Source organism: Mytilus trossulus, chromosome 10, assembly GCF_036588685.1.
Source record: "Mytilus trossulus isolate FHL-02 chromosome 10, PNRI_Mtr1.1.1.hap1, whole genome shotgun sequence".
In the NCBI taxonomy this organism is placed as follows: domain Eukaryota; kingdom Metazoa; phylum Mollusca; class Bivalvia; order Mytilida; family Mytilidae; genus Mytilus; species Mytilus trossulus.
The window spans coordinates 50,794,409-50,938,587 of record NC_086382.1 but is presented as its reverse complement, the minus strand read 5'-3'; the positions used below and the strand labels follow the sequence as shown (position 1 = coordinate 50,938,587).

The 144,179-nt window shown below is 32.3% G+C and overlaps 10 protein-coding genes across 22 annotated transcripts in view; 4 read left to right on the top strand and 6 right to left on the bottom strand.

The window, feature by feature from the left end:
- The window catches only part of LOC134686321 (glutathione gamma-glutamylcysteinyltransferase-like), a 9,204-nt gene extending 3,900 nt beyond the window's left edge, over nucleotides 1-5,304 (top strand). For all 4 annotated transcript variants that reach the window (XM_063545993.1, XM_063545992.1, XM_063545991.1 and 1 more), the window contains one exon: nucleotides 3,716-5,304. In XM_063545993.1, the coding sequence (XP_063402063.1) occupies nucleotides 3,716-3,762 (47 nt within the window). In that variant the 3' untranslated portion in view covers nucleotides 3,763-5,304. The remainder of the gene's footprint in view (nucleotides 1-3,715) is intronic.
- Nucleotides 5,305-10,693: 5,389 nt separating this feature from the next.
- On the top strand, nucleotides 10,694-17,377 carry LOC134687575 (uncharacterized). Its single transcript, XM_063547981.1, has 3 exons — nucleotides 10,694-10,849; nucleotides 15,775-16,477; nucleotides 16,632-17,377. The coding sequence occupies exons 2-3, from the start codon at nucleotides 15,799-15,801 to the stop codon at nucleotides 17,312-17,314; spliced, it is 1,362 nt and encodes a 453-aa protein (XP_063404051.1). The 5' UTR covers nucleotides 10,694-10,849; nucleotides 15,775-15,798; the 3' UTR covers nucleotides 17,315-17,377.
- On the top strand, nucleotides 13,336-27,137 carry LOC134687576 (uncharacterized). 2 transcript variants are annotated; one of them, XM_063547983.1, is made up of 3 exons: nucleotides 13,336-13,356; nucleotides 25,098-25,793; nucleotides 26,426-27,137. In XM_063547983.1, the coding sequence occupies exons 2-3, from the start codon at nucleotides 25,118-25,120 to the stop codon at nucleotides 27,106-27,108; spliced, it is 1,359 nt and encodes a 452-aa protein (XP_063404053.1). In that variant the 5' UTR covers nucleotides 13,336-13,356; nucleotides 25,098-25,117; the 3' UTR covers nucleotides 27,109-27,137. The 2 variants fall into 2 exon arrangements, with proteins under 2 accessions (XP_063404053.1, XP_063404052.1); XM_063547982.1 differs by lacking the exon at nucleotides 13,336-13,356 and adding an exon at nucleotides 22,952-23,223.
- A 3,232-nt stretch (nucleotides 27,138-30,369) lies between these two features.
- Nucleotides 30,370-37,041, bottom strand: LOC134687574 (smad nuclear-interacting protein 1-like). The gene is made up of 2 exons (XM_063547980.1): nucleotides 36,864-37,041; nucleotides 30,370-34,800 (listed from the first exon to the last, which is right to left on the bottom strand). Exons 1-2 carry the CDS (start codon nucleotides 36,936-36,938, stop codon nucleotides 33,853-33,855), a joined length of 1,023 nt encoding a protein of 340 aa, XP_063404050.1. The 5' UTR covers nucleotides 36,939-37,041; the 3' UTR covers nucleotides 30,370-33,852.
- A 5,859-nt stretch (nucleotides 37,042-42,900) lies between these two features.
- Nucleotides 42,901-65,216, bottom strand: LOC134687573 (transient receptor potential cation channel subfamily A member 1 homolog). Of its 2 annotated transcripts, XM_063547978.1 has the most exons (15): nucleotides 65,158-65,216; nucleotides 61,835-62,007; nucleotides 60,464-60,576; nucleotides 57,906-58,046; nucleotides 55,805-56,049; nucleotides 53,299-53,377; nucleotides 52,293-52,466; nucleotides 51,336-51,409; nucleotides 50,598-50,780; nucleotides 48,982-49,155; nucleotides 48,584-48,739; nucleotides 46,364-46,441; nucleotides 45,781-45,964; nucleotides 44,560-44,759; nucleotides 42,901-43,947 (listed from the first exon to the last, which is right to left on the bottom strand). In XM_063547978.1, exons 2-15 carry the CDS (start codon nucleotides 61,977-61,979, stop codon nucleotides 43,812-43,814), a joined length of 2,082 nt encoding a protein of 693 aa, XP_063404048.1. In that variant the 5' UTR covers nucleotides 61,980-62,007; nucleotides 65,158-65,216; the 3' UTR covers nucleotides 42,901-43,811. The 2 variants fall into 2 exon arrangements, with proteins under 2 accessions (XP_063404048.1, XP_063404049.1); XM_063547979.1 differs by lacking the exons at nucleotides 61,835-62,007; nucleotides 65,158-65,216 and having other exon boundaries at nucleotides 60,454-60,576.
- Nucleotides 65,217-69,305: 4,089 nt separating this feature from the next.
- Nucleotides 69,306-89,865, bottom strand: LOC134687572 (transient receptor potential cation channel subfamily A member 1 homolog). 5 transcript variants are annotated; one of them, XM_063547974.1, is made up of 15 exons: nucleotides 89,784-89,865; nucleotides 84,819-84,991; nucleotides 84,271-84,380; nucleotides 82,345-82,485; nucleotides 78,720-78,964; nucleotides 77,746-77,824; nucleotides 76,820-76,993; nucleotides 76,272-76,345; nucleotides 75,344-75,526; nucleotides 74,629-74,802; nucleotides 74,178-74,333; nucleotides 72,411-72,488; nucleotides 71,598-71,781; nucleotides 70,698-70,897; nucleotides 69,306-69,570 (listed from the first exon to the last, which is right to left on the bottom strand). In XM_063547974.1, exons 2-15 carry the CDS (start codon nucleotides 84,961-84,963, stop codon nucleotides 69,420-69,422), a joined length of 2,094 nt encoding a protein of 697 aa, XP_063404044.1. In that variant the 5' UTR covers nucleotides 84,964-84,991; nucleotides 89,784-89,865; the 3' UTR covers nucleotides 69,306-69,419. The 5 variants fall into 5 exon arrangements, with proteins under 5 accessions (XP_063404044.1, XP_063404042.1, XP_063404045.1 ...); XM_063547972.1 differs by lacking the exon at nucleotides 89,784-89,865 and adding an exon at nucleotides 88,330-88,864; XM_063547975.1 differs by lacking the exon at nucleotides 89,784-89,865 and adding an exon at nucleotides 87,822-87,839.
- A 3,522-nt stretch (nucleotides 89,866-93,387) lies between these two features.
- On the bottom strand, nucleotides 93,388-95,569 carry LOC134687990 (melatonin receptor type 1C-like). The gene is made up of 2 exons (XM_063548455.1): nucleotides 95,070-95,569; nucleotides 93,388-93,962 (listed from the first exon to the last, which is right to left on the bottom strand). Exons 1-2 carry the CDS (start codon nucleotides 95,494-95,496, stop codon nucleotides 93,388-93,390), a joined length of 1,002 nt encoding a protein of 333 aa, XP_063404525.1. The 5' UTR covers nucleotides 95,497-95,569.
- A 709-nt stretch (nucleotides 95,570-96,278) lies between these two features.
- Nucleotides 96,279-100,222, bottom strand: LOC134686318 (melatonin receptor type 1A-like). The gene is made up of 2 exons (XM_063545989.1): nucleotides 99,733-100,222; nucleotides 96,279-98,827 (listed from the first exon to the last, which is right to left on the bottom strand). Exons 1-2 carry the CDS (start codon nucleotides 100,217-100,219, stop codon nucleotides 98,133-98,135), a joined length of 1,182 nt encoding a protein of 393 aa, XP_063402059.1. The 5' UTR covers nucleotides 100,220-100,222; the 3' UTR covers nucleotides 96,279-98,132.
- A 982-nt stretch (nucleotides 100,223-101,204) lies between these two features.
- LOC134686317 (melatonin receptor type 1C-like) lies at nucleotides 101,205-103,739 on the bottom strand. Its single transcript, XM_063545988.1, has 2 exons — nucleotides 103,202-103,739; nucleotides 101,205-102,257 (listed from the first exon to the last, which is right to left on the bottom strand). Exons 1-2 carry the CDS (start codon nucleotides 103,686-103,688, stop codon nucleotides 101,533-101,535), a joined length of 1,212 nt encoding a protein of 403 aa, XP_063402058.1. The 5' UTR covers nucleotides 103,689-103,739; the 3' UTR covers nucleotides 101,205-101,532.
- Nucleotides 103,740-106,252: 2,513 nt separating this feature from the next.
- Nucleotides 106,253-118,783, top strand: LOC134687570 (biogenesis of lysosome-related organelles complex 1 subunit 3-like). 4 transcript variants are annotated; one of them, XM_063547969.1, is made up of 6 exons: nucleotides 106,253-106,396; nucleotides 108,090-108,213; nucleotides 111,479-111,584; nucleotides 112,117-112,136; nucleotides 115,092-115,213; nucleotides 118,423-118,783. In XM_063547969.1, the coding sequence occupies exons 1-6, from the start codon at nucleotides 106,316-106,318 to the stop codon at nucleotides 118,540-118,542; spliced, it is 573 nt and encodes a 190-aa protein (XP_063404039.1). In that variant the 5' UTR covers nucleotides 106,253-106,315; the 3' UTR covers nucleotides 118,543-118,783. The 4 variants fall into 4 exon arrangements, with proteins under 4 accessions (XP_063404039.1, XP_063404038.1, XP_063404041.1 ...); XM_063547968.1 differs by having other exon boundaries at nucleotides 111,476-111,584; nucleotides 118,423-118,767; XM_063547971.1 differs by lacking the exons at nucleotides 115,092-115,213; nucleotides 118,423-118,783 and adding an exon at nucleotides 114,423-114,571.
- The last annotated feature ends 25,396 nt before the right edge of the window (nucleotides 118,784-144,179 follow it).

Genomic DNA, 144,179 nt, shown 5'->3' with positions numbered 1-144,179 from the left:
GTTGGTTCTTATGTTGTATTGTTTCGCCACTGTCACAGGTTAGGAGAGGGTTGGGATCCCGCTAACATGTTTAACTTTGCCACATTCTGTATGTATGTGCATATCCTAAGTCAGGAGCCTGTAATTCAGTGGTTGTATTTTTTTCTTTCTGTGTTACATATTTGTTTTTGTTCATTTTTTGTGTACATTATTCAGGTCGTTAGTATTTGGTGACTATATATGCGGTATGAGCTTTGTTCGTTGTTGAAGGCCGTATGGTGACCGGTAGCTGTTAATTTCTGTGTCATTGTGGTCTCTTGTGGAAAGTTGTCTCATTAGCAATCAAACCACATCTTCTTTTTTTAAATATATACAAACAGGTATTTTAGTTATTTAATTTGAATAAACTTAGTGAATAGTGCAAAAAACACAGTTCACTATTCATGAATTTTAAATAATGAAAAGTGAAAATTGAAAAGTGCCCGGAATTCAGCCCGGTCAATGTCTAGTATCATTGTCGAAAAAAAGAGGGATACTTTAGCGGTTATTCTTATATAAAATCTTCATTTTTTTTAAGAATGATTCTCGACATATTTAAGGACCGACATTAACTGAGCTTATAAGAGAATATTTGTGTAATTTTTTTCAACCGCACAATTTTTTTTCTGAATTATGTCAGCTTCTTATGTGTGTTGCTTTTGTTCTCCGTAGCTTAATTAAAGTTGTATGTACACTGATTTTGACAATGTCGAACAAATAATCTCCGATGATTTATTGGACAATATTTCAGAAGGCCTTTCAAAGCTCTAATACTGTTGGTTGATTTTCTGCAGGTATGGTAGAAAAACACTTACACTGTCATGTTCAGTCCATAAGAATGAATACTAGCAGTACACTACTTATTTTTCAACTTTGCTTTGTGTGACACTAGTTCTGTTTATCCATATTATATTATAAATAAGGTTACATTTTTTTAAAAGCACTGATATACAGAAGGTAAACATATATACATAATATGTAATTTGATAATATGAAAATTAGCGCAAGTTCATTTCGTATTCAAGTGCACTTGATACATTGAAAAAGGAAATTTAGTGGAAATGATATTAAAAAAAAAACAGTTATTGCAAAAGTTCTGCATTTTCTTTATATGGTATGGTCGAAATTGTCCGACGGCTCCTTAATTATTGCCTGATATTTACAAAAAACTTAACAGATAGAGAGAAACTTTGAATGGAAAAGGTGATCAGCAACATAAGATATTTTATATCTATGTATCTATGTTAATATCGGATTATATGTCTTGGAAGCCTTTAGAGGTCACCTCGATCGTTAATATATCTCCCAATTGATACGATATTCCAGAGCTTGTATTTCCTATTATGATTTACCAGATAGACGATTGCTGCTCACAAGGTAACCAAGAGTTGTTCTAAATGGTGGAGTTGAAATCATTCATTTAAGAATTGAATGCTTCTTTTTGTAAATTTATTGGGGTGTAAAAGCGTTGACCGAAGTACATTTTGTATGAAGCGCGGAAGCGCTTCATTCTAAAAATGTACTCACGGTCAATGCTTTTACAACCCTATAAAGTTACAAAAAGAAGCATTCAATACTTATAATTACCTTTTTTTAGCTAGGATTATAAAAACACGATTTTCATGAAGTTTATTAATTTTTTAAATTTACCTGTGCACTTTATTGTGGGACCTCGTGTCATCATGAATGAAATGTTATTGTCTCATGCAATTGCTTACGGAATAACATGTGATGTGCAATTAGCCAATCAGAATAACGTATTACAATGAATGGTTGACTGTTATGGAATAACCGTTTCACAGATGATATCGGATGTGTTCCTTATGTCGTAACTACAATACCCTTCCCTTTTCACGTATAAGACATACCTAATAAGACTATTTACCGGATTTGTAATAATTGGTGCCACATGTGAAGCATTTACCCTCTCGGAGCACACGAGATCACCCCCTTTTTTTGGTGGGGTTCGCGTTAAGTCTTAATTTTTCTATGTTGTGTCTTGTGTACTACTGTTTGTCTTTTCATTTTTTAGCCATGGTGTTGTTAGGTTATTTCCAATGTACGAGTTTGACTGTCACTCTTATATCTGTTATATTAAAATTTTGTCTTTAGCAATTCATAATTTCCAGGGGAGATACTTTTAAATTTTTATTTGCCGGGAGAAATGTCTTTTGTTGAGAAAGCAATGATTATAGAGTTAGATCGAAAGCTAAATAACATAGACATGAAACCTTATTTTCTTCTTTATTACTCTGTAAGTTGTGTTTTTATATTTTTGTATATAGATTGCTTATTTATTTCATAAATTAAGTTTTGGAAAGCGACACTTGTCCACATGATTTCAGTTTGTTTACAAAATTGTTTGAACATTTTGAATTGACTTTTGAACTTATATTTAAATTGAATTTAGTTAATTTATTATATTACACACATACACGGAACTCATGACCGATGTACATGTTTGTTGCTTAGCAACATTGGTATATATTCTTTATTTTAATATTTTGTAAAAAGAGTAAATACTGTTTAAGAATTAGGCAAAGTTATATTACATAACAATTTATTCAGAAATAAATTGTATTTGGTATTAGAGTGTTTGCGATTAAATATAGAGATAGTTTGGCAAAGATTTCATTGATTTTAAAAGTTTATTGTTTCCATAGCAACAAGTTATTATGCAAAACATTTGAAATTAAGTATTCATTTTAGTTGAAAGGATTCAGTTTATTTAACATATTGTATTATGCATTAACCTGTACGTATTAAAGATTTGTAAAGCAGTTTCACTTGATAAAATAGAGTTTGGGCAAGTTTTATTTAATTAGTTAAAATTTGCATAGAGTTATGTCCCTTAACTTAGTTCATTTGTGAAATTCTAAATTTATTATCAAGTGAGACTTGCTATTTTGTTGTGTAAAACCTGTAGCACTTTGATTACTGATTTCAAGAAATAAACATCTATATTTATTAGAACTTTCTCTTGTTTTACACCAGGTGCCAAAAGTCATCAGACGCAGCACAGAAAGTCGGTACAACATATCTTTCGCCCCTCTTTTAATGAGATGGCATATAGATTAAAATAAACACAAACTGCTATAATATTATGACCAAAATCGTTTGAAGACTCCTCTCCTATTTGGAGTTATTTATATTTAATGACGATGTTTAACCTTTTTCCTTTGCGTTTTTCTAGATTTTTCTAAAAATAATGAGACAGAAAACTGGATTTTAACAAACATCGTCAGTCGATTACTCATTTTAGTAATTGTTCTTTGATGATGATTTTTACCAAATTTTAGTGTATTTTTGGCTAAATGGATTGATGGATAGAAAGTCTAAATAGCAGAAATGATCAACAAGACACGATATATGATATGACAACATGACTAAAATCGTTTCTCGACTCCTTATCGGAGTTCTGGCTCTTTGGCGACGATTTTATCGAAAGCACATATCGATACGACGATGAACCGTGAACAGGCATCGTTATTCATTAACAGAAAGAAAGGAAATCATTATATTATGATATATCCCTGATCTAAAATTTTACTTATAGGAACGTTTAATATTAGAAAGAATATATAAATAGGTTTTATATTGTTATTGTTTATAATATAAATAGAACTTTAATATTGAGCGAACAAAAGTTATGCCTTAAAGAATCGAAAACTACAACAACACTTTTTTTATTTTTCAGGGAAACCAAGAGGATATGTCATACTGACTAAACAGTCAAATTGCTGAACACCATTCCGATATTCTACTTTTACGAATCTCTGATTGACTTGGGACTTAACATGCTTAAGTAAAGTCCTGTGTAGAAAATGCTGGGAATATTTGATAAGGGTTAAACAGACGGAAAGCTGGCCTCACGGTCATAAAACATTCGAGCATGATTTTTGTACTCAGACTCAAAAATCAACCAATCAAATTGCTGGATTTCATGTTTCGAGCATGATTTTTGTGCTCCAGGCACTGAGCAAAGTTTTATGCCTTCAAGGCCTGAACTATGGACCTTGAGATAAATAGTTGACTCGGTCAATAATACCATGATGAAGTCCATGGTACTATGAGAAATACAAACAAATAAATCAAGAACTACATCATGAACTTCATCATTGCAGATTAAGTTAATGGTGTGAAATATATTAATATTGTTTATTATTGTAATTAAATATCAAATAATGCAAGTACGACACACTGATTGAAAATACTGTTTTAATATGTCGTTCATTTACCTAGGGATTGAGCTGTTGTATTAAATGTCTGAAATCAACTTGTTCTACTACTAGTTAGCACATATGGAACTTAAGGGGCTTTTGTCATCAAATAAGTCAATGAATAGTGATGCTCGGACACATAAGATAAACTTTTTGAGATATTTATATGATTGGGTTAGGTCATCTTTTCTCTTATATTTGAGTGTGACTTCACATTACTATAAGACGTGTCACGGTACTTTTCTATCCAAAATTGGTTTTGATGTTGTATTTGTTATTCTCATCGGATTTTGTCTAATGCTTAGTCCGTATATGTGTGTGTTACATTTTTATGTTGTGTCGTTGATCTCCTCTTAAATTAAATGCGTTTCCCTAAGTTTTAGTTTGTTGCCCCAATTTTGTTTTTTGTCCATAGATTTACGAGTTTTGGACAGCGGTATACTACTGTTGCCTTTATTCAATACATTGACAATGGACTTTTAAATGAAACAAGAGAATAGAAAATGATTTTTTTTAAAAGAAAACAGTAGTATACCGCTGTTCAAAAGTCATAAATCGATTGAGAGAAAACAAATACGGGCTACAGACTTAAACCGAGGGAAATAAAGAAACAGCAGAAACACTGATGTGCAACAAAAACAAACGACAATGCAAAATACGAAGAAACCAATTATAAAATAACAACTGCCATATTCCTGTCTTCGTACATGACATATTAAGAAAACATCCTGGGTTGAACCTGGTTTGTGGCTAGCTTAACCTCACGCTTTATGGCAACGTTAAGGATACCGCTAAATCATAACATTGCATTAAAGGAAAACATAGTATAAATAAATGCAACACTCAGAACAAAGAAATACATAGATAAATAATATAAAGTACATTCAATATGTAAACCATAGAATAACAACGAAAACTTAAAATAATTGAGGGCAGTACACAGAAACAGCATAATAGAACTACAATATGTGCGTCACACGAATGTATAAACGCCACAAAAAGTAACGTCACAGGTAAATTAAAAAAAATATATATAAAAATAGAGATTTGGTTTGTAATTATGTTATTTGGTGTATTTTATTATTTTATAACAATTACAAGAATATTAATATAGATCAATACTTCATGTTTTGATATTTTATACAATACTGGAAATATGCAATTACTAGTAATATTTTTATAATTAGCATGTATGTATGAACGAAGAGACACCCGTTTTATCGAAGAATTTCTCGGTAGCTTCAATGTTACATGACGTCAAGGAAAGGCAAAATATAAAAAAGGGATATTCAAACTCACAAGTCGAAAACTACGGAAGCCCATAGGGGACCTAAAAAATAAAATTATTTCGTTATCCCAATATATTTATCGTTATTTCGATATAATTAAATCGTTATTTCGATATAATTAAATCGTTATCTCGATATATTTTAATCGTTATATCGATATATTTATTTCGTTATCTCGATATAATTTCATCGTTTTCTCGATATATTTATTTCGTTATCTCGTTATCTCGATATTTAAATCGTTATATCGATATTTTTATTTCGTTATCTCGATATAATTACATATAATTGCAATTTTTGTCTCGCCTGCGACGAAAGTTGCAGTATGCGAGACATAGGTATTACTATCAGGTGGCGTAAACTATTTGTTTAAAGCTTTATATTTCAGAAGCCAGAAGACCTGTATGCTTCATATCTTGTATGCATATACCTTATGTTACGAAGTTTCCGTCTGTCATATGTCCTTTGTCCCTGACCTCATTTTCATGGTTCATTGACTGCTTGAAAAAAAATACTTCATATGAAATTCTCACTTATTATGAGTAATAGGATAACCATATTTGGTATATGGGTTCATTGCAACGTCTTCAAGTCTGTCAGACAAGTTTCACCTCACCTCGACCTCATTTCATGGATCAGTGATCAAGGTTAAAATTACGTGATTAGGTCCGTTTCTCAAATACTATAAGCAGTAGGTCAACCATATGTGGTGTATGGAATGACTGTAACGGGAACATGTCAGTCTGGCAGGTTTCATCTGACCTTGACCTCATTTTTATGGTTCATTGGTTAATGTATTCTTTTTTTTTCTTTTTTTTTAGTCTGTTTTTTAAGTACTATAAGCAACAGTTATATGACCTTGACCTCATTTTTATGGATCAATGATAATTTAAAGTTTATATATGTGATACTTGTAGTGAAACTTTATCTTTAGGACTATCAACATTAAACCAATCATGGTTAGTAAAGCAGGCGAGACATTTCAGCGTGTGCACTCTTGTTTAACGAATCCACTACAAAGTAACAACAGGACCTATATAGTGAACACCTATATCAAGTTTTGTTCGATTCTGATTAGCGATTCCCAAAAAGGGAGATGCAAATGTGGTTTTCCATAGGGTTTCAATGCAAATTTTGACCTCCGCTAGTGGCCAGACAGTTTGAATTTCGGATCGGCTCAAAAAGTAACAACACTTGTTAAGGACTTTGGTAAGAACATATTTACTTATAATTAGATTCAATCAAATCAATTCAGTAGTTATAGAAAACTCTTGAAAATCTACCAAACAGAAGGTTCAATGTCCCCTGGTGGACGTACGTACGGACGGGCGGACGGACAAATGTAACACTATATGCCTGAATACCCATAGTGGTTCCAAAGAAGATTATTAAACTAAACGGTTAATGGACGGAAGACGGATGCATGATGATGGCATTGGCTGCGGCTCATGTGATTCTTCAGATTAGGTGCAACAAAACATAAACCAACATATAAATATAAAAAAGAAGATGTGGTATGATTGCCAATGAGACAACTCGCCACAAGAGAACAAATGACTCAGAAATTAACAGCTATAGGTCACCGTACGGCCTTCAACAATGAACAAAGCCCAAACCGCATAGTCAGCTATAATAGACCCCGAAATCACAAATGTCAAACAATTTAAACTAGAAAACTAACGGCCTACTTAATGTACAAAAAAATGAACGAAAAACAAATATGTAACACAGCAACAAACGACAACCACTGAATTACAGGCCCCTGACTTGGGACAGGCACATACATACAGAATGTGGCGGGGTTAAACATGTTAGCGGGATCCCAACCCTCCCCTTTTTTATATGACAGACGGAAACTTCGTAACATAAGGTATATGCATACAAGATATGAAGCATTCAGGTATTCTGGCTTCTGAAATATAAAGCTTTAAACAAATAGTTTACGCCACCTGATAGTAATACCTATTTATCGCTATTTTGTGCATTTTTCCTTTCATCTTTTTTTGTGATAATTTTCATATCATGCTTCTCGCTTGAGATGGAAAAATTATCACTAGAAACTAAGCATGCACGTGGCGTTGCTAACGAAATTGACATGAAATTGACAACGTCGTCATAGGTAAAATAGCGATAAATAGATTATCATTGGTCATCTCAACTCGATTGCTTTTCTCACTTTCGCTGTTCCAGCTCACGCGAGAAAAGCAATCTCGTTGAGATGATCAACGATAATCTATAAGTCTCGCACACTGCGACTTTCGTCGCTGGCGAGACAAAAATTGCAATTATATGTAGTAATTATATCGAGATAACGAAATAAATATATCGATATAACGATTTAAATATCGAGATAACGATATAATTATATCGAGATAACAAAATAAATAATTATCGAGATAACGATATAAATATATTGAGATAACGATTTAATTATATCGAAGTATCGATTTAATTATATCGAAATAACGATATATATATATTGAGATAACGAAATAATTTATATTTTTTTTAGGTCCCCTATGGGCTTCCGTAGAAAACAAACTGACAATTGCATGAAAAAAAAGAAACACAATCAAAAGATCAAAAAACAGAACGCAAACTCAAACATAGAAAAATATTAAAGACATAGCAAAGGAATTCCACCAAAATCCGGAGATGAATTCATGTGTTTGGGAGGGGACAACGGGTATTATAGCCCCCCCCCCCCCGAAAATCAAATGGTTGCTGCCTTAACGGAAACATCGACGAAATTCAATGGATTGATCTGGGTTCCTCAATCCGATAATTAATTTGCAATGTAAATATCGTTTCTGTGTTGTTTTGTTTATAAAACATGAATGTATGTTGCTTTCTTTCAACATATCTGCAACATTTAGCACAATTATAATTAACAACCCGTGGGACCAAATAGATCCTTCCATATTATTTAGGAGATAACTATATTGTATTATAAGCTTGGCCTTCGTAAAACGTAGATTTTACTGTCGCAAATTGAGTTCACCTAGCGACGCGGAGCGGAGATAGGTAACTGTGACGGATATTTGCGACAGTTAAATCAAGTTTTACGAAGGCCAAGCTTAAAATACAATACAGTTATCTCCATTCTAATGCCACATATTAAAATAAATGTCATTTAATAAATATTTTGGTAAAAAATGGCATTAATGAAAAGTCCGCGAAACTGTTGCATCGTATTTAGCATCTAAACAATATGACGTCATATGTATACTCTGGATGTCAAAAATGAATACTACACGTATTTTTACTTTTCGTACGCTTCAGAATGGTTTAAATATGGACAAAAAGAAGGTTTTGAGGCTTAAAATGTGACTATCTTGTTTATTTTTTGAGAAATAACATACCCCATAAAAAGGAAATTCAAAATGGCCGCTTTCTTAGTTACGGACTGGTAGAACGTGGAATCTAACCCCTCAAAATATTTGTCAGCGTCCAATGAAAAGTATCGTTACAAACTAATTGCATTTGAATTAAGGAATAACAGTACTGTAGTTGAAGAGTTGCCACCGTCAATTGTAGATTTGACGGTCGCAAATGCAGTTTTACTGGCGACGCGTAGCGCTCCGCGTCGCCAGGTAAACTAAATTTGCGACAGTAAAACTACCGATGGACGTCCTTAAAGCTTCAAATACAATACAGTTATCTCTTAATTGACGGTGGCAACTCTTCAACTATACAGTACTGTTATTCCGATTATAATGCATTACAAAAAGAAAAAATACGATAAAACTTGAAAAAATGTCTTAATTTGTCAAATAAAAAATCCGCAAAACTTCATAAATGATTTTGGCACAAAGACGCCATGTCTAAACGTGACGCCATACAACTGAAAACTTACAAACTGGTGGTTATGACGTTACCTGTACGCTTCAAATTCGGATAAAATTCGGTGAATTCGAGGTAGGTATTGTTTTATTTTCGATTATATAGTAGAAATCGAACATTTGTTGATTCATCAATTCAAAATGGCGGGTCCCTCCTTCGTTACGCCTGGTCAACTGTGGATTTGACGGCAACTTTTAGCCAATGAAAAAAATTGTTTCATCCAAATTGCATTAGAATTATAGATAACGCTATACTTGTTGCTAAAAGTTGATCAATTGATTTCAATTTTCAACCTCTTACATTTGTTAAAATACATAAACATTAGTCATATAAGATGCGTTTTGGCGGAAATTTTAAATTCTTTAACTTATATAAACTTAGAGCATGATTTAACTTAATAAATAATAACCGTACCAGTCGGGATGCGATTCCGGGACTTCTGATACAGTAGGCTTCAGTACCACCCTACCAACCGATCCAGAGGAGTTCAAAACTAACACAGCTTATTATATGATGGGCCGTTCTTGATCTATTTATTATGGGAAAGCACCATTAAAAATCCAAACGACAAGAGTTAGAACCGTATGGAAATGATAAAAGAGAGTATCAAGAGAAAAACTGTGAAAAAAATAAAATTGTCCGTACTTATCTTATCACTAAAGATACAGCCTACAATTACAGTTTTTCAGACGCATACCTTTATCATTACTTCATGAGTATTTAAATAAATTAACCTCATTGAAAACCAATACTTCTGCGCATCATGATCAAACGACAGTAGCCAGAGCAGAGGGAAAAATAATGTTCAGGTTTACAGTTTTTTTTTACTGATAATTGTTTTTTCGTCGTTTGCAGGCAACATTTAGAAAAGATAATGTTCAAGTTTTCAAGGTATCAATATGCAGCACTATCTTCGTAAAACTTTCATAAACAAGGGTTGCATTTGAAGAAAACAAGTCGATTGTTTTATTTTTCTGAACTTTTCACCGATAAATGCCAGTGACGGAGCAGGGAAAAAATAATCACGGATACAAGCTTGTATTTTGGTCCAAAACAAGTATAACTAAAATACCGAAATAAACAAACATGAAAAGGTGAAGTTAAAAAAAAAATTGACAAAATAAAACGCTATAAATGAATGGTAAAAGTTATAAACAACGGTCAGACGTGTTGTCATGTTTAAATGTTTAAACATCAATTTAATATGAGGACTGATGATATTATAGCTGATAACAAAAGTAAAATTACTATACAAAAAAAGAAGATAAATATTATACCGTCTACGACATGGATCATGACAAATACAACTGCTTTTATCTTATTCAAGATAATGTTACAGTACTAACACCTGGATAAAGATATACGACAATCTACGGAATGTTGAGACTTGTGTACAAAGTTGATATTATAACTTTGTATTTACTTTACTGCTGATGTAGAGGCGCTTTGTGTCCGTATGAGGTTGTTTTGGTCGAAGTGGTGAGTTTGTATTAACTTATTTCATTTGGCTTTGATCGCGTATTTAATCATACTAGCGTATTTGTCTATGTATATACAGTCATGTATTTTGTTTTTGTTGTTGCATATTAAGACTTATCAACGGGTTTCACTAACATGATGAGCTACACGACTGATGATATAATTGCAGCAGGATCTTCTTACACTTCCACATCATATGATATCATCCACATTTTTTAGTGGGGTTTGTGTTTCTCAGTCTTAAACTTTATAATATGTGTTGTGTGTTTTTTTCTTTGTCTGAAATCGTCAATTGTCTACTTACGGATGTGGTTTTCGTTAAATACTAAAATATTAGGACTGCATTTACCACAAAGTATTTTATGTTGTGTTTTGAGTACTTGTATTTATCTGTTTGCTGTTTGTTTTTCTTGTTATTCCATTTTCAGTTATTTTCAGCTTACGTGTAAATCCGGAATTCCAGAAGATATTCAAAGTAAAATGGTCTTTAGTACTTTAGTCTTTTGCACCTGTCCTAAGTTAGGAATCTGATGTGCAGTAGTTGTCGTTTGTTTATGTAATTTATATGTGTTTCTCGATTTTTTTAATATAAATTAGACCGTTGGTTTCCCTGTTTGAATGGTTTTACACTAATTTTGGAGCCCTTTATAGCTTGTTGTTCGGTGTGAGGCAAGGCTCCGTGTTGAAGGCCGTACATTGACCTATAATGGTTTACTTTTTTAAATTGTTATTTGGATAGAGAGTTGTCTTATTGGCACTCACACCACAACTTCCTATATATAAACACATAACTGAAGTTAGAGATGAGTTGATACGAGCAAATACTATTCAGGTTTTTAGAAATGGAATTAATGCATGTCCGTCATAGTTGGAACATTTTTGTGAGTCCATATTTGTACAAGTAACTCTTGAAATTTTTTTTATAGAAAATCCGGGTTTTTTTTAATTATCGGAACTCACTGTAAAAGATAATATTTCAAATTACAATTTTTTTTAATTGTTACAATTGTCCGTCTTCCGTTAACTTAAAGAAAAAAGAATCTCGCCTGAAATTACTGAGACAACTGAAACTAAGATTGTTCTTACATTATTCTTTATAAAACAAAAATGTTTAAAAAAACACTGCGGTCAACCAACATAGCCGCCTTGTATAGAAATAGAACATGGGGGTACATTGTAAAATACAAAGTACTTGTATTATATCTAGAACATATGATATCGGATATGTTCCTTAAGTCATAACTACAATCCCCTTCCCTTCCATGAATGTGACATACCGAATTAGACTATTTATACCGGATTCGTCATAACATAAGCAACACGACGGCTGCCACATGTGGAGCAGGATCACCCTTCCGGAGCACCTGAGATAACCTCTAGTTTTTGGTGGGGTTCGTGTTGTTTATTCTTTAGTTTTGTATGTTGTGTCATCTATACTATTGTTTGTCTGTTTGTCTTTTTCATTTTTAGCCATTGCGTTGTAAGTTTGTTTTCGCTTTATGAGTTTGACTGTCCCTTTGGTATCTTTCGTCCCTCTTTTATAGGAATAAGTATTGTTTAGTTTTACTCATGTTTGGTTTTTTTTTAACGAAAAAGATTATCACAGAGGAGGAAAACAACAATAAACAGTGAAAATGTTCAGCAACATAACTATTACAAATCCTTCTACTCTTGGTGAAGTTATAAATTATTTGAATTGTACGAATTTTTTTTTTAACTAGATATATATCAAACTCGAAAACTGTAAACGCTTAATGTAGTATAGATGATCAACAAGTTAAGATCAAGATCTACAAATAAGTATATATTTGTTTAGGGGCCAGCTGAAGGACGCCTCCGGGTGCGGGAACTTCTCGCTACATTGAAGACCTGTTGGTGACCTTCTGCTGTTGTTTTTTAATTGGTCAGGTTGTTGTCTCTTTGACACATTCCCCATTTCCATTCTCAATTTTATATATGACTGAATTTGCCAACTGAATCCCTACACACGTTAATTGGTACTATTAAATATGACCATTTACCACTTAGAATGTGTGTTGTGGTTTGGTGGTCGTTTTCGTTTTTAGCAATGCAACCATGACTGATATCGATTGCGTGACGTCATACAAATTAAAAGTTTGATAACATCTTCCAATCAATGACTGATATCGATATCATCACGGTTGGCTGACACAGCACGATTGGCCATCGATTTTAACACATTAAAATAACTACGAGGTATAATACAAGTAATTGTTTATATATCAGATTTTAAATGTGACAGAATTCATGATTCACAAAGAAGGCAAATAAAATCAACAATTCGCAAGCTAGAACTTGTAGAAGGTATATAACTGTACCAACACAAACACGCAAAGAACAGGATGTAAAATCGTTGAAACTATATAAACAAAAACTCTCTACTAACAAGACCTAATAATTGTGTACTCCGGATCTCACACAAGCAAGTTCGATGATTGTGATTGTTTATAACTACATTTAGCTACACACGGTCATCTTCAGTACAGGTAAAAACTATTTATTAACTATATACACGTATGACGATATGTTTTGAACATAATTTATCATCAAGGAAACCAATCTTATAATGTGTACGCCATATGTGGCGCTGCATACGACTCATGAATTGCGCTCGAATAAATAAAACAGTGACAAATAAAAACACGAAGTTTTAAATCTTTAAAACGAAAATTCCGATACGTTTTGCCAAATACGGCTTGTGTTTATTATAAAAGAGGGACGAAAGACACCAAAGGGACAGTCAAACTCGTAAATCTAAAACAAACTGACAACGCCATGGCTAAAAATGAAAAAGACAAACAGAAAAACAATAGTACACATGACACAACATAGAAAACTAAATAATAAACAACACGAACCCCACCAAAAACTAGGGGTGATCTCAGGTGCTCCGGAAGGGTAAGCAGATCCTGCTCCACATGCGGCACCCGTCGTGTTGCTTATGTGATTACAAATCCGGTAAATAGTCTAATTCGGTAGGTCAAATTCATGAAAGGGAAGGGGATTGTAGTTACGACGTAAGGAACATATCCGATATCATTTGTTATAACTTACATCCCAGCTCCTTTGTTCTAACAGGGGTGATCTGAGCCGGATCACCCCTACCAGATCACCCCAGTTTGAGTTTCTTTATTTTGCATGCTTTCCTTTGTTCTGTAACATTTTGGCGGGAATGTCAAAATCACTATAAAACTTATAATTAAATATACAATTATACGGAAAAGACTACTAGTATCTATCAAAATTCACGTAGAAAAAATCCAGTGTTTATGCTGGGATTCGAACTCAAGACCTTTAGCACATTAAGCCACGACACAACCACTACACCAGGACGACTGGATACGAACTATTAGTAATATAACATACTTAAAGGAAGCAAGATATTTTTATAAGTGGGGCGAGTTGGCAGACCTTTATTCAGTGGGGTTTAAACCCTTTTCGTTAATAAGTGAGTTGTCAGTGATTGTTCAGTTTGATTTTACACTTTTTCGAAAGTGTGGTGAGTCGGTAAACAAGAGTGGGAGATTTTTTGTCATAAAGTGGCGATATAGGTTGGGCCGATTGGCCAGTGGGGCGAGTTGACATTGTGTGATATCTACTCATCGTATTCGGGGGTCGAAAAGGGTATAAATCATTTAGTAATGTATAAAGTATATTATAATGGTTGTGTGGCGTTCTAAACTAGATTTTATGAATTGTAAATGGTTTTTCGTCTAATCTAAAACAGCTGGGATGTAAATTAGTTATCCCACTCGGCCATCGGGGTGATCTTACACTGACACACCGCGTCATCGTGGGATAACTATTAATTAAATTCGATAACTGTGTTCATTAAGCAGTACCACTCCGATAAAAACAAATTATTCTGACCTACGGGCACTGTTATCAGTTCATGAAATTATGTGTGTTTGTATTTATATATCGTTATAATCTTAACTGTAACAGCTAAATATTGTTAAGAGTCAGCATGAAATGTTAAATCCACACCAAATATTTGTGAAGTACCATAAATTAAGTTATACGGGATCATAAAGTTGAATAAATCAAACAATATGTCACATGTTTGTCCTTGTGAAAAAAATGATATCGATTTGTCTACTCATAATTTAAATCATTTCGTTCATTGTTTCTCCACAAAGCAATCTGCTCGGTTTCTTTCATATAGAAAATTCAACTGTTGTTTATGGTGTATTCAATACAGGAATATTATAATTGATTTACATTTGGTCACATGTTGTTTTTCCTTGAAAAAGATGCTGTACTCTTATGCCAGTATTTTGATTCTGTACGGCAAGATTTGTATATTGACTCTGGATTAACGAATTGGAACCACTCATTATCTAGCAAGCTTTCTATCATTTGATAAATATAGGCAACATTAGTGTACTTCTGTTTAAAAGGCATAAATCCGAGATAAAACAAAACTGAGAAAAACACATCAAATGTGAGAGGAAAACAAAGGAACAACAGGAACACTGAAGTTAAAAAAAAACCAAACAGTATCATACATAGAACGAGCTATTTGATAACAACTATCATATATCACACGTTTATATAATAATGTTAAACAAAATATTGCTAAAATGACAGCACTACGTGACAGAAATACAACACACACACACAAACGCAAGAACCCTCATCACAGAGAAAGGAACAGTCATGTTAAATAATCAATCTCAAATATGTAAAATTAGTATCATGGTTTTGATATATTTTTACGTATTCTTTAGCGTTGTCCCAGCAACTCCTTTCATTTTCATGAAGGCATGCATATAGTTCGCAATACTCTTCTGAGCTGCATTGATATGTACAAAGAAGGCTCTAAAATGCCACGACGTCAGCAAGACATTTAACAACTAAGTAATTACTTTTAAAATGTTATAAACTCTGTGTATTTTTTTCAGTTTGAAGGAAAACATTAAAGAATAATGGAACCAGTTGCAAAAGGTGGTGTTACCAACAAATCCATGTCAGACATAAAAGATACTCCAAAGCTACAGTTCTATAGGCGTAAGCTTCCAGATTCATGCATTCCGTTTTCATCAACCGAAGGGAAGAAAATATTCCAGGAAGCGTTGCATTTTGGACATATGGAGTGTTATTTTAAGCTTGCTGCCCAGTTTCGTACCCAAGACGAGCCAGCTTTTTGTGGATTGAGTACACTAGTCATGGTATTGAACGCGCTGGAAATTGATCCTGAACAAGTTTGGAAAGGACCATGGAGATGGTATCATGAGAATATGTTGGACTGTTGCGTTCCAGTAAAAATAATAGAACAAGATGGTATCAATATAGGCCAGTTTGTGTGTCTTGCTGAATGCAATGGCTTAGAAACCAAGATGATAATCGTAGATGAACATGCTACTCTTGAAACTTTTCGGGAAGTTCTGCTTAAATATACCAAGCAGGATAATTACTTAATAACATTGTCATATTCCCGGAAAGTACTTTCTCAGACTGGAGATGGACACTTTTCTCCTGTTGGTGGTTATCATGTAGAACGAGATCTTGTCCTCGTATTGGATACAGCTAGGTTCAAGTATCCTCCACATTGGGTATCCGCGTCTTTATTATTTGAAGCTATGCAAAGCAAAGACAAATCAACAGGTAACTTTTGTATTAAAACCCTATGTGCATTACATTTGCGCACATGTGTTTATTTATAACATATAGCGAGAGCAACATTCAACATTTGCAATTTGAAATATACTGTTTTTATACATTTATATGTGTGTTTCAAATCTTTTTTTTTCTTTTTCAGGAAAACCCAGAGGATACGTCATAATGAATAAAAAGCCAAGTAGTCGACCACTACTTCTTTTCCGATTTTCTGATCAATTTGGAATACCTTTGGAAAAGTCTTGCACCAAGTCTAATATGAGCATGTTAAGTGGTTGGAAGGCATGGTTATCTGAGCCATACGACAGTTGTGTGAACATTGAAGGTATTATAGCTAACGCTGTCATCTTCCTTGTAAAAGAGGCCACTACGTCAATACAACAAGAATTAATTTTTACAACACAACTTGATATCAAATGTTGTCAAGGCATTTCTGATCAACACTTATGTTCTATCAAAACATTAATAAATGAGCTACAAGATCACGAAGTGTATAAACTAGTGGATGCTACATTCAGGACAAAATTTACAAATACCAACTGCGAAGCATTATTTGGAACTCCAGCTGTATCCTTCAAGGAACCATCCGGCTCAATGAAATGCGTGCAAATGTTACAGTCACAACATTTTATAACGCTCTTGCTTCTATGCTCGCCATACCAGGTTATGGTAGACACACTACAAGGCACTACGGGAGCAATGCTTAACACCTTTCTCCAACAAATCATTGGTTCGGAAGAAACAAAATATTTAAAAAATGAAATCGGACTTTTAAAGAAACAGTTCACAGTTTTGTTTTGTTCCTACAAAAGCTGTTGTAAATGATTCATAAATTAAATTAAATTACCTTGCTATTCGCCTATATATAGCTATTACAAAGACTCGACAGTGCTTAGAAAAAATTATACGACTTATTTAGCTCCAAAGAGTAACGACCTACCGCGGATTCTGGTATGAGAAACAACAATTCATCAGAAACCAAAGGCAATTTGTTAAGGTTGTGAACAACTACAGGTTATCGTACATTCTTCATCAATGAGCAAACCCAACCTTATATTGCGTAATATACCTGTTTCTTTGCTGTTAAAGTTGATTAAATATAAAATCAATGTGTTCATTGTAATCTTAGACTTCACATTGCATATATGCACATACAATACCGACTATGTAAATGCTCTCCATATACAGGAGCCAATTCAATAGAACAGCACTATTTAAAAAAGAAAATTAACATTAATTTGGAAACGAAAACTTGTCATGTCGATCATTTTTGCAATTAACACTTTCAACCTAGCCCTTGGAGTGTTCACGGCAACAGTCAACGACTACATACACTAAAACGTCTCGCCTACTATACATGTACACGTTTGATACAATCCTTCCATACAACGACTATAGATGACCTAAGCTATACATTGTGTGTAGTATGAAAGAAACAGCAAAACCACGAAAACTTTATATTGACCAATGAACCATAAAAATGAGGTCAAATTCCGATGAACCCTACCAAACAGACATGTTCACTATCATTTCATTTATCCAATATAGTTGACCTATGGCTTACAGTATCCAAGAAAACAAGTTAAGCAAAAAAACTTTATATTGACCAATGAACCAATAAAATAACATGAAGGTCATATGATACACGACAGACATATAATCAAAACCTCACAATCATTCTATACACCAAATATAGTTGACTTATTGTTTAAAATTGATGAAACTAAAATTAAAAACCAATTGAGATCAAGGTCAAATAAATCCTGCAGAACTGAAATATACATAATAAAATATTTACACCAAATACAGTTGATCTATTGCATACAGTATTACACAAATCTACACTCAAACAATACATTGAGTAATCAACCATGTAAATGAGGTTATGGTCAAATAAAACCTGCTAGACTGACATGTACATCGTAAAATGTGTCATATTATAAGGCATCTTTATACATAGAATAAAGTTTACAGGTCTTTTACCTTCTAAAATATTAAGTTTTTAAGAAGTAAGTAAACATTGACATCACCCGTTTACAGTTAATTCTGTATTCCAATCGGGGTTCTCACTAAGGCGAGTTCACAAGTCATAGACTGATGACAATCTATCTGGACCTACCATTTTCAAAAATGGTGAGTCTAAATGTACATCAAGATTGAAATATTTTTTATAAACTAAACACTTGTATTATCATTTTATAGCAAGAGTTTAAAAGGAATCTGATTGTAATGTCATTTGATTGCTCTAGTAGGTCATGGAGACTAAATAATACATTATGTTGCAATTGAATATCTTCTGACTGTTGGACTCACCATGTTAAAAATGAGGAGTCCCTCGACTCACCTTCAACAATCCTTTGCAAGATGCCTGCCTATGTCAAGCGTAATACAACTTCTGTCGCAAGCTGCAAACGATTGATGTTTATAGATGAAATAACCCCAAGCCATACAACAGATATTTACCTCATTTTCATGGTGGATGAAACTTGCATTGCTGATTATGTTCTTTTGCAGTTTATACTTTTAGATTGATCCTTGGATTTTGTTTAGCACCATATTGTAAACCAGATGTATGTGGCTTTCTCAAATAGCATCTTGTTGTACTGACTACATGTAGACCCTACTTTCAATATAATGTATATTCTTTTATTTCCTTGTTTAGTTTAGTTTAGTAGTTATCTTGTTGTTGTTGCTTTGGGTATTTTTTGTGTTTCACCATGGTCTTTTAAGGCAAAGCTGGTAACATATTTTGTGCCTGTACTTCTGTCTGGACAACTTGTTGTTTGTTGATTTGTTGAACTGTCCATTATCTTTGTTTTCTTCTGGTATCATTGTGTGTACAGAACTCTTGACTATGAAGCAATTAGATGATTTTTTTAATCACACTATCTTACGAGAATTATAAAATGAACAATTTCTTTTTCGTCATTTATTGGAATAAGTTTTTACATGTTTGAAGACATATTCATTTTTAAAAACAAGTTGTCTTAAAGTCTGTTTAAGTACAATGTATATTTGTTTTTTTATATTTTTATTTCTTTACCTCTCCAGTCATTTGTTTTTTTACCTTATCCTACCGTTGAATTGATTAATTGTTGTCTACTTATGCCACATCAATAAAAAAAAAAGAGGCTGAATCAGTTCAAAAGAACCCCTTTGTAAATATCCACTCATCTGAAATTAACTTGTAAAAAATGCAGTTTCTACCAGTTCCTGAGGTATCAATTAAAATTAATAGAAAGATAATTTATGTAAATTTGTTGTCATCCTTACCACAGGTTTTACTTTCAGTTCAATTTATACTGATTTTTAAATTAACAATGAAACCTTGATAAATAAATGGAGAAAGTGTCAATGGGACACAGATGATGCCCCTGCTTGCATATCATAAATTGTCATAAAGGGAATAACAAAAAATGTAACTGACGAAAGGAACAAGTGAGCACATTCAAACTTGTACTTGATCAGATTTTTTGTGGTGATAAGTATTGTGTATATGTGTCCCAAAATTTGGTTGAGGCAAACCTAACCTGGAGAAAAGAAACGAAAATTCGGCAATATTTTTCATACGTAAAGGATATAACTCTTAAGGGGTTAATATGACGCCACCAAATTTCAAACTTGATCTGTGTTTTGTGGTATAAGCAGTGGGTATAAGTTTCATAACATGCTAATAACTTTAGTAAGAGAACCAAAACGAAAAATTAAGCATTTTTGTATTTGTAAAGGGCCAATTCCCTTGAACTGTTCAAGTGACACCACCAAAATTTAAACTTGATGTGTGATTTGTGGTAAAAGTATTGTGTCCCATATGGCAGGGGCATAAACATTTAAAAAAAAATGTTCTTCTGTTTTACTGATTGAAGAACAAATCTATCAGCTGAAAGATTGCTCCTTTTTTAAAAACTTTCAAATGAAAAAAGGATTAACAAACTTTGCAGACCAATAAAATTGTGTTAGCCCTTCCCACATGTGTCCAACACAAATGGAAATACACATTATAATGCAGTATTTTGATTGCAACTACGAATCAAAATTTTTCTACATGAAAAACAAGTTACAGTCACTTTTCACCAATAAATTGTAAATGTTTTGAGCACAAAGCAACTAAAAGTTTCATACATGTAGTTCCATCTGATGATCATAAACATACTAGATGCAAATGTATTTTTTCTAAAATGTGTATTGCAGTATAATTTTGTACCTTTAGTCCTAAAAAATATATTTCCAGTAATTATATTCTAAGTTTTTATTTTAAAGATCTACAGCAAAACTTTATCTGAACGCATATATCATTTATAAAATTTGTAATAAAATGTGAATGTAAAACACATCCAAATAAGAAAGAGCAAATTAAAAATAATATTAGTTGAGATCATTTATTTTCCATGTAATTGAAGCCATTCCTGTAGATGTATATGTTTACCAGGTATAAAGTAGATTATGTATTTGTTTGAGTTCAAGATATTCCATAATTTACGGAATTACTTAGTGTTGAGACTTGTGTACACTCTAAATATTATAACTTTATATTTACTTTACTGCTGATGAACAGACGCTTTGTGTCCTTATTCGGTTGTATTGGCCGAAGAGGTGAGTATATATTAACTTGTTTTAATTGGCTTTGGCCGCGTGTTTAATAATACTAGCGTATTTGTCTATGTATATACAGTCATGTATTACGTTTTTGTTGCATATTAAGACTTATCAACGGGTTTTACTAAAATGAGCAACAGGACGGATGCTATATTCACTGCAGGATCTGCTTACACTTTCACAGCACATGAGATCATCCACAGTTTTTGTTTCTCAGTTTTTACTTTATATTATGTGTTGTACGTAATTAAGTTTGTCTAGAATTAACAATTGACTACTTACGGACGTGGTTTCCGTTAACTACTAGAATATTACAACTTACGTGTTACTCCGGAATTTCAGAAGACATTAAAAGTAAAAGAGTTTTACTTTCGCGTTCACCTCTGTGTTGACGCGAAAATGGCGCGTCTTCTATTTTGTAAAAAGTTATCGTGCGTTTATTTCGCGTTTTCTTCCGCATTTAAAAATTCAATTCTTATAAAAAGCTAACGCAAATTTATTGTTCGCGTTTACGCAGATTGTCATTGTATCCTTGATACACTGACCTAATCTGACATATCATATGATAATGTACATCAAAATGTCCATCTGTGCATTTACGTTTGACATATTGACGATAACAATTGATAATAGTACACCTCTTTAATAAATTGAAAATTATTCATACTATATATTAAGCATAAAAATGGTTATTTGTATAACCTACATGACTTTCATTTTACATTCTTGAGATTATTTGAGAAGATCTGGCCAACACATATCTGACTTTTATGAGTCTATATTAGTTTAATGCATTTCCTCCCAGCTCATCTGAACTGAACCTGGGTGAGTGGGCTATTATAAGCCTCTGTCGTTCGTTGTCCGTTTTCTGCTGTTTGTATTCCGAAAACTCAAAAAATAAAAAAAGAATCTCGCCTGAAATTACTGAGTCAACTGTAATTAAGATTGTTCTTACATATTCTTTCAAAAAAAAATGTTTAAATAAAACACTACAGTTGGCCAACATAGCCGTCATGTATAGAAATAGAACATGGGATAAAATACAAAGTACTTACACTGTTAAGGGAAGGGCAAATGATACGTGGCAAAAATGTTCTGTATGTGAAGAAAAAAGTGTCAGACGACTTCTTATAGACATTGTTGACCATGTTGATAATAACTATCGATGCTTACTTTTATTTTGCGTGTTGGGCTATTATCTTGAAAATTCTAATTGATAGAAATTAACTTTAATTGCAAACTGAGCCATCAATAGAAATATGTATAAAAGATCTATATCGACGAAACTTTCATAGGAATAAGTATTGTTTGTTTTTTTAATGGGAAAGATTATCACAGAGGAGGAAAACAACAATAAACAGTGAAAGTGTTCAGCAAAATAGTGATTACAAATCATTCGACTTTAATGAAGTTATAACTTATTTGAATTTTACGATTTTGTTTATTCGTTGGAAACTATCATATTTTAAGTAGATATATAATATAACAAATTAAAAATCTGTAAACGGTCAATGTAGTATTTAAAGATCAAGATCTACAAATAAGAATATATGACTTTATTTGTCAACTGACTCCTTACTGACGTTAATTGGTACTATTAAATATGAGAGTATTGGAACTGCATTTACCACTTAGAATTTGTGTTGTTGTTTGGTGGTCGTTTTTGTTTTTAGAAATGCAAACGTGACTGATATCGATTACTAGTACGTGACTTCATACAGATTAAAGGTGTGATAAAGCTTTTGCAACCGTGCTGATATCGATATCATCACGGTTGGCTGACATAGCACGATTGCAATTGATTGTTTTACACATACAGTTTACTAGTAATCTCAGCTAGTAATAGCTACGAAGTATAATAAAAGTAAAATTTGTACATCAGATTCTAAACATGCTAACCTAAATTTGACAGAATTCATGATTCATAAATAAGGCAAATACAATCACTAATTCGTAGGCTATAAGGTTTATAACTTTTATACCAACACCAACACGTAAAGAGCAGGATGTAAAATCGTTGAAACTATATAAATAGCAAGACTAGTCATGCCAGACGTGTAATTGTGTATTTCGGATCTCACACATTGAATGTGTTTACAACTTCATGTGTAGCTACAGCACGGTTATTCTCAATACAGGTAAACACTATTAATTAAGCATACTATGTCTACCGGTATATGTTTTGAACATAAGATATCATTTGTATATAGCTGATATGTATTTTAAATCTTAGATATGTGTAGTTTAAAATTGTATAAATTTTGTATATAATTCCTTTAAATCCTTTAATATTAGTCTCATAATTCTTAATAGAATGGCACTTGTATATGTTTTAGTATTTAAGCTAATGATATCTTACTGTTAGTTTTAATATACAATATATTTTATAAATGATATCCAACATTTCATGTTATACACATTAATTTATATGTTTGTTGGAACGTATAATGTAATACAAGTGGTGATACTTTAACATGTTTAACATGTTTAATAAAATATTGAATATCATCAAGGAAACTGAGCATAAAATGTGTACGCCATATATGCGATTACATACAACTCATGTTAGGAGTTGAAATGTCAAATCAAATACGAAGTTAAAAACCTTACAAAACGAAAATACCGATACGTTTTGCCAAATACGGCTTGTGTTTGTATATTAAGTCGATAATTGTGAACTTTATAGCAGTTTTATCATACTCCGACCTCGAGACTCCGACAAAAATAAATGTCTTACACACTGATTTGTCCAATTTCGATTCAAAGATATGGTAGGAAGATATGTAAACATGAATGTAGAAAAATTGTGTGCTAAGTTTTGATAGTTTTGTCTTATAGTCATAATTAAACTGTGATTAGTTAATAAAATTATTTGTGTTTGTTTTTATTTATTGTTATTATTTTAACTGTAACAGTAAATGTTGGTAAGAGTCAGTATAAACTGTAAAATCCATAGTAAATAGGTTTTTTTACTTCCACAATCATAAGGACTTAAATTGTGTTGCTTTGTTTAACAAAAAAGTTACCATCATTAAGGTTATAAAAGATCATAAAGTTGAATAAATCAAACAATATGTCACGTGTTTGTCTTTGTGAATAAATGACATAGACTTGTCCATTCAAAAATTAATTGATATCATTTATTCATTGTTTCACTACAGAGCTATCTGATTGGTTCCTGCCAAATAGCAAATTTAACTGCTTCTTTATTAATGTTGTATTCAATGCATGAATATTATAATTGAACTATGTACTATTTACATGTGGTCACACATCGTTTCCACTTGACAAATTACTCTACTCTCATGCCTGTATTTCATACTGAACGGCAAGAATTTTTTTATATTGACTAATTAACAAAATGGAACCACTCATGATCTAACAAGCTTTTTATTGTTTTATTAAGTTAAGACAACAGTAGTATAAGTCTGTGAAAAAGTCCTGAATTTGATGAGAGAATATAAATCCGAGATCAAACAAAACCGTGGGAAAAACATCAAGTATAAGAGGAAAACAAAATTGGAATAAACAGGAACACTGAAGTGCAACAGAAACAAACACCAACATACATAGAATCGAACTATCTAATAACAACTACCATCATCCTGACTTGTTACATGGTACTTTAAGGAAACAAATGGGTTGAACCTGGTTTTCTGGCTAGCCATACTTATCATTTAAATGACAATATTAAAAAGTATCGCTAATAACAACAGCATGAGACAGAAATACAACACACACACAAGCAAGAACACAAAGCATAGAGAAATGCATTGTAATGTTAAATAATCAATATCAAGTAGTGTTTTCCATATATTTATACGTATTTTTTACGGCATTGTCCCAGCAACTCCTTTCATATACATAAAGGCATACTTATAGTCCACAATGTTCTTCCAAGCTGCATTGATATATGTATCAAACAGCTGTTAAATTTCGCGATGTCAGCAAGACTTTTAAGAGTAAAGTATAAACTTTTATCAGGTTATAAAACGTGTGTATGTTTTTTCAGTTTGAAGAAAGAAACAAATAATGGAACCCATTTCAGAAAGTGTTAAAAAGAAATCCATATCAGACATAAAAGATACTCCAAAGCTACAGTTCTATAGGCGTAAACTTCCAGATTCATGCATTCCGTTTTCATCACCAGAAGGGAAGAATATATTTCAGGAAGCGTTGCTATTCGGACATATGGAGTGCTATTTTAAATTAGCTGCACAGTTTCGTACCCAAGATGAGCCAGCTTTTTGTGGATTAAGTACACTTGTCATGGTATTAAACGCACTGGAAATTGATCCTGAACAAGTTTGGAAAGGACCATGGCGATGGTATCATGAGAATATGTTGGACTGTTGCGTTCCAGTTAAAGTTATAGAACAAGATGGGATTAATTTAGGCCAGTTTGTGTGTCTTGCTGAATGCAATGGCTTAGAAACCAAGATGATAATCGTAGATGAAAATGCTACTCTTGAAATTTTCCGGGAAGTTCTGCTAAAATATACCAAGCAGGATGATTACTTAATAACATTGTCATATTCGCGCAAAGTTCTTTCTCAGACTGGAGATGGACACTTCTCTCCGGTTGGTGGTTATCATGTAGAACGAGACCTTGTCCTCATATTGGATACAGCTAGGTTCAAGTATCCTCCACATTGGGTATCCGCTTCTTTACTATTTGAAGCTATGCAAGTCAAAGACAAATCAACAGGTAACTAATGTTTTGAAACCCTAGGCGCATTACATTTGTGCAGATTTTTTTTATCTATAAAATATATTAGGCTCATTGAATTTGTAATTTGAGATGTATAGTTTACATCTTCAACTTTGTACTTGTTTGGCTATAAATATTTTGATTTGAGCGTCCCTGATGAGTCTTATGTAGACGAAACGCGCGTCTGGCGTACTAAATTTTAATCCTGGTACCTTTGATAACTATTTACACCACTGGTTCAATGCCACCGCTACGTTTCGTCCCCGAGGGTATCACCAGCCCAGTAGTCAACACTTTTGTGTTAACATGAATATCAATAATGTGGTCATTTTATAAATTTCCTGTTTACAAAACTTTGAATTTTCGAAAAACTAAGGATTTTCTTATCCCAGGTATAGATTGCCTTGGCCGTATTTGGCACAACTTTTTGGAATGTTGGATCCTCAATGCTCTACAACTTTGTACTTGTTTGGCTATATAAATATTTTGATTTGAGAGTCAATGATGACTGATGAGTCTTATGTAGACGAAACACGCGTCTGGCGTACTAAATTATAACCCTGGTACCTTTGATAACAATTTCATCTATATTCAGTATGCCATATTGAAAACATTTTTTTCTTTTTCAGGAAAACCCAGAGGATACGTCATAATGAATAAAAAGCCAAGTAGTCGACCACTACTTCTTTTCCGATTGTCTGATCAATTTGGAATAATTTTGGAAAAGTCTTGCACTAAGTCTAATATGAGCATGTTACGTGGTTGGAAAGCATGGTTAGCGGAGCCATGCGACAGTTGTGTCAACATTGAAGGTATTATAGCTAACGCTGTCAACTTCCTTGTAAAAGAGGCAACTACGTCAACCCAACAAGAATTCATTTTTACAACACAACTTGATATCAAATGTTGTCAAGGCATTTCTGATCAACACTTATGTTCTATCAAAACATTAATTGATGAGCTACAAGATCACGAAGTGTATAAACTAGTGGATGCTACATTCAGCACAAAATTTGCTAATACCAACTGCGAAGCATTATTTGGAACTCCAGCTGTATTCTTCAATGAACCATCCGGCTCAATGAAATGTGTGCGAATGTTACAGTCACAACATTTTATTACGCTCTTGCTTCTATGTTCACCATACAAGGTTATGGTAGACACACTACAAAACACTACGGGAGCAATGCTTAACACCTTTCTCCAACAAATCATGGGTTTGGAAGAAACAAAATATTTAAAAAATGAAATCGGACTTTTAAAAAAACAGTTCAAAGTTTTGTTTTGTTCCTACAAAATCTGTTGTAAATGAATCATAAATTAAATTAAACTACCCTGTCATTAGCTGATACACAGACTCGACAGTGCTTAGAAAAGACAATACGACTTATTTAGCTCCAAGATGTAACAACCTACCGCGGAGTCTGGTATGAAAAACAACAATTCATCAGAAATCAAAGGCAATTTGTTAAGTTTGTGAACAACTACAGGTTATCGTCCATTCTTCAACGATGAGCAAACCCAACCTTATATTACGTATTATATCTATTTTTTTTGCTGTTAAAGTTGATTAAAAAAGGAAATATTGTGTTCGTTGTAATCTGAGACGTCACTTCGCATATATGCACATGTAATACCGACTATGTAAATGCTCCCCATGTACAGGAGCCATTTCAATGAAACAGCACCATTAATTTAGAAAAGAAAACTTGTCATGTCGATCATTATTGCAGTTTACACTTTCAACCTAGCCCTTGAAGTGTTCACACCGGTAAAATGAGTACACACGCTGAAACGTCTCGCCTACACCTTTAATACAACCTTCCATACACCGACTATCGATGACCTATGTTATACATTGTGTGTAGTATGAAAGAAACAGCAAATCCATGGACAATTTATATTGACCAATGAACCATACAAATGAGGTCAAAACCCGATTAACCCTACCAGAAAGACATGAACACCTTCATTCCATATATTCAATATAGTTGATCTATGGCTTATACAGTCAGGATTCTACTTCGTCAAAATTATCTCCCCATTACGCTAGTTCATTTTCACAAAATAGCTATTCGAACACATTTACTCTGTTTTTGTGATTCATAAGAAAGGTATTTCACTTGACCCATATATTTCATCTTTTAAAACTGTGATTTTTTTATGTTATTATGTCAACCTGTAGCTTTGATATATAAAAAATGATATAATCTGAAGCGATATTATGTATTAAATATTCTTGCTTTGTACGATATCAAGACAAACTATTCAACTCAAACACGCCCTCACATACAAAGGTGAACTCGATTTTCTCTTTTCGATACAATTGTTACACATTTTTTCTTGAGTCACATAATGGAAGGGCAGACACGAAAATTACTGAACTAATAAATTGATATGTTTCCGTCCGTGTTAAAAAAAATTCAATCGGAAGTTATGCATTTTCCACATCCAACTTGAAAGATACCCATGTTGCCACTTGATATCTAGTTGTTCTGCTTTATTATGTACTATATAAATTGAAAACTTATGCCAAATATGGTTTTTAAAATAAAATACTTCGTTATAAAGAAGAAAATTGTAATTTTGTTTGTTTAAATTAACTTTTAAACTTTTTGTCATCATAGTAAACATAACAGTAAGCATTAATCGCCTTCTCTAACAAAGAGCTTTGATTATTTTGTTCTTTTTCAACCGGGTTTCCGACTGTATAGTATCCACAAAAAAAGTTAAGCAAGAAACATAGTATTGACCAATGAAATAAGGTGAAGGTCATATAATACCTGCCAGACATATAAACAAAACCTTACAATCATTCTATATACCAAATATAGTTGACCTATTGCTTTAAGTTGAAGAACTAAAGACTTAACATTGATCAATGGAACATGAAATTAAGGTCAAGGTCAAAAATATCCTGCAGAACTTACAGGTACATAGTAAAAAAATCATGCACCAAATACAGTTGACCTAGTGCATACAGGTTTTAAAAAATCTACACTAAAACAAATCATTTATTAAATTCAACCATGTAAATGAGGTTAAGGTCAAATAAAACCTGCCAGACTGACATGTACATACATAAGGCATCTATATACAAAGAATGAAGCATACGAGTCTTCTACCTTCTAAAATATTAAGTGCTTAAGACGTGAGTTAACACTTCCGTCACCGACAGTTAGATCTGTATTCCAATCGGGGTTCTCACTAAGGCGAGTTCATAAGTCAGACTCATAAAAACCTATATGGAATTACCGTTTTCAAACTGGTGAGATCAAAGGTGCATCAAGATTGAAATATTTTCATAAACTGAGCACGTGTATCATCATTGTATAGCAAAATTTAAAAAGTAATCGAAATGTAATGTCATTGTATTGCTCTATTAGGTCATGGAGACTAAATAATAAATTATTTTACAATAGAGTATATTCTGACTGTGAAAGAATGGCCAACGTAGATACAAGTATCTTGTATTAAGGAGGGATAAATCCTACTTTGTAAACATTCAAACCAAAAAATCTCTGCAACTGACATTGTCAAGATGTTTGATTTTTTTTTATTGACAACATATATTTGCTACGTTCGGAGGGCGTTTCAACAAACTGTCGGCATTCCAATGGGAACCAATTGTGCCCCTCTTCTTGTCAACTTGTTTGTTTATTATTATAAGGCTGACTTCATACAGGAACTTTTGTAAGAAGATAAGAAGTTAGCAATATCCTTTAACCCTATAGCTACTTTCCGCTATAGATGACGTTTTCACTAAATAATTCAAAATTTGGTGGCTATGTTAAACGCATCTATCCCATCGAACTTAAGATAAAGGATACAACAGATACAGTTAAGTTGGCCACATATTTTGACTTACATCTAGAAATTGACAATGAGGAGGGTCAGTCGAAATCAAAACTTTACACAAAAGAGATGAATTTTAAATTTCCATTTCTAATTAGCAACATTCCAGCAGCACCTGCATACGGGGTAGATATCTCCCAATTAATACGATATTCCTGTGCTTGAATTTCCTATCATGATTTTCTTGATAGAGGGTTGCTGCTCACAAGGCAAACCAAATATGACGAGTCCCACGACCAATCTTCATGATATAAAGTAACAACTAGTCAAGTAATAAATAAAATTTGTAATGAAAAAAATAAAAGTTTAATATTTTCTGAAATTTTTATAACCGTGAGGCTTCTTAACAACAGATTTTAAACCAGCTGTATGTTGCTCTCACAAATAGATTCCTGATGTACTGATAAAATGTAGACCCTACTTTCAATATTATGTAAGATCTTTTATTTCCTAGTTAAGATAAGTAGTTATCTTGTTTGTTCTTTTATGTGTAGGCCTTTTGTGTTTCATCAAGGTTAAGTAAGGCAAAGCTGGTACTATATTTTGTGCCTGTACTCCTGTCTGGACAACATGTTGTTTGTTGATTTGCTGAACTGTCCATCACCTTTGTTTACTGCGATTATCATTGTATGTACAAAATTCTTGACTATGAAGCAATTTGATGATTTTTTTAATACATGTAACACTATATATCTTGCGTGAATTATAAAATGAACAATTTCTTTTTCATTATTTATTGGAATAAGTTTTTACATGTTTGAAGACAAATTCATTTTTAAAAACCAGTTACCTTAAAGCCTGTTTAAGTACAATTTATATTTGTTCAATTTTTTTTTTTTACCTCTTCAGTCATTTTTTAACCTCTCCAGTTTTTACCTTAACCTACCCTTAAATTGATTAACTGTTGTCTGCTTTACCAAACTAGAGGCTCTAAAGAGCCTGTGTCGCTCACCTTGGTCTATGTTAATATTAAACATTGTACACAAATGAATTCATGACAAAATTGTGTTTTGGTGATGGTGATGTGTTTGAAGATCTTACTTTACTAAACATTTTTGCTGCTTACAATTATCTCTATCTATAACAGTAGTTTCTGTGGAAAATGTTAGTGAAAATCTACAAATTTTGTGAAAATTGTTAAAAAATGACTATGAAGGGCAATAACTCCTCAGGGGGTCAATTGACTATTTTGGTCATGTTGACTCATTTTTAGTTCTTACTTTACTGTACATTATTGCTGTTTACAGTTTATCTCTATCTATAATAATATTCAAGATAATAACAAAAAAACAGCAAAATTTCCTCAAAATTACCAATTCAGGGGCAGCAACCTAACAACCGATGATCCAATTCATCTGAAAATTCCTGGGCAGATAGATCTTGACCTGATCAACAATTTCAACTCTGTCAGATTTGCTCTTAATGCTTTGTTTTTTGGGTTATAAGCCAAAAACTGCATTTTACTCCCATGTTCTATTTTTAGCCATGGCCGCCATCTTGGTTGGTTGGCCAAGTTACCGGACACAATTTTTATACTAGATACCCCAAAGATGATTGTGGCCAAGTTTCAATTAATTTGGCCCAGTAGTTTCAGAGGAGAAGATTTTTCTAAAAGATAACTAAGATTTACGTAAAATGGTTAAAAATTGACTATAAAGGGCAATAACTCCTACAGTGGTCAACTGACCATTTTGGTCATGTTGACTTATTTGTAGATCTTACTTTGCTGAACATTATTGCTGTTTACAGTTTTTCTCTATCTATAATAATATTCAAGATAATAACCAAAAACAGCAAAATTTCCTTAAAATTACTGATTCAGGGGCAGCAACCTAACAACAGAATGTCAGATTCATCTGAAAATTTCAAGGCAGATAGATCTTAACCTTATAAACAATTTTACCCCATGTCAGATTTGCTCTAAATGCTTTGGTTTTTGAGTTATAAGCCAAAAACTGCATTTTACCCCTATGTTCTATTTTTAGCCATGGCGGCCATCTTTGTTGGTTGGCAAGGTCACCGGACACAATTTTCAAACTAGATACCTCAATGATGATTGTGGCCAAGTTTGGTTAAATTTGGCCCAGTAGTTTCAGAGGAGAAGATTTTTGTAAAAGTTAACGCAGGACGACGACGGACGACGACGACGGACGACGACAGACGCCAAGTGATGAGAAAAGCTCACTTGGCCCTTCAGGCCAGGTGAGCTAAAAAGGCTTTATCAGGTCATAAAAACCCCTTTGAAAATATCCACTCCTCAGAAATAAACTTGCCAAAAAATGCAGTTTCTACCAGTTCCCGAGGTAGACTGTGCATCAATTAAAACTGATAGAAAGAAAGAAAATATGTAAATGTGGGGGTTCCTATATCTGTCTTCATCACAAGGTTTACTTTCAGTTCAATTTATACTGATTTTTAAATTAACAAGGAAACTTTGATAAACAAATGTGGAATGTGTCCATGGGACACAGATGATGCTTGCATATCATATAAAGTTAAAAAGAGAAATTATTGAAGAATGGTAAAAGTGATGCTACCCAAATGTGTACCTGACCTGATTTTTGTGGAAGTAAGTATTGTGTGCATAAGTTTCAAACATTTGTTTTACATGAAAAACAAGTAACAGACTAACTTTTCACCAATAAATTGTAAATGTTTTGAGCACAAAACGGCAAGTTGTTTCATACTAAATATTTTTTCTCAAATGTGTATCACAGTACAATTTTAATATTTTATCAAAATTCATGACCTTCAAATAAGAAATTTGAATACACATGTACATGAATGTATATTGTGTACCTTTTCAGTCATAAAAAATATATTTCAAATATTTTTTCTTTAAGTTTTCATTTTTAAGATCTACAGTAAAACTTTATCTGAACATGTACATGTATCATTTATATAATTTGTAATAAAATATGTGTGTAACACACATCCTATGATGAACATGACGAAAGAGCAAGTTCAAAATGATATTAATTGAGATCCTTTATTTTCAACATAATTGAAGCCATTCCTGTAGATGTACATGTTTACCATGTATACAATACTAGTATATTGTGTATTTGTTAGAGTTATAAAAATATATACACTTTTACCTACACATACATTTGTACATAGGTGTTCAAAAAATGTATTATCAAAATATAGCATACATATGTACATGAAGATATAAGATGATCAAATTCCAACAGACTTATTAATTTTGATCCTGTTAAATATCCATTGTAAATGATTTTCTATAAAAGCTTATCATTTTAGTTAAGTACATGTACCTTAATCCCAATTTTACATTTACATGTATGTGCAATATTAATGTATTTATGTCAGAGTCAAAATGCTTTCTACAAATTATTCAATCTTTCATACACCATGTATACATACAAAAATATGTGCCAAAAAAATACTGAAAACACTTTTTTTCAATTTTGACTAATTGGTTAAAATACTATTGTACACCATTTCAAGAAATATTTGAAAATAAAATAAAATAATGCACATGTGTTCAATGTTCATGTTTCATACAACAGTAAATCATTTGTACAAAGAATTGGATCTACATGCATTTTTTGTGTGTACATAAAACAAATGTTATTGCCCCTTTACTTTTAAATGTACAAGTGCATATATACATGTAGAGTGTGAAAATACATACATGTATCCCATCTTTTCTATTATATATAAAAATAAAATGTTACAAATAACATTCAGACAACTGACCAGATTATGTGGATAAGCAATTACTGTGAATTCATTATTATTCGTTGTATATCAATTTTCGTGGATTTCGTGGGAACAGGTAAACCACGAAATTAGATGTTCAATGAATAGCAAATTTTCTATAGGCTGGTATGCAGATTTCAGCAAAACCACGAAATTAAATATCAACGAACATGTAAGATTTCCTTAATCCACGGAAATTGGTACCCACGAAAATAAATGAATCCACAGTATTCAAAATTCTTTTAGCATGTTAAGGAACATAAACATGATAAAAGAAAGTACCAGAAAACAGATAACTAGAAAGTCACAAAAACAACACTAATTTCTTAAAATGCTTTTCTTGATTGACCTGAAAACTTTCTGTTTGGCTTTATAATTAATGTCTGTGTACTCAGATAACAATGTTACAGTTTGTAATATCAATAAATGTTTATATACATGTAATTTTTGACAGGTTTGATATAAAAAAAAAAACATTTCAGTCTGATTCCCCTTCATCGTTTAACCCTGATGTGTCTGTTTTGTCATGAAGTAGAACATATTCTCTGGAACTAAAACCAAACTTGACCATATCTTTCTCCATTAACTCGACATATCTTTCTGGATCAATTTTTTGATTATTTACAAATGTTCCATTGGCAGAATTCAAGTCAATAACATATGGGCAAACACGACGCCCTGTTGTTCCATCAGACCGTTCAAACTCGACTAGTCTATATTGTAAAACAGCATGCTGCTTAGAACAAGATGGATGATCAATAGGAATGTCTGCTACAAGACGCTCTCTCCCTATTAAATATGCACTTGATCTATGAATGTGTAGTACAGGTAAAGCTTCTTCACCTTTAAAAGGGTATAACCTCCACCTCTTTTTTGGTCTCCTTGCCTCTGGTGGTTGATTATACTTGATAACAACACCCTTATAACTGTTTGTGTCTTCAGTTAATTTCCCTGATAATTCAAAATCAGGTTTATCTTTATCTTTTGGTTCTTCTTCAGTATTAGTCTCTTCTCTACCAGTACCAAATGTTTCATTTTCAGATTGATCAAACGGATTACCTCCCCTCTGTTTTCTCGCCTGTCGTCTTCTATCATCATTATGCCTCCTTTCTTGTCTTTGATCATGCATTTCAGAATTTTCTCTCTCTTGTTTAACTCGATGATGGTGATGATGATGACGTCTTTGAGGCTCTCCATGTTCTTCATCACTGTGGGGATACTTTCTTTTATGTCTGTGATCATGTCTGTTGTCTGGTCTGTGATGGTGATCTCTGTCATATCCAGCCCTTTCATAATGATGAGGTGACCATTCTCGTTCCTTTTTAACATTTTTGGACTGAGTTTCAGGTGATCTGTGATGGTCTCGTTTTACTCTCTTTGGAGGGCTTTCACTTCCAGATTTGTGTCTATGTTTTTCATGTTTCATCTGAAAGCAAAAAAAAAGAAACACTAATTATAATTAATAGACATTGTGTATACTGGCATTATGGAAACATAAATTGTACATGTACAGTAACTTTAATGAATATAAATTTTCAATAGAAGTAAATACAAAAATGTATATACATTGTAATTCAGTTACAAATGTACATGATGTATAGTATGGTCAGTTACACCTGGAGAATACAGCTTTATCTCAGACAATTGACTCCTAAACAGATTTGAATGTTTTTGAGATCTAGAAAATCAAGGCTTTACTTATTCATGTTTTGTTATTTGTAAAATTAGAGTTCTCATTAGGAATTTTGCACGGTTGGTCCTGGCACTCAACACTTTTAAAAATGCTGAGTCCAGAATGCTGATTTCATGTAATTTTTTGTGTCTCAATATAATGAATTCTAATGCAACAACGTTTGTAATGTTCATTTTGATTGGATAACGTCACTTATTTACATGGCATCCATTGACAATTGATGCTATGGGATGTACGCACAAGCGCAGACGGCATATGACAGATTTTAAATACATGTTTTAACGTTGTTTTCTGTCAGTTTCATTAGAATGGAGATAACAATATTGTATTTTAAGCTCCGACAGCATCAATTGGGGATTTCATGGTCGCAAATACCCATTTACTGTCTCAGCTAACGCGTCACCAGTAAACTTAATAAGTGACCATCAAATCCCCAATTGATGCCGTCGGAGCTTAAAATACAATACAGTTATCTCCTAAATGTACAAATGTATGAAGAAATAAAACTAAAAAAAATGCATGTTAGATTGGTTTGCTTTCATTATACTGTACATATATCAATAATTACATTAGATGTATGTTTCATTATCATACGTTGTTCTGATTGGCTAACTGCACATCACATGTTATTCCTTAAGCATTTGCTTTACACAATACAACTTGTCATTCATGATGACATGAGGTCCCTCAATAAAGTGCACAGGTAAATTAAATAAAAAATTGATGTTAATCGTGTTTTCATGATCCTAGCTTTTTATTAAAAAAAAAGAAAAAATATTGAATACTTCTTTTTGTAACTTCATATGATTGTAAAAGCGTTGACCGTGGGCACATTTTTAGAATGAAGCGTTTCTGCACTTCATCATGTTCATACAAAATGTACTTTGGTCAACGCTTTTTCATCCCAATAAATAAAGTTACAAAAAGAAGCATTCAATTCTTTTTTCTTTTTTTTTTTGAATAAAAATTAATGATCTCTTGATAGTTATTGTTCATTACAACATATAAAACAGAAATCTTTCTTGTCAAAAATATGTCGACAATCATGAAGCTTCTAGGGAAAACAATCAGTTTGGAACTCAGGTGTTGCAATGAGGGTTTAAAAAATGACTCGTTCAGCTCAATTTACAAGCATCCACGACGTGTATACACATCTTAACTAGAACCCTGTGAAATACAATTTTGTACTAAGTTTTAACAAATACTACTGATGCAGTTAAAATGTGCGCTTGTGTAGATGTCATGCCATGAATTGAAATAGACAAAGAAAGTCCCTATACATTGGGGTTTTAAACACTAGAAAAGAATGTTCCCAGAAAACAGGCAATAAATGTATCTGTTTTAGTGACCTTTGTCTATACACCTTATTCATGTTATTGCTATTTGTCTGCCATTACTGGATATAACAAAGGTTCCCGTAAAATTGTGACGTCATAATACAAACGTCTGACGCCACAATGGAAAAGTGATTGTTGTATGGCGTGTCAAAAGTTTAAGTGGCTGGGTCAGCCAGGATTAAGCGATAAGGTGTATAAAACCTGTTCAAATAATAATTTTTACAGAATGTGTGATCTCTAACACGTCGATTGCCGCCAATAATGGAAATATATATTAAGGAATGTCTTTGGTTTTTCTACATTGCATATTCCTCAATAGGTTATAAAATATGGATAAACATTTTAATATATGTTCAGGATCATATCATATGGTCAAAACCAAATAATTTACAGTACTCAGTACTTCAGTAGTGTTCACCGTTGCCTGTCTATACAAATAAAATATTTTAAAGTGATTACTTTCTCCGGACTAGAGGAACGATGTCGTTGTTTCTTATGCTTCTTTTTCGCTTTTGTCTCATCATCTTTGGCCATAACTTTAGCTAATATCGTCGTTTGAAATACGACGAAAGAAAAATAAACAGGAAGTTACGTACGATGACAGCGACACCTGTTCAGCTTTACTAAAAATAAAAGCAGGTATCGACTAAGACACGTAGATAATCCGCAACTTCTGTTTCCTCTTATTTATGAGGGTTTGGATGGGGTTAAATGATTAGAGAATAATGCCCTTAAAAAATGAAGATTAGAGAATAATGGGCCAAAAATAAAGATTAGAGAAATGCTTGGTCTAAAAATATAATGAATATTGAATGATTAATAAAAGTAAACGCTAAAAATTAACTGTTAACAGAATTTTCCCTTTATAAAATTTAAAATTGAAAACAAACTTGGTAAACTTTTAATGGTTTCGTGATTGCAGACTATAGGATTCAGTCAATGTGAACTGGTTTCCAATACTTCTAATCTGACTTTCAATTCAGTGGCGGAACCAGAGGGGGCATAGAGGGCGTAACACCCCCCCCCCCCCTCCCCACATTTGCCTGAATTTTTTTTTTTTTAATTATCAATCAGACTAGACTTCGTGTACTGCTATTTAATTCTTATACGACAATTCTTGACTTATAAAAATATTTTTCGCTGGAATTTACTGCTTATCAAAGTCATGTGATTCGAAATGGTTGCGTCGAATAAAACGTCTCTCAGTCATTTTGAAATTCAAATTACAGTAACACATTGCGTAGGCTGAGCCTGGATGACAATCATGACACCTTCAAAGCGACACAGGATTTAGCAAGAACATATTGACTTCTATTTCACTATTCCACCAAACAGAAAGTAATGCTTATTACACTCTCATAAAAAAAAAGGTCCACAGCAATAGTATCTAACTAGGGAAACATATTTAACCTCAAACGCCCCAGCCTATTTAAAATAATATAGCTGAATAATGATCCCCAGTCAGTATAAGCTCTATATAGATTTAAAGTCGTAAGTACGAACCATTTGATTTGAGGAGACCGTCTTAGATATTTGAGAGAAAAAAAATAACTCTGATTTTTGCCTAAAAACAAAAATCCTAGACGCAAAACAAAAGTCTTGTCCATTTTTTAGCTATTAGAAACGAAAATTCCCAACAGAATTATTGCATTAAATGAACATGATGAATAAAAGCGGGCATATTTTTTTGTGGCAGGTGTTTTCATGTATGGTCGGAATGTCTGTTTCGCCGAGCTGATATATATGGAATACTTTTTCAAGACCAGACTGCAACCTGCCTGCTGGGTGTGGCCTTTATGTCTTCATTTGTTGGCCGGCATTCATAAATTCGTTGTCATTTCAGACTCATTCTTAGCCTTTGATTGATTTGGAACCCTTTACTTCCCTGAATGTTGTTGGGTGAAACATATCAACCAAACATTTGGATAAAAATTGCTTGTTTGTCTTTTTTAACTCGTGTCGGTCGTATTTCAAATTCAATCGAATAGCCCAGCGTGTATCTTGTTAACAACAAGAACTCTGTGAGGTTATTCTAACTTAACTTACAACAAACGTGAGAGAATTTTCCATGCCTATGTTTTACTGACAAATAACACATTAAATGTATCAGTACATAGCTCTTGGATCCAAACTATCATTTAATGATAGAAATTAATAGGGAGATACTGCATCTAAATTGCCCAACCCTTACACTGGGTCGATGCCTCTGCTGGTGGACTGTTAGTCCTCGAGGGTATAACCAGCCCAGTAACCAGTACTTCGCTACTGGCATGAAAATACGATTTTTTTTGTGTTATTAAAATTTGCTGTCACAAAATGTTAGAAATTATTATAAATTAAGGAATGTATCTAACTCATGCAAATCTCTGATTCCTTTCACAGACTTGGCTATACTTTTTGGACATTTTGGATGATAGCTCTTCATCTTTTATATAAGCTTTGTATTTCAAATATTTTGGCCACGAGCATCACTGAAGAGATATGTATTGTCGAAATGCGCATCTGGTGCAGTAAAATTGGTACCGTTAATGTTATTACACCCTACCAGCAACTACAAAATATGCATGCCCCACGCCAGGAACCGTTTAAAAAGACCTGAATCCGCCCCTGTTTATAGCTGACTATGCGGTCGGCTTTTGTTCATTGTTGAATGCCTTACAGTGACCTGTAGTTGTTAATTTCTGTGTCATTTGGTCTCTTTGAAGAGTTATCTCATTGGCAATTACACCACATCTTCTTATATGTAGTCAAAATCACTGGAAAGAACTGATGAGAACTAGGACTTATTACTTCAAGGAACTCGCACTTTAATCATGCAGAACAATACACATCAACACGTCATTGTTGAGAAACAAATGAAAGCCTTGCTGTTTTTTGGAAATCACTGTTCTCATTCATTTAAAGGAATGTGTTTTACTCTTTTTTTTTAAAGATTAAAGAAAACTGGGGAAAAAATTAGAGAATAATGCGTAAAAAATCACTTTTAAAGAATAGACTTATTTTTTGAAGATTAGAGAAAAAAGGGGTGAAAATTAAATGTTTCCAGAATAACAGACCCCCCCCCCCCCCCCCATTCAGACCCTCATTTATTTAGGCCATTTATTCGGACCAGACTAAATCTAATAATTTGCAGAATTACTTGTAGGATCTTAAGGTTTTCACTTTTAATCAAAAGTAAATGATATTGTTTGCAAAATTTCAAGTTTAAAAACAGTAAGGACGCATCAGAAAAAAATGAATTGTTAACGGGTAAAACAATGAGTTGTTGCAGGTACTGAATAAACATTTATTTGCCACTTCACTGGGGTGTGTGTACACTATATTTTATAATGTAACTTGCAAAAAAAAAACAGAATTGTTGTATACCTTCTTGAGTGTCGATGTGGCATGCAGTTGGTTGACGAGACAGAACAACCATTCAATATCGCAGATCAAATTTATTCGTTCATTGTGTAATCATACGTTTTTTGATTGAGTTAAGTCTGCCAATTGATATTTTATCGTATGTTTTTCTATGTTGTGATGTTATGCTATTGTTTCAGAAAAAGGTAGAAGGTTTGGATCCATTAAAACGTTTAATCCCGCTGCAAATGTTTGCACCTGTCCTAAGTCAGGAATCTGATGTACAGTAGTTGTCGTTTGTCTATGTAATATATACGTGTTTCTCGTTTCTCGTTTTGTTTATATAGATTAGACCGTTGGTTTTCCCGTTTGAAAGGTTTTACACTAGTAATTTTGGGGCCCTTTATAGCTTGTTGTTCGGTGTGAGCCAAGGCTCCGTGTTGAAGGCCGTACTTTAACCTATAATGGTTTACTTTTTACTTTTTTATTTGGATGGAGAGTTTTCTCATTGGCACTCACACCACATCTTCCTATATCTATGAATAGTCATGGAAGTGACTACACGATCCAAGCCGAACCTCCCCGTGAGTCGTCATTTGAGATCACCTGGACACACCCAAGCTGATCTCAAAACCCTAACCATCACTATCATAGACAACAACATAGGATAGTCAAGAGCCAACAGACTTGCTCTGGAAAAGTTTTGAATAAGAAAGTTAAGAACAGTCACATAGAAGGTATAAACGAAAAAAAAACAGGGAATTAGTCACTTATTTTCTGGCCTGCGATCACTCATTTTCCTACCATCACTTGTTTCCAGTAACTCAGAAATACATCATCCGAAGACGTCACATTACTACATAACCTACGAACTGTTTCTTTATCTATGCCAATGGTACCAGTTTTAATTTCTAGCTCTATATTCATTTCAGAGAGATAAACAAATAAATTTTGGCCGTTTTTGTTTAAATTTTCATGTCTTTTTTTCCTACTGGTGATGATTGTTTGGTTATATTGTGACCATGAATGCTTGATTTTTTTGCAAGATTTATTTTATTGATATTGATAGCCCGGTACTCAATGGCTTTGTTTTTCAATTCACAGTTGCGGCTATCATTTTGCAAAGAATTCCGCTCAAACTGGAATCGTCTTAAAACTGCTGTGAGATAAGAGGTGTTTTGTTTCGTGTTAGGGGCCTCATTGTAACTCTGGGAAACGAGACAGCAATACAATCCTTATTCCTTTTATTTTGTATTTTGTAGTGGATGTACGTATTTTGTCTTATGCATGGAAATCATATTATCCTTCCTATTCTAATTTACATTAAACATGATAAAACACTTAAGTTGTTGAGTATTTCATTTCATTTTCGAAATAGTATTATGATCAATTACTTGAGGAAAATAATATTATTTGATGAAAGAAAATGTGGTATGAGTGCCTACGAGACAACTCTCCATCCATGTAGTATGTATATTTAAGTTATTTGATATTTTATTACTGCATATCCAGATTTTCAACTTATTAATTCTGCGGTCGAATTCTGTATTTGACAAGAAAAAGTGTTCTGTAAAGTTAGAGTATGTTCTTGAAATGACGAACACTTATTCCTTTCAGTCATATTTCATATTTCCCGCAATACATTTTTTCGCGAATACAACACTTGTGTCCTACTGTCATCAGGTCGACAAAGATGTGAATCAGCACATACCACCACTTAATTCTTATTTCACCAAAACACAGATGAGTACCATGATTCTAACAAAAATGCCAGATAACTTAACCCACACAAGATTTAATGCAGCAAGTTTGTGATGTCTTTGTCAAGAAATCAGGAAATATTGCTATAATGCAACTAATTATGACATAATATGTCCAAAGCCAACCATTGCTATCACTGTCGTTGACATGACAGATGATGGAGAATCTAATAAACATTAATTCCACCAAGAAAATAGCTTTTTATGAAAGAAATACCAAAGTATATTTTGTCTTCTATTCTTTATTTTGGTAGAATAGATAATTGGAAATACTAGATTCCCAAATGATGAGTGTGGCCCAATTTGGTTTAAATACGGATTGCATTGACAATTAGAGCATTCAACATTAATCGAATCGCAAGCATAACTTCATGATAACAATGTTTTCTTAATGACTTAATTTTATTGAAAATGAAGGTGTTTTGTGGTTTCTCATTCAACAATCATGGACAACAACTGAATTACCGACACACACTTACAGGTACAGGCATTTCTCCCTCAGAAATAGATTACCTTAGCTTTATTTGGAAAAAAACTTTTAGAAACTTTTGGTCCTCAATGCTCTTCAACTTCGTACTTTTTTCGTGGCTTTTTTTAAACTTTTTTTGATACGAGCGTCACTGATGAGTCTTTTGTAGACGAAACGCGCGTCTGGCGTTTTCAAACCTGGTATCTATAATGAGTTTATTTACAACCACTGGGTCAATGCCACTGCTGGTGGAGTTTTAATTCCCCGTAGGTATCACCAGACCAGTAGTCAACACTTGTGTGTTGACTTGAGTTATCATTGATATGTTCACAATTATAAATTAACTGTTAACAAAACATTGAAATTTTGAATAACTAATGCTTTTCTACCTCAGAAATAGATTACCTCAGCTGTAATTGGCAAAACCTGTAGGAATGATTGGTCCTCAATGCTCTTCAACTTCGTACTTTATTTGGCTTTTTTAACATTTTTTTATTCGAGGGTCACTGATGACTTTTTTGTACACGAAACGTGCGTCTGACGTACATATAAAATTTCAATCATGGTATCTATAATGAGTATACAGAGTACTGCAGACTTTTTCAGTAACAATGCTACTAAGGTCAAGTTTTTATTTCATTTAATTTCGGAAAACATTTTTTTATGTTCCATATTAATCATTCAAAATACACGATAACAAAAAGCAACTCATTTAAAACCTACCAAAACTTAAAATAAGACAATTAATTTCAATGTATCAATGTAATAAAACAAAAAAGATTTAGGGACAATGATACAAAGACAGTACATTACAATCAGAAATAACACATAAAATTGAGTTAAATTGGAAAATATGAAAAAAAATCTAGAATATTCATTGTTTTGTTTCTATGAAAACCACATATTCAAAAATAATTATTCAACAAGACAGATATCCAAGCCTTGAGATTTCAAGATAAAACAATATTGATTGGAACACTTAGACAACATTCCAATTTTCCAAAGAAAATAATTAATCAGCATTTTGTTTGAATTTCCGTTTTTTTTCTGATTATGTATTATTGTACGCAAAAACATGTACATGCCGAATATGAAAATGCTGTATTTTCGAAACCAGCTGAGATATCATCATAACACTTTGTATTCATAGTAAGCACATTAATAGCATTAAAAACATGTAAAAAACAAACCTGAAAATATGAATAGAAACGTAAAATCACAAAAGTACTGAACACCAAGGAAAATTCAGAACGGAAGTCCCTAATCAAATGGCAAAATCAAAGGATAAAACACATCAAACGAATGGACAACAACTGTCATATTCCTGAATATTTACAACGCTGCGTAAACAAAACAGACATAATAGGTAAAATAGTCAAAATAGGGGTACAGCAAAACAATCTCAAAACAAACAAATATTTACCAAAAAAAGCACAAACATAATCTATCAAATTTAAAAACCACTTGCATTTCTTCGCGTGTTTGACGTCATGAAATGTAAACTTCACAAGAAATTTAAAATAATTTTGCAGTTCAATGTTTTTTTCCCAAAAATATAATTTTCACTCTCATTTTGACCTACAAAATGTATTTTCTCAGCCACGGTCACATAATCAACCGCTTTGTTTATATCTTACACAGGATTCACACATAACTATTAAGACAATAAGAAAAATACATGTGTCAGTAGATATAAAAGTATAAATAAAACAGTTTTCAAGGTGAACAGTTTGTTCCCAAGGAAAACAATTTTCCACCAAATATTAAGTAAGGCGTTTCATCTGCTATATTGTTCTGAAAACAAGGATACTAATTGTATCTTGTCACATAGAATGTCTAGCTTTGATTGATTCCCACTGGATTTTTGATAGGCTGGACGTCTTCAACGACTTCACGTAAAATCTCTGAAAGCTGTGAATCACGTTGATTATCACTTCCTTTTTGTAATTGTATCAGTAATTCCAGTTGTTCTCTGTAAAAGTTCAACCAGAGTTTTCAATTACTAGTATTCTATTTGATTATTATGCCGAAAATTTAAAAAAAAAACCAAATGCAACTTTAGTCGACGTCATGTAAAATTGGACCAAGATTCTAGATAAAATATTTTTAACTATCAAATGCGATCATTTGATCTGATGTTTTTCACTTAGGGATAATGTTAACGTCAGGATTTTGTAAAACTAAGATGTTTTTGACAATAAAGAATAGCAAAAAGCACACATGGAAACATCAATCAAGAGCAAAATGTAACCTAATTCTCACAAGTTCTATTAATAATGTTAATTTATTTCATTTCCCGTAAAATTACAGTTGCTTTTGAATTAATCAAATTCTAATAATAGATCAATTTAATTTACGTTGTAGTAATTTTTTTTACAAAAAGCTGGTATAACCATTTATCAAAATAAAGTTACTCTATTACCATTGGGTTAGAGCACGTTGATACTTATATAATCTATCCTCCAACCTTAATCTCATTAGATCGATTATCAACACTGTAATGTGATGGGTTCAATTCCCAAATTCGTTCAGAATTATAATATTTTTCTGAATAACAGGGGGAAAATGGTTTATATAAACTTACTGGATTTTACCAAGGGTTGATTCCTGACGAGCAAGTCTGTTTCGGACTGTTAATAAATTCATTTTATGGGAATCGAGGCTATCATAAATGTCTTGTATATGTTTATTCATCTCATTCAAAGGTGGTGTTTCCCATCTCTCAAGAACTTCTCTCACATCTTTTATATCTTCACTTTCTTTGTAATGAGTAGTTCGATGATTCTGAAATTATGCCTTTACATGATTGATGTAACTAAGACTAGACCCTGACAAATATAACCACCAATTCGTCAGCTGCATATACTGTAAATTGAGAAATTATTGCGAGGTTTTTATTATTGCGAAAAATGCGACAGAGTTGTAAACGCATTAATTTAAACTCGCATTTTGAAATGTTTTATGGGAATTAAACAGGATTTTTCTCAAAATCGTAATAATTAAAATCGCATTTAAGTCTAAAATGACAAAATCGCAATAATAATTGCACGCAATAACTTCTGAATTTACAGTATTATATGTTTTTTTTTTCTATATTTGAGAGCTATTTAGATTTTAGTTTGTCTTGTCGTTTACGTATTTTCTATTTAGTTTGGGTTTTTTTATGCCCCACCTAGTGGCATTATGTTTATCGGCGAGTGCGTCCGTTTGTTCGGTCGTTGGTTGGTTCGTACATATTTTGTCCGTCTGTTCTACTTCATGGTTAAATTTTTGGTCAAGTTAGTTTTGATGACATTGAAGTTCAATCTACTTGATAATTAGTACACATAGTTTCTATGATATGATCTTTCTAATTTTAATGATATGTTAGAGTTTTGACCACCTATTTTACGGTCCACTGAACATAGAAAATGATAGTGCGCGTGGGGCATCCATGTACTAGGCATACATTCTTGTTTGTTTGTGTTTTTAGTTTGTCGGGAAGCTAGTGGGGTTTATCAATGAGAAGCTAGTGGGGTTTATCAATGATTTTATTCGATGATTCGTTTTCCCCGTCAAATTAGTATTGAGGGTCCTTTGCCATCAACATAACAGATCAACAACATTTTGTATTTATCAAATTAATATATATTCTACCAAATTGGGTCATTCGAAATATGTACAGTTGACAAGTCTAGTTTTACCCTTTGTTTTTCGTACATAGAATATTTTGATTTTAAATTAAAAACACATTGTCAAAGTGCTTGCAACAAAAGCAAAACATGTTATTAACCCTATCTAGTATTTTATAAAAACTTAAACATACCTTTCCTAAGTATAAACTATTAAGTTCTACTCTAGCAACAATCCATGCTCTATTAACCTCTAAACCTCTTTGAGCATCCTGCTGAACATTTTGGTAGGTATCACTAAGCTGTGCTATTAGTATATTTAACAAAACCACACAGCATGTGAATAAGAACATAACCATAATAATGCAGCTCATTGGCCTGTAAAAAATATGATAAGTCGTTCTGTTTGGTACATTCTTTTCATATTGAGAGGAATTCTGACAACATAATTTCACAAATAAACAGTTAATAAGTTAGCCAAAATAAAATAACAAACTGAGAAGTTCAAGTGGCATGCTTGTTTATAGAAGCATATTCACTGTTCAGATATCAAAATAGTAGAAACGAAATAGAAATCCTTGGTTTTCTGGTTTTTACAACCAGTGTTTACTTTGTTTTCTACAATTCTTGCTTAATATGCGACACAATATTGTAAATCGTCATTGAAGGGGAAATGACATGTCTAAAGAAGTAAAAATTACGACTTTCATGACCAATTGTAGGTTTGAACGTTTTTTGACAATGTTTCACGAAACGTAACAATTAAGATTTGTATACTTTAGCTCTGAGTATTCAATGATTCTTTCAGCTTCTATAAGAATTCTTACTCCAAGGAAAAGGATTTTCCAGAATGAACTACAAAAAAGGAATATACTGTTAAATATGCATCGTATGAAAGATACAGCAAAATTAATCTCATATATAATAAACTGTAACATTTATATTGAATAGAACTTACTGTAACATTTACATCGTATAAAACATATTGAACATTTGTTTAATCAAAAACATAATGTTACAGTTGTATCGTTTAAAAGATTCCGTAATATGCTTAACTAATAAAAGGCATTATTTTTCATACGGATACCCTTTTTTTATGATTGCAAAGCATTGTTTACTTCCTTAAACATATCGAATGGTTTTTTTTAAAATATGCACATGCGTAGAATATAGTTCAAATTGATACCGGCTTGTATTTCCTATCATGATTTCTTCGATAAATGGTAACTGTTTACAAGGAAACTATAAAACCAAGAGTTACAAAAGGCGAAGTTGAAATCCTTTCATAAGTTTTACGGACACCATCAGGAGTTTGCTGACTTTTATGGAATAACCGTTTCATGATATCGGATATGCTCCTTATGTCGTAACTACAATCCACTTCCCCTTTTCAAAACGAATGTTACATACAGAATAAGACTAGTTACATGGTTTGTAATAACATGATCAACAAAACAGGTGGTGCCACATGTGTAGCTGCATCTGCCTACACTTCCGGGGCACCATAAATTATCCCAGTTTTTTGGTGAGGTTCGTGTTGCTTAGACTTTAGTGTTCTACGTTGTGTCTTTTATACTAGTATTTGTCTGTTGGTTGTTGTTTTTTTGCTTTTTCTAGCCATGGCGTTGTCAGTTTGTTTTCGATTAATGAGTTTGTCTGTCCCTCTGGTATTTTTCGACCCTCTTTTACTGATTACAGCCTTTAATTACCGAATATTGATTAAATGAATTTAAGAATTTTGATGTATTGCAAAATATCTTTTGTACCTTCTTGACAATAAGGAAATCATGTGAAACAACATTAGGCGAAATAGCACCACATATAACAGAAAGTAAATGGACACTTTAAAACAACCATTTAGATATTTTGTTTCTCAGTTTTGAACACTAACTTGAATAAAAAAAAAAACTTGCTTCCCTTCTGCTAGTAACATCGTTTCACATAGATGACGCTTTATACCACATTAACAAGAATTACAACATCATTCACTTAAGGATGTATTCTTCTGACTTTTCAGTCTCGTTCAGTCTCGTTGAAATCTCGTTCTTAAATTATTTCCAAAACATATGATAGAAGTGGAAAATATCAATGAATTCTAAAAATATTATAATCAAACATAACTCTGTGAATAAATTGTGTATTTACCATGAACGGTTTTTGAATAATCCAGTTTTCAAATTTTACGACCATTCAAGTCAGTATTTTTAGTCAAAATTTTGAGAAAATGGGTGAGGGATACAAAAAATGATATTACAAGAATAATATACATCCCATCTCATGTTGGTCTTTTCAAATTCTTAGATATGTATTTTTTCATTCATTTATAACAAAAAAGTTGAATTCATATGCATTTTGTTCTTTAAAATGAGAAAAATCATAAAAATACAAAATTGGCAGTATGGTAAATTTTACACAAAAAAGCATCAAAATATGATAAAACTTTCTTATATTAACACCTACCTATAGTTTTTGTAAGTTAAATTTATTCAGATTGGTCCACTTCATCTTTATGGAAAGTATGAAAAAAAGTTTAATTGTGGAACTGTGATTTTTTTCACGATAATAGCCCAAAAATAGGTAAAAATCGATGAAAAGTGAGAAAATCATCAAAATTGGGCATTTTCAAAGGGCCGTAGCAAAAAAAAAAGCACACCACCATATGATTTTTTTTCACCAATTGTTTTGTTACAGTCTTATAAACCTAAAAATCAGGTTAAGAAAAAAAGTTTAATTCTAGAAATTTTTGGCTCCTCAGAGGTGTACATCCTTAAACTCCAGTAATCAGTTCATTTAAAGAAATTAAGTTAATACCTGAATCATTCCATTTGTTCAAATATAGGCAACGATTATAACGAAAATATCTCTCTATATTAAATAAATAATAGTTGATAAACAATGGAATATCATAGCTAGAGTTACTGCATCATGAAAACTCAAAATGTATTTTTCCGTAATCACATGAAATTGATTTAAGGTCCTTTAGTTGTACAACCTTACCTTGTTTCACTATGAATTTCCATGGAATGTTCTCCTTTCAATGATAACATAAAAGCACCACTAAAGGCCAACAACATAACAAGGAAGACAAAAGTAAACTGTATAAAATCATGTCTTAAAACCCTCCAAAGAATTTGAGCATAAGCACCAGTTTGTCTGCAATACAAAAATGAAAGGCAGAAAGATATAAACAGTATTATATAACAAAATCTTTAAACAAAAAGACACCAGAAACTGAAACCAAGATTTTTAAATTATGAAACTTTAAAAAAAAGTTTCTTACAGAATTGATGATCTATAAATTTCAAAAACATCTTATATAATTGAAATCATGTGTGATAAATGCCATTAAATTTAAGATTAAATGTTTCTGTAAACGTATGTTGATAAACTAATACCTTAATACTGCTGCATATTTGAAAATTCGTAAAACCCAAAACAAAAATGCAACAGACAGTACGGGCCATTGTTCGTTCAGTTTTAACGCTCTCAGCGGAATGGCCGATAATATCAGCAAAGAGGAGGGCAAATCGATATAATTAAATGGATCATGAAAGTAGTCTTTCTTGTGTCTGAAAAAAAGGAATATTCAGCAAAATTAATCATAAAGGAAACGAATTGAAATTTTGAGAATCACTGTTATCCACCATGATATAAACACTAAGATTCGAGCACCACTGACGAAGGTTGTGAAGACCACAGTGTCTGATGCACTACAAAAGAATTCTGGTATCTTAGTTGAGATTTTAACGTTGATATCCAATATCAAAGAACGCTTTGTTTGTTCTGTGTTGTTTGTTTGGGTTTTTGTTTGTTATCTGGAATTTGTTTTTGTATTGAATGCAAATCTTTTATAGTTTCATATTACTTTAACTAGCTGACTTTGTTTTTTGTCTTTTTTTTGTATTCTGCATGTTATTTATTACCAAGGATTGTGCTATTTCAACTAGGTAGAGTCTTAGGAGAAACATTGACCTTTAAAATTACTCGAAACGTATTCAATTATTCATTCTTGTTTTCACTTTTACGTGAAATGAGCAAAAATAACCCCCCTACCTTTACGTTTTACTACACTTTTGACTTGAAAGGCGAACTTGTTGTTAATAATCAAACAAAATCCCAATGTGAAAGATTAATGTTATTAGAAAAATAGTTGCTTTATAGCAGTAATTTTTAGCATAGGTTACATCGAATATGATCGGATTGTCGACACGCAATGTTGTCATTTTCGCTGTATTTGTTAACATTGCCATATACGAGGGACGTTCGGCAAGCCATAAATAAAAATTCAACCCACCATTTTTCCTTCAAATGTCATGGACGAATTCAGATATACGGCAGTTTATATCAAATAGTCCGCTGCCATGTATGTTTGCGTTTGTTTTTGTTGCAGTTCAGTATATGTAATTAGGATTTGTTTTTGTATATTCGGTTTATGACTATTAAACAGCGGTCTATCCCAAATTCATCTATCTGGTTTGGATGTTATATTTGTTATTCTCGTGGTGTTTTGTCTGATGCTTGGTCCGTTTCTGTGTGTGTTACGTTTCGGTGTTATGTCGTTGTTCTCCTCTTATATTTAATGCGTTTCCCTCGGTTTTAGTTTGTTACCCCGATTTTGTTTTTTTTCCATGGATTTATGAGTTTTGAACAGCGGTATACTACTGTTGCCTTTATACTACAATTGCATTTATTTAGTTTTCTATGTTTTATTGTGTGTACTATTGTTTGTGGCATTTTGAAACTACATTATGAGTATGTTTGCGACTTATGAGTTTGGATATCCATTTGATATCTTTCGTTTTATAAAACATTTCGGTTTTTATAACATCTGACACATTGCTTTGTATTGACTATTGAGTATACTTCATTTGTCCCCCCCCCCCCCCCCCCCCCATCAAAAAAAAGACTCATTCATGATGCAGATTATGCATTCACTTAAGAAAGAAATAAGACATCTTTAATATTTGTGTTAAACATTGTCATGTTTTTTTAATTAACTATAATATCTTACTTTCTTATTTGATTCACTTCGGAGCATACCGTAACAAGTGACATTACACATGTCCAAACCTCAAATATTGCCCTGAAAACCTGTAAAGATGTATCATATACTAAAGGATCCGGTGCAGAAACAGCCACCACTGAAGAGAATGTCAGGGCCAGCAGAGTAATTAGATGTAGGACAGTGTTAACTCTGTTTTGAAATAAGAAAACAAAAATTATAAAAACTAAATATACATGTTGTAGTGATGTAGTTAATTTTAAATTTGAATTTTGTATGTATAAGAGAGACAAACTATTCTATTTTATCTTTTTTCAAATAAAAATATGGAGTATAATTATTTAATCATTTATATTTAATGTAATATATCTTTAAAATTACTGTATAATTAATATTATATGACTTATTGTATATATGTGTATATACTCGGAAACCGGCCATTCAATTGGATTTAATAAATATTTCTTTTCTTATTTAGCAAAAATACATGTATGTACTACACATGTATAATAGTAAACTTCATTGTAATACATATATAACAAATGTTTACCAATATCACACTTGGCAAAAAGATCGTATTCATTTCCTAATCTAACAATTTTAGAAAAAAGTTCTGTTTCAAAATTTTATTGAGATCACTTTTAAAGTTATAAAACATCTACTATGACTTTACTCATTTATAGATTGATGATTATCGCTTTATGTATGTTTATCATGCAAACATTAGAAGCCTAAAGTGTAACTTACATAAATCTTTTCCTGGCATATTCCTTCCATTTCCTTCTTATAAGCAACCTGACAATATCATGGTAAACTAACGTCTAAAAAAATCAACGTTAAAACAAATAATGGAATGTTTTATTATCCCTTTTAATATGCATTGAAAAAACCCAATACTTGCTTTTTTTTTAGTTATTGAGGCCTGAAAGTAAAAATAGTATGTATTTTTTTTAAACTTTGGGCGCTGTCGCATAGATTGTCCATACTTGAGACATAACTTGAAGCTTCCAAATTTTCACGTAAATTTGATCGTTGTCATTTACTTTATTACCAAAATTTAGAATGCTTCATCTGTAGACAAGAAACAAGTCAGGATTCCTACTTAAATAGACATGCACATATCCAAGTACATATTTTTCTCGCTGACACATTTTCTTCAATGCATAACAATTAAAATCACCTACCTACAAGTAGTAAAAGCATCACAGACCATTTTATTGTATCTAATAATAACATAAATATCATAGGAGACGTATATATTCCACAATTGCAACAAGTGTGTGTTACGATATTTTTCCACTCGAGCCAGTTGAATTTTAGTATTTAAAGCGCAAGGCTTGCCGAACTTTCTGAATTGTTAAAATTTAACGGTTTGGAGCGAAGAAATATTGTAATAAAAGAATTTATAGTGATGAAATCTGTTTCTCTAATGGGTTTGTTGCGATCTTTTCAAACAATTGACGAAAGTTATCCTTTATATGTGAAGTCATCAGACATGGTTGCATTTTTAAATGACGTCACAATGGAAAGTTTAGTAGACCTCACGAAAATTAGACGTCATAATTAAATTTCACCTAATCATCTGCTGAGAACAGATATTTCTCTAACGAGAAGAAATATTTTCTCACACCGATCAAAAATATGAAAATAGCACAAAAAATAGAGAAATTATATACTAGCATAATGAATTAAAATACATGATACCTTGTTACCGCTTTTCGCTATCATCTGTAAAGGCGTTTTTGATTCTTTATTAAAGCCCTCTTGTATAGGTGTTCGCCCTTCTTCGTCTGATTCTAAGATATGATAATATACTATCATTTTACCACTTGGAAGTTGTTCTTCTATCAAACAATCTAATACTGCTAAAATAGTTTTCTGTTAAGGAGAGTGAAAAGGTACAAAAGGCACATTCAAACTCATCTGTCGAAAAAAACCAGAATGCAATGACAAAAACTAAAATCAACCGTAAGGCAAACAGCATTGTGAAATTAAAATTAATGGTGTCAACGAGATGATTATAACTGTAAAGCATATTTAAAATTATTAGTAACGGAATAAAAGAGAGGTATAACTACAGAAAAAACATGAACAATAAAATCTTTTGAATATATCATAATTCATAAATGAATAGATAGATAAAAATAGACAAGCAGCATTTCGCTTTCCCTTTAATCCAAATATAACTATTTAATGCTAATTTAGGAGGAGATAGAGTGCCTAGCATTTAATTAAGATAAGAAAGATGAAATAATAATATTTTTTTCGAATGTGACATATTTGTATTATTTATTTTTTATAAGTGTTGTTAAGTAGCTATCCGATTATTTGGATGTTATACTAAAAAATATCTTATACCTTATACATCTTATTCTAATTGTTGCTTTAAGGTCAACGAAAATATTTTAACTCTTAACGTTTGGAAAGAACTGTCATAGCGAAATTTATTTTTTTTAAATGGAAAAAGAACATTTGTTCAGGCTGTTCAAAACATAAATCTCATATCAGAGATGATTGCATTGCTATTAATGAATTTCATTTTATTACTATCAGAACAATGAAAATTCAATAACAATGTGATAGTCACTTTACGGTTTAGTTGATTGAAAAGAAATACCAACTTCTAAATACGGATGACCTAACAATATATATTGCTATTGCTATATGAAAGACATTTTGGAAAATCCTTCTATAAAACAAAATATATTACCTGCATATCTTTATTCATAAGGTTATGAAAGCTAAATTCTGACGGACAAGTGCCATCTGATGAATACAATCGTCGAACCCTAAAATTTGCATTTCCAAAAAGACGTGTCAATTTTTAATTTTAAAATACAAAGTAAATGAAATAGGAAAGAGTTAGTTAAAAAACATTCGAATGAGGAAGTGATTACCTTCAATTAAATAACATATAGTTTAGAAGTAACAATCCAACTAATAAATCGATGTTCTACATATTTTATTCTTATTTTTATTTTAGAATAGTTTAGAATGTTGGTTCGTTTTTCTTCAAATTGTTTGTTCTCATTGTCTGAATTTTGAAATAAACTTTACCTCTTGTGTCGATGGAAATGGTTTAATGTAATGTAACAGAGAGACAGCAAACGTTTCAGATAAAAAAAATATTTATTTTTGCAATATCCAAAAACCGTATCATTATGTATTGTTTATATACATAATAATATGAAAAGTATACTCTTCTTTGCTTTTTACCTAATACAAAAAACATATTCAGTTCAGATTCCGTCCAAAAAATTGTGCAGAAAGTCATGTTGAAAAAAAATATTTCTGGGACTCGTAGTTCAGGGAAAACATTTAATTTTATCATTTCTTTTATATATTTCTAGAAATATTTTGCATCAATAAGCACAAAAAAAGGTAGGACTTTGTAACAACGTCTGCAATGCAATGTTCTTGCCAAAATTAGGACTCAAAGTTCCCCCAAAAATTTGCCCACAAAGTCCAGACGTAAAAAATGGCATCAGCATTATTGTGTTGTAGGAAGGCGTTTCAGAAAAAAAATCAAATAGCCTTACCAGACGTCAGTATTATTTGGACTAGTGTCGATGTAAGGTTTTTTTTAATTTCGGATAATATTTGTGTTTTATTTCAACACCAGGCACCTATAGTAGATGTTGTATTTATATATATAACTAAGGGGACGGCCATTTAATATTCTGGGGGAGGAGGATTTTGAAAATAAATAACTCGGGATTGATCATCAAAAAAATAAATGGTTTGTTCTATGGTAGTTAAAAAATAAAATACATTACTTGCTATGTATTGAAAATAAATAACTCAGCAGGTCTAATCGAAAGTATGAAATGGCACCAGATTCTTCATAAATTCACCTTTTCTCCACACAAATATCGGTCAACATTTCACAAATCTTTTAATAATTAAAGTATAAACACTATTTAAATATACTTGAAATTTTAAAAAAAATTGGTTTCATTTAATATAAGATATATTTTCTCAGGAACACTTACCTTTTATTTCACTGAGGGCCGTAACTTAACATTGAGGCAAATGCCTCATGAAGGAAATTTCAAAAGCAAACGCTTGTCTCCATATCAAATTGTGTTCACGGCAAGTGCCGTGCAAGAAACAAGTTCTGTTATCCCTCAGACGAAACCCCTGATTCTTCGCGATCAATGTTTCTTATTATTTTTCCTTTGGTCATTGATTACCTTCTGTATTTTGTTTGTGTTGCATTCCTTTTGTAATTTAGTAATTTTGTTATTAACTTGATCATCAGGTCTTTTGATGTTGTCCCTAGAAACTTAAGTCTTACACTTATACATTTTGATTTGAGACCAAAATATTGTCAATTAATATTAAAACAGAACTTGCATTTTCAGATTGAGAAAGGGTTAGGGGGAACACCCAGATAGCACGAATTTGCATCATTTGTTTTACAGCTTCTTTGGCCTTTAGTGGCTCAAAAACCCTTCAAAGGAAATTTTTCCTCGCTCCGCTAGGCGAAACATGTTTGCGAATACTTTTAAAAATAAAAGACTAGATACAACCAAACTTTAATAATTTGTATGTATTTGATAAATATATATGCAGTTGGGAATATAGAAGATTCATTTCTGCAGAGGATGATGATTATATCTGATTAAATGATATATTTTGTACATAATGACTTGACTTTATTTGGCAACACTTTTAGGAATTTTGGTCTAATGCTCTTCAACTTCGTGCTTTTTAACTTTTTTGGATTCGAGCGTCACTGATGAGTCTTTTGTAGACGAAACGCGTCTGGCGTATATACTAAATTTAGTCCTGGTATCTATGATGAGTTTATTTACATGCATTATTTATAATAAACAAACAATTGAAAAATTGTTTGCTTCCGAATATCACAAAATTGATATAGTTAAAATAAATAATCAGTCCCTTGCTTTCATGAAAAAAATAATTTTGCTTCAAAACTGCAGAAAATAGATTATCTGTCCTCTTAGTTTACAAAAATGAATAACCAATCCGAAACAAAAAACAAATCCTCCTGCCCCCCCCCCCCCTCCCAAGCCCCAAGAAAATCAAATTGTTGTCCTCTAATCATTTAAAAGTAACTTTTACATAAAGATAAAAAAAAATGAATATTGTGCATTTTGTAAATATTTTTTTTTTACAAAAAAAAAACCTGTAACATATTGTATTCTTCATTCTTCTGTCGATTGATTAACATTTGATATTCATATACTTACTCTGAATTTGACATATACGATATCAACATTGAAGCAATTGTGTCGTTTTCTTTCTTGTATGCCACAGTGTAAGGCATTTCCTTATTTTTATCTCGGGCGTTGGGATAAGCACCGTGTTCTAATAATTTATTACAAACACCCCTGAAATTCTTGCCGACAGCAAAATGAAGTGCTGTCTTCAGATTTGTATTACTTGCAGATGGGTTTGCACCTCTATTTAGTAAGGTATTCACCAAAATTTGTACCTATTGAAAACATATAATAAAGAATTTACATACTTATATTATGGTTAAAGGTTATACTTTGTTAATACAGCTGTTTCACAAACCAGGTCTCTTTGTGGAAGACATATAATATTCATAGATATTTTGTTTTGTTTAGCTACTGGGTCCTAGATATTTCATTTCGAAGAGACATAACTTCGAAATGTTTCCAGTAAATAAACATGAACAGCGGCCAAATTGTACTCGGTGGAAGACCCATGATAAAGAGAAGAGGGTTCAGAATAGTGTATAAGGGATTTGAGGCATATACATGTTGAAAATATGCTGCACAGCACTATATTTTATCCTTTGAAAAATAGTAGTGAATATGAGCTTTCCATTCTAGGATACATTTTTCAAACTTCATTATTAAAGTGGTACAGTTTTAGACGTGAAAGGAGTTTCTACCGGAAATTGCATTGTCTATTTTTTACAGAACTGCAACGAATACACGATCAAAACTTCCTTATTTTATTCCTTGCATTGTTAAAGAAATATTTCGAATATGAAAAACTCTATCAGTTTACAGAAAATTTCTTTGGATCCATAACTGACTTCCTCGTCTGATTATAGCACAAAGGAACACACTATGACATAGATTTGTATTTTTTTTTTACTGATTGAAAATACACGAAAGATTGCATTTCCAGTTCTTTAACACCAAGCCAAACATTAGTAATAGTTTTAAACATACATTAAAAACAAGATACATATAGTAACAACGAGTATTTTGTTAGGAATTGATATGGAGATTGAAGGAAGATGAACAATTTAGATCAGCTTTTCACAGTACATTCAGAACTAAAATGCGCATCTCATAAAATATACTGTTTACAAAGTAGAGCATCACTTAGGTAACGACATTTGATATGGGATCTATTTAACAAGGTATGGTCTAATTCGTTCAAAATATACAAAGACTAAATTTAAAAGAAGTGAAATCAATAGGGAGTTCGTAAAATGCATTGAATCGTACGATACTTACGATAATAACATATATTCTATATACAATATGAATAAGATATTTAACAAGGTATATACATAAAGCTAAAACAACGCTGTAAAATTAATACATATCTTAAAAAGTCGAGAACACATTAGATCAGTTGATAATAGTCTCAACAATATACTGCCAAATCGGAAGGTATCATTTTGTTATTGTACTATGCAAATTTATGTTATCTTGTTTTTCATTATGTACTTCTTTGTTACATGTATGGTTTTTTTTGTGGTGTTTGATATTATAACACAATATTATCTGCTGTATATTTGACATGTTTACCTATTATCTCTGGAATATACCGTATTTGATGCGACTGTCATACAAGTGAGAGGATTAGCTAGCTATAAAACCAGGTTCAATTGAACATTTTCTTCATAGGAAATGGCTGTACCAAGTCAGAAATATGATAATTATCCATTCGTTTAATGTGTTTGAGCTTTTGATTTTGCCATTTGATTTGGGACTTTCCGTTTTGCATTTTCCTAGGAGTTCAGGATTTTTGTGATTTTACATTTAAGGACACCTTATCTGGTAATCATGAAATTAAGCGTTGTTGCACGTTTGCTTATAACATCATTATCAAAACACTGTGAAGAAAATACAGTGAAAAATTGATTAATGAACTAATTCTACCAAATTACGAATTGATGAGGTTGTATAAATACGATGACTCGTACATCAACTCATCAAAGATATTAGGAATATTATGCTAGACGCGATTGAAATAGTGTAGGTGTTGTTGATTTTGAATTCATCTAAAGACCGATATAAAATTATAAGTACAAAAATGAATCTCTAACATTAAAAACACTAAAATTTACGTTACTGCCAATACCTCATTTTCATCGTCGATCTTTGAAACAACATACAACAGGGCTTTGTCTTTGCTTCCAGCTTTTTTAACAATTCTGTCAATTCGAACCTCGATCTCTGCCTCCTTTTTACCTACAAAATACATCTGGGTCTTCTCTGCTACCTATAATATAATCAGTAAACAATGTTTGTATTGAAGCCTATTTCTGGAGTTACCACTAGTACTCTCAGATTTATACTTTGTGTGTTTAGTGTTTTTGTTAAAAAAAAATTGTGCTATGTATCGATCTGATGAGTCAAGCCCTGTTAAACTGATTTTGATAGTGTGTTCTTGTGTCATACTGTAGCCCACTGTTCCAGGTTAAGTGAAAAGTTGTGTGCCCGAAACATGTTTAATCCTACCACTTGATGTATGTTCCTTTTTCGACCAGGCCTGAAATTGATTCAGTGGTTGTCCTAAATTGCTGAATATCATAGTAATTTTTATTTGTTGTTTTGTACATAAATCAGACTGTTTCAGTGCCTTCTGTAGCTTGATATGCAATGTGAGTTTGATAATTTCTATCACCGTATACAATTTTTGCAGGAACAGATCTTTTTGCTAAAAATGATGTTGTCGATCCTCAATTAAGCATGAAGAATTGTAGTGTAAAGTGTAATAATCAAAGGTTCCGTCGACATAACTGCAAAATTGTACAGATTGTTATTGAAGATTTAGGGTAGTAATTGTACAGCTTTAACTGAATCCACAATTGGTTAACATGCGCTTCTTCATGCATGACCGAACAGCTGTGATCGATTCAGGTACACTGTTGAGTTTTGGTTTATCTGGTTTTTTTTCAGGCCTTTATCTATCAACTCTCTAATGTGTTCATTGTTAACGATGCAAAGGTCTCACATTATAACAAGACCACCAACATTTTTGTTTATGGGGAAGGATCAATCGGAAAGTTTAAATTTTACATCCCTATGGGTAAAGGTATTTTACTCCCTCTTGTGGATGAACATCTTTGCTGTTATAAGTTTGATCTAGGTTTATTTGATTGCAGGTTAATGTTTATCTTAAAAGTAAACATGTATTCTTTTCAGGACATAATTTTGGATGACAATATTACTAATATTGATGCATCACAGCCCAAATTCTACATGAACAAAAATTACTTTCGTAATAAAAATGAGCATTCCGAAGCAAGGCATTCAAAACGACAATGTCATAAGGAAGATTCTTAAAAGACGAACATTGCAAAGCATATTATGCATTACGTTGAATTCAAAACATTGAAAAACTTAGAATCGGGTGATTCGGAAGGTTAAGAAGGTTTTTTTCAACTTCAGTAACTCGTGATGTTTTCAAGATATAAAAATTTCAATTATAAGACGTTTCCAGGGAAAGATGCCTGAGACTTTTCAATTGATCGTTAAAGAATCTTTTGTAGTCTCAATTCTAATTTTGACTATTCAGAGTTAGGTGAATGATATAGAAACTTCATTTTTATGGAATAGATCATGTTCAGTGGCTGTCGTTTATTGATGTGGTCCTTGAGTAGAACACTCATCCCTTCTCGTTTTTATATAGATTAAATCGTTGGTTATCCAGTTTGAATGGTTTTAGATTAAATCAATCAAATTAAGGTCATCACTCAAGACATTTTCAGGGTGCCATCATGAGCTGATTGAACATTATGGCAAAAGTGTGTCAGAAATCATATCTGATATTCTTCTTCAGTCATAATAACCTCTTTCATCACCGGACTGAACAAAGAAATAACGCGGCAGATGCCGTTTACGGTGCAGGAAATGTTTACCCTTCCAGAGCACCTGATTTCACTCCCGTTTTTAGTGGAGTTCGTGTTGTTTCTTATTTCTTATTTATAACTATTGATGTAAATGTCTTTTGTTTTTAAGAGTCTTTTTTAACTCCTTGGTTTTGATTGTTATTGTCTTTACACTGGTAACTTATGGGGGCCTTATAGTTTGCTGTTCGGTGTGAGCCAAGGCTCCGTGTTGAAGGCCGCACGTTGACCTATAAGGGTTTACTTTTACAAATTTCGACTTAGAAGGAGAGTTTGCACTCATACCACATATTCTTATACCTATGCTTTATAGATACTTATTAAGTTAAACCGTTATTATTTTGAATGATAGCATCATATCCCTCCTCCTGTCCTATCATGGTACAAGTAAATCTATCTAGTCAGCTTAACATTTTCAACTCATTTCACCACAAAATATAACGAGACATAATACTCGTCAGTCAGGAACATTCCGTATAACTAATGATCAATCTTTTGAAAAGAGCCCCAGAGCTGTGCGTAGGCTATTTTACTCAAGGATATTTAGTGTCTCAAATTTCATTATTCATGTTCTATGTTGTAGTATATATGTAAATACGATTTTAAATAAAGACAACTTAATTACTTACTTACTTACAGTCAAATTTTATTTAACATTTACATAACAGGAGCTTCATTGATTTAATTCGATATTGTGAAGACGCTTCTGTTATATCAATAATAATACTTGTCTTCAACTGAGGTTACACTTATGCCTAGAGCACTTTTTAATCGCACCTAATTTTACCTCTTTATGGAATGTATCGTCCAGGTTCGGCTCTATCATTTCTATAGATAATGACTGCATTGAGGAGGAACTTTGACGTTTACCAGGATACGGTTCGTTTAAATTTGTTAAAGCTAGAAAAAAAAACGATTGTATAAGTTATTACATTGACACTTGCGAAAATATTAATGATAATGAGTTGTAGGCCTCTTCGTCACTCGAATAATTTAAAACTTTAATTTTCAAAATCCCTTGGTTGTATTAAGTATAATGACAGGGAGGCATCAGCTACCAAATTGATATTTACGCACATAAATTAAAGATACTAATAGCACAATGTAAATATATATATATATACATATATAGAAAAGAAATACAAAACACGATATAGAACCCAAAGACAGAGCAACGCAAACACCAAAACATAAGGATCAACTCAGGTGCTCTGGTAGGGTTCGCTGAACATGCTCAACGTGTGGTATTCGTCGTCTTGCTCACGTACTTTGTAGATTTAAATATAAGTTACAGGTATTATGAAACCGGAACATATCAATCTAAAGTACTGCATAAAAATATATCTCCTCATATCATAAAATTGAGAAAGGAAATGGGGAATGTGTCAAAGCGATGACAACCCGACCATAGAGCAGACAACAGCGGAAGGCCACCATCATGTTGCATTCGTCTGCTTAATTGAAAGAGCTGCAAAAAATATAATTAAAAATTAAGAATGGAAATAGAGAATGAGTCAAAGAGAGACAACATCCCGACAACAGGAGAGAAAACAGCCGAAGAACACAATTGGTCTTCAACGTTGCGGGATAATCCAGCATGCGGAGGCCGGCTTCAGCTATCCCCAAAACAAAATGTGTTCTAATTCAGTGGAAATGGACGTTACACTTAACTTCAAAAGCAAATAAATAAACTATCATCAAAAAAACATAAAGATAGACAAAGACCAGAGGTTTCTGTTTTGGGACAGGCGCAAAAATGCTACAGAGTTTAAATGCATGTTCAGTTGGATATCAATCCTTCCCTATAGCTCTAGCCAAGGTAGAATAAACAAACACACAACAATAAGCACAGTAAAACTTATATAGTTTTGACGTTGCCATTTTTTTATTCTAACAAGCACTTGAACAAAGCTGGTACCTCTGCAACAGTTGTACACACATTTAGTAATCCTCGATTGACCTTTTGATATAACCGATGTTTGGTAGCGGAATCTACCGATGTTTGCCGATTGCTGTACATGCTGCTAAAACAAAAGAAACACACATTGCTTTCAAAAGTTTGATTTCTTTTCATTCATTATATCCATGAGGACTACCAGTAATGTAATTGCGTCATTTATATTGATGTCGTCTCCAATAATTTTATCATAATACTTACACGAAGATGCGTCTGGCGAATTGAATACCTTCATCGGAATGTAAGAGAGGGGACGCGAGTGCCGACCCTGTCTTGGTTTATATTCGTGTTCACTAACTGCACGTCTTTGACGCCTTATCACACGTGGTTGTACCTCAAATGACATTGTATATGATCAGGATATTTGTATGTCACTAAGTGAAAAAAATGAAATGTTTTAGAGTTATAATAAAAAAAACAATAAATACACATCAACTGAATACTGCTCAAAGAATACATAAAATCTGTGTATAAATTAAGCATAAAAGGGAAGATGTGGTATGATTGCCAATGAGACTAATCTCTTCAAGAGACCAAATGGCACGGAAATAAACAAATATATGTCAACGTACGGCCTTCAACTATAATCAAAACTATGTATATATTACTTGTTAAAATACAATATTTAAACTTATGGTATATTAAACTAATGAATTATATGAAAGATGCAATAACTACAAACACAATAAACTGTTGCAAAGAAAAGTATTTAGATCAGATTAAGATGCACACATTGAATCGAAACGATAGATGACCTTGAATTCGTTTCATATCAGACTTAAGTTGCTCTTTTCAACTAATTTAATTAAAATATTGATCTCTGATTACGTTATACTACATGTACATGTAGTATAACGTAATCAGAGATCAATATTTTAATTTGATTGTCTTTTCAACATTCTTTTTGTTATATCACCATGGTTAAGCTGTATAAACCCACAAGGGATAACAAGAATACGATACTTCTATTCCCCAAACAAAAATTTGAACGAGCCCTGCACGGACATGTGCTATGAAAAATAGAAGTGGGAAATACTGGTTTTTCATTGGTCCAGGAGATTGATATGTTCTAAAATTGTTTCTCTGAAGAAACAAAATTAACTTGGGATTTCAGTGTACTTAAAAATTCGGTTACCTGTTATGACATAGTCGCCTTTTTTCATAAAATTGGGGGTTTTGTTGGTGACCGCTCTCTGCAGAATTAAACAGTGATCACATACTGTGTATTGTAAGATAGATTTCATATGAGGTGTCTTAATTCGTAGGGGCTTCGATGGCCCAGTGGTCTAAGTGGTTACTACTGTAATCACTAGCCAGTCAACACTGAGATTGTGAGTTTAAACCCCGCTCGTGCGGGTGCACTCGATTCCAATCTCAATTGACTAGGATTGTCAGTTTTCTTATCGAAGGTCGGTGGTTTTCTCCGGGCACTTCTGCTTCCTCCACCAAAAAATACTGACCGCCTCGAAATATATGTAGCTTAAATGCGGTCCAAAAAAGTGGCGTTAAAACATCAAAAATCAAAATCAAATCTTAATTCTGACTTTAAATGCTTTGGAAATCTTTCGTTTGGAAATGCAATGGAAGTCCATAGATAAATTCCTAGAAGGTTACATACGACACCAGCTTCCCTTTTCCTATGTATATTTTATTTTATAAATGTGCTATTCCTGCCACATCGGAACCTTTGGAGAGTTTTGACTGCAGAACTGCACATAATATATATTTATAGTTATAAATGTATAAAGCCGACTCTCCTAATGGCACATATACAAGATACAATTTGTTAAATATACAAATTCGTCCCTTCTTATGTATTTTAACTCAAAGTGATATATTTGGTTTTTTTTTATCATGATTTTGTAAATTTATGTTTTCCTTTTGGTTACATATAAAGAGTAAAATAACAAAAATACTGAACTCCAAGGAAAATTCAAAACGGTAAGTCCCTAATCAAATGGCAAAATAAAATACTCAAATAAATATAACGGTTGGAAAACAACAGTCATATTCCAGACTTGTTACAGGCATCTTTGTATGTAGATAACAGTGGATCAAGCCTGGTTTTATAGCAAGCTTAACCGTAATTTGTATGACAGTCGCATAAAACTCCATTATAATGCCAACAATGTGTGATCAAATCAAACAGACAATAAAATGTCAAAAACGGGTACAGCAGTCAACATTGTGTTATAATCTTAATCACTATTAAACAAAACTAAATACGACAACATAGAAACACAAAGAAGCATTAGGGCAAAGCACATTAGCAAAAAAAACAGAGACGAAAATGTTAAAGTTTACCATGAAACGACAATGCCGGGATATATAAGTACCGAGCCACGTCAAGTAGATATGACCAAAATAGACAAAACAGTAAAGGTCATAATTTACAATGAAACATAAATGAACATTATAACACGTAATTTAGATGATAAACAACAGTTATTGATATTCTTCTGCAAATTTGATAAATGACGGAGACTTGTTCTAGATTTTTCTTTCAAAATAAAAAAAAATCATAAAATAGTGTGTTTTGCCGTAACAGATCAAATTTGTCATTTTAGCATTCATCCTCAACAGGTGCTTTTTTACTGTCATATATAAATCAATACTGAATTAAATAATTGTCTAACTTGGTTTAACCACAACCAGACATATATTTTAACTTGACCTTGTATCACTGATTTAAACTGTCAACCTTTCCGGAATACATAATTTAAAGTATCAAGTCAAAAGTGTTTCACCGCTTGGAAATACCCAATTATATTTCGTATAAAATCATATTTAAAAAAAAAAACATTGTCAAATCGTATTTTAAGTGTTTATTATGAAGAAATTGTAACTGTTAAACTGTGTTTTGTTATACATTAGTGGTGTGTTTTTTTATATTTATAGTAAAATATTTGTATGAAAAGTAATTATTTTTTTCTATATACCCATATGCATGCAGAACAGGGATGTTCTTAAAATTATAAATCACAAATACTTCTTAATTATAACAAGAAGCTTCACTTTCGTTTAATTCAGACAAGAAATTATCCTGATATTTTAATCTGTGCAAGATCTTAAAGTTATAATGGCCATAACGCATGCTATTTGGACGTGCAAAGAGTAAATTATCATAATTGGGCTACATTGTTCACTGTTAAAAAGTTGGTATAAAACCCCTTATTAAAATGAAAGAATGCTTAAATTACAATGACATTATTAGGCAATATAAGAATTGTGTACGGACATATAGGGCTCTAAACACATTAGCTCCAAATGGAGCATTCTTATGGTTACCATATCTATACAAATAGGGTGTAAACATTAACTGATGAAGGTTCCTTTTGGACCGAAACCAGTCAGACTTTGCAAAATCACCAGGCGCTGTTAGTTATGTGTATTGTTGGCATATGCTATATTTTTATACAATGAAATTCTTAATCTTAAAACAATTTTACTCTCTCTTATATAATATTAAAAGTAAAGAAATGCATAATATCAAAGTAAAATATCACTAACGCGGAAAGACTTACCACATGAAAAAAGTTATAAAGTTAAAACACATGAATTGTGCAATTCAGGAAAGTTTCGTACTAAAACGGAAATGTGTAGTTAATCTATAATCATATCAACAAACAATTATATAAAATTAGTTTATATTTTTTTTACATAAAAGTCTATTTATAATTACTTTTTCTCAATCAATTTATACCATTAGGTGGAGATATTTCTGATGATTCTTTATATAAAAGTGTTATCAATCATAAGCTAAAATTTTACAATTTAAAAAATACAAGATAGAACAGCAGCGATTCGGTTTTATAAAAGAATATAAACGTAATTAAGTTTTCTTACATAATCTATAATCAGATAGCATCTTTTAAAAGTGAAAATTGCTCTTTTTATTTAGTAATTTGTTTTTTAAATATGAAAGACCTATATCTTATAATTAAAAAGCGCACAATAAACGTCTTGACTTTAAAAAGAAAAGTATACAAATCCGATTATGATGCACATTTCGCACACACCTCTATTGAACTAAACTAGCAAATGATAGCTATAGATTAAGCAAATACGTTTATTTTAACTTAGAGATCAAAACTATAAACGTTATGATAAAGGACTGACAAAAAAATCCAACGCCAAGAAAATTAAACAAGAGGGTATCAAGGTACACTTCATAAACTAGATTCCTAAAGGAATATTCCCTTAAAGGTTAAGAAGTCAATCTTATTAAAATATGTAGTATAACGTAATCAGAGATCAATATGTTAATTAGATTGGTTAAGAAGTATGAGGCACAGTAGTTTCAGAGGAGAATATTTTTAAATGTGAGCAAACTTCAAGAACAAATTGTGAAATATTTGGACAATAATTCCTGACGTGGTCGATTGACAATTTTGGTAATAACATTTTTTGTAGATCGTACTTTGCTGAACATTATTGATCGATACAGTTTATATCCATCTATTATAATATTCAAGATAATTTCAAAAAAACTGCAAAATGTCTTTAAACTACCAATTAGTGGCAGCAAACCAACAATCGGTTGTTCAATTTGTCTGAAAATGTGAAGGCGTATAGTGCAGACCAATTGAACAATTTTACTCCATGTCGGATTCGCTCTAAAAGCTTTTGTTTTCAAAACCTTGCAAAATTATACTAGAACATATCAACCAACTGAACGAATGGAAAACATTTGTTATGAGCTTGCATTGTACAGACATACTCATAAGAAAATGGTGAATGAAATTTGTTGTATAGCTCGCTACATCTCCAAATTATTCCCAATTATGAGACAAGTGTTTATAGTTCCGTTATGTTATAAAACTAGCTGTGCAATTCAAACATGATCAATAAGGATGTTAAACTTCAATTCCACGAAATAAACATTTAAAAGAAAATATGATTAGCACTCTTGATATATCTTGTCATCATGACATTTTATCGGGTATTCGTTTTAATTTAAAGAATACTTAGACTGATGTTTTGATTAGAATTCAATTATGATTATGCTTCAGTGTGTGTAGACAAAAACTGTCTTGTCATGGTCTATCGGGGGACACATATGCCATCTGTCTGGTTAGAGAATAAACAATACAAAAAAGATACAATAGATCAATGTAAAGTTAATTGACATTTCTTTAAAATACTGTTTAACTTGTGCATCAACGTGTTTTTAAATGTTGCCAAGGATTTATATATTTTGATTTTAGTTTGCCATGTTTTCTTTCACTACGAAACTTGTATAATGTCAACAACAATAACAATATAAAAAATAGAACAACTGCAAACATTTTCCTTTAACCTTACAAAAGATGAGTAAAGAAAGTTGTTTTTTACTATTTTAAATGGAAAAAAGTATCTGTTTATGATTTATTCTCCTAAAGTGGTTAAACATTTTACCATTTCAGAAGTTTGACTGTCAAAAGTAATTCAGCTTGTCTTGACTCGGCACTTCTTATACTACAATGTATTTGGAATTCTAAATAAATGCTGTCCTATAATTGAGTCGTGGCCTCTACAAATCATTTCTTTATTTCAGTTTGTATATTCCTCTTATACATGGGGAATGTGTAGGGAAAGTCATTTGGTTACTTATAGGTATGGCCCTGTTATCCATTAAATTAGAGAAAGCATTAAAAGAGGGTCGAAAGATACCAGAGGAGCTCATATATCGAATAAAAGCAACAGTAGTTTATCGCTGTTCAATGCAATGGTTAAAAAGACAAAAAGACAAATAATAATACACAAGACACAATATAGAAAAATAAAGACTAACCAACACGAACCCCATCAAAAACTAGGGATGATCTCTTATGCTCCGAAATAAGTGCTTAACATTCTGATAGAAAGATGCCAATAGTTGTGAAACAAACCGTAGATTATAATGTAGATGAGACATGCATATGTTACACCATTAACCGAAGCAAAGGGTACAATAATTCCAAATTGGATTGGCCATATCAACTATTGCTAAAATTTTGTAAAACAATTTATGTTTTGTACAGTATGTCTCCTCTGAAAAACTTTACTTATTCTCCGCTAACACTCTTCAAATTGCAATTATACAAACAAACTGAATGTTCCTGTCGAGTATGAAATGTGAATCATCAAACAGGGAAATCTAGAATGTTATGATCAACAACTTGAAAGTCAAATATTAATGTCGATCTAAAAGAGGTCAGTTCATTATTTATAATTACTTTTATTTATCCCTGTTTTTTATGAGGTTCGTGTTGTGCAGTATTGGGTTTTACATCCACAAATAATTGCATTCTGACTAAGAATAATAATTTCTGGAAGATTCTTGGATTAAATTGGTTTTCAAATTTCCTTTTTTTCGAAATAAATCGATTTTTTTTCACCTGTAAAAAAAAGTTCAAAACAAGATACTGAAAATATAAAAGAATATACAGCTTTTATTTAGAAGTGGAATGAAATGCCAATGAATCAGCAACAAAATATTCACATATCTATATAATATCTAGGACGCTTTTAAAATTGTTAATAAAAAGATGGGAATAAATGTTGTCATAGTAAAGGTCTATTATTACAACATATATGTGCAGGTTTTTTTACATTTGATAACAGTAATGAACAGTTACACTCATCCATTAATCCATCAGTGGTTTATAATAATGCATCTTGATCATCTGACTCCTCTGGATTACCAGAGGTCATCTCTGCCATGTGTTTGGTAGGGCTCAGGATTCTCAGACATATATGCATAAACTCATGATAGATACCAGGATTGAAATTTTGTATTTCCGTCATCAGTGACGCTCCCACAAAAAAGTTACAAAAGCCAAATAAAGTACGAAGTTGAAGAGCATTGAGGACCAAACAAATTTTTGTAAACACTTGATTTATAATTATGACCATATCAATCCTAATTCAGATCAACATAGAAGTGCCGACTACTTGGATGGTAATACCCTCGGGGAATATAACTCCACCAGCAGTGGCATCGATCTAGTGGTTGTAAATAAACCCATCATATATACAAGGATGAATTACAAGCAAAAAAGCAAGCGTAAAAATGAGTCATAAGTAATTATTAATTATTAACCATAATGGTTCCATAATATCAACTACAAAGTGTGCTTGATATTTACAAGATATATATGGGGTTTGTTAATATCATATGGGGCGAGAGAAAAGCTGTTCGGTGTGAGAAGAAACTCTGTGTTGAGGACCGGTCTTTAACCTTATTTCAATACATTGTAACTTAGATGGAGAGTTGTCTCATTAGCACGAATACCACATCCTATTATTCATACAGAATCTCCGTATTGAATTCACTGACCCTATATATTCATTTCAAATTGTAAACGTTCCATTTTTATAAAACAACATTCCAACAGCGCCTTCAAATGAATTTTAAATTTTAAGTTGATGCAATATTCCACAGACTGCAATTCCAATCCCAACAAAACCAATGACAAACAACAGTACACAAAACGTTCCGTCATGGTTTTTGTAGAGTTTTTCTTCGACATATGAATTTGAATATCCCTTCGGAACCTTCCGTATCTCTACAACAAAAGTGTCTACTGATACCCCAAACATTCCTTTCTTGTCTGCATAGTTAATTACATTAGTTTGCATATGGAAAATAATAACAAAAACTCTTATATAAAATACATATTAAAATATAATTAAAAAATTTAAGATGTACAGCCTTTCCTATGGAGAACAATTTTCCAAATCATGACAAGACTAAAATCCATTTCTCTGGTACGTATATTCGTAGTCAATAAAACGAGTTAATTGTTTCTGTTTATTGGAGTTCCTAGCTTGCACTATTCTCTTTAGAATTTTTCTTCATTGGCTGATCGTCTTTAACAACTTCACGTAAAATGTCAGAAAGCGATGTTTCTGTATTCTTATTACGTTGATTGCTATCTCCTCTTTGTAACTCTATAAGCAATTCTAGTTGATCTCTGTAAAAATAAAACAAGACTGGTCCAAACTTTTTTTTTTAAAACAATGCTTAACGCATTTATGCAAAAAATATTCGTTGATACACAAGAATGTGTCAAAAGTACACGGATGTTCTACTCGCACTATCATTTTCTATGTTTATTGGACAGTGAAATTGGGGTAAAACTCTAATTTGGCATTCAAATCAGACCAGAAAGATCATATCGTAGGAAAAATGTGTTCTAAGTTTCACTTTGATTGGAATGCATCTTCATCAATCACTACCTTGACCTAACACTTTAAACTGAAGCGGGAGCGGAGGACGGCCGGACGGACCCACAGACCAGAAAACATAACGCCCCTCTACATGAACTATCGTAAGTGGGACATGAAAAACAATAAAAATCTACATATCGTTTCGAAACCTAATACCAGCATCTTGCGAAAGGCTTATTTTACAAGTAAAATGTATAAACTTCAGGGTTGTTTTTCTCTGTAGGGTAGGTATAAAATAGGAAAATAGGGTTATATCGGGTCTTTTATAGCTGACTTTACGGTATGGGCTTTGCTCATTGTTGAAGGTCGTACGGTGACCTATAGTTATGTCTGTGTCATTTTGGTCTCTTGTGGACAGTTGTCTAATTGGCAATCATACCACGTCTTTATTTTTATATTTATAATGTTCAGATAATCATTTTCGATTATAGATTTGAAATGTCTAATTATCAACCAGGATTAACCTAATAATCATCAAACTCATCCTTGTAACAAAAACAACATTTTGTCAAACATCACGAATTAGGTAATATAACAAAGAAATGTCCACAACAAAACTGACAGAATCAAACCTCCGACTTTATCAACAAAAGCAACGATTGGAAACTATTGGTTTTTTTTTTACTTGCTACAGGTGAAACAATAATAGACGTAAAAAAATGGTATTTCAACCTTCAATTTTTGTTATTCTCTTATTAGAGCGGGAGTGCTTGTGGCCGCATGAAAAATGTAACAACGAACCAGAATATCACTTAATCGAATATCCATGTTATAAAGCAGTTGGTTTAAATCACGAATATATCTAGAATCATTACTATAGTTATTTGAATGAGTTTAGTATGTAAAATTCAAACAGCTTATATATACTCACTGGATTTTACCAAGGGTTGATTCCTGATGAGCAAGTCTGTTGCGGACGGTTAATAAATTCATTTTATGGGAATCTAAGCTATCATTAATGTCTTGTATATATTTATTCATCTCATTTAAAGGTGGTGTTTCCCATCTCTCAAGAACTTCTCTGACATCTGTAATGTGCTCACTTTCTCTATAGTGAGATGTTCGATGATCCTGCAATCAAGTCAATGCCTACACAATTTGACAAGAGAAGCACGATGCAAATAAAAGCAATACGCCGAAAGTCGCATGCGCTATTTTTAGTTACATTTGATTCTTAAATGAGAACTGTTAAAAATTGTCTGGTTTTTTTTTTTACATTTGTTTTACTTTCTAGTTGCTTATATCAAGTGGACGAGTTTCGAAATTTGTTAAAATTTCTTCACTGTTTTTTTTTACATATTTGTATTTGTTTTGATACTCCTTCGCCGTGATTAAAGCAGATCAACACGCTCTTTATTATTCAATTTAAATTTTGATCAGGGACAGTCTATTTTGGATTTTTCTCGGAGTACAGTATTTTTGTGGTTTTACTTTCTACAAAAGCTCGTCATTTCAGATATGTTTATTTTACAGTAAATCTCGATTCACTCTCTTTTTATGTTCTCTGAGATAGTATTTAGTAATTAATAGAGAAAAGTTCATAAATTGCAACTAATTCATAATGCTACCATATTAATTGTATGATTTTTTTACAATTCAGTGTTTCTGTTGTTCCGTTGTTTTCCTCTTATAGTTGATGTATTGCCCTCGGTTTTTGTTTGCAACCGGGTTGTTTTTCTCTCTTAAACGATTTATGACTTTTTAACAGCAGTAATCCACTGTTGCTTTTGTTTACCAATGCAGTGAAATAATTTTGAAATTTTAAACATACCTTTCCTAAGTATAAACTATTGAGTTCTACTCTAGCAACAATCCATGCTCTATTGACCTCTAAACCTCTTTGAGCATCTTGTTGTACATTTTGGTAGGTATCACTAAGCTGTGCTATTAGTATATTCAACAAAATTACACAGCATGTGAATAAGAACATAACCATTATGATACAGCTCATTGGCCTGTAAAGTATACCAACATTCGTAAAGTTTAGTACCATTTGTTTATTTTGATAGGCATTATATCCCAAAATATTTTCGCATGAAAGATGTAGCATATTGAAATACATATACATAGATATAGGAAGATGTGGTGTGAGTGCCATGTATGAATATTCACAGTTTTACTTATTAAGGGTCATCGTTCCTTTTTGTAACACTTGTTGTATAAGATCCGACCGCCCCAATGCAGAAACTGTACAAGAGATGTAAAATAAATTTTGAACCCTAAAAAAATCACTAAAAAACAACAAAACTCAATGGAAAAATACAATACAACATTATGCAACGTTTACTTATTGTTTAATGTAAATACTACAAGTCTTGAAACATGACATATGAACTTATGGTATTGTTTTTATTATATAAAAGTAAAAAGGAAATTAAAAAAACTTTTTTGTAATCAGAGCGATATCCTTGAATTGGTCAAATTCTCAAGCCATGGCGTGTTCACTATATTGTCGACATATGCGTTTGAATGTCCTGTTAGAATCATTCGCCTCTCTTGGTGTGTACTTAAAGGCAGTAATTAACTTCTAAATTGAATTGTTTTGTTTGACATTAACGAAACGTAACGATTAAGTTTTGAATACCTGAGTTCAGTATATTCGATGATTCTTTCAGCTTCTATAAGAATTCTTACTCCAAGGAAAAGAATTTTCCAGAATGAACTATAATAATGAAAAAATAGCATAATGCAACATATGAATAGTATATAAAACACTGAGTCTGTCATAGACTGTATATATCATATAAATCATACTAAAATATTTTAATACATTTGAACAGTTGTTACATATACGAAGTGCAGTTACTTTAAAATTTGTAGAATATAAAATATACGGCATAATTTGTAATTCTTCTTAATGCTTCCCTTGGTTTTGGTTTATAGGCTATATCCCGGATTTGTTTTCTCTCAATCGATTGATGACTTTTGAACACCTGTATACAACTGTTGCCTCTAATCACAGAAAATACTGCAACATGTTAATTGTCCATTTTCATATTACCGACTTTTGTCTCCGTAATTTATATTTTCCGACAGGTTACCTTCTCTGTCGAATAGTTGTAGAACCCGGATTCAAAATTCAATAATACGAAAAGTGTGTACACGATTATTTAACAGTTGTACCGTATACACGATAATGCAACAACTATATCGTATTCAAGATGATGCACAATAGGTATTATATACAAGATTGTGTTCTGTTTGATTCGTTTTATACTAATTATGTATAGTTTGGATGCTATACAAGATTATGAACAATTGTTATTGTATACAAGATTAAGTAATACTTATTTAGTTTATACAAGATTATGAACCATTCGTATCAAGTACAATAATATGTATCATTTCATATAAAAGATAATGTACCATTTGTATTGTAAAACAAGATTGGGTAATATCTGAATCGTTTACAAGATTATGTACAATTCATATTGAATACAAGATTATGTTTCATTTGTTTGATTTGTTTCATATACAAGATGATGTACCATTTGTATTGTATACGGTGTTATTCTTCATTTGTATCGAATACAAGACTATGTTTTATCTGTATCGTATACAAGGCTATGCAAAGTTTGTATCGTAAAAAAAAAGAGAAACTGCGACCTGCAGCTCACTGATGATACTCCCGCATGAATATTTCGATTAAAAGGAAGTTGACGAATCTGAAAACACATCACACTGTAAAGCTGATTTATATAAACCCTAAATCAAAATTTCAGAAATCCCAGTATTGTAGTTCCTGAGAAAAATGTAACAACAAATTTCAACTTGGCTACTAATGTGAAAAATTTGGCAAGTGTTCGGTAAACAGAAAGTTGTTGAGTGATGAATATGTAAAAGCATCACACGGTATAGCTGACTCATATTAACCTTGAAACAAATTTCCAGAAATCCTTGTTCGGTAGTTCCTAATAAATATGCAACGAAAAGTTTTCATGGGACGGATAGACGGACTGATGGACCATTGAACGATTTCTGCCTTTTTGGTTGGATAATTATCTAGGTGGTACATTCTCAATTGTTCGTATCATTTCTGTCGTATTAAGCTATGTAACATTGTTAATTGCAGGCAATAGTGTCACATTGGAATCGTGTACATGATTCTGCATTTTATTTCTCATTTTCATATGAAAGACCCGCACATAACAAATACAGATTCATCAATATCGGTAATTACAGAAAAAAAACTTTATCTGTTACACATCACCAGCTCAGTTTTTGCTTGTTCCTTTTGGTTAAATAGTTCATAATTTTTCTGCTAATGTGAATACACCTGACTTTCAAATGTTTTGGTATTTAAAGACACGGGATTCGTACGCAGAAAATTAAGTAAGTCTTATTATCCTACCTTGTTTCGCTGTGAAGCTCGATTGAATGTTCTCCCTTCAATGATAATATAAAAGAACCACTAAATGCCAACAATATAACAAGGAATACAATGGTAAACTGAATAAAATCATGAGCTAAAATCCGCCATAAAATCTGAGCATAAGCACCTGTTTGTCTGAAATAAACAAATAAATGACACAAAATATTTGCAGTATTTAGTAAATGTTTACCTAGTTTCTGTTTTCTCGAGTAAAAACATTGAAAAATAAAATATCTTATATATTTAGGATCTTGTATGATACATGCCAGAAACTAATATTTAAAACATTAGTTTAAACATATTTATTAAATTAAACATTGAGGTTCAGGTATAATAATATATTTTTTTTTTTTTTAATATTTTGAAAGGTTGAGCAACTTTTAGAGTAATGAACTTTAAAAAAATATATTAACAGTTTACAATACAATACCTGAATACTGCTGCATATTTAAAAATTCGAAATACCCATAACAGGTATGCCACAGACAGCACGGGCCATTGTTCGTTGAATTCTAAAATTCTAAGTGGGAGAGCCGATAATATAAGCAAAGAAGAGAACAAATCTATCCAATTAAATGCATCATGCCAGTATTCTAACTTGTGTCTGGAAAAGAAATGAAACATCAACAAAGTTTTGAATTTCTACATCATTTGGTCTTTACTACGTGTTGCAATCATACCAAATTTCCTTATCATCACTTAACTATTATATTCATAAAGTTCAAAATTTTAATCGAGGACCAGACTTGAGTCTTTTTGAAGACAAATTGAGTGTCTGGTGTACTTTATAGTAGGCCTGTTGAATTTGATAAAGAGTTAACGAACACGAAATATCAGTTTCAATAAATTAACTGTCAATAACTTGATTTCAATTTGCAACAATAATGTTCTTGTATGTCTGGGTACACGGTATGTATGGTAAAGTCCAGAATCGAAATACTCTTTTAGATATTTTGTTTCGATATTGTTAAGCTTCGTCCTTTATTTTACCTCCTAGCTGTTAATTTACGCACCTCCGATGAGTCTTATTGATATAAAACATATGTTGGGCGACACATGGATAAATTATAAAGTTTTAATATTGAACTGTAAATAAAATTGCCATTTAATGGGGGTTTTTTTCCTTATAAACCATGATATCTTACTTTCTTAGCTGATTCATTTCGGATAAAAAAGTAACAAATGCCATAAAACATGTCCATACTTCTGTGACTGCTCTGCTAATCTGTAACGGAGTATCATATACCAAAGGGTCTGGTGCGGAAACAGCCACAACGGACGAGAATGTCATGGCCAGCAGAGTAATGATATATAAGACACAGTTAACTCTGTAATAATAAATGTATGCACTTAGCATGAAAAGTATAGAGTAGTAAACTCCACTGTAATATACATATATACTGAACCCTTGCACGCGCTTGTTTTCAAGGTCGCATCATCGTTACATTTTGTTTCCTTATATCAAGCTTCCTTACCTAAATGCAAATTTTATAATTAGCGAACTGGCTAATAATGCATTCGATAGTGAAAAATACACTTCATTTTCAACTTTTATCTGCCGTCAAATAAATCATCGATATATGATCCGTGGAGATTACAAATGGTCAATTGACCTGATGAAACAAATGTACAATACAAATTAAATTGACAGATAATAATATGAGACCGATCTTTTTATGTCTGCTTTATTTCGTATCATCATTTATTACAAATGTGTAAAGCGTCGTTTAAAACATGGCTTACAATACACGTATGTTTAACTCGTATATAGTTTTGTCTCTTGTTCCAGACCTGACATAGTGATTGATGAAAAAATCCGATATGTTTCAAAGGAAGACAAGGTACTGATTAATATTTATTCACAAGAAAAAAATACGTTTTATGAGCAAACATATTTTTCTTCGTTGTGGCAAAGTATAATTAACACGTTATCTTTGATTGCATTCCTCATCTTAGGGTCGGTCACAAAACTAAAGTACAAGAATCTTCATCCTTGACGCTATGTTTAGTTGATAATTGACTGATCATAAAGTTCTTAAAATTACTAATCATCATGAAGATGGCGTTACTTACTGAAATCTAAACCTTGCATATTTTTTCCATTTCCTTCGTATAAGCAACCTGACAACATCGTGGTAAACCAAGGTCTGAAAATCAACACTTAGTCATATAATGAAATGTTGTATTATCATTAAAGATATGCATTAAATTCGGACACGATACAACTACTATGGAAAATATAATTAACAATAATTCTACCCATTAGAAGTACAAATGTATGTCGTTTTTTACCTCGTGCACTCTCGCAAATATTGCATGAACCTTAGACGCATTTTATTTAACTAACTCGTAGTATTTATTTTCATGCATTCTCTAATGTTTACTCTATATATCTCCATATCAAAAGTTCAAATATTGTACCTGTACATATGAATAAAGTCCAAAATCCTACCTTTTCAGACATATGCATATTTATTTACCAATATTCCCGCCAAAACATTTGTTTGTATTTACCCTACATATTACTGAACAGTCGGGTTAAATATGATTGTAACATCACCAACAACTAAAACTTATTTCATTATAACTAGGGTTGGGTAAATGTATTTCAGCATAGATACCTTGTTACCACTTTTTGCTATCATCTGCAAAGGTGATTTTGATTTTTTATTGAAGCCATCTTGTATAGGTGTTCGTCCTTTCTCATCTGATTCTAAGATATGATAATATACTGTCATGTGACCACTGGGACTTAGTGGTTCTATTAAACAATCCAATACTGCTAAAATGGTACTCTGGAAGTAAGTAATTTGACCTATAATGTGATGTTCAAGATAAAAGCGACATCAGAAAGAATTAAAATTATTTGATTAGGTAATTGATAGACTTAATAAAAGGTACACATGTGACAAAATTATCACGGAAAAATAGAAATTACAAAGCTACCAGAGGAACAGTACTCTAACTGCTTTTTCTTCTTGTTCCTTGAGTGTTTACAGCGATGAAACTTTAAGGCTAATGTATTTCTCGAATAAAAACAAACTCATCAAAGATACCAGGGTTATAAGTAATTGCATTGCTTTTTTTTATATAAATACGACAAAATCTAAAACAAATTTACAATGATTACTTTCAACTTTTTTCAATGTAATTGATACATTAACCTAATTGTGAGTTGAGCTAAAGACGTAATAAATTTCAATGTTATATCATTTTATTTGGTATATTATTTGATACTGAAATGTTGTTTTGGTTTAGTAAATCCCGTTCTATTGAACCTTTAAGTCCAGTGATGGAAAAACGTGTTTTGCAAGATCAACCTTGTATATTCAAATTCAACTTTTTTGGTAATTTCGAGCATGTGTGCAATGACAATTCAATAGGTAAGTTAAAGTAAAATTCAGTATAAATGCTAGAAATACTAGATGTGATGTACAAATGGCACGTAATTATTGATGGCTTATATAAATGAGCTACTTCTTAAGCAAAATATCCAAAAGAATGATACCTCATTGGAATAATTCTTCCATAAAACAAAATATACTACCTGCATATCTGTATTTATAAGGTGATGAAAGCTAAATTCTGACGGACAGGAACCATCTGATGTATACAATCGCCGAACCCTAAAATTTACATTTTCAAAACTCTATATCAAGTACCAATTTCAAAATATTGGAAAACCAAATATGAAAACGTTTACTCTAAGTTGAAAAATACTAGTAGTAATAATCAATTATATAATTCAATGCTCTTCGGCTTTTTTTTTATCCTTGTTTGAAATTTAATTTGATTCAATTAAAAAACTTGTTGGATGATATTTATTTTTGCTTCAGTCATTCGTGAATTATCCTATATGGACTCATTAAAATTAAACTTGAAAATTCGTTTACGATTCACGTTTGATATTCTTAATAGTCAAAGGTACCAGCATTACGACTTAATACACTAGACACGCGGTTCGTATACATAAGACTCATCAGTGACACTCCGATCAAAATACAATGTAGTTGTAAAGCTAAACAAGTACAAAGCTGAAGAACATTAAACCCAAAATTCCAAAAAGTTGCGCCAAATACGGCTAAGGTAATCTACTCCTGGGATAAAAAATCCTTATTTTTTTCGATAAAATTATGTATCAATCCAAATAGTTCAAAGCTATGTGTGAGAGATTGCAATAGCTATTAAAATTTGAGTGAATTCTTTTAGACCTTTTTAAATTCTCTAAAAAATATATAAATAAATCTTCAATCAATATAGTATAAAATTGTATCGTGTCTATATCTTGTTAATTTCCTATAACATGTGATAACAGATCTATATGTATATGATTGGGTCTAATAACTTCCAATAAACTTTGGTGAAAGGAAAGATTTACAACATAATTTTTCCAATAAATCTGTGAACGATATATATGTTATACAAAACCGAAACCCAAATTTTATATTCCCTGTAACACTAAAAAAAATCAGCATATGTTTTAGTTCATTTTATATATCATTTTAGCGTTTTAATACTTACTCTATATTTGACATATACAATATCAACATCGATGCAATGGTGTCGTTTCCTTTGTCGTATGCCACAGTATAAGGCATATCTCCATTCCTGTCCCGTGCGTTCGGATAAGCATCGTTCTCTAGTAATTTATTGCAAACGCCTCTGTAATTCTTGCTGACAGCGAAATGAAGTGCAGTTTTCAGCTCTGTGTTACTTGCAGATGGGTTTGCACCTCTATGAAGTAAGGTATTCACCAAAAGTTGAACCTATTTAAAACACATGTAATAAAGAGCTTAAAAGAGCTTAAACAAGAGGCTATCAGAGTAACAGCAAACCGGACTTTACTTCAGAGGTCGAACCCTGGACAGTTGAGCAAGTATGGATACAAAATGTAAGCTTAAAACAACTCTCAATTTGGATTGTGATTCAATAGTTTACATAGCATAGGTTTGTGACACAAAATTAATATGGTCAAAGAACTGAAAAAAAATGAAATTTTACATTTACCTAATATGGCCCAATATCAAAATTTTAAGTAAATTGTTAGAATCAATAAGGCAAAAAAAGAACCATTTTTTGATGAAATCAAACAAGAGATTGGCAGCCGAACAGTGTCCGTTCTTTAATACAAAAAGATTTATGATTTTTTTTTCAAATTTAGATATTTTGTTTCCTGTGTAATGTGTAATATTACGCATAAGAAGTGATTTTCATCCTAATAGTATAAGCACATTGACGTCCTTCTTCCTCAGTTCATTGATCAAAGCTGAAGAGCACTTATGGTATTTAACAATGAATGTGTTGAATAAATATAGGAAGATGTGATGTGATTGCCAATGAGACAACTCTCCATCCAAATAATAATTTAAAAAAGAAAACCATTATAGGTCAATGTACGGTCTTCAACACAGAGCATGGGCTCACACCGAACAACAAGCTATAAAGGGCCCCAAAATTACTAATGTAAAACAATTCAAACGGGAAAACCAACGGTCTATTATATATAAAAAAACGAGAATGAAGTACGGACTTTTTGAAAAAATGTCTCCTGGGGACTGATAGTCAGTTCTAAACGCTTCCAATCTTCGAATATAAAAACAAACATATCGTATCGATTTCTGTAAATACAACGCGTATTTCCGGAAAAAAACTCGGACTCTATAAATCAAAAGTTTGAAGAACAAGATCATAAGAACGATTGAGAGCAAAAAATGAAGATTTATTGATCGATTGTTGGTTCCTTGACGTTCAGTGGCAAATATTTCACGCATATTCAGAACTTAAACCAATTTATAATATGAATAACAATATTTATACAAGGTATATTTTGTAATAGAGCACATCCGGGATGAAGTTCAGGGTAATTTAGATGCCACTGGAAAATGAAGGTTTATTGAAATCGGATAGGGGCAAACATGTAGCCATGCAACTAGGACAAATACGGATCCCTCTGAGGGTTTTGTTGCAATGGTTTTCAACAAACAATGAGTGAGTCACTCTTTCTACACGATGCATCGGATATAACGTCCCCTTCTAGACTGGACGTGATTGTGTACTTGTTCATCCCGCATTGCCAAACGGACGCCTTATTTTGGAAAAGGGTTTAACTGTTGCAAGAAGAAAAAAAGGTGACCATTTGTCTATTTCCCAGTTACCTTTCGGGTTCAAACAATGAACACATAAATACTAAAGCTTCTGAATGTAAACATGTATTAAGGGAGTTGCATTTTTTTTTATTATCATGTAAAAATATTATGTGTTACATAAAATGCAAATTATTCACTTATCATATATTAAGCATAGTAATCAAGAGAAGAATTTGTATATATTTCCCGTAGGGTCCTATGTTTAAACTAAGTCCCCCGCTGGCAGCCATCCTGGATGATGGATCGGCTACAAAAAAACAACACTTGATCAGCACCTCATAAGAAAAATGCATGCCATGTTTGGTTTCATTCCATTTAGTGGTTCTCTAAAAGAAGTCATTTGTATGCATTTCCCATAGGGTCCTATGTTAAACTAAGTCCCCCCGCTGGCGGCCATCTTGGATGATGGATCGGCTACAAAGTAACAACACTTGGTCAGCACCTCATAAGGAACATTCATTCCATGTTTGGTTTCATTCCATTCAGTGGTTCTCTAAAAGAAGTCATTTGTATGCAAACAATGAACACATTTATATTCTAAAGCTTCTGAATGTAAACATGTATTAAGGTAGTTGCATTCTTTTTTTATTATCATGTAAAAATATTATGTGTTACATAAAATGCAAATTATTCACTAATCATATATTGAGCATAGTAATCGTACGTGATGTCTTTTTGATCAATATTTTACAGCCATCAACATAATCATCATTTTTGTATTGAGTTTTATGTTTCACTAAGATTAACACAAATAATCTGAGATCTATACTACAAGGTATCTTCTTATCCGTTATAAAACACAAATGACCAAATAGGCTATTTGTAAATCAATAAATTTTCCATAAATGACGTTAACACGTCCATTCATAATGCTGTCTATGTCTGAATTGTACAATGTAACCTTTTCAAGGATACACAAAAAGGCAAAACACGAAGCTTGTCCAATTAATACATACAATTGCGGAAGAAGAAAGAGTTTTCTTTTTCCAACAGTAAAAAATAAAACACTGTAGATTATCTCAAGTATCTGATGCCAGATTTGAAGGCAGCTTAAATTACATAATCTGGTAATCATAAAGTCATGCATTAAACATTGCATGTAGCAGAGTTGCTCAAGCTTTACGAACACAATCTGTAATGTAATGTTTATATACTAGTATAATTATTACAGTGCAAATATTAACAATTAAATTACCGCTTACAAATATAAAAAACGAGGGACGAAAGATACCAGACAGAAAGTCAAACTTATTAATCGAAAATAAACTGACAACGCCATGGCTTTAAATGAAAAACGACAAACAGACAAACAATAGTACACATGACACAACATAGAAAACTAAAGAATAAAGAACTCGAACCCCACCAAAAAGTAGGGGTGATCTCAGATGCTCCGGAAGAGTAAACAGAATCTGCTCTACATGTGGTACTAGTCGTAATGCTCATATTATAATAAATCCGGTAAATAGTCTAATTTGGTAGGTCACTTTCATGAAAGGGAAGGGGATTGTAGTTACGACGTAAGGAACATATCTGATATCATTTGAGAAACGCTTATACCATAACGATCAACCAACTCGTGATGGCGTCCGTAAAATTTACGAAGGAATGATTTCAACTTCATCATTTGGACCTCTTGGTTTAATAACTTCCTTGTGAGCAGCAACCCTCTATCATGAAAATCATGATAGGAAATGCAAGCACGGGAATACCGTATATATATATTGATAATATAAACGATGATATCTAAATATTTTTGCTTATTTTTTTTTTGGTAACATGCTTGCTGATATAGCCAACTGGACACATTAGTCTGAGGTGATCAACTGAGTGAAGGAAGTGTTGTCGTTGATACCACATAAAAAACGGTAACAAATTTTCAGGTCAAAAAATGCATCTTTTACATTGACTTACATTTTGTAGCTCTCGATTTGTAAGGTTTAACTTCAAACAACAACAAGCTTTACATTAGTCATTTTTAGAGTTGTGTATACCAATACCTTATTTTCATTGTCGATTTCTGAGACAACATACAACAAGGCCTTATCTTTACTTCCTTGTTTTTTGACAATTCTATCAATCAGAACCTCGACCTCTGCCTCCTGTCTACCTACAAAATACATCTGTGTTTTCTCTGCTACCTATAATATAATTATTAAACATATTGTTATCGAACTTTATTTTTATAATGAAATATCTAGAAGCTACTCTCGATCAGGATCTCAAATATCAACTACATCCATGTTCAATATTCACGAATCATCAAGTAAGCTGTTATTCAAAAATAGCTTCCATGCAACTTAAAATTTCAAAGATAAAACATATCCTATTGTCGTTAATTGGAACGTTGCAAGCATTATGTACGAGAAGTTGAATAAATGAGATTTTATATAAACTTTAAAATGTTACCTATTCTAACATCGGACTCGAAATTCTTTTAAATTGAGTTTTGCTGTGCGTATTGTTGTGTTTCTTTATTCTACATTGGCTAGAGGTATAGTGGGAGGTTAAGATCTCACAAAACATGTCTAATCCCGCCGCCTTGTTTGCGTCTGTCCCAAGTCAGGAGCCTCTCGCCTTTGTTAGTCTTGTATGTTGGGTTTTTTTTAATTTAAGTTCATATATATGTTTTTGGAGTTTGGCGTGACGTCCATTTTCACTGAACTAGTACAAAATTTTATTTGGGGGCCAGTTCAGGTCAACCTCCGTGTGCAAGATTTTCTCGCTGAGTTGAAACCCCCTTGGTGGCCTTCGGCTGTTGTCTGCTCTATGTTCGGGTTGTTATCTCTTTAAAATGTTCCCCATTTCCATTCTCAATATTATTAATTATATAGAGACACTTTTAGAATCATTATATTTCCCAAATCTCGAGTCCCAAATATAAAAAAAAGAGCTGGAAAAACTCTGATTAACATTATAATCAATTACATGGTGTAAGACCGCCGCGTGATGTATATTATACTGAGATAAACCTAGTTATAACAGCAGGCTTTAATAAAGTAGTCTTCACAAAACAAACACTTTATTCCTTGAAATAGAAGTGAAACAAACTCAATCTTATAATTTGGTTTCATGTAAAATAACATGTTCAGTAACATGTGACCCGGTTTGATCGTAGCCACAAATCCGTCTTGGTTTTTAACATCAATGGTTTTCTCGCTGTGTCAAAGACCCATTACTCTGTTATTGCTCTATTGTCAAATTGTTGTCTCTTTTAAACATTCCTGTTTTTATTCTCAATTTTATTTTCAGGTTAAATATGTCATCTTTTTATAATCGTTTTGAACAAACTTGTTATGCGCAGAATGTGTATGCTATTATAGGTAATAAGATCTTTCTTCGTACCATTTACTTGGTTTTATAAAAAAAAATAATCTCTTATTGCTTTTTTTAAAGATGTTATTATGTGCTAATCAATAGTTGACTGTGTTAAGTTATCATATATCAGTCGGTTAAGCCGTTAAGGAGCATTTACTCTGAAGAGTTCTAAGCTAATTGTACATATGTGAAACGCGATTTAAATAAAGATTTCTTAATTATGTAATGCCAACTTTTATTGTAGCATTGAATTAAACTGAGCTCCTGGTGATTTGGTTCGATATTGGGGAAGTTCAGGGCCTGTTATAGCTGACTATGCGGTATGAACTTTGCTCAGTTGCTCATTTTTGAAGGCCGTATGGTGACCTTTAGTTGTTAATTTCTGTGTCATTTGTGCTCTTGTGTAAAGTTGTCTCATTGGCAATAATACCACATATTCTTTTTTATATAGACTAGTTATCATAATGGAGTTCAGTTTCTGTCATATTCCTAACTTGGTACAGATATTTCCTTATGTAGAAAACTGTAGATTAGACCTGGTGTTATTGCTAGTTAAACCTCTCACTTGTATAACAGCCAATTAAAAATAGAGCAAATTTGTATTTTACCTCTTTCTGGAATGAATCGTCTAGGTTTGGCTCGATTATTTCCATGGCCAATGACTGCATGGATGAACTGTGTTGTAATCCAGGATCCAGTTCTTTTAAATTTATGGCGGCTGTAACAATAACAATATTTTTATATCAGTGATAATAATGATACAAAACAGATTTTCAATATTCTCACCGTTACAGATTTATCTGTCAAAGAGGAATATAAACTAAATATACTTTTAATGATTTTTTTTTTAAATCTTTTCATGTAATATTTTAGAGATCATTTGAATGCATGATATTGCTAATAAAACTATCTTCACTTTTAGTTGTTTTTTCAGTGGCATAACTGCAGAGGCAGACGAAGATCGGTCAACAAATATTTCCCAAAAAATCCCAATTTCTCTCCCACTCTTCCTCTAGTGCCCGCAGCTACTGTCCTCCCTCAGACTACCGCTTCCCTCTAAATTTACTCCCGTTTCCTGTAGTTTCTTGGTAATTTCTTGTTCGCTATATGTCTTGCATGTATTTTGTAAGAGTTCTAAAGTATTATACAAACTTACATGGCGCTGCTTCTGGCGACATAAAGTCCTTCATCTTAAGGTTTGAGCGTGGACGCGAATGGCGGCATTGTCTTGGGTTATATTCATCATCACTTGCTGCGCGTCTATGGCGCCTGACTACACGTGGCTTTGACTCAAGTGACATTTCTTATGGTCAGGCAAACTTCATATCACTGAATAAAAAAAAAATCATTATATTAATAAATAATACTCCAATAATAAATAAAATCCGTATAGAAATCAAGCAATATTTAAGAGTTTCTTAAAGCACAAAATTAATACTTACTGTTGGTATATACAATGTCGTATATAAAATGATAAGGTAAGTACTGACATAGTAAACTTTATGACTTGACTTGGCAAAGAAAATTATACAGATCAGAACAAGATGCGCATTTGACACGCCGGCTGTTGAATCAAAATGACAGATGATAGTTTGTGCATCTACACTTCGTTTATTATTATTTGCAGAGATCAAATTGTTTCACTACAAATGTAACAAAAGGCACACCTGTGCCTGTATTCATCACCTTGTTAAAATACCCGCCATTTTTGCTAATTATGATTTTTATATGTACATATAGCTACTTTTTGTGGTGCTGATTTTTCTATATTTTCATCTATATGTACTAATCTAGTTCCTATAGGTTTTAAGATAACAGCAAGCACGTGTGTCTGTAAACATGCCATATCTACAATATTGATGAAAATAAAGTATATTCGATAGAAATGAGGGCGTTTTTGATTATGTGATTACTTGGCCGTTTTTTTAATGATTATTTGATTATTAAGCCAAATATTTCATGATTATTTGATTACCTAGGACTGTATTTTTTGTTTATGATTATTTGATTACTAAAGATAAGCAAATATTTAATGATTATGTGATTATATTGGCAAAAAAATGGTGATTATGTGATTACTAGGACCCCCCATGAGGGGCCTCAGAAATGTTTAGGGGTCCATTTTAAATAGATGATTATAAATAGATATTTATATAAATGTGTGTTAATCTTTCAGATAATCTATCTGTAGACTGATAATATATTCAAAGTATCAACTCTCTAATATTAACCGTATGTTACAAACAAAAAAAGCGCGTAGAGCGCATGATACACGCGTATTGTGCTTATCAAAACTGTTGCAAGAATAACATGTTATATTTCGAAGTCAATTTTAATCATAAGGAAATAAAATGGCTCTGTAGAAAACATGCCTGAGGATACTGTTTAAATGAATATTTGAAACATTTACTATCAAACCATTAAAATCTAGGGGTTCTGTTAGACTGGAACGACAAAGTCAATTAAAGTGCAGTTTCGTTATCGTACTACATGTAAGTGTTGACGGACGGACGGTCTTTGTATACCATACGCCATTAAACCTGCCGTCTTCGAGGAAAGTTGTCATATCTCCTTTTGTAAGTTATCAGAAACTTAGTTGATTTAATCTCATTTTTTAAACTGTCGTAAATTGTTTATTGGTCAATAGTTTTAGTTGAAATTAAGAATGGAAATGGGGAATGTGTCAAAATTAAGGACAACAACTCGATCAAAAGGCAGACAACAGCTAGAGGGTAATGGGTATATAACACAGCGAGAAAATCCCACTCCCGGAGACGGGCTTCAGCTGACCCCTAAACAAAATGTGTACTAGTTCAGCGAAAATGGACGTCACACTTAGCTCCAAAACGCAAATGAACAAAAATAAAAAAACAAACATGCAAGACTAATAAAGTCCATAGGCTCCTGACTTGGGACGGACGCAAACATACGCCTGGGTAAAAGATGTTTTATGAGATCTCAACCCTCCCATAGTCAACATGATAATTACATACTTGTATAAATAAAAGCCGATTATTCTTTATCGTATTACGTGAATCATATGAACCAAGATGATTAAGAATCATGTTTTCTTTTTCTTTTATTATTTTCCTAACCCAAAAGTTATTGCGGATTTATATTTCATTGTTATTATTGCCATTTCAAGTGTAGGATTTATTTCCTACTTTGTATCTGAGACTACTACAGTTTCAGTTTATGTTCAGACAATGCGAACATTATATGTGCGGGATTTTCTTGCTACTTTGAAGACCCATTGGTGGCTTTCGGTTGTTGTCTGCTCTTTGATCGGGTTGTTGTATGCTCTTTGGTCGGCTAGTTGTGTGTTCATTGGTCGGGTTGTTGTCTGCACTTTGGTCGGCTTGTTGTGTGCACTTTGGTCGGGTTGTTGTCTGCTCTTTGATCGGATTGTTGTCTGCTCTTTGGTCGGCTTGTTGTATGTTCTTTGGTCAGCTTGTTGTGTTCTCTTTGGTCGGCTTGTTGTGTGTTCTTTGGTCGGGTTGTCGTCTGCTCTTTGATCGGGTTGTTGTCTGCAATTTGGTCGGGTTGTTGTATGTTCTTTGGTCAGCTTGTAGTGTTCTCTTTGGTCGGCTTGTTGTGTGTTCTTTGGTCGGGTTGTCGTCTGCTCTTTGATCGGGTTGTTGTCTGCAATTTGGTCGGGTTGTTGTATGTTCTTTGGTCAGCTTGTTGTGTTCTCTTTGGTCGGCTTGTTGTGTGTTCTTTGGTCGGGTTGTCGTCTGCTCTTTGATCGGGTTGTTGTCTGCAATTTGGTCGGGTTGTTGTCTGCTCTTTAGTGGGGTTGTTGTCTCTTTGACACATTTCCTATTTCCAATTTTATCATAGTATCGGTAATGCCGAGTATCGAATGAGAAAATTATTTACAATGTCCTGTTGGGACATTGTCTTCATATTTTCATAAAATTTATTTTCTTGTGAAATCTCTTCGATGTTTATATTAATCATAGTTAAAATACGTTTCGTAAGGTATGTAACATTATAATGCATTGTAATGTGTCCGAAATCTTCTTTTTGAAAAAACTAACGAAATCCCGTTTTTTTCTGTTAACAGGTGGGTACTATTTTGTTAACAGGTGGGTACTATTTGTTAACAGACACATCGAATTCGATTACAAAAATATTGAAAATAAGAGAAAAAACTTACCTCGTGTAATCAATCATCCTTCAGATAAAATGTTATGTCTCGTATTATTTTATATGTAAATTGTATATGTATCATCATCCACCTGTATCTTATTGATTTTTACCAATCTTTGATTAATGGTATAAAATTAGCTTTGCTGTTTCTACCGGATTAATTATTTCATTGGAATTATACTGTCTAGATACTCATATGTTTTAAGAAAAAATATCTGTGAAGACATTTGGAAATTGCTAGTTCATTCAGTTCAATATGCATGATATTAAGATCAGCGAGTATGTAACGGAACACACATTTGTAGTCATTTACATGTAAGATTTAATAAACACCTTGACCCAGTCTCTTGATTACATGTCACAATAATGAAAAGTATGTTTACAAACTATATCTATAAAATGCAGCCGAATAAGGATCCCACGTATAAAAAGTCATGCATATAAATAACAGTAGTTGTATATAGAACAAAATACTACATATGCTTTCTAGACTATTTTCATCTGATGGTGTTTACCTGTTATTGTAGTTGTCACCTGTGATCATGTCTGATATTTGAATAACATTCATGTGTAGTTATGTAATGTACATTTTTCGGTTCACATAGCGGAAACCTATAGCAGCAAGATGTCATTTTGGTGTGGGTTTTTTCGCCTAAATAATTGCGACCATTCGTTATTTGGTGGTTTTGTTATTCAATCGACATTAATTGAATTAATATGTACATTGCTGGTCAAATGTTAAATCAGCATCAACAGAAGCTTTCAAATTATCCCTTAATTTCTCGTTCCGATATCCCTTAATTTCTCGTTCCGCTATCCCTTAATGTCTCGTTCCATAATCCTTCAAAGTCTCTTTCCGCTATCCCTTAATGTCTCGTTTCACTATCCCTTTATGTCTCGTTCCGCTATCCCTAAATGTCTCGTTCCACTATCCCTTAATGTCTCTTTCCGCTATCCCTTAATGTCTCGTTTCACTATCCCTTAATGTCTCGTTCCGCTATCCCTTAATGTCTCTTTCCGCTATCCCATAATGTCTCTTTCCGCTATCCCATAATGTCTCGTTTCACTATCCCTTAATGTCTCGTTCCGCTATCCCTTAATGTCTCGTTCCGCTATCCCTTAATGTTTCGTTCCGCTTTTCCTTAATGTCTCGTTCCGCTATCCCTTAATGTCTCGTCCCGCTATTCCTTAATGTCCCGTTCCGCTATCCCTTAATTTCTCGTTCCGCTGTCCCTTAATTTCTCGTTCAACTATCCCTTAATTTCTCGTTCCGCTATCCCTTTATTTCTCGTTCCGCTATCCCTTAATTTCTCGTTCCGCTATCCCTAAAAAAATATTATGATCAACATGGTCAAGCAGATGACAAAACAAATATACATTACTGAAACCAGATATTCCCCATACCTTATAGATTGTGAAACATTTTTTTTGGATTAATTTATAGCATCGAAAAACTTTTTAAAAAATGTGCAAAAAACGGTTACGTAATGTTGCTTTTGTGCTACAGTCTGTCACACATTCTCCATCCTACACATTAGTTTACACTTTCGTTATGGATTGTGGCATAAAAACTGTCATCGAGTGTGAAAATTAATGTATTAATTCAACACATGCTCTTGTGAATCATAGGAAAACTGATTTGTGTACTTGTCACACATAAAATCAAGTTCGATTTCATATATGTCACATGCCAATACTGGTATTTAGTATATTGATGGATTATCAATGTACATATTTCAGGATGCAATCATGTGTATCATCGCCATGATCACCGGATAAGATTTGCTTCATTCTAAAAATAGATAAGCCGTACTATGATATCATGGATATTTTCAAGTGCGGAACAGATAATTTTCAATCAAAATGGATATTATTACTAATGGTCACTTATGATGACCAATCGTGGATACATGTATGACCGATAAAAAAAAACTGATTTGACAAATGCATATATTGAAAACAAACTTACTCTGACTTATTCATTTCCTTCTTTTAGGGGCGACTTCTCTAGCACTTCCTAAGTAATTTGATACCACATTTATCAAGTTCATCTACTTTTAAAAGAGGCTCTGGAAGGGATGTCTATTTGGTATACTGGAGGTATTTGAAAGAAGTTAAAGAAACAGGAGTTATAAGCCAAGTAAAATAGGAAAACTGAAGCGATTTATTCTGTGTCCAGATAGTACCAACTCCCCAAAAAATAAAGTCCCTCTCGATATATCAGAGTAAAAAACACTAAAATCATCTTATAAAAAAACTCGATTTTGAAGTAAAATTAAAGTTTCTGTTAGCAGACTAGAAAATCTGTATTATAGAATGAATCATTATCTCATTAATTCTCTTTTTCAAATTCTGAAAAATCTAAAAACATTACATTTTTAATTGCATTTCAAAATTTTAATAACAGAATAACGCATCATTTTCTCCATATATATAAACTAGGTTAATTCGCTTTAATCCTTAGCATTGGTTATGCGTACAGTTTTTCGATTTGAATTCTGTAAAATGTAGACTTGTAGACTTGTGTTCAAACTTGTATATTATAATGTAAAAGCTTTGAAAATTGAATACGCCCTCAGAGATACGCCCATTTGATATGTATTTTTTTTTTGTGTACAAAAGAGTGTTTTTCGAAGTTAATATTCCACTTTAGATGCGGGTGATAGGTTGAAAATGAATATCTTCAACACAAAATGCTGAACATAATTATATGTATGCAGATTTGACCATGAAATGATAATTCGGCGCAAAAGACCACAATAATTGTGTGATGCAAAATCTTCGTACACCTGCTTGACTATCAAGATTACTGACCCATTATGTAGACCGGCATGTTTAATAAAAAAAAAAAGTGCAATAATACCATAACAGCAAAAAACACTGAATAAAAGAGACGGCAATTTCGTACATATGCCAAAGGGAAACGTCGTTCACAGAAAGAATACTAGTTTATTGTTTCAAAATAATATAAATTTATCGTATATCATATCAAAATTAAAACAAGAAACAAGAAAAAATAGACATCCGACGAAATATATGTATTAAATTAGATTATTACTGTTTTTCTAAAAACAAATACAGTGGTGGGGTATCCACGTAAAAAAACATTTTCAATTTTTAAACCCAAACTGTCATTTTCTTCTTAATTTGTGAATCAACGAAAAGTTTGTAGACGAAAAATGACCAAACGGCCTTGACGGACGCTTTGGAGTTCAATGACCAGTGAAGTTAACTTGCCTTCCCAGTGAGTTTATTTTTGTACCAATAATTAAAAATTTGCCAACTTGTCAATATATTCTGCTGTGACAGTATCTGCATTGCAAAGAAGCAGACCACACCAAAAGCCGATGACGCAAAATCAAAGTAGTATATAACGCACATTCTTATGATTCAATGATTGCCTCAGAAAGTTGAAGTGTCGCAAAAGTAGGATTGACACTGTCCTGTACCTCTAGTACTTCAGGTTCCTTTAAACAAAGATGCACCGATTCCATAAGTTTTCCAATTACATCGGTAAGATTTTGGTAAGCAGATAAGTTTCCCATGACCTTCAAACAACAGTTGCATAACAACTTTATTAAAACACCGCAGTACACGCTTATATTTGAATGCTCCACTGATCAAGTTTAAAATTGAGAATGGAAATGGGGAATGTGTCAAAGAGACAACAACCCGACCTTAGAGCAGACAAAAGCCGAAAGACCACCAATGGATCTTCAATGCAGCGAGAAATTCCCGCACCCGGTTTGTAAGTATGTTGGCTGTTTTTCACCTCCATATTTAAAACGTACAGCAGAAATTTCAAATTGGTCAGCATCTTTTCCAGTTTTTTAAACATCTTTAAACAGTTTCGATGTCAAATTTGATAGTTTTTTTCAACTTCATACTCAACTGTGTCTTGAAGTAAAATACGATCTAGCTCAACTTGAGAACGGTACGGTACTGTTCGGCAATTTTACCGACGGAGTAGAAATGCTTTCGATAGTGTTATAATTTGTTCACGACTCACAAATACGAGCAGGTGTATCAAAGTGAACGTTGTCAATGATTAGATAGTGGAGTAAGCGTTTTCCATTCTGCCGCTAACGGCGAATGATTTTATAAAAATGTGGCATTGTCTTTGAAAATTTGTAAGTTCTCTTTTCATATCTAAACTTTTTATGTTTGTTTTTTGTCAAACGGACATCCAAGTACTATCCGTTTCCAATGTGCATCTATGCTTTGTTTAAAGAGATTTTGTAGCACATAATTCTTTGAGCGTTTCCTTTTTCCAATAGAATTGTTGGTGCTCATTCAAAATTGGTTTTAGTCAAAGTACCAAAAAGTTCTTCAGAGCTCCTTAGAAGTGCTCTGAGTAGGTGCATACTACTGACAATTAATACAGTCGTATATGGTTTCCCGATGTTTAAATGCTGGCTCATATGGGGGTGAGCTTGATGTATAATTTGTTGAGTTAAGTGATTGTCGCTAGAAACCGAAAGTTTATTGTTTATCTTTCAATTTCGTTTTTAAATTTTACATGTGTAACGTAACCTTCTCTTCTTCCAAAGAGCAAATTCTTGACATATATTCATATAGCCTTTCGGACTGAGTAGCTTGCATTCCCAAAAATTCCATTTAGATATCAAGTAACTTTTGAGTTTGAATGTCTGATTTATTTACAATATGGCTTGCTGAATATTGAGATGACATACACATACGATCTGGATTAAACAACGGACTAGAGTTCATAGATGTTTCATTTGTTTGGTTTTTGGTTTTTGGATTTGTTCTATTAGAAAACGAGATTTGAGTAGTAAGCAATATTAAAAGATTGTACAAGAGAACTTATGTTTCATTTTGTTTTAATACACTTATCACTCACTATACATGAATCTTTTCTTAATTTACATGCCATACAGGCAATATCATCATTAGTGTTATTGTTTATTGTTTATTGTTTATTCTTGCATTCTTTTTATTTCTATTGTTAAAAGTTCTAGGTATTTTAATAGCTGGATTTATCATCAAGCAAATTTTAATCGCAGGACATGTATTTTCGTTTTAATCAAACTGATGACGAGAATTTGTATGCTGCATAACATTCAGTATACACACTTTAGTATTATATCACATTAAGTTAAATATTCCTACAAAAACAATATAACTTTTAGTAAGCATCAGAAAATCTCTTATTTAGAAGTCCATATATTATTGGATTGCAACAGCTGTTGAAATAACCGATTATTAATATTCTATGCACTTTACCGGGTACAACAATTAGGAGATAACTGTATTGTATTTTAAGCTCCGACGGCATCAATTGGGGATTTGATGGTCGCAAATTAAGTTTACTGGCGACGCGTTAGCGGAGACAGTAAACGGGTATTTGCGACCATCAAATCCCCAATTGATGCCGTCGGAGCTTAAAATACAATATTGTTATCTCCATTCTAATGAAACTGACAAAAAACAACGTTAAAACATGCATTTAAAATCTGTCATATACCGTCTACGCATGCGCGTACGTCCCATAGCATCAATTGTCAATTGATGCCATGTAAATAAGTGACGTTATCCAATCAAAATGAACGTTACAAACGTTGTTGCATTAGAATGCTTAATATCATACTTATACGATAAGGGAACCAGCACACGAAAAACACAACAACTATTGTGCCAAGCATTATGGCAAGTCTTATTTCTTCTGGTTTTGCCTTGGATGCCTTGTAAACTGGCTGTTTCGGAGGTGATATTTTTATTTTAAAACTGACTGATAATGTTCTATTGCCTTTGTTGTCATCAAGTTGTGGTTCTCTGTTTAAATCCTGATTTCCTATTCCAGTGTGCTGATTTTGTTCTTTTCCAATATCTTGGTGACAGATATTGTCGGACTGTGTGATGTCGGTTTCATCTTTAGACATTGACATTTTAACAGTGTAATTATTCATTATTTTATTTTTGCTGGTTTTCACTATTCTGTAAATTTTATAGTTACAAAATATCATAACAACAAGGGGAACACCGAAACAACAGCATATCATAAACAGTGAATATGATAATGACATTGGCCAGTTAGCAAAGCATATGTACTGAGCTGGAGTGTATGAGTATTCACACCAGCCAATCAATGGTGGCATAGAGACGCCAATAGTCACTCCTATAGCTGCTGAAAAATGAAAAAAAAGCTTTCTTTAAAATGTTTATTAGTGTGTTATAATGAATTGATAAATGAGGAGAGTGTTTTATTGCACCAAAATAATCTGCAGTGCAGTAAACGTCAATTTGACAGTCACTCTCTAAATATTGTATGGTGTCCACCTGCAAGTTTATGATATAAACTCTGTCTCTAATTTCAATTAAGATAGTATATGTGTAAATATATTCCCCAAAGTCGTCCAATAAAAACATAAACTTGTCTTATAATTTGGTTTGCCAGTCACGCGTTACGTCTACACAACGACAACTCATCTGCATTGATAGAATAATAAGTGTTCTTAATATTCAACTTATTTTAAAATATATAAAAAAAAAGGTTTGCCGTTTTCAGCTGATTTTTGGTTCTTATGATGTACTGTAACACCTCTGTCCCTGATTATTGGGGTTGGTGCCTTCAAACGTGTTTAGCCCCGAGACATTTTTAATTTACCTGTCCTATTTAATTCAGTGTTTGTTTTTTCTTTTTTTTTCTGTGTAGTGTATTTGCTTTTCGTTCATTATTTTGTACACAAATAAGGCCGTTAGGTTACTTGTTTCAATTGATATTTACATATTTGCATTGCCGGGGCCTTTTATAGCTAACTATATGGTATGGGCTTTATTCCTTGTTGAACACAAAATGGTGACCTATATTGTTTATTTCTGTGTCATGTGGTCTCTAGTAAATACTTTATTCATTAAAAATCATACCTCAAATGGCAAAATCAAATAATAAAACAAATCAAACGAATGGACACCAACAGTCATATTCCTAACTTGGTACAGGCATTTTCAAATGTAGAAAATGGCGGATTGAACCTGTAGAGGAGATTTGGTTTGGTTTTAACTTTGTTGGCTTCATTTGTTCTGAACTAAATACTTTAAATAATTAGATCGTTACTATTACAAAAACTATCATTACATTGTAGAAAAAAAATTCTGTTAACCTTTTAAAAATTAAATATAGAATTGAAATGAAAATCGAAAATAAACTGTCAACAAATCAAACGGAATTTTCAATTACGCAACATTTGAAAACAATATTAAATTGAAATTATGTCAATTTACAAAGACTCACCAACAATCATAATTGCAACGTTTTTCCTTTTGTATACTTCAATAAACTTGGAAGGATGACAAACCATAACGTATCTGTTTATGCTTATATTACACAAAGACAAAACACTTCCACACAGCGTCACCATATTCGAAAATCCAAGAACTTCACATGCGTCATCTGATAAAAGCCATTCGCCCGAAAATATAGTTGCAATCGTAACTGGTATATTTATCACCGACACCAACAGGTCAAATGCAGAAAGAACTAAAAGAAAGCAATTTGTAATTGTCCTCAGGGCACGAGATCTCAAGACTATAATCCAAATTGATATATTTCCCAGCACAGCTACAATACATATGATAGTAAGTAATATTCCTTCGATAAATTGTTCCGCAGTAATGTCTTCGTATTTCGTACGACCAGTTAGTGTTTTATTATTGCCCATTAAACCTGTAATAACAACTTGCGAAGTGTTGCTGTTGGTTTATTATGTATTATTTTTACTGTTTAGTTACTGATACGTGTTTCTTCAATACACAATTCTAAATAGGAAACGAAATTAAAAAAAAAAACAGATAATGTGTCAGTAATTCACTAATCTATAAGCAATTTCATAACGTCGGAATAAAGATGAACTTACAAACCCGGTAATCAACTCACGGCATATAATAAGAAAATAAATAAAAAAAACTAATAAATTAAGTAGTTGTGACGTATGTTTACACAACTTTGCTGCGGGGTTCCTACTATTGTCATTTCTACATATAATTTCTGTTTAGTTATCAAAGGTACCAGGATTATAATTTAGTTCGCCAGACGTGCGTTTCGTCTACATAAGACTCATCAGTGACGCTCATATCAATTTATTAATATGCCGGTTATTAAAACAACTTACATACAAGTAGGAAGTTGAGCTAGCTATATAACCAGACTTATCCTGCCATTTGCTTTTGAAAATCCTTTCCCATGTCAGAAATATGACAGTATTTCACTCGTTCTGTTGATAACGTTTGAATTTGTCAGTTTTATGGACATCTCCTTTCTGAATTTAACTTTGATTTGGATATTTTTGTTGTAAATTTTTGTTATGAAATAGTAAGCTTTTTATATATGTATATTTCTTTGGAAATCAGTTCTACTTTGTAATAACACGGAGAGAATGTAAATAATAATCATGATTTAATTCAAATCTTTATTGACATTAACCCATACATTTCTAGCATTTGACATTACATAACAACCAATAATAACAAAAATAAACAAGTTCTTTAGTACAAAAAAAGAAGTAAATATTTCTAGAGTCCACTGTCCTGAGTTTTATATAATGTTTAATAAATGATCAAAGCTTATTAACCCCAATGCGTGATCTTGGGTTGTAAAAAATGTAATATATGTCATTTCATTTGTACATGTATATAATCATTTATCAAAACATCAAAATAAACGTTTCTTATATTACTGCTATTATCACACTATACAAAAATTTACTTCATCTTCTTTTATTTTGTATTTTACGCATAATCTTCTTTTTTTTAAACTTGAAGGAAGATATCTTCCCTTTTCTTTTTGTAGACAACTAATTATTTGATCACTGGATATGGAGGGGTAACTGATGATGTCCGAAAATCTGTATTTATGATAAAGAATACGGTTTGACAATATAAATGAGAAGATTTTTAAAAATACCAAGTATTGAATTTAAGCATGTCATGATTGCTTTTTAAGTGTATCCTTTAAAATATGATTAAAAATGTATTTATATTATACTCTCTGAAATTGAAATGGTTTTAAACTTTTCAATCGGATATAACTTAAAGTAAAAACAGTTAAATGGGTAAAACATAATCAAGTTGTAGAGTATTTAAAACAAAAATTCAAAACGTTGTGCCATATATGTTAAAAAAAAAATCTTTCGAAAATAAACGGTCTGCCTCATTTCATCTTTTCTTGTTACTGGAATTGATAAACGACGACGTTTAACTAAATAATATTTGACAAACGTGATGATTTCAAAATAAAATTTGATAAAATTCCAAGCGTATGATTATATATGCAGCAACAACCTTCCAATTCAAGATCTAAACCTAATCTATTTTTGCCTTTCTTTCTTTTATTTCTTCCTTTCATTTTTTCTCATATTTAAAAATGTGTATTTAAACAATGATTGATATAAAATAGACAATACAAAACTATAATGCATAGGATAGCAAGAACATCCCAAATCAAAATTGTTTGACGGAGCAAGATACTCAGTAATTGTCGACTCAGGTAGTTTGCATCTAACATTAACGGTAAAAATTTGATGCAGTAACAGTACTGCGATAAGTTTTTATCATATGGGTTCACTTATGTATTTCTCTGTCCTGTATGTTCTTGTGCCTATTTGTACTGTATTTTTGACATTTTAACGATATTTCAACAGTGTCATATCAGCGAGAAGTATGGCTAGCAATAAAAATCCAGGTTCAACCCACCAATTTGGTTTGTTATCCGGATTTGTTATCGCTTGATCGAATTATGACTATTAAACAGCCTTATACTATTGTAGTTTTTATTTAATATTTTCTTTTTCTTTAATTTCTTTGTTTGTCGTTATTGTTATGCAGTCCATTTAAAATTAATTTCGTGTTCGTGCATTTTTCCTACCACTATTTGTACTCAGGACCGTCTTGGACTTACAGCGAAGTGTGGTATTTCTTATGTGTTTCGATCATGACTGTTACTTTGGAATAAAGGGAGCATTAAAATGTTGTTACGTTGGTTTTAATTTTGTAAATTGTGTGTAAGGATATCAGTATTAGAGTTAATATAAACAATGCCTCACTTGAATAATTGATAAATGATAACAAAATAAAAATAATATATAACAAAAAGTATGATGAACTGACTTGAATTGAAAAATTCTAAAATTAAGCCTCTTCTATTTTACTGCAATATGTCATTAATGCAAAATGAACAATTCTAAGAAATGCAATCATTCCGAAGTTTACAATGTACAAATTAAAACGATGACGAGAATTGTATGTAATTTATCATGCGAGTATAAACACCTTCAAATTATATTATCTGTAATATTATTCGTTACCTCCAAAAACAATATAACTTTTTGTAACCATCAGAAAATCTCTTATTCAGAAGTCCATATATTATTGGATTGCAGCAGCTGTTAAAATAACCGATTAAAAGTGTCGACATGTGAAATATTCTAGGAACTTTGCCAGGTACTACAATGCTTAATATCATACTTATACAATAAGGAAACCAGCAAATGAAAAATACAATAACTATTGTGACAAGCATTATGGCAAGTCTTATTTCCTCTGGGTTTGCCTTATTTACCACCGGCGGTTTTGGAGATGAGGCCTTAGTCTTTACTGTGCTTGATAATGCTCTGTGCTTTTTGTTGACATCTGATTGTCCTTCTGACTTCGTATATAGATTTCCTTTGCATCTGTGTTGATCACTTTCCCGACTTATGTCTAGCTCATTGGTGTTTTCTACTGGTTTGCTGCCATTTTGATCTTTTAACATTGACATTTGTACAGGGTAAGTATTCGATACTCTCTTTTTGCTGTTTTTTACTGTCTTGTAAATTTTATAATTACAAAAGATCATAACAACAAGGGGAACACCAAAACAGCAAAATATCATAAAAAGAGCATATGATAATGATATTGGCCAGTTTGCAAAGCATATGTTCTGCGATGGAGTGTATGAGTATTTACACCAACCAAGTAACGGTGGAACGGAGACGCCAATAGTCACTGCTATAGATGCTGTAAAAGAAAACAAAATAATTATTTGTTTTGAGCAATGCCTTATCATGATTAAAAACTATAAATGACAGTTTAATATGAATAAAATATCATTAAGCCAGTTACTCTGTCAATATAACATGATCAAAATCGGGTCTGAACCAGCTTCATTGTATGTATTTGATTTAGGTTACATAAATAGTGGAACATTCTTATTTACTAAAGACGTGAAAAATGTCCCTGCTATAATGGATGATTTCAAATTTCAGACTATTGACTAACAGGAAGTAGCTTTTTTTCACTTGTTACAAACTGCACAATAAAAAAAATGCACATCATTTTTCAAACGTTTCATATAATAGGGCCAAATAAAACTTTGAAGAATGGTCTTATTGTTCAATGACTGTTTTGGAATTTCATCATTCGACAAATAAGAAATGGAAATAAGATCAAATAACGGAAGATGTAAATTTCCTATAGCACAACAACATTATAAAGCTGCAGACCTAATATTAAATCATTCCCTTTCATATTAGACAAGAAAACTTGGACAGCTTTCTAATTGGCAATCATACCACATCTTCTTTTTTGATATTTGACAAAAGATTCATTTCAGTCGGACGAATTCGAGCGTTCAGCGATGCTAGTAAAATGGTCTACGAATTCGTCCTCAATTCGTCTTCCGTTAAGAGAAGCAACTACATGGATGTTTTCAAAACTCTACATTACAAATCAAGACATAGTATCTACCTACTTCTGTAAGACTTATGCAAAACATCAAATTTACCCTAACTGAATCAGAAATAAATCTTTTATTCTTTTATTCTGTGTACAAAGAAGTCATTAATCCTTTTATGCACACAAAGAGCAAAAGAGAACTGTAGATTACGTGAATTTAAAACAATTTTCAAAATTACAAAACTCACCATTAATCATGAGTATTACGTTTTTCCTTGTGTACACTTTTATAAACTTGGAAGGATGGCAAACCATAACGTATCTGTTAATGCCAATATTACATAAAGACAGTACACTTCCACATAGCGTCACCATATTTGTAAATCCAAAACCTATACATGCTTCGTCTGATAAAAACCATTCACCCGAAAATATGGTGAAGACCGTTACTGGTATATTTACAACTGATACCAACAAATCAAATGCAGAGAGAACAAGAAGAAAACAATTTGTGACTGTTCTCAAGGCACGACACCGTATGACTATAATCCAAATTGAAATATTTCCTAATACAGCTACAAAACATATAATAGAGAGAAGTATTCCCTTGATAAATTGTTCTGCAGTTAAATCTTTGTACTGCATACGATCAGTTAATGTTTTATTATTGTCCATATTCATATAAGCAAAATTGGTATCAAATAAAGCATTCCTCTCAGTTGGTTCATAACGCATACTTTTTCGGTCCATTTCTTATTGTGTTTAAAATGAGATTTTGTCTTTTTATAATTGAAATAGAAAATGAAAATTTACAATGAAAATAAATGGATTTTTTTTTTTATATATTACACTGATTTATATTTGGGCAATTGCAATTAAACTTGTGATTCACCTCAAGAAACACAATAAAAAAATGTATCCGTTTATTTTTTATTAAAAATTTTGTCATAATCAATTATATACACTAACAGTCTGATGATTTAAAATAGGAATTACATTCATAATTTCACTAATTGCGATTGATTAAAATCCTGTATCTATGCTAAGTAATCACAAGAGACAAATTTTATTATTATTTCAGATATGTCATGTTTAGGTCATGATAAAAGTATAATTGTCCAAAACCAATTACATTATATTGTCTAAACAACATATTGTTTATAAAGATATTAACAATATTTTATCTACATCAAACATCTCGCATATAACCAGTTTATAATATGATAAGGTGCAAATCGGATATATTGAAAATATTAATTCATGATATGAAATAGGGTGTTAGTCTAACTCGAGTTGAGATTATAAAATAACAATATAAACGATAAATGATTTAAAACATCTAGAAATTCGCATACAAAATATGGTTGGTTTCTGCTTGTTAGTGTGTGCTTAACTATGTCCCGATCATAGAAAACATGGTCGTAACAACACAACAACAAAATGAAGTGTAAAACCTAATGGAAAGGTGAACCTCGTTAGACCCAAACAAACCACGAAAAACAACAACACAGGTGAAACCATTATAAGAGTTCAACTTATAAATTAAAAAAGTTCTTTGGTTAGACTAAAATTTAATTACTGCAGCTCTAACATATTTAATGTAAACACGTCATAGCAATCTGAGAAAAGTACAACCTAGTTAGTTTCCACAGGAAGTAGAATCATTAGCACCAATACCTGGATACCAATGCATATTTATTTTACATAATGACCTATTGAAAAAAAATCTTACAATAACAATACTTTTAAAAAGATTGTATAACAAAGCTTACATGTTGTTATAATTTTTTGAATGAACTTATAACTTTATATGGATCTTTTCTTAATTTACAAGCTTTATAGCAACATCTTCAGTAATGCTATTATTCAAAATCTGTTCTCCTTTTATATTTTGAATCTCTAATGTTAAATCTAGATATTGTAAAGGCAGGATTCATTATACAAACAAATTCTAAAGCACATGACATGTGTTTCCTGTGTTATCAAACTGACGAAGAGAATTTGTATTTTGCATAACATTTCAATATACACACTTTCGTATTATATCATTATAAGTTTAATATTCTTCTGTTTCTGCAAAAACAATATAACTTTTTAAATCCATCAGCAAATCTCTTATTCAGAAGTCCATATATTATTGGATTACAGCAGCTGTTGAAATAACCGATTATTAGCGTCGACATATGAAATATTCTATGCACTTTACCAGGTGCTACAATGCTTAATATCATACTTATACAATAAGGGAACCAGCAAACGAAAAACACAACAACTATTGTACCAAGCATTATGGCAAGTCTTATTTCTTCTGGTTTTGTCTTGGACACTTTGGACACTACTGGCAGTTTAGAAGGTGAGGTTTTAAATTGAAAAATGGTCGATAATATTCTATTGCCTTTGTTGGCGTCGAAATGTGTGTCGTTGTTTAAATCTTGATTTCCAATTCCAATGCGCTGATTGTGTTCTTGTCCAAAACTTTGTTGACCGGTGTTGTCTGACAGTGTGCTTTCGCTTTCATCTTTAGACATTGACATTTGTACAGTGTAATTATCCATAATTTTATTTTTACTGATCTTCACTGTTCTGTAAATTTTATAGTTACAAAAGATCATAACAACAAGGGGAACACCGAAACAACAGCATATCATAAAAAGGGAATATGATAATGACATTAGCCAGTTGGCAAAGCATATGTACTGCGATGGAGTGTATGAGTATTCACACCAGCCAATTAATGGTGGGATGGAGACGCCAATAGTCACTGCTATAGATGCTGCAAAAGAAAAAAGACAAAAATTATCAAAAATGACAATTAATGCTTTATCTAACTATTTAACTAGCTATAAAACCAGGTTCAATCCACCATTTTTTACATTAGAAAATGCCTGTAACAAGTCAGGAATATGGCAGTTGTTATTCATTCGTTTGATGTGTTTGGACTTTTTATTTTGCCTTTTGATTTTTGACTTTCAGTATTTTTGTGTTTTTACTTTTTATCATGATAAAGGAGAGAGAGAAAATGATTTAATTGCACACAAAAAATCTGTAGGTGACGTCAATGTGACAGTCACTCTTCAAATATCGGATGGTGTTCACATGTCAGTTTACGGTTATAAGTAAACTCATCATAGATACCAGAATTAAAATTTTGTATTTGCGCCAGAAAAGTATAGTCATGACACAGGGTAACTCAGTCTCTTGAAATCTTTACCTTCCATTTCCACCAAAGTCATCCGTTAAAACTCATAAAAGATACTTTTCTTATAATTTTTCGGCATATCCGCGTTCCCTCTACACAACGAGGATTAAGTATATGGTTCTAGAATTATACGTCTTTAGAGTATTCAACTTATTAAAAATGTATATCACAGTTTAACTAGTTTGCTCCCCGCTCTATACGTGAATGAATAAAATGCGTGACCATGTATTGTATATAAAACAAAAGTGTATAGTCGGCATTATTGTTATATCTGCGTATAAAAAAATGTTTTGCATCTGTTTTGTTATTTAATATTGTGTCTCGTTAAAAAATAATGCTATTTTCACGAAATAAAAAGTGTCAACCATAATTTATTTTTCAAATTAAGTGTAGAATATAAATAAAACTTGAAAACAAAATTTCAACAAATTACAAGAAAATTGGGAGTTTGATTCAAAATGAGCAACATTTGAAAAAAAAATATCAAAATGAAATTATACCAATTTACAAAGACTCACCAACAATCATAGTTGCAACGTTTTTCCTTTTGTATACTTCAATAAACTTGGAAGGATGACAAACCATAACGTATCTGTTAATGCTAATATTACATAAAGACAGAACACTTCCACACAACGTCACCATATTTGTAAATCCAAAAACTATGCATGCTCCGTCTGATAAAAACCATTCACCTGAAAATATGGTTAAGACAGTAACTGGTATATTTATTAATGACACTAGCAGGTCAAATGCTGAGAGAACTAAAAGAAAGCAATTTGTAATTGTTCTCAAAGCACGAGATCTTAATACTATAATCCAAATTGAGATATTTCCTAGCACAGATACTAAACAGATAAAAGTAAGTAATATTCCTTCAATATATTGTTCTGCGGTGATATCTTCGTATTGTGTACGATCAGTTAGTGTTTGATTGTCGTCCGTATTCAGAAAAGAAACATTTGTAGCAGACGTTTGATTAAAACTCATACTTATACGCGCCATTTCTTATTAGTGTGTTCTATCATTACATTTCTATTTCTAACAGAAATTATATTTTGTCTTTTCACAAAATAACAAGAAAACGAAACGGATTAATATTAAAAAACGGATGGTTATCGTCATAAATAACACTTATTTGAGCTTAAGGGTTTACAATAATCCAACTAGTACTTTAAGGTCATTTAACGAAACAAAAACAATAAAAGCATGTCCGGGTTTTTGTAATTATCCTTTTTTTAATTCACAATCATACCTAACATTCAAAGTCCGGTGATTTGAAATTGAAATAAAATTTCTTATTTCACTAATGAATTAAGAGCTATCACAAGAGAATAAGATTTATTATTGTTTCAGGCTTTTCCATGTATATGTTTGGGTCATGGTCGTTCTGTTCCTTCAAAATTAGAATATCTAGTTATTATGATCAGAATGTTTGTAAAAAAAGGATTTTTGCAATTTTTAATCTGAATGTTTCAAATTCTAATATAATCAGTTCACAATTTGGAATGGACAAGAGCGGATATATAGGGCATTAATTCTTGGCCTTGAATATGTTGTGTTAGAATGACTTCAGTTAAAATTGATAAAAATAATGATAAATAATTTAAATTGTAAGGGATGAGGGAATTGCATAGATCAATGATATCAGGAAATGCAGGTTGTGAATGAAGATTACATTTGAACTATATTAATGTGATGCGATACTCTCAATGTTGTGTTTACGCATGTCATGATTATTAGGTTGTCAAAGTCAAATTCAAAGATTTTATTGATATGAAATCCAAAATCGGGATGTCGCGAGTGCATAAATATACAATATATGTACATTGTTGGAAAATATCAAATGTATTTGTATTCGAGCTTTAGAAACACTGGCAGGACGAAATGCGAGTATAGTTCCGATAATTTACATCTACTTTGAATATCCTGCAATTTACACCTGGTACTTTAGCATTAGTTTTCTTTTAACTCAAATTCATTATAATTGCCTCTCATTTTTCAAATATTGCAGTATTAGGTGATTGAAACAAAGTATAAAAGTAGTATCAGTAAATGTGCACTGTTTTTGTTGAAGTCGTGTCTATTTTCAGCTAAAAAAAAAATTAACAAGAACGTATTGAAGTGAACTATTCTAAATTGGCAAATGGGGATTACGCTAACACAAGCTATAATTTGAAAATAATAAGGAGCTGTGAATGTCAATAATCCGGAATGAAGCCATAATCCGAAACAATTAAAGAAAATTCTGCACAAAATTTCATGTTCGGCCGCTTTTTAAAAAAAATGAACATATGACTGTCTGCATTTTTGTATGTTGCAGTATATTTGTTTTTATTTATAATTTTTGTTTATTGTTTTACAACCTTTCACAACCTTTTATTTTGGATCAAAACGTAAGTTATGTCAAATTCGTAACTTTGACGTTACTTGTAATCATTAATCACACAATTTCCTCGCAAAATTGTGTGAAATATTTAGGCATACTTATTGATAATTTTCTTTCTGTAGAAAAAAATTATTCAAAAGATGAATTCAATATTGAAGTTCCTATACAGACAGGCCAAATGTTTATCAGAACAACTTGATCTAGAAAGACTTTAGTTGCAGCTTCAATTCCATGTCATTTAGACTATGCCTGTTCTGCATGGTATCCTGGTGTCAGCAAAAAATATAAAGATAAGTTACAAGTTTAACAAACCAAATGTGTAAGATTTATAAAAAAAAATATTGGACATCATGAGATCAAAAGCTGCCCATAATGTATTGAACAGTATTGGTTATGTTAATATCGAAAATCATGTTAATCAATTGAGATTAAACCATGTTCATAATATTTATTACCACCATTGTCCTACAAATTTTACAAATCATCATTAATGTGAGACATTTGCATCATCATTTCACACGAAATAGTGAATACCAGTTCCACCGGTTAAGAGTCACTGAACAAGAAGAGACATTTTATTTTAATGGCATACAAGATTGAAATATGTTGCCAAATAATGTTTAAAAAAATAAAGAAAATGAAGGAATTCAAAATCATCGTTAAAGAGTACTTGATCAAAAGCTATAGTGCGGCTTCATCAGACTCCTTTTTATAGTATTAATCTTAATTCTATTTAAATTATTTTTATATGATTTTTCATACCATATTAATTTGTGTGTTATCATTTCTTTGTATGTCGAAACTATAAGCCGTTTACATGAAGAAACCCCATTGGAAACAGGCTTTAGAGCTTTCATGGGATTAAAACTTATCCCTGATAAAATATCAGCATTTTCCCCCCATCCCCTGGCTACGGGTATGCACTGTCACTCCTTCATTGTATATATGTCATGTATGTGTTATTGTATTTTGTTTTTAATTTGTTGCCATGACCATTTATTGTCAATGCGTTAGTGCTAACAAAGTTATATTGTGTATTGTTATTATTAATGTGCTTGATATTTTACTGAAAAAATAATTATTATTATTATTTATATTACTTTAACAAAAAGTTGTACCCGTAGTACAATTTTATTGATCTGTCCGGAAAAGGTGGACTAAACCGGTACTGGTTTTTTTTTTAGTTAAAATTTAAAGAACGATAACTCACCATTCAAAGTTCAGTCTGCATCTGGGATCAGAGATGGAAAATGCTATCCAAACAGTTGTTGCCGGGGAAGCTTCAGAATCGGAAGATGACGAACCATCTGTTCAGACACAAAAGGTTCATTTTACATCACTGTCAAGTTTTATCTTTTTAGATAATGATAGTACTCTTCCCAAATGCTGTAACTGTCTCATAGTGTTGCATGGTTGTCAGTAGTCCAAATAATTATGACGTCTTGAAAGGCTATTATAATTTTTTTCTTTGTTGATGTAAGGCGTCAAAGAAAAAAATTTATAATAGCCTTTCAAGACGTCATAATTATTTGGACTAGGTTGTCAGTTGAACTTGAACAGTTGAAATGTTACAATAAAAGACTGTAAACACAGGCACTTGTTTTCTATCCATGGTAAGATTTACTACCCCTTTATCCACAAATATATAGGGATAGAAGATCTTGCCATGGATAGAAAACAAGTTCCTGTGGCTAAAAACCTCCAATCAATACTTTAATGGATAAAAAAGCTACATGTAGTCAAAGTCTCTGACGTCCAAAAGCTGTTTTGCCAGACAAGCTGGGGATGTTGATCCTGCGCCACAGCTTTTCAGATTAGGTTGCCTATTAAGTATAAATTATAATAGATATAAAAGTAAAGGAAATTAAAGCTTGTATGCAAATTTGTACATCATTACCACATGATTACTAAAGTCAAACAAGTTCCCATAAAATTTGACATCACAATTTTGAAAACTTGACATTACAAATATGAATTGATTGCTGCTTAAAGTTTAGGTTAATAGGAGCACATCTAAAACCATTCCGAGACAAAATTCAGATAAATAGGTTATGTTGTCTCATGTTACCATTCAGTTGGCAATCATGCTGCATCTTTTTATTTTTATATTAATCGGTTGGGCTGTTTAAAGACCGTCAAGTCCCTGAACTCAACTAAATTATTAGACTCCTGATATACAGAATAAGAATAATTTTGTTTGCAAATCTGAACACCCATAAAGTGCAGAATAGTTAAAACAAATTATGATCAATACATAATTATGATTAACATTGATTTTATCGATTACAGTGATGTAGCTTCAATAGTATATATTTGACAATTAATGGTTTGACTCATTCACAACCTAAGTCTTCAATCTGTGAGTAATACATCCTCATAGCTCCTGGTCCATATGGGAGATGATTGGTGAAATCAATACAAACAAATCTTTCATGTCTTTGATTTACTTAAAATTGAGAATGGAAATTGGGAATATGTCAAAGAGACAACAACTTGACCAAAGAGCAAACAACAGCCCAATGCCACCAATAGGTCTTTAGCACAGTGAGAAACTCCTGCACCAGGAGGCTTGCTTCAGCTAGCTCATATATAAAAATGTATTCTAGTTCAGTGATAGTAATGAACAACATACAGACTCATTATTATTACACACTTTCGGCATAAGTTCATGTTGTTTTCCTTTGCCAATTTATGTATTGTAGCTATATCATGTATATAGACTTGTTTTAAACCAGACAAAAGAGGCTTCTGCTCCTGCAAAAAATATATGTTAAGTTGAACTTTTACTGAAATTGACAGATATAGGAAAATGTGGTATGAGTGCCAATGGCACAACTCTCCATCCAAGTTACAATTTATAAAAGTAGACCATGGTGCTCATACTTAAGAACTGAGTTGTTTATAATTAAGTCAGATATATTTTATTTAAAACCAACCAAAGATCCCTTTCTGTGCCAATAAAAAATACATCAGAAAAATGTTTTTAGAGGTCCATGACATTTTCTTTCCTTTTTCAGAAACAATCTGAAGAGACTATTCAGTCAGCAGCTGTAACTAAAGCTGTAGTGGTGTCTGGTGAAGCTTCAGAGTCAGATGAAGAAATAGAAACAAGTCAAACTAAACACTTACCTCCCCTGAATGGTAGTCTTAACAATTTCTATAATGTAAAAATTTATCAATTACTGTAAATTCAGAAATTATTGTGTGCATTTATAATTGAGATTTTAGACTCAAATGCGATTTTAATTTTTGCGATAATGTGTAAAAATTCTGTTTAATTCATACTAAAAAAAATAAACGTAAGGTTAACATGTTTAGATTATTGCAATTACAAATGAATTATAACCCTATCACAATTTTAGCAATAATAACAACATTGGAATAATTTTTGAATTTATAGTACATGTATAAAATGATAGATTACCATAGTGGGATCCTGAAGGTATCTGATACATGATTAGCATTTTAGTATGCTTTACTAGCATAAGTTCAAAATAGTCATAAATTGTATTTTGTTTGTTAAAAAAACAAAGTGAAACAAATTTGCACTTAAAAAGTTCATGGTTTCTTTCAAAAGATTTATTTTTAGCATACATTATCTGAAGAAAATATAACTGTTCATCAAGTATCATAGCTGTTTCATGTCTTTCCTGCAGCAAATATCACATGAGCCTAACATTGGCTTGTTGTTTTTGGTCCACACTGTATTAGAAATAGATAAAGAAATCTTTTTTTGAAAAAAGGCATAAATAGGAAGATAGTGAATTGTTAAACTTTTTTTCATGAGGTCACACTTTATTTATGTACATGTATATGATTTTGGGATTTAGACTGGGTGTCTGTCTGTCCATCTGTGCGTTTGTCTTCCTGAGTGAGTCTTGTTAGCATTCTCACATATGCAATTTTTGACAGATTGAAAATAAACTTATATATCATGTATATATAGGTTTATATCAGCATTGTTTCAGAAAAAATAAAAAATAAGTGCTGATCAAGGATTTAAAAAAAAGTTATGCCCCTTTTGAAATAAATTACAAGAATAATACAGAAAATTACAATGTTAGGGCTCTCAGATATATACAATTCTTGCCAGATAATTATGAGACTTATATCATAGGTTTATATCTCAGACATGACTGAGAATCAGTGAGCTCAATGTTTCATTTAAAGAGTTACAAAATGTAAGCCCTAGTAAATATTAAATTTAATGAAAAAAATCCATTGTAAGTGCTCTGACAAGTACAATTTATGCAAGAGATTTATATCAAAGGTTTATATCAGCAATGTTTGGACAATTTGAAAAATCAATGCTAATGAAATATTTTTTAAAGAGTTATGTCCCTTTGTTATATCTAAATTTTCATTGCATTTGCTCTCAAGCTTTTATGTCTCTTAGTTATTTATAGTTTTTGCCAATGGACAGATAAAATATGGTTACACACCATTATTCCGACAGCCCATTAGTCCGACAGCCCATTGGTCCGACAACCCAATAGCCTGACAACCCATTGCTCCGACAGCCCAATACTCCGACAACCCATTGCTCCGACAGCCCAATACTCCGACAACCCATAAGTCCGACATTATCAAGTCAAGTATTAGGGTATCAGGGTAAAATAAAACTTGTCTGTCTGTATTATTACGTTTAGATACAATGTATGTAATAATATATTTTAACAGATAACTCCGTGTATATAACATAAGGCTAGGATAGCTCGAATACTTTCTATACACTCAATTCGAAATCTATATATAGAATAGAACAGAAAATATTATTTCATTTTCCAAATTAAAGGGTATATAAACAGCATATCAATCAAAAACAACCAGTGATGGTGCGAGATACTGATGATGCCCCCGCACAAATACTTTGATGTTGCACCGTATACCTGACTTATATAAACCTTGAAACCAAATTTCAGAAATCATTGTATATATTGTAGTTCTGTGAAAAATGTGACGAAAATTTTCAACTTGGCTGTCATATGAAAAGTGTTCGGTAAACAGGAATTTGTCGAGTAATGAATCTGAAAACGTATCACACAATATAGCCGGCTTCAATAAACCTTTCAGAAATTCTTGTAATGTCGTACATGAAAAGATGCAACGAAAATATCCATGGGACAGACAGACGAACTGATGGACTGGCTGACTGACGAGTGACCGGTTGAATGGACGGACAGACAGAGGTAAAACAGTATATTCCTGCTTTTGCGAAGCGGCAATATAATGATTGGGTCAACATTAAGACTTTACAATACTAATATCATAGTAATATGATATAATTATCTTTATAACACCGTAAGCCTCAGATACAATCGGACTAGAAATGTTCATGTCCGTCATATTTGTATTTCGTAACAATTTTGTTTGCAAATCATCAGTCCTGCTCTTCCTTCAACCATTATATAAGAGGCATATTTTTCGGGATTTTGAAATAAGCTCGGGATATAAAATTGGTATCACAACAAATAAATTGAGTGTCATCTCTCAGATTATGTCTGATCGATCACTATTGGAAGTGCTATATACTGTCTCCGTATTTCGTGGATTCACATTCCCGAACCTGTGATACCGTATTCATATTTGGAATTGCTAATCTTTTCTGAGCACATATTTCGTCCTATTTGTCCTTATATTTTTAAGGATCTGGGTATGTATTTGTCTCTTTGTTTTTCTCAACATTAGTCGCTTATTTCTGCGACAAAATTAATTTAAATAAAACTCAGATGAGTGATACAAGGGGTAGAAAGTGTTGCGACAAAAGAGGACGGGTAATGTTATCCAACTCCCATATATTTCTTAAAGTAGCTAATAGTGATGAAACCTCACTCCCCTGATACGAGAAAGGGAGTAACAGACGATCTAGTGAAAGAAGGTAGATCAAGACACACACAAAAACACAGCTAACTAGAACAGCACAGACTGACAGTGGACACACAAACGACGAAATGTAAAGAAAAATAAAATATCCAGACACGTAAAACAAAGAGGGACCAGGGTAAGGACTGAGCAGTTGCAATAAGTATGTGTATCAGCTCCAATATACTGAGACTTATATCCCGCATGGAAAGAATAATTGGGAACAAAACGGTCAATCACCAATATTACAGAGAACGGAGTTGATCTTTTTAGAGAAAATTTACCCATGATACACATAAGAAAAATTCATTGTCGGAATAATGGGATGTCGGAATAGTGGGCTGTCGGAGTAATGGGCTGTCGGAATAGTGGGCTGTCGGAGTAATGGGCTGTTGGAGTAATGAGCTGTCGGAATAATGGTTGTCGGACTAATGGGATGTCACCTAAAATATGTGGCACACAGGTGACATTAGAACTCTGTTCTTTCATTGTCATGAATTTTGATTTATTTTACAGTAGTTGTTCTCAATTATATTTGTAGTAGATAAAGACAGTAGAGCTGATGAAGATCTTATTATTGTTGATGCCTCCTCCATACCAGGTATAGAGAAGGCACATTTGTATGGTCATGGCACGTCCAAATATGACAGGTAACTTTGCTATTACATGTCCTTGTTGATCATAGCTAATCAAAATACTATAAATCAATAAGATTGAATGTCTATTTGATTGTTAGATTCTCTATTTAGCAAATATGGAATCTTAATTTACATGTTTAATATAATATAATTTCAAAAAATTGTCGAATTTGACTATTTAGTGAGTTTGTAATAACATGAACAACATGACAGTGCCACATGTGGAGCAGGATCTGCTTACCCTTCAGGAGCACCTGATGTCCTGATATCTTTAGGTTTCTATGTTGTGTCTTGGGTTTTATAATTTGTCTGTTTGTCTTTTTCTTTTATAGCTGTGGCGTTGTCAGTTTACTTTTTGATCTACATGAGCTATGAGTTTGAATGTCCCTCTTGTATCTTTTGTCCCTCTTTTATAATTATGTAATATCAAACTAACATAATTTTATAATGATTGGTTCATTTTTATTCTTGTTCAATTATCTATAATCATAATATTCATATAGAACTCCATGTCATTGTTTAACAAAAGTCTCTTTACTTTCAGTTTACTGCACAGAAAATTAAGTAAGTACCAGTACTGGTTGTTGCTATTATCAGGAAAAATCGTTTATAATGAATTGAAATAATGAGACATGATTGGACATTTTATAATATGGTTAAGCTTTACTTTATACTTAGTTATTAAGCTCCCTGAAGAAATCACAAATTCGTTTGGGGTTGGGTTACCACAAGATACTAAGAAATAGTTTATTATACCCCCGCTTTAAAAAAGGGGGGTATACTGTTTTACCTCTGTCTGTCCTTCCGTCAGTCCGTCAGTCAGTCTGTCCGTCCCATGAATATTTTTTGTTGAATTTTTCTCAGGAACTACAATACAAGGATTTCTGAAATTTCGATTATACATTTACATTTAGTGGTGTACAGAGATGTTGTCAGAAAAATTGTACAAACTATTTCTTTGTTCATTTACCATGTTTAGTGAAAAACAATGAAAGAGTCGAAAATGTTATATTTAAAAAGAAAGAATCATTGCTTTTATAAGAAATTAAGTTGATTCAGTACATCATGTTTTTATGCCCCATTTATGGGCATTATGATTTCTGGTCTGTTTGTCAGTCCATTCATTAGTCCGTCTGTCCCGCTTCTGGTTTAAGTTTTTGGTTAAGGTAGTTTTTGATGAAGTTGAAATCAAATCAACTAGAAACCTAGTACACAGGTTCCCTTTGATTTGATCTGTCTAATCTTAATGCAAAATTAGAGTTTTGACCCCAATTTCACGGTCCACTGAACATAGAAAATGATGGTTTTAGTGATGCATCTGTGTACTATGGACACATTTTTGTTGTATTTTGAAAAAAAGAAAAACTGCTTTAGGAAGACATTTAGTTCATTCTGTACACCAAGTTTATTTGTATTTGAGGTGAAAGAAACATTGCATTCAGAAGACATTTAGTAGATTCATAACACCAAGTTTATTTGTATTTTAGGAGAAAGAAACATTGTATTCAGAAGACATTTAGTTGATTCAGTACCAGTGTTCTCCCAAGCCCTCAAGGGACCATGGGCCCGCGATGTATAATTTTCTACCACGGTGGTATCGTTCTTGCCTCGATGTATAATTTTTCTCCGTGGTGCTAAAGTTTTTGGTAAAAAAAATCAGGGACAAGCAGACATTTGTTAATGAACTATATTACACCAGTCTTTAGTCAAAATAATTTGCCTGTTGGAAATTAATTGTTGAGTTACTTCCCCTGTACACCTAGTTTATATGTATTTTAGGAGAAAGAAACATTGCATTCAGAAGACATTTAGTAGATTCAGTACACCAAGTTTATATGTATTTTAGGAGAGAAAAAACATTGCATTCAGAAGACATTTAGTATATTCTGTACACCAAGTTTATTTGTATTTTAGGAGAAAGAAAAATTGCATTCAGAAGACATTTAGTAGATTCAGTACACCAAGTTTATATGTATTTTAGGAGAAAGAAACATTGCATTCAGAAGACATTTAGTAGATTCAGTACACCAAGTTTATTTGTATTTTTGGAAAAGAAACATTGTATTTAGAAGACATTAAGTATATTCTGTACACCAAGTTTATTTGTATTTTAGGGGAAAGAAACATTGCATTCAGAAGACATTTAGTAGATTCAGTACACAAAGTTTATATGTATTTTAGGAGAAAGAAACATTGCATTCAGAAGACATTTAGTAGATTCAGTACACCAAGTTTATTTGTATTTTAGGAGAAAGAAACATTGAATTCAGAAGACATTTAGTAGACTCAGTACACCAAGTTTATTTGTATTTTAGGAGAAATAAACATTGCATTTAGAAGACATTTAGTAGATTCAGTACACAAAGTTTATATGTATTTTAGGAGAAAGAAACATTGCATTCAGAAGACATTTAGTAGATTCAGTACACCAAGTTTATTTGTATTTTTGGAAAAGAAACATTGTATTTAGAAGACATTAAGTATATTCTGTACACCAAGTTTATTTGTATTTTAGGGGAAAGAAACATTGCATTCAGAAGACATTTAGTAGATTCAGTACACAAAGTTTATATGTATTTTAGGAGAAAGAAACATTGCATTCAGAAGACATTTAGTAGATTCAGTACACCAAGTTTATTTGTATTTTAGGAGAAAGAAACATTGAATTCAGAAGACATTTAGTAGACTCAGTACACCAAGTTTATTTGTATTTTAGGAGAAATAAACATTGCATTTAGAAGACATTTAGTAGACTCAGTACACCAAGTTTATTTGTATTTTAGGAGAAATAAACATTGCATTTAGAAGACATTTAGTAGATTCAGTACACAAAGTTTATATGTATTTTAGGAGAAAGAAACATTGCATTTAGAAGACATTTAGTAGATTCAGTACACCAAGTTTATTTGTATATTAGGAGAAAGAAACATTGCATTCAGAAGACATTTAAAAGATTCAGTACACCAAGTTTATATGTATTTTAGGAGAAAGAAACATTGCATTCAGAAGACATTTAAAAGATTCAGTACACCAAGTTTATATGTATTTTAGGAGAAAGAAACATTGCATTCAGAAGACATTTAAAAGATTCAGTACACCAAGTTTATTTGTATTTTAGGAGAAAGAAACATTGCATTCAGAAGACATTTAGTAGATTTAGTACACCAAGTTTATTAGTATTTTAGGTGAAAGAAACATTGCATTCAGAAGACATTTAGTAGATTCAGTACACTCAGTTTATATGTATTTTAGGAGAAAGAAACATTGCATTCAGAACACATTTAGTAGATTCAGTACACCAAGTTTATTTGTATTTTAGGAGAAAAAAATATTGCCATTACGAAACATTTAGTAGATACTGTACACCAAGTTTATTTGTATTTTAGGAGAAAGAAGCATTGTATTCAGAAACATTTAGTAGATTCAGTACACCAAGTGTATTTGTATTTTAGGAGAAAGAAACATTGCATTTAGAAGATATTTAGTTGATTCAGTACACCAAGTGTATATGTATTGTAGGAGAAAGAAACATTGCATTCAGAAGACATTTAGTAGACTCAGTACACCAAGTTTATTTGTCATCATCTAAAGACCTACACAACATAAGACTACAGTTACATAAAACACAAGGTGCTCTCAATGTAAGTATAAACAAAGGGTTAATCTGAGGTTGTTCCTATAAACTGTGTTTTCATTCAATGTTTGTCTAATGTAAAAAATAAATCATCAAAGATACCAGGCTTATAAAGTTTGATGTAGTCAAAATTGGAAAGGTTAAGGTTGGTGTTCAACAAAAAAAAAAAACTTATTTATGTAATATATACGTGTTTCTCATTTCTCATTTTGTTTATATAGATTAGACCGTTGGCTTTTTCCGTTTGAATGGTTTTACACAAGTAATTTTGGGGCCCTTTACAGCTTGTTGTTCGGCGTGAGCCAAGGCTCCGTGTTGAAGGCCGTACTTTAACCTAGAATGGTTTACTTTTTAAATTGTTATTTGGATGGAGAGTTGTCTCATTGGCACTCACACCACATCTTCCTATATCTGTATTATGAAGATTTACTATAAATTTTACTGATTTGTTTATAAAACGGTATTTTTTAGTAGATTTTTTTATGAAATGTAGAACAGGTGCTATAACCATGATGACAGCCTTTGTGGTCCCTAATATTTGAATACATGTCAACATAAACACCATTTACAAATGTTTTTCACTTATATAACAGCGGAATAGATGATTAAGGGCATACGATACAGTTACAGGGGAGGTAATGACGTTGCTAACGTAAAATGTTATTTTCGCTACGTCAAACTGTAACATATCGGGAAAAGATGCATTTTTCGACTGATTTTTGTCATTCAAACTGATTTACTTTGAAAACGAGTTCATGGACCCCTATATTTCAAAACGGCAATTTGTTTCATTTTTCAGGGAGGTTATGTTTTATAAAACTGTAAATAGAGGATTTTTTTTAATTTTGATAAACATGCAGTAAAAAATGACGTTTTTTCCTCAATTCATGAACATTTGATAAATATGAGTTATTTCTGAATAAAAAATGCATATTTTTTTTTTATACTTAAAAAAAAGAGAAATTACCGATTATTTAACAAAAAACAATTTGTGCTTATCTTTTATAACAAAAAAGTTATGTCTTTCTGTCGAAATAGAAATTACGTCCACAAATCTGAATTTTTAGCAAATATGCAAAATTTTGACCTCATTTTACTCAAAAAGTAGCACATGAAGGTATATTTTTGATAACATATTTGATTTAATCAGGTAAAAAATAGCCTATTTGCAAATTTTCATGAACTTGTAAATACAGAATCAAAACTGTATCGTATGCCCTTAAGTAGCTTGTTGGGAACATTAGATAATAAATCATAACCATGGCTATTAGCTCTAAAAAGTATGAAACACTGTCTTATTTCAAGCTGATTGTGTTTCTTAAAATATCAAACACCAAATTAATTAATTAATTACGTGAATAATTATCTACTATTTTTAGCTCACCTGGCCCAAAGGACCAAGTGAGCATTTCTCATCACTTGACGTCTGTCATCTGTTGTTGTTGTCTGTTATCCTTTACAAAAATTTCGTCCTATGAAATGACTTTACCAAATTTAACCAAACTAGGCAAGTTCATATGATGAAGACATAATCTTTCAATCAGTTTAATTGAGGTCTGGAGCTGGCATGTCAGTTAACTGCTAGTAGTCTGTTGTTATTTATGTATTATTGTCATTTTATTTATTTTCTTTTGTTACATCTTTTGACATCGGACTCAGACTTCTCTTGAACTGAATTTTAATGTGCGTATTGTTATTCTTTTACTTTTCTACATTGGCTAGAGGTATAGGGGGAGGGTTGAGATCTCATAAACATGTTTAACCCTGCCGCAATTTTGCGCCTGTCCCAAGTCAGGAGCCTCTGGCCTTTGTTAGTCTTGAATGATTTTAAATTTTAGTTTCTTGTGTATAATTCTGAGTTCAGTATGACGTCCATTATCACTGTACTATTATGCATATTTTTAGGGGCCAGCTGAAGGACACTTACGGGTGCGGGAATTCTCGCTACATTGAAGACCCATTGTTTGCCGTCGGCTGTTGTCTGCTCTATGGTCAGGTGGTTGTCGCTTTGACATATTCACCATTTCCTTTCTCAATTTTAAGAATCATCATTGAGTTACCTTGTTTTAAAAAATGTATCCAATGATCCCACCAGCCAACCAAGGTTGCCAACATGTCTTAAAAATTTAAAATGTTATTAATAAAGAAAATCTGACAAAGACAGAATTGTCCAAAATGCTAGACTCTACCAATTGTCTATTTAAGTGAAAACTGTCTGATAATTTTTATAGTAGTTAATGCTCTTAAATGACAATTTTTACCATTTAAAAAAAAATCCTTTTATCTTAAAAACTATTCAGAGAGAAACTTTTAATGCCAAATTATCAGCTAGACATTTTCTACCAATAAGTCGAATGGTTGAAAACATCCGTCAACTCTGTATTAGAGTTATGGCCTTTTGATGACAAATTTTTACCAAGTTTTTACATTTAGCCTAAGCCTTATATCTTGAAAGTTATAACAGATACATAGAAACTGTCAAAAATGAGCAACAATACAAAATCTACAATTTATACATTGGACTCTTTATTGTTTGTTTATAGATGATTTTTATTATATTTTTGGCTTTGTGCCTTATATGATAAAAATCATAATAGATTAATAGAAACTTAAATAAGCTCTATTTATTAGCAAGACATGTATATAAGCAAAATTGATTAGCAGGACAAGATCTACCAACAAGTAAAATTTTGCCAATAAAGTACTGTCCTTTATAGGTTCATTTAGGCAATATTTTTTTACCCTCTTGTGTTTTGAGCAAAAACTACAGAAGATAGGAGGAAACTAAACTGTTGTCTGCTCTCTGCTCTTTGGTCGGGTTGTTGTGGCTTTGACACATTCCTGATTTCCTTTCTCATTTTTAGACTAAATGATCAGCATTACAAGATCAACAAAACAGATTTTTGTTATGAATTTTATTATTGCCTAAAATGTTGGAGAGTGTCATTTGTTGAATATGCATTATAAGCGCCACATGTTATTCCAATATTTATTTAGACTGAAATGAGGAGGGTCAAATACTAAAAACTACTATGTTATATATCTGTCTTAAGTCTAAATCATCTACTGTGGTTGTCTACAGTCATATCTTCATTATTGAGAACTGTGTTGATGTTAAAACTTTGATTCTCCTCTTGTTTATAACTAAAAATGGGATAAAGATTGATTGCCTTTCAAAATATGACAATTAACTTTTATTTTCATACTTATTTACAGGATGTATCACACAACATGTCTTTGCTGACAAATGATTTGTTTAAACTTGACAACACCTTAGATACAGTATCTACATGTACTATTCTACCAGATATTAAGTTTCCACAACATGCACAATGATCAACAATTATTAATATCGAAGAAGAGGTTTTTTTTAGCAATTTTCACATGTTAAATGTTGAAGCTTGCTTCATTTATTATTTAGGTTGAACAATAAACTGTTGCTTTCTAATATGTTTATGTGCAATACATTCCAGCAGTTTGTGATCTTGTAAAATGCTTCATTTTTTGTGTTTTTGATGGTGCAATAACAATGCATGGTGTTTTTGATAAAGATTTTAGAATGCTTTATTTAAAAGTCTATGTTAAATTCATTTTGAAAAAATGTAATTATGTTATGTTACTATATAATCCTTAATAAATTGAGATGTTTTATAAAGATGTTATGTTGATATCTAAATTCAAAAAATTGTTAAAGTTTTATATTTCTCCTGACTCAAATGTGCAGCTATAGGGAGACATTTCTCTTTAGCCTATCCCCTTTCAAAATTTGAATGTCTAATACAAAAGTTTTTTCATTAAACATTTTCATTATATAGTCAGAATCCATATACTTACTAACAATCAAAGACAGGGTGTATTATGATGTCAAATTTTGCTTTCTTAACATTTAACCTTAGTTCAACTTCAATTGGTTTAAACTTCATTAAATAGAAAACTTGTAATAATCAGTAGACAGAGTCCAGAAACAAATTTAATAATGAAAAACATTTGTCTGTGTTTTACTGGTAATTGGACTTTATTGTTTTTTACTATTAACTTTAAGGTTTTTTTTGGCTACTTTTTAAAGATAAAACTTTATTCAGATAGAACCAAAATAAGGAATACATTTGCAGTTGAATTATTTTGATTAAGAATACTAACATCAAAACAAATATGGCAATCATATCCCTCAGAGCAATCATGCTCTTTTATTTTTTAATGTTTTTATAGTTAACTGCATTAAAGCTTTATAAGTACTATATATACCATGATCTTAAGAGTTAACATATTTAAACATACGAATACCAAGGATGAGTTTGTTTAAATATGTTAATGAGTAAAACACATGGTAAATAAAATTTGTAATATAAATAAAATGATTGACAGCTTTAAAACCTTCAACTTATATTGGAAATTGATCATGTTACAGTGTTATCCAATGAAATTGAAGCTCGCGCAATTCACTTTTGCGCTTCGTGTATGATCGTCTATGTATTTCATGTAATAGAACCCCTGAATTTGAAAATGTTGGATTTTCCCAATTTTATTTGGTTTTGCACCCCCTGTAAGATTGTATGTGCAGGTAATTTCATAATGTCATCAGACTGAGGTAAACAAAAATGTCGGATGCCAGCGACAAGGATTAAATAATTTTTATACGACCGCAAATTTTGAAAAAATTTTCGTCGTATATTGCTATCACGTTGGCGTCGTCATCGTCGTCGTCGTCGTCGTCCGAATACTTTTAGTTTTCGCACTCTAACTTTAGTAAAAGTGAATATAAATCTATAAAATTTTATCACAAGGTTTATGACCACAAAAGGAAGATTGGTATCGATTTTGGGAGTTTTGGTCCCAACATTTTAGGAATTAGGGGCCAAAAAGGGCCCAAATAAGCATTTTCTTGGTTTTCGCACTATAACTTTAGCTTAAGTTAATAGAAATCTATGAAATTTTGACACAAGGTTTATGACCGCAAAAGAAAGGTTGGGATTGATTTAGGGAGTTTTGGTTTCAATAGTGTAGGAATTAGGGGCCAAAAAAGGGCCCAAATAAGCATTATTCTTGGTTTTCGCACAATAACTTTAGTTTAAGTAAATAGAAAATAATGAAATTTAAACACAATGTTTATGACCACAAAAGGAAGGTTGGTATTGATTTTGGGAGTTTAGGTCCCAACAGTTTAGGAATTAGGGGCCAAAAAGGGACCCAAATAAGCATTTTTCTTGGTTTTCGCACCATAACTTTAGTATAAGTAAATAGAAATCTATGAAATTTAAACACAAGGTTTATGACCATAAAAGGAAGGTTGGTAATGATTTTGGGAGTTTTGGTCCCAACAGTTTAGGAATAAGGGGCCCAAAGGGTCCAAAATTAAACTTTGTTTGATTTCATCAAAATTGAATAATTGGGGTTCTTTGATATGCCGAATCTAACTGTGTATGTAGATTTTTAACTTTTGGTCCCGTTTTCAAATTGGTCTACATTAAGGTCCAAAGGGTCCAAAATTAAACTTCGTTTGATTTTGACAAAAAATTAATCGGTTGGGTTCTTTGATATGCTGAATCTAAAAATGTACTTAGATTCTTGATTATCTGCCCAGTTTTCAAGTTGGTCCAAATCGGGGTCCAAAATTAAACTTTGTTTGATTTCATCAAAAATTGAATAAATGGGGTTCTTTGATATGCCAAATCTAACTGTGTATGTAGATTCCTCATTTTTGGTCTTGTTTTCAAATTGGTCTACATTAAAGTCCAAAGGGTCCAAAATTAAACTTAGTTTGATTTTAACAAAAATTGAAATCTTAGGGTTCTTTGATATGCTGAATCCAAACATGTACTTAGATTTTTGATTCTGGGCCCAGTTTTCAAGTTGGTCCAAATCAGGATCTAAAATTATTATATTAAGTTTTGTGCAATAGCAAGTCTTTTCAATTGCACAGTATTGCACAATGGCAAGAAATATCTTATTGCAAAATATTGTGAAATAGCAATTTTGTTTTTAATTAGAGTTATCTTTCTTTGTCCAGAATAGTAAGCAAGAAATATCTAATTGTAAGAAATTTTTTTATTTGGAGTTAACTTTCTTTGTCCAGAATCAACTTAAATCTTTGTTATATATACAATATACAATGTATATTCACTTTTTACTACCAACTGATAAATTAAAATAATCTTTACCATTCAGTGATAACAAGCAGTTTTTTTACATCTTAATATTTTATGATGTATTTAAATGAGTAGTAATTGTTGCAAACTCCATTAGAAATTTTAATTGAGATTAGTTTTGGAATAAGGGAAAGGGGAATGTGATTAAAAAAAAATTCTCATTTGAAATTTCATAAATAAAAAGAAAATTTCTTCAAACATTTTTTTGAGAGGAATAATATTCAACAGCATAGTGAATTGCTCTAAGAAAAAACAAAAATTTTAATTTCATTAGAACACATTCATTCTGTGTCAGAAACCTATGCTGTGTCAACTATTTAATCACAATCCAAATTTAGAGCTGAATCCAGCTTGAATGTTGTGTCCATACTTGCCCCAACTGTTCAGGGTTCAACCTCTGCGGTCGTATAAAGCTACGCCCTGCGGAGCATCTGGTTCTAATGACGGTAAGAATTGTTGTTTTTTTTGTTTGTTTTCAATGTATCATATAAATTCATCATATTTTACAGAATTTTCGTCTAATTGAAAAATTCTTTATTCCGTTATTTTATTTATTCTATTATTAGATTATTTATTAAAACACAATTTTAATGATAAAACAATGTATTTAAACAGAGGCGGATCCAAGGGGCGTAGATGGTGTACGTCCCCCTAATTGATCGCCTAAAAAAATCATGTTTTTTTCACAGATATTAGTAGCCAATATTTATTTCTTTTTCTATAGGTACCCCCTTTTAAAATCAAAATTTAATTAAATTTTCGCAAAGGAAATGATAGTTTTACATTTTATTTTTTTTTCAAACCTGAAAGAAGAAACATTTAGTAATTGTTTCTAAAATTAAAAGAATTCGTAACAATCCTATATACTGTAGTTTGAAAAAGGTTTCTTAAAATTTGGTACACATAGTTTTGGGCTTTTTCTTATAAAATGTAAACAAATGAAGATCTTGACTTTTAGTACGTTTTACAAGTTTCCTAAATATTTTAGAGGTGGATACATTAAAAAAAAAATAGGTGGAGTTTCAGCCATGGAATAACTTGAAAATGAATATGTATTATGACTGAAGCTCTGCCTTTTTTCATTTGGATTCTAGTTAAGTTGCATGTTTAATTATCAAAGTATGGTACAACATCAATTTGCATATAGTATACCATGGTTTTCCCTCACCACACGTTTTAAGCAAATTATTTCATAAAAACATCAAATGAAAAAAAATCAATTTATGTTACAATGGAAATTGATGACAAAATTGCTAAGAACTGGTCTAAAATGCCTTCTTCAACATAAAGATTCCCTTTAATTCAGCTAGTTAAAAATAAAAAAATGTCACTGACTGCCTGACAAAATTCATAAACTGTGGTGAAGTGATGTTTGGATTGCAAGGATTCAAGCCACAACCCTCTCATATATAGGCTTCAGACACTTAAATCCAACTCAAAGAGCTTGTACTCGTTGTGATCAAACATTAAAAACCTGTGTGTTACTTCGATAGCTTGGTTACCTCTAGTGTAGGAGGTCATGTGGTCTATCCCCGGTCCGGTAAAATCAAAGGGTTAAGAGCAAATACTTGTCAGAAAAATGTTTCTGGTCATGCTTGTGAATTCTTTCTAATCAGCTTGCCGTACTAAAACAATAACATGTTTGTTTTTTTTTATTTATTTCACTTTTAATTTGCCACTGGATGGATATCCATCCATCCTTTTTATACGACCGTAAAATTTGATTTTTTTTTGTCTTATATTGCTATCACGTTGGCGGCGTCGTCGTCGTCGTTGTCGTCCGAATACTTTTAGTTTTCGCACTCTAACTTAAGTAAAAGTGAATAGAAATCTATGAAATTTTAACACAAGGTTTATGACCACAAAAGGAAGGTTGGGATTGATTTCGGGAGTTTTGATCCCAACATTTTAGGAATAAGGGGCCAAAAAGGTCCCAAATAAGCATTTTCTTGTTTTTCGCACAGTAACTTTAGTAAAAGTAAAAAGAAATTTATGAAATTTCGACACAAGGTTTATAACCACAAAAGGAAGGTTGGGATTTTTTTTGGGGAGTTTTTGGTTCTAACAGTTTAGGAATTAAGGGCCAAAAAGGGGTCCAAATAAGCATTTTTCTTGGTTTTCCCACCATAACTTTAGTATAAGTAAATAGAAATCTATGAAATTTAAACACAAGGTTTATGACCATAAAAGGAAGGTTGGTATTGATTTTTGGAGTTTTGGTCCTAACAGTTTAGGAATAAGGGGCCCAAAGAGTCCAAAATTAAACTTTTTTTTTGTTTGATTTCATCAAAAATTGAATAATTGGGGTTCTTTGATATGTCAAATCTAACCTTGTATGTAGATTCTTAATTTTTGGTCCCGTTTCAAATTGGTCTACATTAAGGTCCAAAGAGTTCAAAATTAAACTTAGTTTGATTTTGACAAAAAATGATACCTTGGGGTTCTTTGATATGCTGAATCTAAAAATGTACTAATTTTTTTTATTATTGGCCCAGTTTTCAAGTTGGTCCAAATCGGGGTCCAAAATCAAACTTTGTTTGATTTCATCAAAAATTGAATAAATGGGGTTCTTTGATATGCCAAATCTAACTGTGTATGTAGATTCTTGATTTATGGTCCTGTTTTCAAATTGGTCTACATTAAAGTCCAAAGGTTCCAAAATTAAACTTAATTTGATTTTAACAAAAATTGAATTCTTGGGGTTCTTTGATATGCTGAATCCAAACATGTACTTAGATTTTTGATTATAGGCCCAGTTTTCAAGTTGGTCCAAGTCAGGATCTAAAATTATTATATTAAGTATTGTGCAATAGCAAGAAATTTTCCATTGCACAGTATTGGGCAATAGCAAGAAATCTTCAATTGCACAGTATTGTTTAATAGCATGTCTTTTCAATTGCACAATATTGCGCAATAGCAAGACATTTCTTATTGCTCAATATTGTGCAATTGCAAATTTTTTTTTAATTAGAGTTATCTTTCTTTGTCCAGAATAGTAAGCAAGAAATATCTAATTGCACAATATTGTGCAATAGCAAGAAATTTTTTAATTGGAGTTATCTTTCTTTGTCCAGAATCAACTTAAATCTTTGTTATATACACTATACAATGTATATTCACTTTTTACTACCAACTGATAAATTAAAACAATCTTTACCATTCAGTGATAACAAGCACTTTTTTTTACATCTTAATATTTTATGATGTATTTAAATGAGTAGTTATTGTTTCAAACTCCATTAGAAATTTGAATTGAGATCAGTTTTGGAATAAGGGAAAGGGGGATGTGAAAAAAAAAATCGGGTTGGGAGGATTAATATTCAACAGCAAAGTGAATTGCTCAAAGAGAAAACAAAAATTTTAAGTTCATTAGAACACATTCATTCTGTGTTAGAAACCAATGCTGTGTCAACTATTTAATCACAATCCAAATTTAGAGCTGGATTCAGCTTGAATTTTGTGTCCATACTTGCCCCAACTGTTCAGGGTTCAACCTCTGCGGTCGTATAAAGATGCGCCCTGCGGAGCATCAGGTTTGTTATAAAATGTTTGTTCTACACAGAACTGTTGATTTAGCTGTTATAAAAGGAATAATGTACAGTTTGAACAATTAAAACAGCGAAATAGACTGTCATCATTACTAATTAGTGAAAGCAAACGGCCATTTAAACCTTGGGTTAGTATTTGATATAACTTGTGTATCGTAGGAGATGGTTACTCAATCAATAAAAGAGGGACGAAAGATACCAAAGGGACAGTCAAACTCGTTTGCACCCGGTAAAGGTTAATCATTGTGTTTTAAAGTTGAAGTTGACATTTTAAATCTGTTAATATTATATACCTCTGGTTTGAAAACGGATATGGTGTGATTTGGAACACTCTATCAGTATTGTCTGTTACGATATTTTGCTCGATGTGCAGAAGCAAGGTTTCTAAGTGTAATTGCTTTTTGAGTCCTGGTTCTAGGAGATTTCGGTAAAATGTGTTCTGCTTTCCTATGCTACGACTTACAAGCTACAATATCTCGTCGAGCATCTCTGGTCATTTGTAGAAAGTATACAAATGACTGCCGAATCTCCCGTCAAAGTTCAGTCATGAATTGGTTTTATACACCAAAACTGCGTCGTCTTTCAGGACTAAGCCATGATCTTGTTTATCATCTCCTTTGTCTTCTTCTTTCGACAGGTAGCAGGCTTATACTTGCAACATTTAAGTTAAGTCTGGACTGATAACAAGCTTCTTGTTAGTGGAGACGTGCTTTTACTTCAAGATCCATCATGATTAATAGACAGTCATGATACGCAGTAAATAAAGGCAACAGTAGTATACCGTGTTCAAAAATAAGAAATCGATTATGAGAAAAATAATCCAGGTTACAAACTAAAACCGAGGGAAACGCATCAAATGTAAGAGGAAAATAAAAGAACAACCGGAATACCTAAGTACAACAAAAATAAACGCAAATACACATAGAAACGAACTCTTTGATAACATCTGACATACCAATAATTTTCTTTTTGATGCGAATTTTTCAATTCTAATTTGTCCGTTTAATATTCGTTACGTATTTGATTCATCCGTTATCTTTCCGTACATGTCTATTTCAAATCCGTTTATCATCCGTTTTATCCGTCAAACGTCCGGTAGAAGTCCGTCGGTGGATTTGTCTACAGGACCTCGAACGGATGTTTAACGGACACATTACGGATACAAAACGGAAAAAGAACGGACGAGTACCGTACATAAGACCAATTCTAATGCAATTATTTTGTAACAATTGAACTGATTGGATGACAGCAAGCGTAAAATTCTCTTTCTCCTTGTCTGTAACTAAGGAAGCCGACATTTTGAATTTCGGAATATATTGACATGTTATTTCTACAATAATAAACAAAAAACTCACTTGTTGCGCCTAAAAATCGTCTTTTTATCAAATTTTAATACATTCTGAAGCGGCACAGAAGCCAGAAAACGCCCGGTGTTTATGTTTGACGCCGGAAGCATACCTATGACGTCACCTAGTGTAGGGACCAAAGAAGATAACATCTTTTCGCGGAATTTTCTTTTATGAAGATTATACACTGAAATCATGTTGAAATTTAATTATAAACTTGTTTTGCATTAGAATAGAGATAACTGTATTGTATTTGAAGCATTTCCGACGTCCATCGGTAGTTTTACTGTCGCAAATACCCGTTTACCTGTCTCCGCTCCGCGTCGTCAGGTAAACTAAATTTGCGACAGTAAAACTACCGATGGACGTCCTTAAAGCTTCAAATACAATACAGTTATCCCTTAAATGGACGTCCAACGGACAATTCATGCGTTGAGTGTCAGTTCAAGTTGAGTGTCAGTTGACCTATCGAATTATACTATTTACCGGATTTGTAATCACATAAGCAACACGACGGGTGCCGCATGTGGAGCAGGATCTGCTTACCCTTCCGGAGCACCTGAGATCACCCCTAGTTTTTGGTGGGGTTTGTGTTGTTTATTCTTTAGTTTTCTATGTTGTGTCATGTGTACTATTGTTTTTCTGTTTGTCTTTTTCATTTTTAGCCATGGCGTTGTCAGTTTGTTTTAGATTTATGAGTTTGACTGTCCCTTTGGTATCTTTCGTCCCTCTTTCAAAATTTTGACCGGACAGAACGATCGTCAACGGGTAAAACGGACAGGGAACATTATGGACGAACATATAACGGATAAGAAAGGACATCATACGGAGATGGACGGATTGAAAACAGTCATTCGTTTGCGCTATCAGTTAACTTAAGGTGTGACCGGGGCTTTAACCGCGTATCTGCTGAACACCCGATGTAAGGAATGCAACTATAAATAAATACGAACAAGTGCATAACATCTTATCGGCCATTTTGGAATGAAATGTAAAATATCAGGTTCGTTAAATTCATAACTGACTTTTTTATCCTTTTAACAGTGCAATCTATTGATTATATCCATTTTATAGTTTCAAAAGAATTTGCACAAAGATGTATTGATGATTTGTTTAAATTACAAGATAATAATAGTTACGCTGCATTTGTTTACATTGACAACATGTTTTTTTTCTTCACATTTTAAAAAGACATTGAAAAATTCATTTAATTTACCTGTAGAATCCGCAAAGACGATAGCACTCTACGAAATTTAAATGACATTTAACTGTACACATTCATCATGAATATTATTATATTCTATTTAAAATCATTAATGTGTATGATGGAATCATAATTTTAGTCCTTCGTTATTTGGGATTCGAAGGAAAATATACGGTTTTCACGGTAAGTTTCAATTAAAAGAAATTGAAATTCTAATAAAAAATAATGTTGGCACCGACACAGTTAAATTTTTAATTAAGTTATTGACACCATGGGCTTCGGAAAACCAAGTTTTAGTTTCACTGCAAATTACATTTGTTCTAGCAGTACTTTATTAATGGGAAAACAGTAGTTAATTTTAATATTTATATCTTAGGGGGGAATTACGGCAGTGCAAAGTCAGGTAGCATGTTACATTTTAGTTGTTGTAGTTCCTGTATCAGCATGACGTCATGATTATATTTAGTTTACAGTGACTGTTGAACATCGTGGAAATTAATACTTTTTGTAATACACCGAACCATTTTACGATAGTAGAGGGGCAATATGTTTTCTGGTCTGTGCGTGCGTTTGTTCGCCCATTCGTCCGTCCGTCTGTACCGCTTCAGGTAAAAGTTTTTGGTTAAGGTTTATGATGAGGTTAAAGTCCAATCAAATAGTACACATGTTCCTTATGATATGATCTTTCTAATTTAGATTTTTGGCCACCATTTTACGGTCCACTGACTATAGAAAATGAAAGTACGAGTTTCAGGTTGAAGTTTTTGGTCCAGGTAGTTTTGATGCAGTTGGCGTCCATTCAACTTGAAACTTAGCACACATGTCCCTTATGCTTTGATCTTTCTAATTTAAATGCCAAATTAGATTTTGGAACCCGATTTCAAGGTCAACTGAACATATAATATGATAGTGCAAAATGGAGCATTTGTGCACTATGAACACATTCTTGTTATAACTATAACTTTTATTTGGAATACCATATTAAATTCATCGAATATTTTAAGTTTCCTTGGGGAAGGTCATTGACTTTAGAGATGGGGCGTAATTACAAAAAGATAACAGATATTTTATAGAAGCGTTAATGGTAAAACTCATATAAATCAGAAGAAACATGACAATCAAAGGGGACAGACGCCCTGTTTGTCTTATCCTGCATTATACATCCATTTCTTTATTTACAAAAAATAAATAAATAAAAGATTTGTTCATTGTCATAACCAAATGTTATACACATTTAGCAAAATTGAAAACCGTTTGAGGAAGCTAATATACACAATGTGGTCTTAACATGCTTTGCTTGATGAGGAGTCTTATAAGTATAGTTATACAATTAATGAACTGCATTTTTAGCTCACCTGGCCTAAAAAGCCAAGTGAGCTTTTCTCATCACTTGGCGTCCGGCGTCTGTCGTCTGTCGTCGTTAACTTTTACAAAAATCTTCTCCTCTGAAACTACTGGGCCAAATTAACCCAAACTTGGCCACAATCATCATTGATGTATCTTGTTTAAAATTGTGTTTTTTTGACCCGGTCAACCAACCAAGATGGCCGCCATGGCTAAAAATATAACATAGGGGTAAAATGCAGTTTTTGGCTTATAACTCAAAAACCAAAGCATTAAGAGCAATCTGACATGGGGTAAAATTGTTTATCAGGTCAAGATCTATCTGCCCTGAAGTTTTCAGATGAATCAAACAACCTAATGTTGGGTTGCTGCCTCTAAATTGGTAATTTTAAGGAAATTTTACTGTTTTTGGTTATTATCTTGAATATTATTATAGATGGAGATAAACTGTTAACAGCAATAATGTTCAGCAAAGTAAACTTTACATAAAGTCAAAAGGACAAAAATGGTCAGTTGACCTCTTTGGGAGTTATTGCCCTTTATAGTCAATTTTTAACCATTTTTCGTAAATCTCCATGATCTTTTACAAAAATCTTCTCCTCTGAAACTACTGGGCCAAATTAATCCAAACTTGGCCACAATCATTATTGATGTATTTAGTTTTAAAATTGTGTTTTTTGACCCGACCAACAAACCAAGATGGCCGCCACGGCTAAAAATAGAACATGGAGGTAACATGCAGTTTTTGGTTATAACTCAAAGTTCAAAGCATTTAGAGAAAATCTGACAAGAGGTAAAATTGTTTATCTGGTCAAGATCTATCTCCCCTGAAATTTTAAGATGAATGGAACAACCTGTTGTTGGGTTGCTGCCCCTGAATTGGTAATTTTAAGGAAATTTTGCTGTTTTTGGATATTATCTTGAATATTATTATAGATAGAGATAAACTGTAAAAAGCAAAAATGTTCAGCAAAGTAAGATTTACAAATAAGTCAACAGGATCAAAATGGTCAGTTGACCCCTTTAGGAGTTATTGCCCTTTATAGTCAATTTTTAACCATTTTTCGTAAATCTTAGTTAACTTTTACAAAAATCTTCTCCTCTGAAACTACTGGGCCAAATTTTACCAAACATAGCCAGAACCGTTATTAGGCTATCTAGTTTCAAAATTGTGTTTTGTGACCGGGCAAACCAACCAAGATGTCCGCTACGGCTAAAAATAGAACATAGAGGTAAAATGCAGTTTTTGGCTTATTACTCAAAATTCAAAGCATTTAGAGCAAATCTGACCAGGGATAAAATATGATCTGGTGAAAATCTTTCTGCCCTGAAATTTTTGGATGAATCGGACATTCCCTTGTTGGGTTGCTGCCCCTAAATTGGTAATTTTAAGGAAAATTTGCTGTTTTTGGTTATTATCTTGAATATTATTATAGATAGAGATAAACTGTAAACAGCAATAATGTTCAGCAAAGTAAGATTTACAAATAAGTCAACATTACCAAGATGATCAGTTGACCCCTTTAGGAGTTATTGCCCTTTTTGGTCAATTTTTAACCATTTTTCGTAAATCTTAGTTATCTGTTACAAAATCTTCTCCTCTGAAACTACTCAGCCAAATTATTCCAAACTTGGCCACAATCATCTTTGGGGTAACTAGTTTAAAAATTGTGTCTGATGACCTGCCAAACTAACCGAGATATCCATTATGGCTAAAAATAGAACATGGGGGTAAAATGTATATTTTGGCTTATAACTCTGAAACCAAATCAAATAGAGCAAATATGACATGGGGTAAAATTGTTAATCAAGTTAAGATCTATCTGCCCTGAAATTTTTAGATGAATCAAACAACTTTTTGTTGGGTTGCCGCCCCTGAATAGGTAATTTTAAGGAAATTTTGCTGTTTTTGGTTATTATCTTGAATATTATTATAGATAGAGATAAACTATAAACAGCATTAATGTTCAGCAAAGTAAGATTTACAAATAAGTCATATGACTGAAATGATCAAATGACCCCTTAAGGAGTTATTGTCCTTTATAGTCAATTTTTAACAATTTTCTTAAAATTTGTAAATTTTTAATAACGTTTTCCACTGAAACTACTTGGCCAAGTTCATTATAGATAAAGATAATTGTGAGCAACAAGAATGTTTGGTAAAGTAAAATGTACAAACACATCACCATCACCAAAACACAATTTTGTCATGAATCCATCTGCTTCCTTGTTACATATTCACATAGAACAAGGTGAGCGACACAGGCTCTTTAGAGCCTCTAGTTTCTGTATATAAAGGCAAATAAACTCATCATAGATACCAGGATGGAAATTTTGTGTTTGCGCCAGACGCTCGTTTCGTCTACAAAAGACTTGTCAGTGACGCTCGAATAAACAAAGCTTAAAAAGGCAAATAAAGTATGAAATGGAAGAGCATTGAGGACAAAAACTCTTGCCAAATACAGCTTTAGTAACATAATCATGAAGAAGAAAAGCCTAAGTATTTCAAAAATTCAAAGTTTTGTAAACAGTTTATTTATGATTCTGAACATAGAAATGACAACTCAGGTAAACACAAAAGTGCTGACTACTGGGCTGGTGATATCCTCGGTGAAGGAAAACTCCACCAGCAGTGGGTGGCTTCGACCCAGTGGTTGTAAATAAACTCATCATCGATACCAGGATTGACATTTATATTTGCTCAAGACGCGCGTTTTGTCTACAAAAGACTCATCAGTAACGCTAGAAGAAAAAAAATGTTGAACAGGCCAAATAAAGTACGAAGTTGAAGATCATTGATAACCAAAAATTCCTAAAAGTTTTGACAAAAACAGCTTAAGTAACCTATTCCTGAAAAATTCAAAGTCTTGTCAACCGTTTATTTATGATTATGAACATATCACTGATAACTCAGGTCAACACAAAAGTGTTGACTACTGGGCTGGTGATACCCTCGGTGAATAAAAATTCCACCAGGAGTGGGTGGCTTCAACCCAGTGGTTGTAAATAACTCCTCATAGATACCAGGATTGAAATTTATATCAGCGCAAGACGCGTGTTTCGTCTACAAAAGACTCATCAGTGACGCTCGAAGAAAAAAAAATGTTATTTATAGTTATAAACCTCAAGTCAACACAGAAGTGATGAATACTGGGCTGGTGATTCCCTCGGTGAATTAAAACTCCACCAGCAGTGAAATTTTATATTTTCAGAATACGTTCGTTTCCTCTACAAAAGACTCCGAGACGCTCGAATAAAAAAATGTTAAAAGACCAAATAAAGTACAAAGTTGGAAAGCAGTACGGACCAAAAATTCCTAAAAGTTTTGCCAAATATGCCAAAACAAAGAATTAAAATAGTAATTATTTTTTATAAGGTTTTATTCATTGATAATTCAATAACTTTTGCATTTACATATTTGTTGAGTTCGATGTTTTAACAGACAGTTGGTAATCCATAAGCCCTTCAATTTTTCAAAACAATTTAAATTGCCAAATATTTTGTCAAGATTAATGCGCAACCACTTGGTCGATGCCTTTACTTCTGAACTGCTGAACTGTTTATAGCTGAGAGTATTACTAGCCTAGTAACTAATATTTAAGTATTGGCATTGAAATTACTATAATATATGTACCTTTTGGCGTTATCAGCTCTTTAATTTTTGACTCATAAACCGCTCCAACCAAGTTGTGTCGAAGAAATCAGCATTACATAAGTTTTACAAACACTATCACGAATTAGTTGACCGATGGTGTTAAAACAAATTGTACGTAATCAAAGTAAATCAAACATGAAAAGAGCAAAACGGTCAAAGGATATAATTCAAAGGAAAATGTTTTTATGAGAAAGTTTAGGAGCGAAACTTTGAAATTTCAATTTTCATATTTTTCTTTATTACTAATAATGCATCGCGAATTGGATAGGAAAGTGAACGCTAAGTTGGGCTATGAATCAATCAAATTATCGCTCAAGAAATTTTACGGTTGTCATCATGAGATGATTGGCCATTATGACAAAAGTGTGTCAGAAATCATATCTGATATTCTTCTTCAGTCATAATACCTTCCATCGTTACCGGACTTGACAAAAAAATAACACGACGGGTGCCGTATACGGTGCAGGAAATGCTTACCTTTCGGGAGCACCTGATTATACTCCCGGTTTTTAGTGGACTTCGTGTTGTTTTTTATTTATTATCTATAACTGTTGATGTAATTTTTTTTTTAGTTTTACGAGTCTTTGTTTACTCCTGGGTTTTGATTGTTATTGTCTTAGCCTCTGAAATGTTCCCCGTGTCTGGTCGAAATATTTAATCTTATCAAACTATTTACGTTCTTCATAATAAATTGAGACGTGATATGATTATATTACTTGCATTGATGTTTGGTTTGGAAATTCTAGCATTTAGCAATAACAGTACGTATGTTCAGTGGGTTCATTGAAGTCTTTAACTAAGCATCTTTTGGAAAACTGTCACTCACCTATACAGGACAATTAAGAAAAATGGTGGGTTGGACCTGGTTTATGGCAATAAAAGCAATGTTGTGACTAAAGCTAACATGCAAATATTACATGATAGGAATACAGTACAAATGAACGCAAGAACATTCAGGACAGAGGAATACATAAATGAATGATATAATAGTACATTAATTTAAAATGGCGATTAACAATGAATGATTTTTTATGACATATTTTATCAAAAGTAAATTTCTAGAAATAAAATTTAAAATGGGATTAAGTTTGTACAGGCGTGTTTGTGTATTTTCTAACCATTTATTGAATATTGACGTATAATTGTGTTTTTAATGATGTGGTTATATGTATTTTCTAACCATGTCAGTTTTTCTGTGTAAAACATGTAAATCCTGTGCACATAGTGTCCCTAAGCTAGCTGATAAATCATCTTACAAAGACCCCTATAAAAAAAACTACCAAACTGGAGCTGAAAACAAATTCGGGTTCCAAACTAACGAGGAAAACACATGTATTATAAGATGAAAACAACGGCACAACAGATAAAGTTGTATATCTGTAGCCTAGGAATAAAAGATTGTGTATGTATTTGTGTGTGTTGATTTTTATTGTGTTCTTTTTTTTTATATCCAATTGTTTTAGATACTCGTTGGGAGAGATGGCTAGTCAACTTCCCATCTCGGATTATGACCAAACATCAAATGAGAAAAAATGGTTTCCAATGGAACGCCCATCATTATTAAAGCAGCTTCAAAATATCATGAGAGAATATCCAGACGATGTCCAAATTTTTTATGTAAGATACTTATACATTAATTAGTTGTCAATTCAGTTTTGAAATAATAGTATTATAAAATATATTGATATTACAATCCTTTTGAACAATAAGACAAGTAAAGAAACAACTATTTTCTTCAAAAGAAATGAGTAAATCCTACTACGAAATTCGCAAAATGCGATACATACAAATCTTGATTCGACCAGGTCCATTGACTTATCATGTTATATATATAAAGAAGAAGATGTGATATGATTGCCAATGAGACAACTCTGTAAAAGAAACCAAAATAAAACAGAAATTAGCAACTGTAGGTCATCGTACGGCCTTCAACAATGAACAAAGCCCATACCGCATATTCAGCTATAAAAGGCCCCGAAATGACAATTTTAAACAATTCAAACGAGAAAACAAACGATCTTATTAATATAAAAATAAATGAACGAACAACAAATATATAACACATAAACAAACGACAACAACTTAATTACAGGCTCCTGACTTGGGACAGTCGCATTCATACATAATTTGGCGGGGTTAAACGTGTTAGCGGGATTCAAACCCAATACAAGTAGACGTTATAAGCTTTATATTTAAGAATATGAAGAACCTTGATAAATCATACGTTTAACACAGATACCTTATAATCTAAAATGTCAGTCATATTTTCATTGTCCTTGGCCCCATGTTCATTGAAAGCTACTGCTAAAAAACAGTAGTTTGTTTATCATCGCTGTTTACAAAAGATCGGAGAAAGATACGAGAGGTGCATTCGGTTCAAATTCAGAAGTGGAAAATAAACTTACAACGCCATGGCAAAAAAAAAAGCGACCAAAGGAAAGCAGTACATAAAACGTAGCATAGTACAATTATTATTATATATTTTGTGAACGGGATCATGCGAGGCCAACAAAGCTATCAAATATGGTTTACCCGAAATTTGACCTCTTGCCAAATACCAGTAATTTGAACTAAGTTTTCTAGGTTGATTGTATATCTTATACGATAAGAAAAATATCATATGTGTTTAGTATATTGATTGATTGATTGATTGTAAGATTGTACATGTTTTCTGAGGTCCATCTGAGTTTGAGGTAATTTATATGGTGGGTTTTGCAATGTTGATAGTATGTTTTAAACAAGGGATTGTGTTACTATTTTTAGTAGAACTTTTATCACATACATGTGGTTGCAATCAGTGAAGCAGGCAGACTTTGGCATATTATTTACTCCTAATTACAGACAGAGACAGGATTGAGAATGAGAAATGGCCAATTTACTTATATTCAATCAGATTTATTGAAACTGACAACCCCATAATATTTTTGCACCATTAAAAAGAATTTAGTCAAAGCCATACTAGATATATTTTGTCTGATAAAAGTTCGGTAGATGGACATGAACGAAATACAACCTATTTGCCAAATGTTTTATACTTGTATAGTGTATCTCTATAGTTATTAATAATGCTTTTATTATTCTCAATATTCAGATTCGGTTTAACGAGTTTTAAATGCAAATATTATTTCAATAAAATCCGAATTATCGCCAAACTATATACCTCTCCTTAAAACTATTAAAAGTGCTGAAAAAAAGAAAAAGGTAATTATAGCAATAAACGATAAGTAAACATGTTTACGGTACACTCCAATCTAATGTTTCTCTATTGTTTTTAGGAGTACTGACACGTAATACATGTACCTCTTTCTCTTTTAGGAATTTGTGCAAAATGCAGAAGATGCAAAAGCTGCTGTTATGAAAATTATGTCCGACAGCCGAAATATTGATCCTGGTGGCTGTTATGCTAAATATCTAAAAGTATGTTATTTGCTTGTTGAACACTTTTTTATATAAATTTTGTTATAAAAAAATAAAAAAATATGTCCATCCATTATACACTGAGACAAGATAGTACTAGACAGATATTCTAAAGTTTTTTTTTATATTTAAAAGAAAAATTGAAAATAGAACGGTAGATTCATTTACATAAACCAAAAATAGACAAAAACAGTTATTTTTCTTGAATAGAAATTTGGAAAGAAAATCATTAATACACAGGTTTCATGACAAGGTGATAATTTACTTATTATTTGTACATATACAACTTAGAAACTGTACAATTTAATCTATAGTTTCGGGCTTTTGATTGCTATGTTTTTAAATTTCATCAATATTTGTACAATTTTTAGCTAGGCCCTAACGTATTGACCCTATTTTCTATTAAGTTACATATTTAAAAGATTGAACGCTTGTTTTCTTGAATATATTTTATATATTTTAAAATGTTGAGCTGTACCTATCGGCTAGAAATGTAAATCTACAGGACGACTTCTCAACTATATGATATATTGCCCTTAAATGAATAATGTTACTTTCTTTTATTTCCCTCTTTTATCTTGACAATTATAATAGATATATAGAGAAACTTCAAAAAGCAAAAAAAAAAAGCAAAATAAGACCATCTACAAACAAATATAAATGGCCGAAACCCTCAGGCAACTCCTTCAGTGCTTACAAGCACTTTGATTACATGTTTTCGCCATGTTTCACATCTAATAATAAGGTTTTTTATGTTGTTGTTTTTTTAAATCAGTCACCCAGTTTATGTGTATACAACGATGCTGTTTTTGAAGAGGATGACTGGAAAGGAATAACTAGCTTATACTTAAGCCATAAAGAACACAAAGCATACAAAATTGGTCGTTACGGACAAGGATTTAAATCTGTATTCCACATAACCGGTATGTTATCAAATATATTGATTGTAGCTTCTTTTTTGTTTTTTTTTCCTTTAAAGTTGACGTGGTTCCTTCAGTTTTTGGTTTGATCCTGATTTTTTTCAGTTAAATCTATGACTTTTGAAAAGTGGCATACTACTATTGCCTTTATTTTTTCCTATTATTCAAACTCAAGATTGAGAAAAAAGTAATTGACCATGCCAGCGGGAAATACTGGCAAATACTGGGATTGCACATTACTATAAAAACCACTCTTGCTTGGTCAATTACTGTTAAAATTGAAACAATGAAAGTTGTTAAAGTAATTTTAAATGTTCTCATTTCTATTTTTGTTGTTAATTTTTTAATAAATAGTGATTTGGAATGTCTTATTTGTACAAAAGATAAAAACTGTTTCGCCACTATCAAGGTAACTCATCAGGTGACTTTTTCACTAATTGTATCATTGTAATAATTACACTAAGCATTGTCTTCTTATTTTGTATGCAAGTTCCAAATAGAGTCTTTAGATTTCAGGTTGGTTTTAAGATCAATGTGGTTGTACTATGTATATGTAAAAAATGATTATTTAAAGATAAAATTTACACCACTTTAATGATCATATTTTTTTTGGGTTTACACAATTAATGACAGAAGCTGTAAGGGCGAAGGTCCTCCATACCTTCCATTTCCTGCAGGAAGGTGATTTTTGTCTCAGTTGAATATATAGACAGGAAATATTTTATTGTTTAAGGGCATCTTTAAATATCTCTTTTACTACTTTCAATCCATGTTTTGTTATCATTTATTGTGGCTGTTGTTGACCAAAATCGGTGTTGTGTTAGTGTAATTCACACGTTACGTTCCGATTGATAATGACTATGTATTTTGCCTCTTGTTGCACATGTAAATATGTGTCTGAGTGCTTCCAAATAAAGTACATTGTTATTGTTATTGTTGATAAAACTCAATGTTAACATGTAGTGTCTACATGCAGTCGATAGTCAATACACAACTTGTGTGGTTCATTGTACACAAAACAAGGTATTCAGAGCATGCATTTTACCATGTATATTCAAAGAAGAAACTTGAATAACAATTATTTATGTAGTTTTTTCTAACGAATTGTTTGTTTAAACTCGATATATTAATTGCTGTGTTTTATAATAAAAAAAAACCTGGACCAACCATTTATCTACATGCGGGAAGGGGCTATGGTTTTTATGTTTGACACAAAAAAAAATTCGCACATAACACGAACAATTTTATTTAGTTTTTCAAAGCTATCAATCAAATTTATTCCAAATTCAACACTATAAGGTATACGGAAAATCTGGATTCAGAAATATTTTTTCCCTCATTGAACAGAATATTCATGGACCCGCAACGAATGACACTTATGCAGTTTAGGTATCCAACACAGTGATGGAAGATCCAGTTCTTCATCTTTGGTTGAAATCCAAAGGAACATAGAACAGACCTATGATTATCCATGATTTTCTCTTTGCTAAGTGTCGTGAGGGTATATGTTGAGTTTCCAAGTGAATTATCAATACCCAATTCGTTTATCGAGCAGTTAATGTAATGGTTTTACACACAAAAAAGGTGTCGTTTGGGGCTTTATCTGCGGAAGACAACAACATATTTGTCATGGAGGTAGGATAGGTGTTTTGCAACATTTGGGTTTTTAAAGATTGACGTAGCATGGGCATTGATAGACCCATTCAGTTTCTTAATTCTGATTTGTATCAACGACCTCACTGCCTTAATCCATTTGGAAAGAGTGTCTACATCTTCCTTCTTGCGCTAAGCCTATTGCCTGGCAGAATCCTCGATTGAATCCATCAAAATTTTAAAGTTGTATTTCCAATTGATGGATATAGTCTCACGATATTTCGGACCTTTCGATAGCACATTTCGTAGAGAAGTGTTATTAACAATGTTGAGGTCACCGGTAATAACGTGACCAGCAGGATTATATGTGAATTGAGAACTAGCACAAGTGCAATCAGGAGGTTTAGACTTGAAGTTGTCAATATCGAGATCTTGCAAAACGTGTTTGTAATTGAAAATTTTAGTTGCAATAGGTTTGGTATAGGTATAAGAAATGATTGGTACAGATTGTTTTTGAAATAAGGAGGTATTTTCGATTGAACTAATTTATGATGAAGGACATTGCCTAAGTTGACGTCATCGAGACCTTTGTTGGCAAAAGAAAGATTAAGGAAAGATTTTTTCTCTTTTTCATCTTTTCCAATGCGGACTGGCTTGAAAAGTCTGTGACTTGCAATATCCGAAATTATAGCTTCAAGTTTGTATTGGTTTGAATGAGGGTTTGTAACAGTGGATTAAAAACATAAATTGAACAGAGAATGAAGTTTTGAAAAGACAGGGGTAATGAATAAAGTATCGTGCGAATGTGATTCAACTTCGTACTTTATTTGGCCTTTTTAACTATTTTGGATGCGAGCGTCACTGATGAGTCTTTTGTAGTGCCGAGTTTTACGCCGATGGCAACACGATTATGAAAATTTTTAATATCGGGACTGATCGTATCCAGATCGGGCTATTCGTAGTGCCATCTTTAACCATCGTAGAATCATCGGCCACTTTTTCTAGCCTTCGGGGACACCTTCGGGAAGGGTTCTAAATTTTTTAACATGTTAAAAAATCCCCGAAGGTGCGTCCGATGTTGATGGTTCGTATTGAGTTCGTATCACCATCCTCACCATCGTAATGTCACCTGGAATGCATCTTTGAAAATCGTATTGCATTCGTGTTCCATCGTTTCCATCGGACAGTTTTGACATTGCGATGTCTACACGAATGAATCACGAAGCTATCCGATGGTCTTACGATGGCAACACGACTTCGTGAAGACCTCGTAATCCCGTCGTGTTGCTCTCGAATAAAAGTACGAAGGCGACAAGATGGAACTACGACAGCAATAAATCCAGCTAAATGTAAGTTAATTTTCGCGCTTAAATACATTTAAAGTGCGCATGCCATGCGCGATATGCACTGGTCAGTCTAATAAGACAGTTAAGAAAGACGTTCACAAAACATGGAGCTCATATCATATGATTCTATGAGAACAAGAAAGGTGACAGCGTTGTCTCTATTAATTCAAATGGAACAAGAAGAGTAGCTATTACAGGCTCAGGATTTACTTTTACAAGTACAATTTAATTTTTTGTCAATTTTTAGGAAGTTAAGCTGCCTTATGCAAGCACCCTGGATTTGTGTGTTACCCAATAAATGCTGAAATACGTGCCATTGTTATCATCTAGCTGGCTACTTACTATATTATTTATAACTTATTGGACAGTTTTTTCATACTTTTCATTCTGGATTACAAAAAATATGACCAGAACAACTTAAATGGTCGTCGATTTTCCCAAAAATTTTGAAGTTGCACATAGGAAGTAGAGCACATTAGGAATCCTTGTGTAGTTTATTATCCCCTGAGCTTTTGGCTAAGATGTCAAAAAACGAATGTATGAAATATTTAATCGCCGAAAATCTCTAAAGACAAGTAGTTAAGATTTCCCAAATTGCAAGACTTATAGGAATATTGTTTGTCGTCAATACGTAGTGAACTACGTATATAATTATATACGTCAGAAGTCTATTATATAAGTTCAACTGATCACGCTGTTGGCGGCAATTTTGAATTAGAAGACGAAATTTTCGTATCTTTTTAATTTGGACGCAGGGGTTCAAATTAGCGGTGGTCTTAGGTCTGTGACCTTCCAGTTTTGCAGTCGGACTTTCTACTTCATTACTAGCTACGCCCGACGGACATTGAAAGAAAATATAAAAATAACTTCATCAAACATTTTTACCAAAGTTTCCTAAAAAACGATCTCAAACTTATTTTCATCATTACTTTTCATGACAGCGATGTTCAATTTGTTCAACCGCTAGCTTTATACAGAAAATCGCCGATAAATAATGTGTATATCCGAGTAAAATCGTTTCTCACTTTTTGTCAAAAACAACATTGTTAACAAAATGGCTGCCGCGAGATTACAATATCGGATCCGATTCCGGAAGCGGATAAGGGTAAGCCCGGGTTTTAGGGCTATCAACTAAAAAAATCCAGACAGGTGACAAAATACATCTAAGCATGGTAGATAAATATAAACACTAGAATTGAAAACCAAAATTGTGTAAAAGAAATAAAAAGCAGAAAATATTTTGTACACCAATTTCAATGTCAAAGTCAAATACAAGTGACAGTTAAGAACAGGTTATCTAACAATATATATGTTCCTGGTAACAGTATGTTTTTTTTTATCAGTGATAAATGTTGGTTATGCATGTTAAATACTGTTCAAGTTAAACATATTACTGCAATTTCAAAGGGTATGTTTTCTTCTCAATTTTGATAGGTCAGTTTAAATAGCTGGAAGTTTCTTATTTAAAAAAAAAAGATGTGGTATTATTGCCAATGAGACAACTATCCACAAGAAACCAAAATGACAAAACTTGGAAATGGTCAAGATCCCCACCCCCAAACCATATATATTCATGAGTCAATTACACTTCAATACAGAGTTCGACTCGTAACGGGAAGAAGAAGATGGGACAATATAACAAATTATATGAAATATAGGTTGAGTTCGTGGGGCTATTCTACCCCTTTCTGTTTGAGAATTTATAACGGTCGAGATCCACAATTAAACAATATATATTAATGTATGGGACAATATTACAAGTTAAATAAATTATAAGGGGGTCCCTATGGTCACTGTACACCTCCATGTTTGAGAACTTGGAAAAAATTCGAGATCATCACCCCTTAACCATATATACTCATGTATAAGACTATATAACAAATCAAATGAATTATAGGGGAAGTCCCTGTGGTCACCATAACCCTCATGTTTAATTTTTTTTTTAAACAGTTGGGATCCACAACTCTATATTAAATTAAATATAGGGAGTCCCTGCAGTCACCTGATTGAGAAATTGGAAACAGCGGAGATCCCCACCTTTAAATTAAACCATATATATTCATGTAGAAGAACTAATCAAATGAAATATAGGGAGAGTCCTTAGGGTCACCCTACCCACTCCTGTTTGATAACTTAGAAACAGATGAGATCCCCAACCCTCAACCATATATATTCATGTAAACAAATAGAATGAAATATAGGGGAAGTCACAGGGGTCCCTACCCCTCCTGTTTGAAAACTTGATAACGGTCGAGATCCCCACCATATATATTCATGTATGGGATAATATAAAAAATCAAATGAAAAATAGGGGTTGTCCCTAGTTATAGGGTAACCCCACACCCTCTTGTGTGTGTTTTGAGAACTTGTAAAAGATTTAAATACCAACGCCTAAACAATATTCATTCCTGTTTTTCATTTCAAAAAGATTGAATGACATACAAGGTCAATCTCATAGGCGACACATATGCATATCACTTTGCTAGACCCTAACACCTGTCATTCTATTCCAAATTTAGACATCATGGACTTGGGGTGAAGGTGGGAGTCATTTACATTCACTATGGACAGGTTAGTCAGACCTCACCATTGATCCCTGTAGTAGTAAACATTTGTCTGATTTGTGTCTCATAACTTTTGTACTGTAAAACAAAACTCGGTTTTCTTTCCAGGGAAGCAAGTCAATTCATACTTTTACAAGCTCGTACTAAAGTCAACTTGAACTACTAACAGTCAACTAATACGAACAATTACGCTCAACTAGAAGAACCGCAATCATTGCAAATTTGTACCACTGCTGACTAATGAAAGACTCATGACCATTAGTGGTCATGTGCGTTGCTATTGAAAACCTTGATAAGATATGAATTATTTGCCTCAATGTTTAATTCATTAAATGAACATAAATGCACAATCATATATGAATGTTTAATGTTTGTTCTTTTAAATCTTTGTCACACGAATGTTTACTCTATAACCATTTTGTTTTCTATATATGTCATATTTTGCCGCATTTGTTGCTTTCCCCACATCCTTCCTTTTGTCTATATTATTATAATATTCTCATGGAAAGAACTCTTTTCGAATAAAAGGGATCAACGAACCTTACCTTTAAGATAGATCAGTAATAAACATGGGCATAATTATGGGTGATTATTCAGACTTGTACATTTACAGTTCAAACAAGGCAATGCCGAACGTGGCATCCCCTCGTATGTAACATATTGGGGACAAATGTGGACGCTATATTTGTATATGACACATGCAGAAAACGGTAAATATGTATATTTGATACATAAACTATCTTTTTAGAAATTAACCAAAACATTCAGTATCTGGAAAAACCTTTAATATTGTCTTTAGAACCAGCAGGTAAAAAAATGAGCAACCAATTTCCTATGTATTATGCTATTTCAAGGAGAAAAAAAACAGTCCATCTGCAAGACCTTGACCTTTGGCCTTGAACGTAAAAAATGTCAGATAATTACAAGGAGGAACAATATACCAAATGTGGTTAAAATCTTTTGAAGCATATTGGTTTAAGAGTGTCAATAAGAGTGCCTTCGGCATATAATTTAAATGCATCGTAAGCTGTACACGACGTTTTTATACATCGTATGGCCAACGCGCCATCATCGTTATCCATCGTGTAGCCTTCGTTGTCCATCGTGTAGCCTTCGTGATCCATCATTTAGGCTTCGGCTGAGATATGAAGCTTAAATAACCGTCTTCGGTTAACTTTCGTATCTCTTCTCTCTAGTATTTTAACGAGATCGGGACCAACTTCGTACGAACTTACAATTTTCGCATTCGGGTGTCCATCGTATATAAAAATCGGGACAGTGTGACGCGGGCATAGACGAAACGCGCGTCTGGCATATATACTAAATTGAGTCCTGTTATCTTGACTTTATTTACATTAAACTAATTGTAAACATGTCTACTGTACATGCCATTTGGTGTGAACACGTCCTTAGACACCTGTTACTTCATTTATCTGTAGTTTTTAACCAAATTTTTGGGACAAAAATGTCGGTTATTGATTTGGGGATGTACGGCGGGCGGCCGGGCGGGCGGGAGGCAATCAAATGTTGTCCGTGCATTAACTCATGAACCAATCAACCAAAGCTCTTAAAATTTTAATATGTTGTTACTGACAACTAAATGAAGGTAAAGTTCAATAATGGCGATTTTGACTTTTACTGTTCAGGAGTTATGGTTCTTGAAAGATTGACAAATGGAGTTTCCAGTCGTGTCCGTGCATTTACGCATGAACTGTTCAACCAAAGCTTCCCAAATTTCAATATGTTGTTACTGATGACAAAATGAAGGTCAAGTTCAATAATTACGATTTTGACTTTTACTTTTGAGGAGTTATGGTTCTTGAAAGATTGAAAAATGTTGTTTCCAGTCGTGTCCGTGCATTTTCTCATGAACCATTCAACCAAAGCTTT

What these genes read in the sequence shown, in the direction of transcription:
- LOC134687575 (XM_063547981.1), top strand. Translation starts at nt 15,799, where the DNA reads ATGGAACCAGTTGCAAAAGGTGGTGTTACCAACAAATCCATGTCAGAC. An exon ending in AAGCAAAGACAAATCAACAG is followed by an intron (nt 16,478 to 16,631) that starts GTAACTTTTGTA and finishes TTTCTTTTTCAG; the next exon opens with GAAAACCCAGAGGATACGTC.
- LOC134687576 (XM_063547983.1), top strand. Translation starts at nt 25,118, where the DNA reads ATGGAACCCATTTCAGAAAGTGTTAAAAAGAAATCCATATCAGACATA. An exon ending in AGTCAAAGACAAATCAACAG is followed by an intron (nt 25,794 to 26,425) that starts GTAACTAATGTT and finishes TTTCTTTTTCAG; the next exon opens with GAAAACCCAGAGGATACGTC.
- LOC134687574 (XM_063547980.1), bottom strand. Translation starts at nt 36,938, where the DNA reads ATGGCCAAAGATGATGAGACAAAAGCGAAAAAGAAGCATAAGAAACAA. An exon ending in GTTCCTCTAGTCCGGAGAAA is followed by an intron (nt 34,801 to 36,863) that starts GTAATCACTTTA and finishes TTTTGCTTTCAG; the next exon opens with ATGAAACATGAAAAACATAG.
- LOC134687573 (XM_063547978.1), bottom strand. Translation starts at nt 61,979, where the DNA reads ATGTCATTTGAGGTACAACCACGTGTGATAAGGCGTCAAAGACGTGCA. An exon ending in TCGTATATGTCAAATTCAGA is followed by an intron (nt 53,378 to 55,804) that starts GTAAGTATATGA and finishes TGCAAATTTTAG; the next exon opens with GGTTCGACGATTGTATTCAT. An exon ending in GAAATTCATAGTGAAACAAG is followed by an intron (nt 46,442 to 48,583) that starts GTAAGGTTGTAC and finishes CCTTTTTTGTAG; the next exon opens with TTCATTCTGGAAAATCCTTT.
- LOC134687572 (XM_063547974.1), bottom strand. Translation starts at nt 84,963, where the DNA reads ATGTCACTTGAGTCAAAGCCACGTGTAGTCAGGCGCCATAGACGCGCA. An exon ending in ACGATTCATTCCAGAAAGAG is followed by an intron (nt 82,486 to 84,270) that starts GTAAAATACAAA and finishes ATTATATTATAG; the next exon opens with GTAGCAGAGAAAACACAGAT. An exon ending in ATAGTTTATACTTAGGAAAG is followed by an intron (nt 70,898 to 71,597) that starts GTATGTTTAAAA and finishes ACTTGATTGCAG; the next exon opens with GATCATCGAACATCTCACTA.
- LOC134687990 (XM_063548455.1), bottom strand. Translation starts at nt 95,496, where the DNA reads ATGGGCAATAATAAAACACTAACTGGTCGTACGAAATACGAAGACATT. An exon ending in CGTTGCAATTATGATTGTTG is followed by an intron (nt 93,963 to 95,069) that starts GTGAGTCTTTGT and finishes TTCATTTTTCAG; the next exon opens with CAGCTATAGGAGTGACTATT.
- LOC134686318 (XM_063545989.1), bottom strand. Translation starts at nt 100,219, where the DNA reads ATGCGTTATGAACCAACTGAGAGGAATGCTTTATTTGATACCAATTTT. An exon ending in CGTAATACTCATGATTAATG is followed by an intron (nt 98,828 to 99,732) that starts GTGAGTTTTGTA and finishes TTTCTTTTACAG; the next exon opens with CATCTATAGCAGTGACTATT.
- LOC134686317 (XM_063545988.1), bottom strand. Translation starts at nt 103,688, where the DNA reads ATGGCGCGTATAAGTATGAGTTTTAATCAAACGTCTGCTACAAATGTT. An exon ending in CGTTGCAACTATGATTGTTG is followed by an intron (nt 102,258 to 103,201) that starts GTGAGTCTTTGT and finishes TTTCTTTTGCAG; the next exon opens with CATCTATAGCAGTGACTATT.
- LOC134687570 (XM_063547968.1), top strand. Translation starts at nt 106,316, where the DNA reads ATGGAAAATGCTATCCAAACAGTTGTTGCCGGGGAAGCTTCAGAATCG. An exon ending in ACACTTACCTCCCCTGAATG is followed by an intron (nt 108,214 to 111,475) that starts GTAGTCTTAACA and finishes TTATATTTGTAG; the next exon opens with TAGATAAAGACAGTAGAGCT. An exon ending in GGCACGTCCAAATATGACAG is followed by an intron (nt 111,585 to 112,116) that starts GTAACTTTGCTA and finishes CTTTACTTTCAG; the next exon opens with TTTACTGCACAGAAAATTAA.